The sequence below is a fragment of the Nerophis lumbriciformis genome, linkage group LG16, assembly GCF_033978685.3.
Source record: "Nerophis lumbriciformis linkage group LG16, RoL_Nlum_v2.1, whole genome shotgun sequence".
Lineage (NCBI taxonomy): Eukaryota > Metazoa > Chordata > Actinopteri > Syngnathiformes > Syngnathidae > Nerophis > Nerophis lumbriciformis.
The window spans coordinates 25757061-25901239 of record NC_084563.2 but is presented as its reverse complement, the minus strand read 5'-3'; the positions used below and the strand labels follow the sequence as shown (position 1 = coordinate 25901239).

Below are 144179 nucleotides of genomic sequence, written 5' to 3'. Positions count from 1 at the left end.
GTAAAAAAAAAAAAAGCGAATAATTAATAGCTAAATCATGAGCCGAATCCCTCATACTTTTTTTCTCTAATCATATATTTACTACGTGTAGACTGCATTATGATGGCAGTCACACATAAGAGATACGCGTAGACTGCAATATGATGGCAGTCACACATAAGAGATATGTGTAAACTGCAATAAGATGGTAGTCACACATAACAGATACGTGTAGACTGCAATATGATGGCAGTCACACATAAAAGATATGTGTAGACTGCAATATGATGGCAGTCACACATAAGAGATACGCATAGACTGCAATATGATGGCAGTCACACATAAGAAATGCTTGTAGACTGCAATATGATGGCAGTCACACATAAGAGATATGTGTAGACCGCAATATGATGGCAGTCACACAGAAGATATGTGTGTAGACTGCAATATGATGGCAGTCACACATAAGAGATACGTGTAGACTGCAATATGATGGCAGTCACACAAGAGATGCGTGTAGACTGCAATATGATGGCAGTCACACATAAGAGATATGTGTAGACTGCAATATGATGGCAGTCACACATAAGAGATGCGTGTAGACTGCATTATGATGGCAGTCACACATAAAAGATACGTGTAGACTGCAATATGATGGCAGTCACACATAAGAGATACAGTACGTGTAGACTGCAATATGACTCAAGTAAACAACATCAACATTTTATATGTTCCATTGAAAATATAGAACATTACACACGGCGCTCAAAAATCTGTGAACATGTTTTAGTACAACTTTGGTAAGCTATGAAGCTGCACCGCTTGATGGATTGTCGAAGCATTACGGCTACCGTAGTCAGACGTACTGTGCTTCAACAAATGGCACCCATGAGCAGACATATTAATTGGGGTTTTGTTTCACAATATGATGCAAAAGCAACTTTTCTTACCTTCTGGTACCTGCTGATCTGTATTTGAGATCTGCATAAGTCCTGAAAATGTGCATGGTGCGCCTTTGTAGTCTGTGACAACACCGTAGTCGATAAGCTTCTTCTTTTTCTCTATCTTCTTGTTATGTGACATTCATCCTCCGCTGTTGCCATTTCTGGCTTGTCGTAAGGAAGATGGCAACTCTGCCAAGTGTTGGCATTTATGACTTGAGATGACGTGTCTGCAGCGGGAACTACGCTTCGGCTAATTGGCTGCAGATAATTGGTTGGAATTAGCTGCATTCATCTTAATGACACATCCATGTTGATTGGAACTTTTTTTTTCTTTCTTTTCCCTGCCTTTTGACTGCAGGCACAAGACCCTCAGGTGCTGGAACAACTGTCCAAAAACATCACACGCATGGGTTTGACCAACTTCACCCTCAACTACCTCAGGGTAAGTGTGTGTGTGTGTGTGTGTGTGTGTGTGTGTGTGTGTGTGTGTGTGTGTGTGTGTGTGTGTGTGTGTGTGTGTGTGTGTGTGTGTGTGTGTGTGTGTGTGTGTGTGTGTGTGTGTGTGTGTGTATTCTTGTATTTTTACCATTCTTGAGACATGAAGAAGGAAAAGTAGCTTCCATATGAGGAGGTGTGAACAAGTGATGACATAAATCATGGTCCCCAATAACATTGCATCTAATAGAGAGCCAAATACTAGAGTCTGTGAACATTGCTCCAAAGTCAGGATTTTTTGTTGATTTGATGTGCATCCAAAGGTAAACATTGACAGGTGCAAAGGCAGCAATATATGATGAAACAAGACGGCAGCTAAAGAAGGACTTCCCTATTCATCCCCGGAAAAAAAACCCGCCAGGTGAACAGCTGATTTTACCACTTCCGGTGCTGACGTAAAACAAGCCATATGTGAGCATAGGATGAACAAATACACTACGCTACTAAGACTATAGTGGCCATTAACAGTTAGCTTCTACAGCTTTTGTCATCGGCCTTAAGCACATTACAAAAAATAAAAAAATAGAGATCTCATTTGCACCCCTGGTGGTGAAATCTATCAAAATGAGAGTGGTCCCAAAAAGGAGGGACTGTGTGTCCGTTTTCAAAGTTCTTCCCCTCTGGTCAACATACGAAATAACAAGTGTGTGTGTAAAAAAAAAATTGAAGTGCTCCCCCTCTGGCCAACATATGTAATAACAAGTGTGTGTAAACATTTGAAGTGCGCCACCTCTGGTCAACATATGTAATAACAAGTGTGTGTAAAAATTTGAAGTGCTCCACCTCTGGCCAACATATGAAATAACAAGTGTGTGTAAAATATTGAAATGCTCCACTTCTGGTCAACATAGGTAATAACAAGTGTGTGTAAAAATTGAAGTCCTCCACCTCTGGTCAACATATGAAATGACAGGTGTGTGTAAAAATTTGAAGTGCTCCACCTCTGGCCAACATATGAAATAACAAGTGTGTGTAAAAATTTGAAATCCTCCACCTCTGGCCAACATATGAAATAACAAGTGTGTGTAAAAATGTGAAGTCCTCCACCTCTGGTCAACATATGAAATAACAGGTGTGTGTAAGAAATTGAATTGCGCCCCCTTTGGCCAAAATTAATTACAAAACATAAAATGAATACATGTATAGAGACATACTGTAAATAATGAAGATCAAAAAACAATTACAAACAAAAAATTCAAAAAAAAATAATAAAAATTATATTTGCATAGTACGTATATATTATCAATGTTGTAAATACAAATCTTTATATATCTATAAAGAGTGGTCCTAAAGAGGTAGGCATTTTTCGGAGGCTTGTTGTTGTTTTGGCTTGTTAATCAGTAGAAAGTTGTCCTTGTTATGTTTGTTTGAGATCCAGTACTGCTGAGCACTTTAAATTGTGTGTAAAGTGTACAAACCTTCACTAAAATCTGCACTTTTTGGTCCAGGCTGGAAGCAATTATTCCTATTTGCATCGTTTCTTATGGAGGAATTTGCTTCACAACAAAAAACAATTAAGTACATAAATCCAGGTTCCACTGTTTGTTTTCCACAACATGGAGGTGTTGGTGGTGCGCCCCCTAGTGGCAGTGTTGAGATGTCCTCAGTCTGATTGGCAGTTTGTTTGCTCCAATATTGTGCAGCCGTGTTATTTCTACACATGTTTAAATTGCCCAGGATGACAATAATATTTCACAATATTATTATTAATAATAATGATAATAATCTTGATCAAAATAATACAATCTCATGATGTCTCATTGTTTACCAAAAAAACCCATAATTGTGTGAATGCTCCAAAGCATTCCAACTTCAAACTGTTCAGCCTAGTCAGGAATTGCAGGCGTTCCCTTGACAAATTCCCAGATTTCCCAAAATTCCAGGTTTTCCGGGACATTTTTCCCATTCCAAATGAATTGGCCGTTTTTTCAAACTTCCACCATTTCCACATGTTTCAACCCATTCAAACCATTCCACCTTCAACACATTCCACTCATCCTGGACATTCAAACTATAATTTTTCCAAGTTCAAAACAATTCCAGGAATTCCCAGTATTCCCTTTTAGTCCACCCCTTTTTTGACCCTTTTAACTGTCGACTACTCCTTCCACATTTTTCAACCGTTCCACCGTCCAAACATTCCTCTTAGTCAGGACAAAAAAACCAAAGTTGTTTTTTGAACTGGAAAAATTCCCCGGTTTTCCCGAAATTCCAGGAATTCCTCAATACCATTTCTCAGTTTAAAATGTTACCACTTCAACATTTCTCGACCGATTTAAAAAAAATTCAAACACCAACAATTTCACCTCATTCACAACATTCAAAATATTTGGCATTTTAAAAAAAAATTCCCGCTTTTCCCGAAATTCCCAGATGTCCATGAAATGGGACATTTTTCAAAGTTCCACAATTCCCACATTTTTCAATCTGATTCAAACCATTCCAACTTCAAACTGTCCAGCCTATTCAGGAATTGCGGGCGTTCCCTTGAAAAATTTCCAGATTTCCCAGAATTCCGGGTTTTCCGGGACATTTTTCCCATTCAAAATTAATTGGCCATTTTTCAAACTTCCACCATTTCCACATTTTTCAACCCATTCAAACCATTCCACCTTTAACACATTCCACTCGTCTTGGACATTCAAACTGTCATTTTTCCAAGTTCAAACAATTCCAGGAATTCCCAGAATTCCCTTTTAGTCAAACCCTTTTTTGACCCTTTTATCTTCGACTACTCCGTCCACATTTTTCAAGCGTTACACCGTCCAATCATTCCTCTTAGTCAGGACAAAAAAACCAAAGTTGTTTTTTGAACTGGAAAAATTCCCCGGTTTTCCCGAAATTCCAGGAATTCCTCAATACCATTTCTCAATTTAAAATGTTACCACTTCAACATTTCTCGACCGATTAAAAAAAATTCAAACACCAGCAATTTCAACTCATTCACAACATTCAAAATATTTGGCATTTTCAAAAAAAATTCCCGCTTTTCCCGAAATTTCCAGATGTACATGAAATGGAACATTTTTCAAAGTTCCACAATTCCCACATGTTTTAATCTGATTCAAACCATTCCAACTTCAAACTGTTCAGCCTATTCAGGAATTACGGGCGTTCCCTTGAAAAATTTCCAGATTTCCCAGAATTCCGGGTTTTCCGGTACATGTTTCCCATTCAAAATTAATTGGCCATTTTTCAAACTTCCACCATTTCCACATTTTCAACCCATTCAAACCATTCCACCTTCAACACATTCCACTCGTCCTGGACATTCAAACTGTCATTTTTCCAAGTTCAAACAATTCCAGGAATTCCCAGAATTCCCTTTTAGTCAAACCCTTTTTTCACCCTTTTTTCTTTCGACGACTCCTTCCACATTTTTCTACCCACTTCAAGCGTTCCATCGTCCAAACATTCCTCTGAGTCAGGACAAAAAAAAATAAGTTATTTTTTGAACTGGAAAAATTCCCGGTTTTCCCGAAATTCTATTAATTCCTCAATACAATTTCTCAATTAAAAAATGTTAACACTTCAACATTTCTCGACCGATTTAAAAAAAATTCAAACACCAACCATTTCAACTCATTCAAAACATTCAAAATATTTGGCATTTTCAAAAAAAATTCCCGCTTTTCCCGAAATTCCCAGATGTCCATGAAATGGGACATTTTTCAAAGTTCCACAATTCCCACATTTTTTAATCTGATTCAAACCATTCCAACTTCAAACTGTTCAGCCTATTCAGGAATTGCGGGCGTTCCCTTGAAACATTTCCAGATTTCCCAGAATTCCGGGTTTTCCGGGACATTTTTCCCATTCAAAATTAATTGGCCATTTTTCAAACTTCCACCATTTCCACATTTTTCAACCCATTCAAACCATTCCACCTTCAACACATTCCACTCGTCCTGGACATTCAAACTGTCATTTTTCCAAGTTCAAACAATTCCAGGAATTCCCAGAATTCCCTTTTAGTCAAACCCTTTTTTGACCCTTTTATCTTCGACTACTCCTTCCACATTTTTCAAGCATTCCACCGTCCAATCAAAAAAAAAAAAAAAAGTTGTTTTTTGAACTGGAAAAATTCCCCGGTTTTCCTGAAATTCCAGAAATTCCGCAATACCATTTCTCATTTAAAAATGTTATCACTTCAACATTTCTCGACCGATTAAAAAAAAAATTAAATTACCAACCATTTCAACTCATTTACAACATTCAAAATATTTTGCATTTTCCAAAAAAAATTCCCGCTTTTCCCGAAATTACCAGATGTCCACAAAATGGGACATTTTTCAAAGTTCCACAATTCCCACATTTTTTAATCTGATTCAAACCGTTCCAACTTCAAACTGTTCAGCCTATTCAGGAATTACGGGCGTTCCCTTGACACATTCCCAGATTTCCCAGAATTCCAGGTTATCCGGGAGATTTTTCCCATTCAAAATGAATTGGTCGTTTTTCAAACTTCCACCATTTCCACATTTTTTAACCCATTCAAACCATTCCACCTTCAACACATTCCACTCATCCTGGACATTCAAACTATCGTTTTTCCAAGTTCAAAACAATTCCAGGAATTCCCAGAGTTCCATTTTTTTTTTAAACCCTTTTTTCACCCTTTTTTCTTTCGACGACTCCTTCCACATTTTTCAACCCACTTCAAGCGTTCCATCGTCCAAACATTCCTCTGAGTCAGGACAAAAAAAAACAAGTTATTTTTTTAACTGGAAAAATTCCCGGTTTTCCCGAAATTCCATTAATTCCTCAATACCATTTCTCAATTAAAAAATGTTAACACTTCAACATTTCTCGACCGATTTAAAAAAAAATTCAAACACCAACCATTTCAACTCATTCAAAACATTCAAAATATTTGGCATTTTCAAAAAAAAATCCCGCTTTTCCCGAAATTCCCAGATGTCCATGAAATGGGACATTTTTCAAAGTTCCACAATTCCCACATTTTTTAATCTGATTCAAATCATTCCAACTTCAAACTGTTCAGCCTATTCAGGAATTGCGGGCGTTCCCTTGAAAAATTTCCAGATTTCCCAGAATTCCGGGTTTTCCGGGACATTTTTCCCATTCAAAATTAATTGGCCATTTTTCAAACTTCCACCATTTCCACATTTTTCAACCCATTCAAACCATTCCACCTTCAACACATTCCACTCATCCTGGACATTCAAACTATCGTTTTTCCAAGTTCAAAACAATTCCAGGAATTCCCAGAATTCCCTTTTAGTCAAATCCTTTTTTGACCCTTTTATCTTCGACTACTCCTTCCACATTTTTCAAGCGTTCCACCGTCCAATCAAAAAAAAAAAAAAAAGTTGTTTTTTGAACTGGAAAAAAAAAAATTCCCCGGTTTTCCTGAAATTCCGGAAATTCCGCAATACCATTTCTCATTTAAAAATGTTATCAATTCAACATTTCTCGACCGATTAAAAAAAAAATTCAACTACCAACCATTTCAACTCATTTACAACATTCAAAATATTTTGCATTTTCCAAAACAAATTCCCGCTTTTCCCGAAATTACCAGATGTCCACAAAATGGGACATTTTTCAAAGTTCCACAATTCCCACATTTTTTAATCTGATTCAAACCGTTCCAACTTCAAACTGTTCAGCCTATTCAGGAATTGCGGGCGTTCCCTTGACACATTCCCAGATTTCCCAGAATTCCAGGTTATCCGGGAGATTTTTCCCATTCAAAATGAATTGGCCGTTTTTCAAACTTCCCATTTCCACATTTTTCAACCCATTCAAACCATTCCACCTTCAACACATTCCACTCATCCTGGACATTCAAACTATCGTTTTTCCAAGTTCAAAACAATTCCAGGAATTCCCAGAGTTCCATTTTTTTTTTAACTCTTTTTTCACCCTTTTTTCTTTCGACGACTCCTTCCACATTTTTCAACCCACTTCAAGCGTTCCATCGTCCAAACATTCCTCTGAGTCAGGACAAAAAAAATTAAGTTATTTTTTTAACTGGAAAAATTCCCGGTTTTCCCGAAATTCCATTAATTCCTCAATACCATTTCTCAATTAAAAAATGTTAACACCTCAACATTTCTCGACCGATTTAAAAAAAATTCAAACACCAACCATTTCAACTCATTCAAAACATTCAAAATATTTGGCATTTTCAAAAAAAAATCCCGCTTTTCCCGAAATTCCCAGATGTCCATGAAATGGGACATTTTTCAAAGTTCCACAATTCCCACATTTTTTAATCTGATTCAAACCATTCCAACTTCAAACTGTTCAGCCTATTCAGGAATTGCGGGCGTTCCCTTGAAAAATTTCCAGATTTCCCAGAATTCCGGGTTTTCCGGGACATTTTTCCCATTCAAAATTAATTGGCCATTTTTCAAACTTCCACCATTTCCACATTTTTCAAACCATTCCACCTTCAACACATTCCACTCATCTTGGACATTCAAATTATAATTTTTCCAAGTTCAAAACAATTCCAGGAATTCCCAGAATTCCTCTTTTTTTAAACCCTTTTTTCACCCTTTTTTCTGTCGACTACTCGTTCCACATTTTTTAACCCACTTCAAGCGTTCCACCGTCCAAACATTCCTCATAGTCAGGACAAAAAAAAACAAAGTTGTTTTTTGAACTGGAAAAATTCCCCGGTTTTCCCGAAATTCCAGGAATTCCTCAATACCATTTCTCAATTAAAGATGTTACCACTTCAACATTTCTCTACCGATTAAAAAAAAAAAATTCAAACACCAACCATTTCAACTCATTCACAACATTCAAAATATTTAGCATTTTCAAAAAAAAATTCCGCTTTTCCCGAAATTCCCAGATGTCCATGAAATGGAACATTTTTCAAAGTTCTCCAATACCCACATTTTTAAATCTGATTCCAACCATTCCAACTTCAAACTGTTCAGCCTATTCAGGAATTGCGGGCATTCCCTTGACAAATTCCCAGTTTTTCCAGAATTCCAAGTTTTCCGGGAGATTTTTTCCCATTCAAAATGAATTGGCCGTTTTTTCAAACTTCCACCATTTCCACATTTTTCAACCCATTCAAACCATTCCACCTTCAACACATTCCACTCATCCTGGACATTCAAACTATAATTTTTCCAAGTTCAAAACAATTCCAGGAATTCCCAGAATTCCCTTTTAGTCAAACCCTTTTTTGACCCTTTTATCTGTCGACTACTCTTTCCACATTTTTCAAGTGTTCCACCGTCCAAACATTCCTCTTAGTCAGGACAAAAAAAACAAATTTGTTTTTTGAACTGGAAAAATTCCCCGGTTTTCCCAAAATTCCAGGAATTCCTCAAGACCATTTCTCAATTAAAAATGTTACCACTTCAACATTTCTCGACCGATTTAAAAAAAATTCAAACACCAACCATTCACAACATTCAAAATATTTAGCATTTTCAAAAAAAAATCTTGCTTTTCCCGAAATTCCCAGATGTCCATGAAATGGGACATTTTATAAATTTCCACAATTCCCACATTTTTTTAATCTGATTCAAATCGTTCCAACTTCAAAATATTCAGCCTGTTCAAAATTGTGTGCTCTACTTCAACAACTCTAAAAAAAAAAAATTCCAGGAATTCAGTTCAACTTCAGCATTGGAGCATTCCCACACCTCATCTAGTTATATATTGCTGTTTAATTCAATGCGATGTAGTCATGTGACTTCCACGAAGAGGAAGTGTTCGCACGCCGGTGATTATTTTACAAGGTTGTTTTTGTGCTCGTTTTGACTGACACCTCCTATTTACAGAGAGAGAGAGAGACAGAGAGAGAGAGAGAGAGAGAGAGAGAGAAATAGAGAGAGAGAAAAATAGAGAGAGAGTGAGAGATGCAGGCATGGAATTAATTGGATACAGAAAATTAGCATAACATTAATGAATGCTCCCTGTTGAGATTCATAATTGTGAAATTGCACTAGATTGGGGGAGGTGGGGGGTGTAATGGGGGGAATAAGGGCACCTCTGCCGCTTATAATAACACAATTGAAAGACACGATGGGGTGGGGGATGGAGGAATGTTTTTGTTTTTCTAGAAGCAAGAGTGTGAATGCAGGAAGCATGTGCAATGCAAGTGATGGACACGTGTCAGTACCATCTTGTTCGGACTATGAGGCGCACTTAAAATCCTTTAATTTTCTCAAAACTCGACAGTGCGCCTCATAACCCGGTGCGCCTAATGTACGAAATAATTCTGGTTGTGCTTACCGACCTCAAAGCTATTTTATTTGGCACATGGTGTAATGATAAGTGTGACCAGTAGATGGCAGTCACACATAAGAGATATGTGTGGACTGCCATGTGATGGCAGTCACACATAAGATATAAGTGTAGACTGCAATATGATGGCAGTCACACATAAGAGATACGCGTAGACTGCATTATGATGGCAGTCACACATAAGAGATGCGTGTAGACTGCAATATGATGGCAGTCACACATAAGAGATACGCGTAGACTGCAATATGATGGCAGTCACACATAAGAGATACGTGTAGACTGCAATATGATGGCAGTCACACATAAGATATACGTGTAGACTGCAATATGATGGCAGTCACACATAAGAGATATGTGTAGACTGCAATATGATGGCAGACACACATAAGAGATACATGTAGACTGCAATATGATGGAAGTCACACATAAGAGATACGTGTAGACTGCAATATGATGGCAGTCACACATAAGAGATATGTGTAGACTGCAATATGATGGCAGTCACACATAAGAGATACGTGTGGACTGCAATATGATGGCAGTCACACATAAGAGATATGTGTAGACTGCAATATGATGGCAGTCACACATAATATATACGTGTAGACTGCAATATGATGGCAGTCACATATAAGAGATACATGTAGACTGCAATATGATGGCTGTCACACATAAGAGATACGCGTAGACTGCAATATGATGGCAGTCACACATAAGAGATATGTGTAGACTGCAATTTAATGGCAGTCACTCATAAGAGATGCGTGTAGACTGCAATAGGATGGCAGTCACACATAAGATGTACGTGTAGACTGCAATATGATGGCAGTCACACATAAGAGATACGTGTAGACTGCAATATGATGGCAGTCACACATAAGAGATACGTGTAGACTGCAATATGATGGCAGTCACACATAAGAGATATGTGTAGACTACAATTTGATGGCAGTCATACATAAGAGATATGTGTAAAATATAATATGATGGCAGTCACACATAAGAGATATGTGTAGACTGCAATATGATGGCAGTCACACATAAGAGATGCGTGTAGACTGCAATATGATGGCAGTCACACATAAGAGATGCGTGTAGACTGCAATATGATGGCAGTCACACATAGGAGATGCGTGTAGACTGCAATATGATGGCAGTCACACATAAGAGATGCGTGTAGACTGCAATATGATGGCAGTCACACATAGGAGATGCGTGTAGACTGCAATATGATGGCAGTCACACATAATATATACATGTAGACTGCAATATGATGGCAGTCACACATAAGAGATACGTGTAGACTGCAATATGATGGCAGTCACACATCAGAGATACATGTAGACTGAAATATGATGGCAGTCACACATAAGAGATACGTGTAGACTGCAATATTATGGCACTCACACATAAGACATACGTGTAAACTGCAATATGATGGCAGTCACACATAAGAGATATGTGGAGACTGCAATTTAATGGCAGTCACACATAAGAGATACATGTAGCTTGCACTATGATGCAGTCACACATAAGAGATATGTGTAGACTGCAATGTTATGGCACTCACACATAAGACATACGTGTAGACTGCAATATGATGGCAGTCACAAATAAGAGATATGTGGAGACTGCAATTTTATGGCAGTCACACATAAGAGATACATGTAGACTGCAATATGATGGCAGTCACACATAAGAGATATGTGTAGACTGCAATATGATGGCAGTCACACATAAGAGATACGTGTAGACTGCAATATGATGGCAGTCACACATAAGAGATACGTGTGGACTGCAATATGACGGCAGTCACACATAAGAGATACGTGTGGACTGCAATATGATGGCAGTCACACATAAGAGATACATGTAGACTGCAATATAATGGCAGTCACACATAAGAGATATGTGTAGACTGCAATATGATGGCAGTCACACATAAGAGATACATGTAGACTGCAATATGATGGCAGTCACACATAAGAGATATGTGTAGACTGCAATATGATGGCAGTCACACATAAGACATACATGTAGACTGCAATATGATGGCAGTCACACCTAATATATGTGTAGACTGCAATATGATGGCAGTCACACATAAGAGATACGTGCAGACTGCAATATGATGGCAGTCATGGAGATAGTCTGGGGATAGGCCCCTCCCACCTCCAAATACATGCACCTGGGGATAGGTAGATTGTCAACACTAAATGGTCCCCTGTGTGTGAATGTGAGTGTGAATATTGTCTGTCTATCTGTGTTGGCCCTGTGATGAGGTGGCGACTTGTCCAGGGTGTACCCTGCCTTCCGCACGAATGCAGCTGAGATAGGCTCCAGCACCCCCCGCGACCCCAAAAGGGACAAGCGGTAGAAAATGGATGGGTGGATAGATGATATGTGAATGTTCCAATGCTGAGGTTGAAGTGAAATGTTGACAGAATGTAGTATGAATGTAAGAATAGTTTGACTGTGGGAATGGTTTGAATGTTGAATTGTTTGAATTTCCAGGAAAAATGGAATTAGGTTAGGAACTTGGGAAAATGTTTGTTTGAATGTCCAGGATGAGTGTAATGTGTTGATGTTGGAATGATTTAAATAGCTTGAAAAATGTGGGAATTGTGCAACTTGGAAAAATCTCCCATTCATTTTGAATGGTGAAAATGTCCCTGAAAAGTGGGAAATCCGGGACTTGCTTTAAATTGTTGAATGAGAGCAATTTTGAACAGGCTGAATATTTTGGAGTTGGAACAGTTTGAAGCAGATGAAAGTTTGAACAATGTCCCATTCATTCCAATGGGAATTTCATGGAAATTTGAGAATGTTTGGGAAAATGTTAAAATGGTTGGTGTTGGAATTTTTCAAATCGGTCGAGAAATGTTGAAGTAGTAAATTTTTTAATTGAGAAATGGTATTAAGCAATTCCAGGACTTTCGGGAAAACCGGAAATGTTTTGTCCTGATTAAGAGGAATGTTTGGACGGTGGAACGGTTGAAGTGGGTTGAAAAATGTGGAAGAGTAGTCGCCAGAAAAAAGGGTTTCAATAAAAGCGAATTCTGGGAATTTTTTTGAACTTGGAAAAATAATAGTTTGAATGTGCAGGATGAGTGGAATGTGTTGAAGGTGAAATGGTTTGGATAGTTTCAAAAATTTGGAAATTGTGGACATTTAAAAAATGGATAACTCATTTTGAATGGGGAAAATGTCTCTGAAAACTGGGAATTCTTGGAAATACAGGATTTTTAAAAAATTGTTGAAGGAGAGCACACAATTTTGAACAGGCTGAATATTTTGGAGTTGGAACGGTTTGAATCGGATAGAAAATGTGGGAATTGTGGAACTTTGAAGAATGTTCCATTGATTTCAATGGGAATTTCATGGAAATTTGGGAATTTTGGGAAAAGCGGGAATGGTTTGGAATATGTTAAAACACTTGAATGTTCTGAATGGGTTGAAATGGTTGGTGTTGGAATTGTTCAAATCGGTCGAGAAATGTTGAAGTAGTAACATTTTTAATTGAGAAATAGTATTACGGAAATTCGGGAAAATTGGGAATTTTTCCAATTCATAAAACTTCTTCATTTTTGGTCCTGATTAATAGAAATGTTTTAACGGTGGAACGGTTGAAGTGGGTTGAAAAATGTGGGAGGAGTAGTCGCCAGAAAAAAGGGTTTGAATAAAAGGGAATTCTGGGAATTCCTGGAATTTTTTGGAACTTGGAAAAATGATAGTTTGGATTTCCAGGGTAAGTGGAATATGTTGAAGGTGGAATGGTTTGAATAGGTTGAAGAATGTGGCAATTGTGAAAGTTTATATTATAGATGGAAAAATGTCCCTGACAACTGGGAATTCTTGGAAAGCCGAGAATTTTTTTTTAATTGTTGAAGTAGAGCACACAATTTTGAACAGGTTGAATATTTTGAAGTTGGAACGGTTGAAGTGGGTTGAAAAATGTGGGAGGAGTAGTTGCCAGAAAAAAGGGTTTGAATAAAAGGGAATTCTGGGAATTCCTGGAATTTTTTTGAACATGGAAAAATGATTGTTTAAATTTCCAGGGTGAGTGGAACATGTTGAAGGTGGAATGGTTTGAATAGGTTGAAAAATGTGGGAATTGTGGAAGTTTATATCAAGGACAATTCATTTTGAATGGGATCAATGTACCTGAAAACTGGGAATTCTTGGAAATCCTGGATTTTTTTTAATTGTTGAAGTAGATCACACAATTTTGAACAGGTTGAATATGTTGAAGTTGGAACGGTTTGAATTGGACAAAAAATGTGGGAATTGTGGAACTTTGAAACATTATCCATTGATTGCAATAGTAATTTCATGGAAATTTGGGAATTTTGGGAAAAGCCGGAATGTTTTGGAATATGTTAAAACACTTGAATGTTCTGAATGAGTTGAAATGGTTGGTGTTGGAATTGTTCAAATCGGTCGAGAAATGTTGAAGTAGTAACATTTTTAATTGAGAAATGGTATTACGGAATTTCGGGAAAACTGGGAATTTTTTTAGTTCATAAAACTTCTTAATTTTTGGTCCTGATTAAGAGAAATGTTTTGACGGTGGAACGGTTGAAGTGGGTTGAAAAATGTGTGAGGAGTAGTCGCCAGAAAAAAGGGTTTGAATAAAAGGGAATTCTGGGAATTCCTGGAATTCTTTGGAACTTGGAAAAATTATAGTTTGAATTTCCAGGGTAATTGGGATATGGTGGAATGGTTTGAATAGGTTGAAAAATGTGGCAATTGTGGAAGTTTGAAAAATGTTCCATTGATTTCGATGGGAATTGCATGAAATTTTGGGAAAAGCGGGAATGTTTTGGAAAAATTTTAAACACTTTGAATGTTCTGAATGAGTTGAAATGGTTGGTGTTTTTCAAATCGGTCGAGAAATGTTGAAGTAGTAACATTTTTAATTGAAAAATGGTATTAAGGAATTCCTGGAATTTTAGGAAAACCGGGAATTTTTCTGGTTCAAAAAACAACTTTGTTTTTTTGTCCTGATTAAGAGGAATGTTTGGTTGAAAAATGTGGAAAGAGTCGTCGACAGATAAAAGGGTCAAAAAAGGGTTCCTCACACGTTGTTACACACCTTCCTCACACGTAGTTACACACCTTCCTCACACGTAGTTACACACCTTCCTCACACGTAGTTACACGCCTTCCTCACACGTAGTTACACACCTTCCTCACACGTAGTTACACACTTTCCTCACACTAAGTTACACACCTTCCTCACACTTAGTTACACACCTTCCTGACACGTAGTTACACACCTTCCTCACACTTAGTTACACACCTTCCTCACACGTAGTTACACACCTTCCTCACACGTAGTTACACACCTTCCTCACACGTAGTTACACGCATAGTTACACACCTTCCTCAAGCGAAGTTACACACCTTCCTTACACGTAGTTACACACCTTCCCCACACGTAGTTACACACCTTCCTCACACGTAGTTACACACCTTCCTCACACGTAGTTACACACCTTCCTCACACGTACGCACACACCTTTCTCACATGTAGTTACACACCTTCCTCGCATGTAGTTACACACCTTCCTCACACATAGTTACACACCTTCCTCACATGTAGTTACACACCTTCCTCACACGTAGTTACACACCTTCCTCACACATAGTTACACACCTTCCTCACACATAGTTACACACCTTCCTCACACATACTTACACACCTTCCTCACATGTAGTTACACACCTTCCTCACACGTAGTTACACACCTTCCTCACACGTAGTTACACACCTTCCTCACATGTATTTACACACCTTCCTCACAGGTAGTTACACACCTTCCTCACATGGTCCCACGGCAGGGGGCGTGGCCAAATGCCGACTCACCGTCTCTTCAGCAGGATGTTGGTCCATCAGGTGTTGCTAGGCAACAGCATCATGGCCGCAACGTGGAGGGAAAGTGGGATTGGAATGTTGGGACAATCTGATTACACAAAGGGATACACAAGTCAAATGAAAATTAAAAGAAGCAGGATGTGCTTTAGTGGCGCATGACAATAATAATAATAATAATAATAATAATAATGATAATAAAAGTAATAATACACATGTTCCTCCAAACTGTTTCATGAAGACACATTTACTGTGCAATTAAAACCTTCATTGAGCACTTTTATGATGCTATTTTAATAGGGAGCACTCGCTCTGTAATCAACTTATCTTTTAACGGATGACATATTGATTTATTTCTGTATTGATGACATATTGATTTTCTTATTTCTGTATTGATGACATATTGATGTATTTATTTCGGTATTGATGTCATATTGATTTATTTCTGTATTGATGACATATTGATTTATTTATTTCTGTATCGATGTAATATTTATTTATTTATGTATTGATTACATATTGAGTTATTTCTATATTGATTACATTTATTTATTTGTTTATGTATTGATGACATATTGATTGATTTCTGTATTGATGTCATATTTAGATATTTATTTTTGTATTGATTAAATATTGATTTATTTCTGTATTGATGACATTGATTGATTGATTTCTGTATTGATGTCATATTGATTTATTTCTGTATTGATGTCATATTTAGTTATTTACTTCTGTATTGATTAAATATTGATTTATTTCTGTATTGATGACATATTGATTGATTGATTTCTGTATTGATGTCATATTGATTTATTTCTGTATTGATGACATATTGATTTATTTCTGTATTGATGACCAGTGTTGGGTTAGTTACTGAAAACCAGTAACTAGTTACAGTTACTAGTTACTTTATTTCAAAAGTAACTCAGTTACTAACTCAGTTACTTACACCAAAAAGTAATGCGTTACTGTGAAAAGTAACTATTTAGTTACTTCTTCTACTTTTTTTTTTAAAGCTTCCATTAATGCCCTTTTAGCCTTCATTTCAGTAGTGTTATTGCACTGGAGAATAATACAATCTGTTGATCAACTTGACATGCATTTGCATCACTGAACTCTGCTAAGCAATGTGGTCTACATACAACACACAAAGACAAAGATATGTTTCAAAGGGCCAATTTATTTCAGGCCAGAACAAATTGACAAAACTATTTTAAATAGCTGCAACATAACATACATAAGTAACAAACAGCATAATAACACTAACACTAACACTAACCACGTTAAACCCAGATTCCGAACTAACAAAGGTCTTAACTCATTCTCTTTCTATGCCACTTCAATATGGAATGCACTCCCAACAGGTGTAAAAGAAAGGGCATCTCTATCCTCCTTCAAAACCGCACTAAAAGAACACCTCCAGGCAACTACAACCCTAAACTAACACCCTCCCTTCCACATAATACCTCTTCGGATTGTAAATAATCAAATGTAGACACTTTTTCTTATACTTTCTGATCTCTCTCTCTGTGTCCACTACTTGCTGTACATATCCTACCAAGTCAGTCCTACACTGTTTCAATGTCCATTTCTCTGATGATGCAATTGTTGATGACTGAAGTGTTGATACCAACCAAACCTAACCCCCTCGCACCCCCCCTCCATATCCCACACCCCGGATTGTAAATAATGTAAATAATTCAATGTATATACCCTGATGATTATCTTGTGTGATGACTGTATTATGCTGATAGTATATATTTGATAGTATATATCTGTATCATGAATCAATTTAAGTGGACCCCGACTTAAACAAGTTAAAAAAACTTATTTGGGTGTTACCATTTAGTGGTCAATTGTACGGAATCTACTAATAAAAGTTTCAATCAATCAATCAATCAACAACATAGCTGTAAACCTGGCTTCACCTAAGGAAGGCACACGTGACATACACAGAGCCTAACCAGGCAGATTTGAATTGTTGTTTTGGGCAGTAGACGGGATCTCTGATCCAAGACACAACTTACATTTAACTAAAATGTTCTTTTTTTTGTGCTCGACAAAAGAAAAGAAGTGAGAATATCTCATACTTGCCAACCCTCCTGAATTTCAGTGACTCTCCCTGGGACAACCATTCTCCAAATTTCTCCCGATTTCCAGCCGGACTTAAGGCACGCCCCCTCCCGGTCCGTGCGGATCTGAGTGGGGACAGCCTGTCGTCACGTCCGCTTGGCCAACCAAAAAGTAACCACAGAACACTATACCGTATAGTCGTATAGTGTTCTGTGGTTACTTTTTGGTTGGCCAACGGTTTACGTTGTATTGCGCACCCCCCTCCCCTCCCTCCCCACACCCACACACACACACACAGAGAGCGCAGAGGAAGAATCAGAAGCATGTCGCTGCTTCGCTGCAAAAAACACACTCAGATCCTCAGTTTCTAGCCGATACTACATAAAAAGTAACGTAAAATAACACAGTAACGCATCATGTAGTAACGGTAACTGAGTTACTGAATATAAAAAATAACGCGTTAGATTACTAGTTACCGCCGAAACTAACGGCGTTACAGTAACGCGTTACTTTGTGACGCGTTAGTCCCAACACTGTTGATGACATATTGATTTATTTCTCTATTGATGACATATTGATTGATTTATTTCTGTATTGATGTCATATTGATTTATTTCTGTATTGATGACATATTGATTTATTTCTGTATTGATGACACATTGATTTATTTCTGTATTGATGACATATTTATCTCTGTATTGATGACATATTCCTTTATTTCTGTGTTGATGACATAATTAATTATTTCTGTATTGATGACATTTTTATTTATTTCTGTATTGATGACATATTCCTTTATTTCTTTATTGATGACATAATTATTTCTGTATTGATGACACATTTATTTCTGTATTGATGACATATTTATTTATTTCTGTATTGATGACATATGTATTTATTTCTGTATTGATGACATATTTATTTCTGTATTGATGACATATTTATTTCTGTATTGATGACATATTTCATTATTTCTGTATTGATGACATATTTCATTATTTCTGTATTGATGACATATTTCTGTATTGATGACAATCTTTATTTATTTCTGTATTGATGACATATTTCATTATTCCTGTATTGATAACATATTTCTGTATTGATGACATATTTCTGTATTGATGACATATTAGTTTATGTATTAATTATATATTCATTGATTTCTGTATTGATGACATATTTCTTCATTTATGTATTGATGACATATTTCATTATTTATGTATTATGACATATTTCGTTATTTCTGTATTGATGACATATTTATGTATTTCTGTATTGCTGACATATGTATGTATTTCTGTATTGCTGACATATTTATTTATTTATTAAATTGATGACATAATTCATTATTTCTGTATTGCTGACATATGTATGTATTTCTGTATTTCTGACATATTTATTTATTTATGTATTGATGACATAATTCATTATTTCTGTGTTGATGACACATTGTTTTATTCCTGTATTGAAGACAAATCTCTGTATTCCTCTCTCTTCATCCAGTTGTGTGTCATCCTGGAGCCGATGCAGGAGCTCATGTCCAGACACAAGACCTACAACCTCAGCCCGCGGGACTGTCTCAAGACGTGCCTGTTCCAAAAGTGGCAGAGAATGGTAGCGCCGCCAGGTAACCAGCCTACACTCCCAAACCACATGTTCTTCTCCGGTCCTGTAGAGGGCACTAATGCACGTTCAAAAGGTTTTGTTTCACCACGGCTCCACCTGCTGGATCGGGTGGGTACAGCCTACACATACCTCTTATGTGTGCCTGCCATCATATGCCAGTCTACACGTACCTCTTATGTGTGACTGCCATTATATGCCAGTCTACATGTACCTCTTATGTGTGACTGCCATCATATGCCAGTCTACACGTACCTCTTATGTGTGACTGCCATCAAATTGCAGTCTATACATATCTCTTATGTGTGACTGCCATCATATTGCAGTCTACACATATCTCTTATGTGTGACTGCCATCATATTGCAGTCTACACATATCTCTTATATGTGACTGCCATCATATTTCAGTCTACACGTATCTCTTTTGTGACTGCCATCATATTGCAGTCTACACGTATCTCTTATGTGTGACTGCCATCATATTGCAGTCTACACGTATCTCTTATGTGTGACTGCCATCATATTGCAGTCTACACGTATCTCTTATGTGTGACTGCCATCATATTGCAGTCTCCACGTATCTCTTATGTGTGACTGCCATCATATTGCAGTGTACACGTATCTCTGATGTGTGACTGCCATCACATTGCAGTCTACACGTATCTCTTATGTGTGACTGCCATCACATTGCAGTCTACACGTATCTCTTAAATGTGACTGCCATCATATTGCAGTCTACACGTATCTCTTATGTGTGACTGCCATCATATTGCAGTCTACACGTATCTCTTGAATGTGACTGCCATCATATAGCAGTCTACACGTATCTCTTATGTGTGACTGCCATCATATTGCAGTCTACACATATCTCTTATGTGTGACTGCCATCATATTGCAGTCCACACGTATCTCTTATATGTGACTGACATCATATTGCAGTCTACACGTATCTCTGATGTGTGACTGCCATCATATTGCAGTCTACACGTATCTCTTATATGTGACTGACATCATATTGCAGTCTACACGTATCTCTGATGTGTGACTGCCATCATATGGCAGTCTACACATATCTCTTATGTGTGACTGCCATCATATAGCAGTCTACACATATCTCTAATGTGTGACTGCCATCATATTGCAGTCTACACGTATCTCTTATGTGTGACGGCCATCATATGCAGTCTACACGTATCTCTTATGTGTGACTGCCATCTACTGGTCACACTTATCATTACACCATGTACCAAATAAAATAGCTTCGAGGTCGGTAAGCACAACCAAAATTATTCCGTACATTAGGCGCACTGTTGAATTTTGAGAGGGGAGAAAAGGATTTTAAGTGCGCCTTATAGACATATTTGACATCTAGGCTTACTTAATATGATGTTTGTTTGCCTTAAAAAAAAAGGTGTGGCCCCTCAGGGGTATGAAGTGAATCAGCATTCAGGGCCATTCTTTTTTTAATTTTTTTTTTTTTTAAGAGTTCCGTTGTAGGAACATCAATTTCCAGCAATGCCCAGCAAGGCGTGATCAGATTTGACTCACACACACACACACACACACACACACACACACACACACACAAAACAAGAGTGGGAGACTTCAGGCCTGCGTAACTTTAATTAAGACCAGACCAGCTCCCCAGTGTGGACGTTTGCTGCTGGAATAAAAAGATCCAAACCTCCCTGGATCAATTGAAACAACGTTTAAACATCAACTACATTTTTACTTCAATGTCAACTGGCCTCATTTTGACTCGCCAGCTTTTTTCCTGCCATTCTTCTGCAGCCTGGAAGCAGCTTCTTGCCATCCTGCCAGGAAGGAAAAGCTGCCGCTGTGCTCAGGCGCTGATAAGTGTGGGGTTTTTTTTTGGGGGGGGGGGGGGGGCAGGAAGTGAGTCCAGTGCGTCACCACCGCAGGATAACACAGAAGTGTGACAATAGTCTCTGAGCGCACATCTGTCAAAGTCAGGAATACAAAGAGGAAAGATGCTGATAAGGACAAAATCTTTGTTTTCCTTCTGGTTGTGCATGTTTGTGCAGGAATCTCCCCTCACTACTCAGCTGTCACACCATACAACACCAACATTTTAGGCTACCAATGAAAATGTAAATCAACACACATTTCGTCAAAGATCCTATATGACAGCCTTATGCTGTTTCTAAGGTCTTATTACAAAAACCTTGGTCAAAGATCATCTATATGACAAGAGCTTTCTGTTGTTTGGAAGATCCTCTGTTTACAGGAGTATTCGATTTCTAAAGACCTACTGCAAAAATGCTAATCAAAGATCCTCTATATGACAGGAGTGTTCTGTTCCTAAAGACCTACTCCAAAAAAAAAAAAAATCAAAGATCCTCTACATGTCAGGAGTGTTCTGTTTCTGAAGACCTACTCCAAAAACACTAATCAAAGATCCTCTATACAACAGGCGTGTTCTGTTTCTAAAGACCTATTGCAAAAACACTAATCAGAGATCCTCGATATGACATGGGTGTTCTGTTTGTAAAGACCTACTGCAAAACACTCATCAAAGATCCTCTTTATGACAGGACTGGTGTGTTTCTAAAGACCAACTGCAAAAACACTAATCAAAGATCCTCTATATGACAGGAGTGTTATGTTTCTAAAGACTTACTGCAAATTTTCTAATCAAAGATTTTCTATGACGAGGGTGTTCGGTTTCTAACCCTTTGATGCATAACATGGGTCAAATGTGACCCAACCAAGGTGTTATTATCTGTTTCTTTGCAATAATTGAATGTAATCTTTCAGTATTCCAGGTATTCCTCAATTAACGTGTTTTTGGTCATTAAACATTGTTATTTTATTCTTTCTCTTCATAATTTTTGAATAAAAATGATTTTTGTATTACTACCCTTCCAATGCACAACATGGGTCAAAAATGACCCACATCTATTTTCTATGTTATTTCATGTTAGCCTGAGCGTTGCTTTGCCATATATTTCAAATAAATGTATTTTATCGTTTACTATCACATATATTCAGTAAATATCATGTTTTTGTTCAGCTAAAATCATATTTTTTTATGTTTCCTTTCTTACTCTATGAACAAGCACAGCTTTTGTATTCATACATCAACTTCACACACATGGGTCAGAAATGACCCACCTGCATTCACTGTGACATTTGGTAGGAACCTTTTGAATTTGAGCATGTTTGCAATTAGGAATGTATTTGGTGCGCACAACTGCTCACCTGACACATTTTTCTACTCAACACCTTTGAACATCTGATAAGTAAGTAGGTTATTTTACAATTGTTCTACCTAAGAAAATATTTGATGCCTTGTGAAAGGGTTGGCATAATTTAGTGCATCACTTGTCAGAAAGGGAAATATTTGCAATACTATTAGCTAACTGTTGACATATTCTTGTTAGCTAAACTAATCTTATAGCTGGGTCACCAACATAAAACTCAACATAGAAATTTAGATTGATGTGCATTTTACAGTATTGTACGTTTGATTTGCTTTATCCAGAGTATGGCTAAAAGATTTACAGCTGAGATGGTTCTAAGGATGCTGGATGAAGAACCAGATGAGGAGGCGATTGGAAATGATTCGGAGTCTGAAATATCTGAGGATGATGACCCGGAATATGGATCAAGCTGAAGATGTGGGTGTGTCTTCAAATCCAGCTCTCCTAGATGAAGAAGACATAGACATAGGTGACTCATCTGATGATGAATCCTCAGAAGAGGAAGCACAGACCCAGTCCAATAGACTGAGTAAAAAGGGGTCTTACTGGAATGAGAATCCCCCCACTTCCAGCAGAACAAGAAGCCATAACATTATCAGGCTCAGAAGCTGCCCAGGACCTACACCCGGATCAAGAGCTGTTTCACCGAAAGATGCATGGGATATGTTCATCAGTGACAACATCATTGAGGAGGTTCTAAAATGCACCAACTTAGAGGGACGAAGAGCAGCCACAGCTAAAGGGAAAACGTGGAGAAGTGTCAAGGAAGCGGAATTCATTCCTTCTGAGCACAATGCATGATGACAAAGCAGTGGATGACAGTCAGAAGAAGAAACCAGAAGTGATACTGTACTACAACAGAACAAAAGGAGGAGTGGACACAACAGATCAGATGGTTGGCACCTACACATGCAAGCGGAGGACACGGAGGTGGCCCATGGTGCTCTGGTACAATATGCTGGATATTGCCACCCTCAATGCTTACACCAACTTCACTGCAGAACACCCTGGTTACATGGGTGGTGTCACCAATGCACGCCGACTATTCATCAAGGAGCTGGGCAAAGAGCTGGTCATGCCACATATGAAGAGCCGCATGGAGGGCACACCCACACTCCAAAAGCATATCATAGAGGCAATGGGAAGATGCAGGATAGAAAAACAAACCATAGTCACCACCCAACCAGAAGAGGACATAAGACAGAAGGGCGCGGCAAAGAGGAAGAGGTGTGCGATCTGCCTATCTGCCAAAGACAGAAAAGTCAGCAGCTGGTGTTCGCAGTGCAAGAAGCCTGTGTGCAAGGAGCACAAACGCACAGTGGTAATGTGTGCTACATGTGAGGAATCTGATAACTAACTAATAAAGAATAAAAGAATCATAAGAACTGAATTGACAATTTTATTTTACGTTGGTCTAATTCACAAGTTTATTTTTGTTACTGCCAGATGTTTGCCAAAATGACAAATAAACAGGTTTCAAATAATAAATGTATGATTGTTTGGCCCGAATCACATCTAAAATATGTATTTGAAGTAAAATATTATTGTAATATGCCTTCATCCATTTTTAAATCGAACTTGGATAAGGGGTCATTTTTGACCCATGTGTGTAAACTTGATGTAGTATTACAAAAAATACTTTTTTTCATAAGGTATGGTAGGAAAAATATAAATAATGATTTGTGGTAATCAAAAACAAGATTTTTAAAGAATACTTGAATTATTAAATTATAAAATACATTGATTTCAAAAGATACAGCAAAGAAACACTCAGGCAGCATGAAACAACATGGGAAATTGATGCGGGTCATTTTTGACCCATGTTGTGCATTAAAAGGGGTGTGCATATGTTATGCATCAAAGGGCTAAGATCATACTCATTCATACTGCAGAAACACTAATCAAATATCCTCTATACAACAGGGGTGTTAAGTTTCTAAACACCTATTCTAAAAGCACTAATCAAAGATCATCTAAATGACAGGAGTGTTCTTTTTCTAAAGACCTACTGCAAAAACACTAATCAAAGATCCTCGGAGATATGACAAGAGTGTTTTGTTAATAAAGACCTACTGCAGAAACACTTATCAAAGATCCTCTATATGACAGGAGTATTCTGTTTCTAAAGACTTACTACAAAAACACTAATCAAAGATCATCTGTATGACAGGAGTGTTCTGTTTCTAAAGACTTACTGCAAAAACACTAATCAAAGATCCTCTATATGACAAGAGTGTTCGGTTTCTAAAAAAAACTACTGCAAAAACATTAATCAAAGATCCTCTGAGATATGACAGGAGTGTTCTGTTTCAAAAGACGTACTCCAAAAAAAAATCTAATATAGTCTCTATGACAGGGGTGTCCTGTTTCTGAAGACCTACTCCATAAACACTAATCAAAGGTCCTTTTTATGACAGCAGTGTTCTGTTTCTAAAGACCTACTGCAAAAAACACTGGTCAAAGATCATCTATATGACAGGAGCTTTCTGTTTCTAAAGACCAACTGTAAAAACACTAATCAAAGATCCTCGGAGATATGACAGAAGTGTTCTGTTTCTGAAGACCTACTCCAAAAACATTAATCAAAGATACTCTTTATGACAACAGTGTTCTGTTTCTAAAGACCTACTGCAAAAACATGAATCAAAGATCCTATATATGACATGTCTTCTGTTTCTAAAGACCTACTGCAAAAACATGAATCAAAGATCCTCTATATGACAGGTGTTATGTTTCTAAAGACCTACTGCAGAAACACTAATCAAAGATCCTCTACATGTCAGGAGTGTTCTGTTTCTGAAGACATACTCCAAAAACACTAATCAAAGATCCTCTATATAACAGGAGTGTTCTGTTTCTAAAGACCTATTGCAAAAACACTAATCAAAGATCCTCGATATGACATGGTCGTTCTGTTTGTAAAGACCTACTGCAAAACCACTCATCAAAGATCCTCTATATGACAGGACTGGTGTGTTTCTAAAGACCAACTGCAAAAACACTAATCAAAGATCCTCTATATGACAAGAGTGTTATGTTTCTAAAGACTTACTGCAAAAACACTCATCAAAGATCCTCTATATGACAGGACTGGTGTGTTTCTAAAGACCAACTGCAACAACACTAATCAAAGATCCTCTATATGACAAGAGTGTTATGTTTCTAAAGACTTACTGCAAATTTACTAATCAAAGATTTTCTATGACGAGGGTGTTCGGTTTCTAAGATCATACTCATTCATACTGCAGAAACACTAAACAAAAATCCTCTATACAACAGGGGTGTTATATTTCTAAACACCTATTGTAAAAACACAAATCAAAGATCATCTAAATGACAGGAGTGTTCTTTTTCTAAAGACCTACTGCAAAAACACAAATCAAAGATCCTCTGAGATATGACAGGAGTGTTTTGTTAATAAAGACCTACTGCAGAAACACTTATCAAAGATCCTCTATATGACAGGAGTATTCTGTTTCTAAAGTCTTACTGCAAAAACACTAATCAAATATCCTCTATATGACAGGAATGTTTTGTTTCTAAAGACTTACTGCAAAAACACTAATCAAAGATCTTCTTAATGACAGGAGTGTTCTGTTTCTAAAAAACTACTGCAAAAACACTAATCAAAACTCCTCTATATGACAGGAGTGTTCTGTTTCCAATAACCTACAGCAAAAACACTAATCAAAGATCCTCTATATGACAGGGGTGTTCGGTTTCTAAGGCCATACTCACTCATACTGCAGAAATATTAATCAAATATCCTCTATTTGACAGGGGTGTTATGTTTCTCAAGACCTACTGCAAAAACACTAGTCAAAGATCCTTATATGACAGGGATGTTCAATTTCTAAAGACCTACTGCAAAAACACTAATCAAAGATCCTCGGAGATATGACAGGAGTGTTCTGTTCATAAAGACTTACTGCAAAAACGCTAATCAAAGATCTTCTATGACAGGGGTGTTCGGTTTCTAAGGTCATACTCACTCATACTGCAGAAACACTAATCAAATATCCTCTTTAGGACAGGGGTGTTCGGTTACTAAAGACCTACTGCAAAAACACTAATCAAATATCCTCTATATGACAGGGGTGTTCGGTTTCTAAAGACCTACTGCAAAAACACTAATCAAAGATCATCTAAATGACAGGAGTGTTCTTTTTCTAAAGACCTACTGCAAAAACACTAATCAAAGATCCTGTATATGACAGGAGTGTTTTGTTAATAAAGACCTACTGCAGAAACACTAATCAAAGATCCTCTATATGACAGGAGTGTTCGGTTTCTAAAGACTTACTGCAAAAACACTATTCAAATATCCTCTATATGACAGGAGTGTTCTGTTTCTAAAGACCTCCTGCAAAAAGCACGAATCAAAGATCTTCTATATGACAGGAGTGTTCTGTTTCTAAAGACCTACTGCAAAAACAATATTTAAAGATCCTCTATATGACAAGGGTGTTCTGTTTCTAAGGTCGTACTCACTCATACTGCAGAAACACTAATCAAATATCTTCTATATGACGGAGGGTGTTCTGTTTCTAAAGACCTACTGCAAAAACACTAATCAAAGATCCTCTAAGTTATGACAGGAGTGTTCTGTTTCTAAAGATGTACTCCAAAAAAAAAAAAATCAAATATCCTCTATATGACAGGAGTGTTCTGTTTCTGAAGACCTACTCCATAAACACTAATCAAAGGTCCTCTTTATGGCAGGAGTGTTCTGTTTCTAAAGACCTATTGCAAAATCACTAGTCAAAGATCCTCTATATGACGGGAGTGTTCTGTTTCTAAAGACCTACTGCAAAAACACTAATCAAAGATCATCTAAATGACAGGATTGTTCTTTTTCTAAAGACCTACTGCAAAACCACTAATCAATGATCCTCGGCGATATGACAGGAGTGTTCTGTTTCTAAAGACCTACTCCAAAAAAAAAAAAAATCAATGATCCTCTAAATGACAGGAGTGTTCTGTTTCTGAAGACTTACTCCAAAAACACTAATCAAAGATCCTCTATATGACAGGAGTAGTGTGTTTCTGAAGACCACTGCAAAAACACTAATCAAAGATCCTCTGTCTATATGATGGGAGTGTTCTGTTTCTAAAGACCTATTGCAAAAACACTAATCAAAGATCCTCTATATGACAGGAGTGTTCTGTTTCTAAAGACCTACTGCAAAAACACTAGTCAAAGATCATCTACATGACAGGAGTGTTCTGTTTCTAAAGACCTACTGCAAAAACACTCCTCAAAGATCCTTTATATGACGAGAGTGTTCTGTTTGTTGTATGGACCTAGTGAAAAAACCCTTGTCAAAGATCCTCTATGTCAGGAATGTTTTGTTTGTAAGACCTACTGCAAAAACACTAATCATAAACCCTGTTGGCTCCCTTTCAGCTGGACACCCGCAGAACTTCAAAACAGAAATATTCCCCACCAATCACAAAAAAGGTATCTTTTCTCTGTCAGATGATCAGAAGTCTTTAGCAAAACATGTTTGTTAGCATGGATGCTCCACTAATAGCAGCAGAATGCATGTTGCTAAAGTGCTAACTAATAGTGATAAAACACATCAGAACACATTGTTGAATGAATGCATGTTGCTAAAGTGCTAACTAATATTGATAAAACACATCAGAACACATTGTTGAATGAATGCATGTTGCTAAAGTGCTAACTAATTGTGATAAAACACATCAGAACACATTGTTGAATGAATGCATGTTGCTAAAGTGCTAACTAATAGTGATAAAACACATCAGAACACATTGTTGAATGAATGCATGTTGCTAAAGTGCTAACTGATATTGATAAAACACATCAGAACACATTGTTGAATGAATGCATGTTGCTAAAGTGCTAACTAATTGTGATAAAACACATCATAACAAATTGTTGAATGAATGCATGTTGCTAAAGTGCTAACTAATTGTGACAAAACACATCAGAACACATTGTTGAATGAATGTTTGTTGCTAAAGTGCTAACTGATAGTGATAAAACACATCAGAACACATTGTTGAATGAATGCATGTTGCTAAAGTGCTAACTAATTGTGATAAAACATATCAGAACACATTGTTGAATGAATGCATGTTGCTAAAGTGCTAACTGATAGTGATAAAACACATCAGAACACATTGTTGAATGAATGCTTGTTGCTAAAGTGCTAACTAATTGTGATAAAACACATCAGAACACATTGTTGAATGAATGCATGTTGCTAAAGTGCTAACTGATAGTGATAAATCACATCAGAACACATTGTTGAATGAATGCTTGTTGCTAAAGTGCTAACTAATTGTGATAAAACACATCAGAACACATTGTTGAATGAATGCATGTTGCTAAAGTGCTAACTGATAGTGATAAAACACATCAGAACACATTGTTGAATGAATGCATGTTGCTAAAGTGCTAACTGATAGAGATAAAACACATCAGAACACATTGTTGAATGAATGCATGTTGCTAAAGTGCTAACTGATAGTGATAAATCACATCAGAACACATTGTTGAATGAATGCTTGTTGCTAAAGTGATAACTAATATTGATAAAACACATCAAAACACATTGTTGAATGAATGCATGTTGCTAAAGTGCTAACTACTGGTGATACAACACATCAGAACACATTGTTGAATGAATGCATGTTGCTAAAAGTGCTAACTACTGTTGATAAAACACATCAGAACACATTGTTGAATGAATGCATGTTGCTAAAGTGCTAACTGATAATGATAAAACACATCAGAACACATTGTTGAATGAATGCATGTTGCTAAAGTGCTAATTAATAGTGATAAAACAAATCAGAACACACTGTTGAATGAATGCATGTTGCTAAAATGCTAACTAATATTGATAAAACACATCAGAACACATTGTTGAATAATGCATGTTGCTAACGTGCTAACTAATAGTGATAAAACACATCAGAACACATTGTAGAATGAATGCATGTTGCTAAAGTGCTAACTGATAGTGATAAAACACATCAGAACACATTGTTGAATGAATGCATGTTGCTAAAGTGCTAACTGATAATGATAAAACACATCAGAACACATTGTTGAATGAATGCATGTTGCTAAAGTGCTAACTAATATTGATAAAAAACACATCAGGACACATTGCTGAATGAATGCATGTTGCTAAAGTGCTAACTTCAGGTGATAATACACCTGCTGTGATCCTGTTTTTATGTTTTTATGTTTTTATTAATTCTATTTTAATTATTTATTTTTTATCGTGTTCTGTTTGTGTTGTGTTGTGTTTGCTCGGTACTCGTTTTATCTTTTAACCTGTTCATTGTACAGCACTTTGGCTACCCCTGTGGTAAATTTTAAATGTGCTTTATAAATAAAGTTGATTTGATTTGATTTGATTTGATAAAACACATCAGAACACATTGTGGCATGAATGCATGTTGCTAAAGTGCTAACTAAAGGTGATAAAACACATCAGGACACATTGCTGCATGAATGCATGTTGCTAAAGTGCTAACTAATAGTGATAAAACACATCAGAACACATTGTTGAATGAATGCATGTTGCTAAAATGCTAACTAATAGTGATAAAACACATCAGAACACATTGTTGAATGGATGCTTGTTGCTAAAGTGCTAACTTATAGTGATAAAACACATCAGAACACATTGTTGAATGAATGCATGTTGCTAAAGTGCTAACTGATAGTGATAAACACATCAGAACACATTGTTGAATAATGCATGTTGCTAAAGTGCTAGCTAATAGTGATAAAATACATCAGAACACATTGTTGAATGAATGCATGTTGCTAAAGTGCTAACTGATAATGATAAAACACATCAGAACACATTGTTGAATGAATGCATATGGCTAAAGTGCTAACTAATTGTGATAAAACACATCAGAACACATTGTTGAATGAATGCATGTTGCTAAAGTGCTAACTAATAGTGATAAAACAAATCAGAACACATTGTTGAATTAATGCATGTTGCTAAAGTGCTAACTAATGTTGAAAAAAAAACATCAGAACACATTGTTGAATGAATGCATGTTGCTAAAAGTGCTAACTACTGGTGATAAAACACATCAGAACACATTGTTGAATGAATGCATGTTGCTAAAGCGCTAACTAATAGTTATAAAACACATCAGAACACATTGTTGAATGAATGCATGTTGCTAAAGCGCTAACTAATAGTTATAAAACACATCAGAACACATTGTTGAATGAATGCATGTTGCCTAAGCGCTAACTGATAGTGATAAAACACATCAGAACACATTGTTGAATGAATGCATGTTGCTAAAGCGCTAACTGATAGTGATAAAACACATCAGAACACATTGTTGAATGAATGCATGTTGCTAAAGCGCTAACTGATAGTGATAAAACACATCAGAACACATTGTTGAATGAATGCATGTTGCTAAAAGTACTAACTACTGGTGATAAAACACATTTGATCACATTGCAGCGTGAATTCATGTTGCTAAAGTGCTAACTAATATTGATAAAAGACACACACGTTGCCCCTTGTATGTGTCTGTATGCATTATGATACCGCCCCTTGTATCCATCTGTATGCATTATCATACCGACCCTTGTATCCGTCTGTATGCATTATGATACTGCCCCTAGTATCCTTCTGTATGCATTATGATACTGCCCCTTGTATCCGTCTGTATGCATTATGATACCGCCCCTTGTATCCGTCTGTATGCATTATGATACCGCCCCTTGTATCCATCTGTATGCATTATGATACCGCCCCTTGTATCCATCTGTATGCATTATGATACCGCCCCTTGTATCCGTCTGTATGCATTATGATACCGCCCCTTGTATTGTCTGTATGCATTATGATACTGCCCCCTGTATCCGACTGTATGCATTATGATACCGCCCCTTGTATCCGACTGTATGCATTATGGTCTCTGGCATGGCCTTTCTTTCTCTTTGCTGGTCGCGCCAAAGCTGAGCCCGCCCGACAGACCACCACCAAGAGGAGGAAACGAAAGAACTCTGCCAGCAGCGCCAACAGCGGCGTGGGCGCCGGCAAGAAGCGAAGCCCCGCCACCAACTTTAGCCTCTCCAGTCAGGTACCTGTAAGCATCGACTCCACCTGGTTTGGCTTTTCTCCTACCTTTTACTGTTACTACTATTGTTATTGTTATGATTATACCAACAGTGTTACAAACAACTTGTTGTCTTCTGTGTGCATTGAATTGATCATGTTCTTTTTTCTCTGTGCAGAATAACAGTTTCATTTGAAACATGACAGGTCAAAAGTGTCATGGCTGTAGGCAACCTCCTGAGGCAGTGTTTATTAAAGGCAGTAGTTGCATGGGTGGTCAGCATTCAGCAGCTTTATCGACAAACCCCAAAAGCAGTGAAGTTGTCACGTTGTGTAAATGGTAAATAAAAAGAGAATACAACAAATCATTTTCAACTTATATTCAATTGAATAGACTGCAAAGACAAGATACTTAATGTTCACCCTGGAAAACGTTGTTATTTTTTGCAAATATTAGCTCATTTGGAATTTGATGCCTGCAACATGTTTCAAAAAAGCTGGCACAAGTGGCAAAAAAGACTGAGAAGGATTGGGTATAAAAGCAGCTTCCATGAAATGCTCAGTCATTCACAAACAAGGACGGGGCGAGGGTCACCACTTTGTCAACAAACGCCTGAGCAAATTGTTTAAGAACAACATTTCTCAACCAGCTATTGCAAGGAACTTAGGGATTTCACCATCTACGCGCCGTAATATCATCAAAAGTAGTACTGCATCAAAAAGCGACATCAGTGTGTAAAGGATGTCACCACATGGGCTCAGGAACACTTCAGAAAACCACTGTCAGTAACTACAGTTAGTCGCTACATCTGTGAGTGCAAGTTAAAACTCTACTATGCAAAGCCAAAGCCATTTATCAACAACACCCAGAAACGCTTCACTGGGCCCGAGCTCATCTAAGATGGACTGATGCAAGGTGGAAAAGTGTTCTGTGGTCTGACGAGTCCACATTTCAAATTATTTTCGGAAACTGCGGACGTCGTGTTCCCCGGAAAAAGAGGAAAATAACCATCTGGATTGTTCTAGGGTCAAATTGTAAAAGGCAGCATGTGTGATGGTATGGGGGTGTATTAGTGCCCAAGACATGGGTAACTTACACATCTGTGAAGGCGCCATTAATGCTGAAAAGTACATACAGGTTTTGGAGCAACATATGTTGCCTTCCAAGCAACGCTGTCATGGACGCCCCTGCTTATTTCAGCATGATAATGCCAAGCCTCGTGTTACAACAGCTTCATAGTAAAAGAGTGCGGGTACTAGACTGGCCTGCCTGTAGTCCAGACCTGTCGCCCATTGAAAATGTGTGGTGCAATATGAAGGCTAAAATATGAGAAGGGAGACCGTTGAACAACTTAAGCTGTACATCAAGCAAGAATGGGAAATAATTCCACTTCAAAAATGTGTCTCCTCAGTTCCCAAACCTTTACTGAGTGTTGTTAAAAGGAAAGGCCATGTAACACAGTGTTAAAAATGCCCCTCTGACAAGTTTTTTTGCAATTATGTTGCTGCCATTAAATTTTAAGTTCATGATTATTTGCAAAAAATACCAAAGTTTCTCAGTGTGAACATGAAATATCTTGTCTTTGCAGTCTATTCAATTGAATATAAGTTGAAAAGGATTTGCAAATCATAGTATTCTCTTTTTAATTACCATTTACACAACGTGACAACTTCACTGCTTTTTGGGTCGTGTATGTTCTGGCACACCAGGTGCTTACGAGGCGTTATTAAGCCGCCCCCTACTGTACAGAGTAGCTACGGCACGCTCTATTTACTCGCAGTCCCATAATAATGTGTTCATACTTACTGGGATAGTTGTTGCCTCATCCTTCACTTAAAGTGTGAGTGAAGAATGCACTGCTATCGACCTGATAAGAGCTGATAAGTCAGAAAGAGAAGGAGATGATACAGTATTATCTGCTCACAGATGCTACCTGGTGGTGGTTTGAGCACACTGCAGCTAGTACTTAATGCTTCGGCCACACGCAGAACTCTCGCAGGCCAAAATACCACTTTACTGTTGTGCAAAGTGCTCGTCACGGACTGAGCGTGTTCAGACAGAATGAGCTACAGTATATGTTCCTCTTTACTTTCTCATGCACTCCTGATGATTATATAATTCACATGGCTTTCATGGAGTCAAAAGCGCAAATGAGGCTTGGAAGGAGGATGTAGGCAGTGGCGGGCCGTGCGTTTCCCACCTAGGCCTTCAGCGATGACTTCAATGATGTCACCACATGACCATTGCCGGAGAAACACTATACAGGAACACATTTACTCTGTATTGAAACACATCAAAAGTGTACAAAACGGGTTATTTTCTGCCATTTTAAAAATTAATTGAAGCACATCAGCAATTAAAACATATCCTATGTGGTACTGTCAACATTAAAATTGCAACAACAAAAAAACATTAAGCGTGAAAAAAATAAAGAAATAAAATATTTGAACTCACTATTTGTAGGACCCATTCAATGCCGTATGAGCCAGTGGTGCCGCTCGCAGTCACTTGATCATCGCCGATATGGTCTCACAAGATGTAGTTTCTCTTTAAATATCCTTCTTCAAAATGAAGGTATTTGCAAATATATATCTGCCACAAGTGGTGGGCCCAGCAAGGCCTTCTCTGCTGGGCCAACATAACCAGAAATCATCGTCGTAATTAAAGATAAAAGTCAGTTACTTTCCCTACATATGTAAAAGTATTAATATTCTCTGCATGTCATATTATGCTCCTTCCAGTGCTGTTGTTTTCACTTTTAGTTTATATCCTATCAGAATCAACAATGTCTGTGCACTGTAAGTGAACAGGCACATACAATTGATTGATAATTGCAATAGCCTATCAGATCACAAGTTGACAGTAAGGCCTTCTAGATGGCCTAAGGCAGATATATATATATATAGTGATGTTATGAGCCAGGTGACATAAGAACTCCATTACCCAACATGCCACAGTAGTGACGAGCATGTGCAGCCGCCCCGTTTAGGTTGCAGAATGTAGACATGCAGTGGGATGTTTTTGATGAGCACGCTGTGGAGTGAACTTTAAGAACTCAGCCAACGCGCCTCGTCTGCGTCTTTTATGACAACACATACATTTGCAAGGCCATTTTCCAGAAGGATATTTAAAGAGAAACTACATCTTTTGAGTTCAAATATTTTATTTCTTGATTTTTTTTTTTTCACTTTTAATGTTATTTGCAATTTTAATGTTGACAGTACCACATAAGATATGTTTTAATTGCCGATGCGGGTTTATTGATTTTTTAAATGCGGCAGAAAATAACCCGGTTTGTACACTTTTGATGTGATTCAATGAACAGTAAATGTGTTCCTGTGTAGTATTTCTCCAGCAATGGTCATGTAGTGATATCAATGATGGTATTTTGAGAGGTCATCATTGAAGTAGGACATCACTGAAGCACTGAAGGTGGCTGTCTGTTACCGTTTTGTTCTACTTCTCTGTGGGTTAAAAAAGAGAGAACCGCTGATTTCTCCGCTGGCCAGGTATGGCTACGGTGCAGGACTTCCTGCTTGAGTAAATTGAAACTTGTAATTGGATACTCACTTTGGAGTGACAAGTGAGTATCCAATCACAGTCTCGTTAACATCAGGCTACCTAGCTAGGCTACTGTCAACAACTTGTGATCTGATTGGCTGTGGCAACTGTAATCGGCAGCTAACCTTCCTTTGCCGTTTCCTCGGCAGGGCTTAAAGTTTCTGGCGCGTGGGTTTCTTCTAATCAGCTGTTCCTGCGTCCCACAATAACAACACAATAGCAATACAATAGCAAGGTATAAAAAAACGGCAGGGTTTATTTTCACTTTTCTTCCTGACGAACGCATACAAGAATAGCAAAAAATAACACAGACGACGTGAGCACAAACCCGTCATTGAGGTGCGAGGACGTCTTTAGTCCAATTTACATACGTTCAACACGGGCAATAAAGCTGTTGCGCCTTGCCTTGTTCGACCTTTCAAAACAAAACATTGTCACATTTACAGCAGTAGTTGACAATTTACGACAGTTACTGGCACTTTACGACAGTTACTGGCATTTTACGACGGTTGTTGACAATTTACGACAGTTACTGGCACTTTACGGCAGTTGTTGACAATTTACGACAGCTATTGCCACTTTACAGCAGTTGTTGACAATTTAGGACAGTTACTGGCACTTTACGGCAGTTGTTGACAATTTACGACAGTTCCTGGCACTTTACAGCAGTTGTTGACAATTTACGACAGCTACTGGCACTTTACGGCAGTTTTTGACAATTTACGACAGTTACTGGCACTTTACGGCAGGTGTTGACAATTTGTGACAGTTACTGGCACTTTACGGCAGTTGTTGACAATTTACGACAGTTACTGGCACTTTACGGCAGTTGTTGACAATTTACGATGGCTATTGCCACTTTACAGCAGTTGTTGACAATTTATGACAGTTACTGGCACTTTACGGCAGTTGTTGACAATTTACGACAGTTCCTGGTACTTTACAGCAGTTGTTGACAATTTACGACAGTTACTGGCACTTTACGGCAGTTGTTGACAATTTACGACAGTTACAGGCACTTTACGGAAGTTGTTGACAATTTACGACAGTTACTGGCACTTTACGGCAGTTGTTGACAATTTACGACAGTTACTGGCACTTTACGGCAGTTGTTGACAATTTACGACAGTTACTGACACTTAACGACAGTTACTGGCACTTTAAGGCAGTTGTTGACAATTTACGACAGTAACTGGCATTTTACGGCAGTTACTGACAATTTACGACAATTACCGGCACTTTACAACAGTTACTGGCATTTTACGACAGTTACTGGCACTTTACAACAGTTACTGGCACTTTACGGCAGTTTTTGACAATTAATGACATTTACTGGCACTTTATGACAGTTACTGGCACTTTACGACAGTTACTGGCACTTTACGGCAGTTGACAATTTACGACAGTTATTGGCACTTTACGGCAGTTGTTGACCATTTACAACAGTTATTGGCACTTTTCGGCAGTTGTTGACAATTTACGACAGTTAGTGGCACTTTACGGCAGTTGTAGACAATTTACGACAGTTACTGGCACTTTACAGCAGTTGTTGACAATTTACGACAGTTACTGGCACTTTACGGCAGTTGTTGTCACTTTACGACAGTTACTGGCACTTTACGGCAGTTGTTGACAATTTACGACAGTTACTGGCACTTTACGGCAGTTGTTGACAATTTACGACAGTTACTGGCACTTTACGGCAGTTGTTGACAATTTACAACAGTTACTGGCACTTTACAACAGTTATTGACAATTTATGACAGTTACTGGCACTTTACGGCAGGTGTTGACAATTTACGACAGTTACTGGCACTTTACAAAAGTTACTGGCACTTTACGGCAGTTGTTGACAATTTTTGACATTTCCTGGCACTTAACGGCAGTTGCTGACAATTTACGACAATTACTGGCACTTTAGGACAGTTACTGGCACTTTACGACAGTTACTGGCACTTTACGGCAGTTGTTGACAATTTACGACAGGTACTGGCACTTTACGGCAGTTGTTGACAATTTACGACAGTTACTGGCACTTTACGGCAGTTGTTGACAATTTACGACAGTTACTGGCACTTTACGGCAGTTGCCGGCACTTTACGGCAGTTGTTGACAATTTATGACAGTTACTGGCACTTTACGGCAGTTGTTGACAATTTACGACAGTTACTGGCACTTTACAACAGTTACTGGCACTTTACGGCAGTTGTTGACGATTTACAATAGTTACTGGCACTTTACTTTACGACATATTCAACTCATCTTGGACATTCAAACTATCATTTTTCCACATTAATCAAACTTCCAGGAATTCCCGTTTTTTGGTAACCTATTTCCACCCTTAAGTTCGACTACCCCTTTCACATTTTTCAACCCGTTTCAAGCGTTCCACCGTCAAAACACTCCTCATATTCAGGACAACAACCAAGTTGGTAAAGGGACTAGAAAAATTCCTGGTTCTCCAGAAATTCCAGGAATTTTTCAATTAAAAACTGTTACTACTTCAACATTTCATGACCGATTTAAACAATCCCAACAACAACCAATTCAGCTCATTTAAGACATTCATTTTCAAAAAAAAATCCTGCTTTTTCCAAAATTCCCACATTTCCAGGAAGTTCACATTGAAATGAATGAGACATGTTACCAAGTTGCACAATTCCCACATTTTTCAACCTATTCAAACCATTCCAACATCATCAACATATTCAACTCATCTTGGACATTCAAACTACAATTTTTCCACATTAATCAAATTTCCAGGAATTCCCGTTTTTTGGTAACCTATTTCCACCCTTAAGTTCGACTACACCTTTCACATTTTTCAACCCATTTCAACCATTGCACCGTCAAAACACTCCTCATATTCAGGACAACAACCAAGTTGGTAAAGGAACGAGAACAATTCCTGGTTTTCCAGAAGGAATTTTTCAATTAAAAACGGTTACTACTTCAACATTTAACAATTCCAACACCAACCAATACAGCTCATTGATGACATTCATGCTCCTAATCATTTTTTTTTTTAAATCCAGCTTTTCCCAAAATTCCCACATGTCCAGGATGTTCCCATTGAAATGAATGGGACATGTTTCCAAGTTGCACAATTCCCACATTCTTCAACTTTTTCAAACCATTCCAACATCAACACATTCCACTCATCCTGGACATTCAAACTAACACTTCCTCAAGTTCCAAACCAAATTCCGGTTTTCCTGGAAATCCAAACTGTTCAACATTCAAACCATTCTTCCATTCATACTACATTCTGTCAGCGTTTCACTTCAACGTCGGCATTGGAGCATTCCTCTTCTAGTTATGATGATGATGGGAGATGTTTCAATGACCTGGAATGACTTCTAAACTCTCTGCAAACTACAAAATGGTGGCGGTGGAGAGAAAACTTTCCGCCTGCAGATTGTAGAAAGTTGAGCTTCTAAAAGAAATCTTTGTTTCCAACTTTCTTTCTTTTTTTTCTCCACATTGCTGCTGTGGAGGGAAGACAAAAAAAAAAAAAAAAAAGTGTCGGGTCTCGTCTCCCACTCACTTTGTGTCCCCGTTTGTTTCTCTGCTGCTGTGTCTAACTCTGCACGCTCCGCCGTCTCCTCTTTTCTCGCATTGCTCGCCCTCGCCTCCCTCTCTCCCACTCACACAAACACACAACGGGCCGTGCAATTGTTTTCTCTGGAGCAGACAGTTTGGATTTGTGCCAGCTCTCATTATCGCATGTATCTGTGTACCCACCAGCAGCCTCCCTCCCACACACACACACACACACACACACACACACAGGCGGTGTGGATGCTGACACGCTTGATACATATGTTGCACGCCTGCTGTCTTTGTCTGAGAAGTTGTAGCTTTTTTTTTTTAAAGATATATTTTGTGTGGCTGAACACGAGCTACGTGAGCCAAATGACAAGGAGGAGTGGACCCTCCTGGGGGGGTTTGGGGGGGGGACTTAGGGCATGCAACACTGACCTCTAGTGGCCAAGTGCTGTTTGAGTCATCATGAAAGCTCTTCTTCATTTTCTCTTCTGTTTCCACCATATAATAATAAATTACTTTTTTGTTTTGATAATGGCTTTTTTGCCGATATCCGATATTGTCCAACTCTTAATTACCGATACCGATATCAATGGATACCGATATATACAGTGGTGAAATTAACACATTATTATGCTTAATGTTGTTGTGATGCCCCGCTGGATGCATTAAACAATGTAACAAGGTTTTCCAAAATACAAACCCCGTTTCCATATGAGTTGGGAAATTGTGTTAGATGTAAATATAAACAGAATACAATGATTTGCAAATCATTTTCAACCCATATTCAGTTGAATGCACTACAAAGACAACATATTTGATGTTCAAACTCATAAACTTTTTTTTTTTTTGCTAATAATAATTAACTTAGAATTCCATGGCTGCAACACGTGCCAAAGTAGTTGGGAAAGGGCATGTTCACCACTGTGTTACATGGCCTTTCCTTTTAACAACGCTCAGTAAACGTTTGGGAACTGAGGAGACACATTTTTTAAGCTTCTCAGGTGGAATTCTTTCCCATTCTTGCTTGATGTACAGCTTAAGTTGTTCAACAGTCCGTGGTCTCCGTTGTGGTATTTTAGGCTTCATAATGCGCCACACATTTTCAATGGGAGACAGGTCTGGACTACAGACAGGCCAGTCTAGTACCCCCACTCTTTTACTATGAAGCCACGTTGATGTAACACGTGGCTTGGCATTGCTCTGCTGAAATAAGCAGGGGCGTCCATGGTAACGTTGCTTGGATGGCAACATATGTTGCTCCAAAACCTGTATGTACCTTTCCGCTGTGTACACCGACTAAGGGAGAAGTACAGAGCGCCAATAATCCTTAAAGGCACTGCCTTTGCGTGCCGGCCCAGTCACATAATATCTACAGCTTTTCACACACACACACAAGTGAATGCCATGCATACTTGGTCAACAGCCATACAGGTCACACTGAGGGTGGCCGTGTAAACAACTGTAACAAGGTTACAAATATGCGCCACACTGTGAACCTACACCAAACAAGAATGACAAACAAATTTCGGGAGAACAGCCGCACTGTAACACAACATAAAAACAACAGAACAAATACCCAGAACCCCTTGCAACACTAACTACTATTATATGTACTCCATGTAATCGCAAATTATGTTGACTTGGATAAAGGGTTGTACGGTATACCGGTACTAGTATAGTACCGCAATATTAATGAATCATATTAGGTACTATACCACCTCTAGAATTACTGATTCCCCACCCCCCGTCGTCGTCACGTGGTGTCATTGCTGGTTTTACAAGCAGAGGAGCATTTTGGCAGCACACACACACACACACGCACAGAGTACATACAAGCAGACACAGCGTGCAGACAGAAAAGGGAGAATGGATGCATTTTGTGTAAAAAGTAAAGATAAAGGTGAAGTTATAACACTGAAACACCCTCAGGAAGAGCTGCTTTAAGACATGGCTGGCGAGCTAGCGGCTAACGTCCATCCACAGTGTTTTAGCTACTTCTAAATCACTAATACTGGCCTCCGTGGCGAGAAATAAAGTAAGTTTCTTACAAGTAGGACGAGGAATAGCTAAACATGCTTCACTACACACTGTAGGAGGATACAATAGCTCACTGGCATCACAATGTAAACAAACGCCATGGGTGGATCTACACCTGACATCCACTGTAATGATACCAAGTACAGGAGCGCATCTAGTCGATACTACTATGATGAGCGGTAAATATTCCATCTAAATATACCGAAAATAATGTCTGATTACAAGACAATTTGAGTCTATTATAATGATTACGTCAATATTTTTTGGCATCACAACATCTTTTGGGTTTTTTTTATATACACATTACGTTTATAAAGTCAGTAAATTTGTCCCTGGACACATGAGGACTTTGAATATGACCAATGTATGATCCTGTAACCACTTGGTATCGGATCGATACCTAAGTATGTGGTATCATCCAAAACTAATGTAAAGTATTAAAGAAGAGAAGAATTCATGATTATTATATTTTAACAGAAGTGTAGATAGAACATGTTAAAACAGAAAATACGCAGATATTAACAGTAAATGAACAAGTACATTAAGAATTATTTTTTTACAGTTTGTCCCTTATAATGTGTATAAAATAATAGGTGTATAAATGACACAATATGTTACTGCATACGTCAGTTAGGAGTCTTTGTTTGTTTACTTACTACTAAAAGACAAGTTGTCTAGTATGTTCACTATTTTATTTAAGGACTAAATTACAATAATAAACATATGTTTCATGTACACTAACATTTTTGGTTACAATAAAGACAATAATGAATTTTTTTTGTGGTCCCCTTTAATTAGAAAAGTATCAAAATACATTTTGGTAGCGGTACCAAAGTATTGGTATGGGAACAACCCTACAAAGTTTTATAGTTATTTAAAGAAGAAGAAAAAAACTACAAAAGATGGACAGATCATATTTTGAGAGATGTGGTTAAGGTGGATGAAGTCAGAACATTGTATATTTTAGAATGAATAAAAAAAAGGTAACGACACAAACATGATGTGAATATTTGCAGTGATGAAGGGGCCAACTTCTTTTTGTCATGCGACAACTTCAGGAAGTCCATATATGGCAACTAGTTCCGTGTCCAGTGGTGTCCAGCAACAGCTGCACAGACGTGTTAGTTGCCAAAACAGAGTTTTTGCAGATGTTTTGTAGCAATAGTAAGATTATTTGTTTACTGAAAAGACACGTTGTCTAGTATGTTCACTATCTTATTGAAGGACTAAATTGCACTAATAAACATATGTTTCATGTAGTGTACAGTCAGCACACAGAAGCAGGGGTTGCAGGTACAAAACACACTCGGTGCTGTTTATTCAAGGGAGCGTTCACCTTGAATGGCAAATAAAGTTCTTCCCAATCGGGGCTTTCAAATCAACATCACACAGTAGGTTGACTTTAAGCACTTAGTTCCTGCAGCACCTGGGAGTGCTCTTCATGCACTCACCTGCAGGGCTAGTTGGCCTGCAAAGGAGACCGAGAGATGACTATTAGTAAGATTGTCAACATATGGTAAATGTTGGACAGAGGAGGACATATATATATATATATATATATATATATATATATATATATATATATATATATATATATATATATATATATGTGTGTGTGTGTGTGTGTACATATATGTATATGTAATATATATATATATATATATATGTGTGTGTGTGTGTGTGTACATATATGTATATGTAATATATATATATATATATATTTATATATGTGTACATATATATGTATGTATATATATATATATATGTATTGTATATATGTATGTATATGTAGAGTGTATGTATAAATGTGTATAAATATATATGTATATATATATATATATATATATATCCATCCATCCATCCATCCATCTTCTTCCGCTTATCCGAGGTCGGGTCGCGGGGGCAGCAGCTTAAGCAGGGAAGCCCAGACTTCCCTCTCCCCAGCCACTTCGTCCAGCTCCTCCCGGGGGATCCCGAGGCGTTCCCAGGCCAGCCGGGAGAGATAGTCTTCCCAGCGTGTCCTGGGTCTTCCCCGTGGCCTCCTACCGGTCGGACGTGCCCGAAACACCTTCCTAGGGAGGCGCTCGGGTGGCATCCTGACCAGATGCCCGAACCACCTCATCTGGCTCCTCTCGATGTGGAGGAGCAGCGGCTTTACTTTGAGCTCCCCCCGAATGACAGAGCTTCTCACCCTATCTCTAAGGGAGAGCCCCGCCACTCGGCGGAGGAAACTCATTTCGGCCGCTTGTACCCGTGATCTTGTCCTTTCGGTCATGACCCAAAGCTCATGACCATAGGTGAGGATGGGAACGTAGATCGACCGGTAAATCGAGAGCTTTGCCTTCCGGCTCAGCTCCTTCTTCACCACAACGGATCGATACAGCGTCCGCATTACTGATAACGCCGCACCGATCCGCCTGTCGATCTCACGATCCACTCTTCCCCCACTCGTGAACAAGACTCCGAGGTACTTGAACTCCTCCACTTGGGGCAAGATCTCCTCCCCAACCCGGAGATGGCACTCCACCCTTTTCCGGGAGAGAACCATGGACTCGGACTTGGAGGTGCTGATTCCCATCCCAGTCGCTTCACACTCGGCTGCGAACCGATCCAGTGAGAGCTGAAGATCTTGGCCGGAGGAAGCCATCAGGACCACATCATCTGCAAATAGCAGTGACCTAATCCTGCAGCCACCAAACCAGATCCCCTCAACGCCCTGACTGCACCTAGAAATTCTGTCCATAAAGGTTATGAACAGAATCGGTGACAAAGGGCAGCCTTGGCGGAGTCCAACCCTCACTGGAAACGTGTCCGACTTACTGCCGGCAATGCGGACCAAGCTCTGACACTGATTATACAGGGAGCGAACTGCCACAATAAGACAGTCCGTTACCCCATACTCTCTGAGCACTCCCCACAGGACTTCCCGGGGTACACGGTCGAATGCCTTCTCCAAGTCCACAAAGCACATGTAGACTGGTTGGGCAAACTCCCATGCACCCTCAAGGACCCTGCCGAGAGTATAGAGCTGGTCCACAGTTCCACGACCAGGACGAAAACCACACTGTTCCTCCTGAATCCGAGGTTCGACTATCCGGCGTAGCCTCCTCTCCAGTACACCTGAATAGACCTTACCGGGAAGGCTGAGGAGTGTGATCCCACGATAGTTGGAACACACCCTCCGATTCCCTTTCTTAAAGAGAGGAACCACCACCCCGGTCTGCCAATCCAGAGGTACCGCCCCCGATGTCCACGCGATGTTGCAGAGTCTTGTCAACCAAGACAGCCCCACAACATCCAGAGCCTTAAGGAACTCCGGGCGGATCTCATCCACCCCCGGGGCCTTGCCACCAAGGAGCTTTTTAACTACCTCGGCAACCTCAGCCCCAGAAATAGGAGAGCCCACCACAGATTCCCCAGGCCCTGCTTCCTTATAGGAAGACGTGCTGGTAGGATTGAAGAGGTCTTCGAAGTATTCCCTCCACCGATCCACAACATCCGCAGTCGAGGTCAGCAGAGCACCATCCCCACCATACACGGTGTTGACACTGCACTGCTTCCCCTTCCTGAGGCGGCGGATGGTGGTCCAGAATTGCTTCGAAGCCGTCCGGAAGTCTTTTTCCATGGCCTCCCCGAACCCCTCCCATGTCCGAGTTTTTGCCTCCGCGACCGCTGAAGCCGCACACCGCTTGGCCTGTCGGTACCTGTCTGCTGCCTCAGGAGTCCCATGAGCCAAAAGAACCCGATAGGACTCCTTCTTCAGCCTGACGGCATCCCTCACTGCCGGCGTCCACCAACGGGTTCTAGGATTACCGCCACGACAGGCACCAACTACCTTGCGGCCACAGCTCCAATCGGCCGCCTCGACAGTAGAGGTACGGAACATTGTCCACTCAGACTCAATGTCCAGCACCTCCCTCGTGACATGTTCAAAGTTCTTCCGGAGGTGGGAATTGAAACTCTCTCTGACAGGAGACTCTGCCAGGCGTTCCCAGCAAACCCTCACAATGCGTTTGGGCCTGCCAGGTCTGTTCGGAATCCTCCCCCACCATCGCAGCCAACTCACCACCAGGTGGTGATCGGTAGAAAGCTCCGCCCCTCTCTTCACCCGAGTGTCCAAAACATGAGGCCGCAAATCCGATGACACAACTACAAAGTCGATCATGGAACTGCGGCCTAGGGTGTCCTGGTGCCAAGTGCACATATGGACACCCTTATGTTTGAACATGGTGTGTGTTATCGACAATCTGTGACGAGCACAAAAGTCCAATAACAGAACACCACTCGGGTTCAGATCCGGGCGGCCATTCTTCCCAATCACACCTCTCCAGGTTTCACTGTCGCTGCCAACATGAGCGTTGAAGTCCCCCAGTAGAACGAGGGAATCACCCGGGGGAGCACTCTCCAGTACTCCCTCGAGTGAATCCAAAAAGGGTGGGTACTCTGAGCTGCTGTTTGGCGCGTAAACGCAAACAACAGTCAGGACCCGTCCCCCCACCCGAAGGCGGAGGGAAGCTACCCTCTCGTCCACCGGGTTGAACTCCAACGTGCAGGCTTTGAGCCGAGGGGCAACAAGAATTGCCACCCCAGCCCGTCGCCTCTCACTGCCGGCAACGCCAGAGTGGAAGAGAGTCCAGCCCCTCTCAAGAGAAGTGGTTCCAGAGCCCTTGCTGTGCGTCGAAGTGAGTCCGACTATATCTAGCCGGAACTTCTCCACCTCACGCACTAGCTCAGGCTGCTTCCCCCCCAGCGAAGTGACGTTCCACGTCCCAAGAGCCAGCTTATGTAGCCGAGGATCGGACCGCCAAGTGCCCTGCCCTCGGCTGCCGCCCAGCTCACACTGCACCCGACCTCTATGGCCCCTGCTATGGGTGGTGAGCCCATTGAAGGGGGGACCCACGTTGCCTCTTCGGGCTGTGCCCGGCCGGGCCCCATGGGGACAGGCCCGGCCACCAGGCGCTCGCCATCGTGCCCCACCTCCGGGCCTGGCTCCAGAGGGGGGCCCCGGTGACCCGCGTCCGGGCGAGGGAAATCTGGGTCCTTGGTTTGTGTTCTTCATCGAGGTCTTCGAGCTGCTCTTTGTCTGATCCCTCACCTAGGACCAGTTTGCCTTGGGAGACCCTACCAGGGGGCATAGAAACCCCCGGACAACATAGCTCCTAGGATCATTGGGACACGCAAACTCCTCTACCACGGTAAGGTGGCAGCTCAGAGAGGAGTATATATATATATATATATATTCAAAACCAGATGGAACAATCACAAGGCTTCTTTCAGGAACAAAAACCTGCGAAATACCACAGAACTCAGCAAACACATTTGGGACCTCAAAGACAATAATGTTGAATATTCAATAACATGGCAAATTCTTGCATCCAGCACACCTTACAATAGTGGTAATAAAAGATGCAACCTATGCTTGAAAGAGAAACTGTTTATTATTTACCGTCCAGACCTGTCATCCCTCAACAAGCGCAGCGAAATTGTAACAGCATGCCGCCATAGACGGAAACACCTCCTAGGTAACACATGAGCCAATCACCACGCCCCTAGGCCAGCCTGTACCCACCCACTCTGTGCCCTATATAAACCATGGTATGCGAATGCTCCCATTAAAATCTCCTGATGATTGAGGGTACCCCCCCTCATGAAACAGGCCTGTAGAGATGAAATAGTCTTGTGATTTTTTTTCCCACACATACATATATATATATATATGCATAATATACGTATGTTTGTGTATGTGTATTTATATGTGTGTGTGTATGTATATATATATATATATATATATATATATATATATATATATATATATATATATATATATGCATTATATACGTATGTGTGTGTGTGTGTGTGTATATTTATATGTATGTGTATACAGTATATGTGTATTTATATTTGTATATATGGAAATATATATATATATATATATATATATGTGTGTGTACACATATATCTATATATACATACACATAATATACATATGTGTGTGAGTGTGTGTATGTATGTATATATGTGTATGTAGGTGTATATATGAAAATATATGTATGTATGTATATATAGTTATGTATATATACATATGCATTATATACATACATATCTGTATGTATATATATATGTATGTATATATGTGTATTTAGGTGTATATATGGAAATATATCTATGTATGTATATATACATATGCATAATGTTAGGTTAGAGTTCAAGGGTGGATGCGGAGAATGGAGGCAAGGGAAGCGATAACAAATGAAAATATTTAATAATTCCAAAAATGGTAACTAAGGATGATGGGGCAAAAAGTGCACACCATGGAAAATCTAACAAAAGGAGTCTCTTTCAGAGGTTGGCGGAACCAAGGTCAGGAACGCACACAGCGTGGCAAAAAACTAGTCCTCTAAAACAAGGTGGCTAGAAAAACAAAAACACAACAAGGTCAATATAACAGAAATATGTGAAGGCAACATACCAGGGAAGCTGAGTCAAGGTAACACATGTCAGAGTAGAGTTCAGGAAGAATAACCGGCGGGGACCAGCTGGTGGAGACGCGCTTAAATACTACCCGGAGATGATTAGCAGCAGGTGTGCCTCGTTGGGGACAAAAGACTGTGGATGAAACTGAAAAAACCAATAGAGAAGGCAGGGAGAAGACAACATACATAACACATAATATACATACAAATGTGTATGTATGTGTGTGTGCGTGTGTGTGTGTATACACATATATTAATAATAAAAATACAATTCTAATCCAGCAGATGGAGGATAACCATTATCAAAGCCAACATAGTATCAGGGCAGTGTAGCTACTGAGTGTGCCACACACTCATTGAGGCGTCATTTACCAGTTTTCACCTTTAGGTAACAAAAGCCTCTTTCCAATCAAAAACAGTATTGCGGCAGTTCTGCTTTTTATAGCTTTGCTATTTATACGCCAATCCATGCCATGCTTGATTATTTATTTACTCCTCTTGACAAAAAGAAAATCAATGTTTGCTCGAGTTCCCTTGCAAACATGCAAAGTTGTCCTGGTAATGTTTCCTCTAATTTTTCATGTGTGTGAGCAAAGGCAAAAAGTCCCTGAGCATTGAGTGGAGCCCATGTGAGCAACATCAGAAGTGCACACTGCGGCTACACCAGCAGCACACCTGTCCCAAACCTGACTAAATAACAAGTTCCATCTCCATCCATCCATCCATTTTCTACTACCGCTTGTCCCTTTCGGGGTCGCTGGAGCCTATCTCAGCTGCATTCGGGCGGAAGGCGGGGTACACCCTGGACAAGTCCCCACCTCATCGCAGGGCCAACATAGATAGATAGACAACATTCTCTGATTATTATAATCAAATGACAGCAGTCATTTCAATTTCTAATATAAGTGTTTAGGCCCACTTACAATGACAATAACAACAAATATTGTTTTTCATGAACTGTGTACTTGTATTGTTTATCTGGGTGGAGGTCCTGCTTTGGAAATAACTTGTACCCCTTTCAGACATTGCATTTAGTTCCCATTAAAACATTCACATGTTGCACAATGAGATGTAAGCAGGGGATCATCAGAATCAGAATCAGAATCAGCTTTATTGTCATTACGCAAGGTAACGAGATTGAGGCCATTCCATACAGTGCGATGTGTGCATGCTAGAAAAACAATGTGCAAATATATAAAAATATAAAAAATGTAGAAGTGCAATGAATATGGTGTGAAATGAATATATACCTGAAAAAAACAAAAACAAAAACAGGGTGGTTGGTGGAATGGGTTATTGCACCGAAGAAAAGGCAGTTATGAGGGACAATGGGGCAGTCCGTTCAGGATGGTTATGGCCCTGGGGAAGAAGCTGTTCTTTAGCCTGTTTGTTTTGGTTTTAATGCACCTGTAGCGCTTCCCAGAGGGCAGCAGGTGGAACAGGTCAGAGCCAGGGTGGGTGCTGTCCTTGATGATGGCACTGGCTCTGTTGAGGCAGCGGGAGGTGTAGATGTCCGTCAGAGAGGGGAGAGGGCGGCCGATGATCTTCTGAGCCGTCTTGACCACTCTTTGCAGCCTCTCCCTGTCTGCTGCAGTGCAGCTGCCGTACCATACCGTAATACAGTAGGTCAGCAGGCTCTCGATGGACGAGCGGTAGAAGGTCAGCAGCAGGTCAGGCTTCAGGTTGTACTTCCCGAGGACTCTAAGGAAGTGTAGCCGCTGCTGAGCCTTCTTGATGATTGATGTGGTGTTGACTGTCCAGGAGAAGTCATTAGAGATGTGGACTCCAAGGTACCTGAAGGTGTGGACCCTCTCTACACGCTCGCCGTTGATGTAGAGGGGGGCAGGGTCGGTGCTGCTCCTCCTGAAGTCGACGATGATCTCTCTGGTCTTGCTGGTGTTGAGAGCGAGGTTGTTCTCCGAAGACCAGGCCGTCAGCTTCAGGACCTCCTCTCTGTAGGCAGCCTCGTCACCCCTGGAGATGAGCCCGACCACTGTGGTATCGTCGGCGAACTTGACGGTAAGGTTGTCACTGTGGGCCGGACTGCAGTCATGGGTGTAAAGGCAGTAGAGGAGGGGGCTCAGCACACAGCCCTGTGGGGAGCCGATGCTCAGCGTGCGGGAGGATGAGAGGTGCGGGCCAAGTCTCACATTCTGGGGTCGGTCCGTTAGGAAGTCCCTTATCCAGGCGTTTGTGAGAGGGGGGAAGCCAAGAGTGTCCAGTTTATTGCAGAGTCTGTCCGGGATTATTGTATTGAAGGCAGAGCTATAGTCCACAGAGAGCATCCGGACGTAGCTCTGCTGCTGCTCCAGGTGGTTCAGAGCAGAGTGGAGAGCAACAGCGATGGCGTCCTCTGTGGACCTGTTCGCCCGGTATGCGAACTGGTGGGGGTCATGGGGTCATGTGTACATTCCTGCAACTTCCTATATTTTATTAGTATTTATTTAATATACTCACAGCATTTCATGATTAATATTTATAAATGAAGATTCCTAATAAATGACACTAGAATAAGCACACATTTGATTGGTAAATCATAGTGTAACGACCTGGAATGACACTTTATGTGTGGTGTTGGAGTTTTCCGACTTTTTGTGTGTCTGTAAACGCATCACTGGCTAAGTGCCATATGTGCATGTGTTGGCGCAAGTGAGAAAGAGCGAGCGGCTGCTGTTGATATAACAATGTTGCTTTTGGTCTGGTTTGTACTGCAGAAAATGACCACTTTTGCTAGATATCATATTTTTTACTAATGTTTTGGTGATGTGTTTATGGCCGACAATAAAGAGTTTTGCTCAGTAAAGTGATGGGTGGAATTCATGTCCTCAAAGCGTCTCGACAGACGTTACAATATTTGAACAATGATGACGAAAACGGTTTTCTCTGTCGTGTCCGTGTGTCGAAAATTGTTATGCGCTTATTTTTTTGTTTGATTTTGTGCGTGGCATAGATTTGCCGTGCACAGAGGACACTTGAGCAGAGTGCAATTGCACAGGCGCGCACCTTAGAGGGAACGTTGGGCCTGGGTAATATTTCCCCCGAGGTGGTCCTCGCTAAGCTGCGCGTTCCAATATGGAAACGAGCGCCAAGCTCGCATGAAGGCTAGCTGCTAACGAGGCGGCGTGATAATGACATCACAATTAACACTCCCCAGTCCCGCCGCCAGCTGTCGGCCCTCAGAGGGTCTTAGTGGGAGGAGCATAGAGGGTCCAGAGGAAGGTTGCCGGGCCTCCTCGCCACAACAGATGGCGAATGCAACGCTAGTTGGCAATCGGCACCTTTTTAAGCTGATGACTTCATTAGCTATGCAAATGACCAGATCAGCCTGGATGTTGTCATTTAGTGGAAATGCTCACCTCCATCAATTAGATCCATTACCACACAGTTGGGTGGAAAAACACTCGCTGTGGGGGTTTACTCCCTTTTGATTTCCCTAAATATACTGATTGCCCACACTAATGTGTGTGTGTGTGTGTGTGTGTGTGTGTGTGTGTGTGTGTGTGTGTGTGTGTGTGTGTGTGTGTGTGTGTGTGTGTGTGTGTGTGTGCGTGTGTGTGTTCTTGTATTGCTGCCCTTCTTGACACATGAAGAAGGAAAAGTATCTTCCATATGAGGAGGTGTGAACAAGTGATGACATAAATCATGGTCCCAATAACATTGCATCTAATAGACAATGTCTCATTTGCACCCCTGCTGGTGACATCTATCAAAATGAGGGTGGTCCCAAAAAGGAGGGATTTTTCACATTGACTGAGTGTCGCTTTTAAAAGTGCTCCCCCTCTGGTCAAAATATGAAATAACAAGTGTGTGTAAGAAAATGAAATGCACCCCCTTTGGCCAAAATTGATTAAAAAAAAATCTAATATGTAAATAGAGACATACTGTAATAACTTGAAGTAAATAATGAAGATTAAAAAAACAATTACAAACAAAAACAAAAATTAACATTTTACTAAAAGCAGTCTTTTTCTCACAATGCGTCAACTTTTTTCTTATAAAATCTCTCTCATATTCTTTGTTTCTGTAATATTGCAATATTTTCTTATAAAATGATTACTTTTTAATGCAAAATGGCAACATTTTTCATATAAATTAAAAAATAGATATATATTTTATCACAATATTGCCAATTTTGTTTGTTGTTCTTGTAAAATAGTGACGTTTTTTGAGTAATATTATGACTTTTGTCATCATTTTGCCGGGTAAAATTCCGATTATTATTATTATGATATTGCCCCAATTTTTTTTTATAAAATTGGGACTTTTGTCAAGTAAAATGACGACTCTTTTCATAATATTGCCAACATTCTAAGCTTTTCTTGAACAATTGCGACTGTTGAGTAAAATTCCAACTTTTATCATAATATTGCACAAATGTTCAGTTTCAATTTTGACTTGCGTTGAGTAAAATGACAACTTTTATTATAATACTGCCAAAATTCTATGTTTTTCTTGTGAAATTGTGACCTTTTTCCAACTCATTTTTCACAACTGTCACGTGGGGGTCGCATATTGATGCGGGATCGTTCCTTCCGTGCAACACGGACACTCCGGACAACAACGTGAGGGTAAGAAATGATTTAATGATATAAATCATAGGCAAACAGAAAAACAAGCAAAAGAAAAGCGTGCCGAACACAAGCTAAAGTTTAAACTTAGCACAGGACTCTGGAACATGAAAAACAAACCAACGTGATGTAGCTTACCGCAAACAAGGAGCACAGGACGAGTGAACAGAAAAGCAGGCTTAAATAGTGTCAGTGATGAGAAACAGGTGCGCGTCGAGAACACAAGCGGCAGGTGAAAATAATAAGTAACCATGGTGACGAAACAAACTCACAGGTGCACAAGCAATAACTAAAGGAGTCCAAAACTAACCAAACATAACTAAACAAAACATGATCCGACCACGGATCATGACAACAACAAGCTTTTTCATATTTGCATAGTATGTATATATTATTAATGTTGTAAATACACATCTTTATACATCTAAATCATGGTCCCAATAACATTGCATCTAATAGACAATGTCTCATTTGCTCCTGGTCAACATATGAAATAACAAGTGTGTGTAGGAAAATGAAACGCACCCCCTTTGGCCAAAATTGATTTAAAAAAAAAAATCTAATGAATACGTAAATAAAGACATACTATAATAACTTTAAGTAAATAATGAAGATTAAAAAAACTATTCCAAACAAACAAAAATTAACATTTTACTAAAAGCAGTCTTTTTCTCACAATGCGTTAACTTTTTTCTTATAAAATCTCTCTCATATTCTTTGTTTCTGTAATATTGCAATATTTTCTCATAAAATGATTACTTGTTCATGCAAAATGGCAACATTTGTCATATAAATTAAAAAATATATTTTATCACAATGTTGCCAATTTTTTGTTGTTCTTGCAGAATAGTGAAATTTTTGGAGTAAAATGATGACTTTTGTCATAATTTTGCCGGGTAAAATTCCGATTATTATTATTATAATATTGCCAACATGTTAGTTTTCTTATAAAATTGTGACTTTTGTCGAGTAAAATTGCGACTCTTTTCATGAAATTGCCAACATTTTAAGCTTTTCTTGAAAAATGACGAGTGTTATTGAGTAAAATTCCAACTTTTATCATAATATTGCACAAATGTTCAGTTTCAATTTTGACTTGCGTTGAGTAAAATGACAACTTTTATTTTAATACTGCCAAAATTCTACGTTTTTCTTGTGAAATTGTGACATTTTTCCAACTCATTTTTCACAACAAGCTTTTTTATATTTGCATAGTATGTATATATTATTAATGTTGTAAATGCACATCTTTATACATCTAAATCAGGGTCTCAATAACATTGCATCTATTAAACAATGTCTCATTTGCATCCCTGCTGGTGACATCTATCAAAATGAGGGTGGTCCCAAAAAGGTGGGATTTTTCACATTGGCTGTGTGTCGCTTTTAAAAGTGCTCCCCCTCTGGTCAACATATGAAATAACAAGTGTGTGTAAGAAAATAAAATGCACCCTCTTTGGCCAAAATTTATTAAAAAAAATCAAATAAATATGTAAATAGAGACATACTGTAATAACTTGAAGTAAATAATGAAGATTAAAAAAACAATTACAAACAAACAAAAATTAACATTTTACTAAAAGCAGTCTTTTTCTCACAATGCGTCAACTTTGTTTCTTATAAAATCTCTCTCATATTCTTTGTTTCTGTAATATTGCAATATTTTCTCATAAAATGAATACTTTTTAATGCAAAATGGCAACATTTGTCATATAAATTTAAAAATATATATTGTATCACAATATTGCCAATTTTGTTTGTTGTTCCTGTAAAATAGTGGCATTTTTGGAGTAAAACGATGACTTTTGTCATCATTTTGCCGAGTAAAATTCAGATTATTATTATTATAATATTGCCAAAAAAAAAATGTATACAATTGTGACTTTTGTCGAGTAAAATTGCGACTCTTTTCATAAAATTGCCAACATTTTAAGCTTTTCTTGTAAAATTGCGACTGTTATTGAGTAAAATTTCAACTTTTATCATAATATTGCACAAATGTTTAGTGTCAATTTTGACTTGCGTTGAGTAAAATGACAACTTTTATTGTAATACTGCCAAAATTCTACGTTTTTCTTCTGAAATTGTGACCTTTTTCCAACTCATTTTTCACAACAAGCTTTTTTATATTTGCATAGTATGTATATATTATTAATGTTGTAAATTCACATCTTTATACATCTAGAAAGGGTAGGAAGTGATGACATAAATCATGGTCCCTATAACATTGCATCTAATAGACAATGTCTCATTTGCACCCCTGCTGGTGACATCTATCAAAATGCGGGTGGTCCCAAAAAGGAGGGATTTTTCAAATTGACTGAGTGTCGCTTTTAAAAGTGCTCCTGGTCAACATATAAAATAACAAGTGTGTGTAGGAAAATGAAACGCACCCCCTTTGGCCAAAATTGATTAAAAAAAAAAAATCTAATGAATACGTAAATAAAGACATACTATAATAACTTTAAGTAAATAATGAAGATTAAAAAAACAATTCCAAACAAACAAAAATTAACATTTTACTAAAAGCAGTCTTTTTCTCACAATGCGTTAACTTTTTTCTTATAAAATCTCTCTCATATTCTTTGTTTCTGTAATATTGCAATATTTTCTCATAAAATGATTACTTTTTCATGCAAAATGTCAACATTTGTCATATAAATTAAAAAATATATTTTATCACAATGTTGCCAATTTTTTGTTGTTCTTGCAGAATAGTGAAATTTTTGGAGTAAAATGATGACTTTTGTCATAATTTTGCCGGGTAAAATTCCGATTATTATTATTATAATATTGCCAACATGTTAGTTTTCTTATAAAATTGTGACTTTTGTCGAGTAAAATTGCGACTCTTTTCATGAAATTGCCAACATTTTAAGCTTTTCTTGAAAAATGACGAGTGTTATTGAGTAAAATTCCAACTTTTATCATAATATTGCACAAATGTTCAGTTTCAATTTTGACTTGCGTTGAGTAAAATGACAACTTTTATTTTAATACTGCCAAAATTCTACGTTTTTCTTGTGAAATTGTGACTTTTTTCCAACTCATTTTTCACAACAAGCTTTTTTATATTTGCATAGTATGTATATATTATTAATGTTGTAAATGCACATCTTTATACATCTAAATCAGGGTCCCAATAACATTGCATCTATTAAACAATGTCTCATTTGCATCCCTGCTGGTGACATCTATCAAAATGAGGGTGGTCCCAAAAAGGTGGGATTTTTCACATTGGCTGTGTGTCGCTTTTAAAAGTGCTCCCCCTCTGGTCAACATATGAAATAACAAGTGTGTGTGTAAGAAAATGAAATGCACCCTCTTTGGCCAAAATTGATTTAAAAAAAATCAAATAAATATGTAAATAGAGACATACTGTAATAACTTGAAGTAAATAATGAAGATTAAAAAAAACAATTACAAACAAACAAAAATTAACATTTTACTAAAAGCAGTCTTTTTCTCACAATGCGTCATATTCTTTGTTTCTGTAATATTGCAATATTTTCTCATAAAATGATTACTTTTAATGCAAAATGGCAACATTTGTCATATAAATTTAAAAATATATATTGTATCACAATATTGCCAATTTTGTTTGTTGTTCCTGTAAAATAGTGGCATTTTTGGAGTAAAACGATGACTTTTGTCATCATTTTGCCGAGTAAAATTCAGATTATTATTATTATAATATTGCCAAAAAAAATTTTTATAAAATTGTGACTTTTGTCGAGTAAAATTGCGACTCTTTTCATAAAATTGCCAACATTTTAAGCTTTTCTTGTAAAATTGCGACTGTTATTGAGTAAAATTTCAACTTTTATCATAATATTGCACAAATGTTTAGTGTCAATTTTGACTTGCGTTGAGTAAAATTACAACTTTTGTTGTAATACTGCCAAAATTCTACGTTTTTCTTCTGAAATTGTGACCTTTTTCCAACTCATTTTTCACAACAAGCTTTTTTATATTTGCATAGTATGTATATATTATTAATGTTGTAAATACACATCTTTATACATCTAGAAAGGGTAGGAAGTGATGACATAAATCATGGTCCCTATAACATTGCATCTAATAGACAATGTCTCATTTGCACCCCTGCTGGTGACATCTATCAAAATGCGGGTGGTCCCAAAAAGGAGGGATTTTTCAAATTGACTGAGTGTCGCTTTTAAAAGTGCTACCCCTCTGGTCAACATATGAAATAACAAGTGTGTGTAAGAAATTGAAATGTGCCCCCTTTGGCCAAAATTAATTCAATAAATACAGTAAATATGTAAATAGAGACATTATGTAACAACTTCAAGTAAATAATGAAGATTAAAAAACAATTACAAACACAAAATTAAAAAAATAACTAAAAGCAGTCTTTTTCTCACAATGTGTCGACTTTTTTCTCACACAATTGGGAACAATTTCTCATATTCTTTCTGTTTCTGTAACATTGCAATATATTCTCGGAAAATTATTACTTTTTTATGTTAAATTAGTACTTTTTAATGCAAAATGGTGACATTTGTCATATAAAATTCTGACTTTTATCACAATATTGCCAATTTTGTTTGTTGTTCCTGCGAAATAGTGACATTTTTGGAGTAAATTTATGACTTTAGTCATCATTTTGCCGAGTAAAATTCCGATTATTATTATTATAATATTGCCAACATTTTAAAGTGTTTTTATGAAATTGTGACTTTTGTCGAGTAAAATGACGACTCTTTTCATAAAATAAAAAATAAAACATTTTAAGCTTTTCTCGAAAAATTGCGACTGCTATTGAGTAAAATTCCAACTTGTATCATAATATTGCAAAAATGCTCAGTTTTTCTTGTAAAATTTCGACTTGCGTTGAGTAAAATGACGACTTTTATTATGATACTGCCAAAATTATGTTTTTCTTGTGAAATTGTGACCTTTTTCTTGTGAAATTCCAGCTAATTATTTTTTTAATATATTTGCATAGTATGTATATACTATTAATGTTGTAAATATACACCTTTATATATCTACAAAGGGTGGTCCTAAAGAGGTAGGCATTTTTCTCAGGCCTCAAGAAGGTAACAAATACAAGTGTGTGTGGGGGGGGGTGGGGGGCACACATATCCACAGTGACACACATGAGCAATGAAGCGTGTGTTCCATTTAGCAGCTTCCAGCCAGGTTCCAGCAGAGGGCGCTGCTACACAGTCTGTGTTTAGACTGGATGAATGGACAAGGCCAGATCGGGGCAAAATACGTCCAGCGGGGCACATGCGGCCCCGTTAAGATTTTCAATCAGGCCCGCCGGACGTTCTACATAATTTTGTTAGACATTTAACATTTGGGGCGGTATAGCTCGGTCGGTAGAGCGGCCATGCCAGCAACTTGAGGGTTCCAGGTTCGATCCCCGTTTCCGCCATTCTAGTCACTGCCGTTGTGTCCTTGGGCAAGACACTTTACCCATTAATGTAACTTAGATATTGGGTTTCACTATGTAAAGCACTTTGAGTCACTAGAGAAAAGTGCTATATAAATATAATTCACTTCACACTTCACTAACATGAAAAGTGTATTTGCCATTATGATGTTTTTATATGACAGAAAGTATTTCAATGGTTTGAAATCTGCACTTTTGAGTGTTATAGGAGTTATTAGGGTAATCTAGGTCACAGCAGCTCTGACCAGGAACAAAGCAACTTATATTCAATTGAATAGACTGCAAAGACAAGATATTTCATGTTCACACTGAGAAACTTTAGTCTTTTTTTTTTTAAATAATCATGAACTTAGAATTTAATGGCAGTAACACATTGCAAAAAAGTTGTCAGAGGGGCATTTTTACCAGTGTGTTACATGGCCTTTCTTTTTAACAACACTCAGTAAAGGTTTGGGAACTGAGGAGACACATTTTTGAAGTGGAATTATTTCCCATTCTTGCTTGATGTACAGCTTAAGTTGTTCAACAGTCTCCTTTCTCATATTTTAGCCTTCATATTGCACCACACATTTTCAATGTCTGGACTACAGGCAGGCCAGTCTAGTACCCACACTCTTGGCTTGGCAATGTCTTGCTGAAATAAGCAGGGGCGTCCATGATAACGTTGCTTGGATGGCAACAAATGTTGCTCCAAAACCTGTATGTACCTTTCAGCATTAATGGTGCCTTCACAGATGTGTAAGTTACCCATGTCTTGGGCACTAATACAAAAAATAACAAAGTTTTCCAGTGTGAACATGAAATATCTTGTCTTTGCAGTCTATTCAATTGAATATAAGTTATATTCTCTTTTTATTTACCATTTACACAACGTGACAACTTCACTCCTTTCGGGGTTTGTAGAATAAGTCAATAGTTTATTAGCAATTAATTGGCACACACTTTTAAAGTCTACCGAGCAACTAGTGGTCACACAAACAGGAAATAAAGTCCATACTGTATCCGTAATGATGACGTTTCGCCTAATTTCTGTGAGAATCCTGCGTGTGACTGAAACATTATAGTGGGACTATGCAGGCCTAGCTGCAGTGTGCGCAAATAACCACCAGGTAGCATATGTGAGCAGATAATGTGGTGATATCCTTTACACACTGATTGATGTTGCTTTTTGATGCAATACCGCCTGAAGGATCCAAGGTCACAGGCATTCAATGTTGGATTTTTGCTGCAGTGTGCACAAACAACCACCAGGTAGCAATGTGTGAGCAGATAAAGTGGTGATATCCTTTACACACCGATGTCGCTTTTTGATGCAGTAATGTCCGAGGGATCTAAGATCACGGGCATTCAATATTGGTTTTCGGCCTTGCCGCTTACGTGCAGTGTTTTTTTGCTGCAATGTGCACAAACAACCACCAGGTAGCAATCTGTGAGCATATAATGTGGTGATATCCTTCACACACTGATTGATGTCGCTTTTTGATGCAATACCGCCTGAGGGATCCAAGGTCACAGACATTCAATGTTGGTTTTCGGCTTTGCCGCTTACGTGTAGTGTTTTTTTTGCTGCAGTGTGCACAAACAACCACCAGGTAGCAATCTGTGAGCAGATAATGTGGTGATATCTTTTACACACTGATTGATGTCACTTTTTAATGCAATACCGCCTGAGGGATCCAAGGTCACCGGCGTTCAATGTTGGTTTTTGGCCTTGCCGCTTACGTGCAGTGTTTTTTTTTGTTTCTGCATTGTGCGCAAACAACCACCAGGTAGCATATGTGAGCAGATAATGTGGTGATATCCTTTACACACTGATTGATGTCACTTTTTAATGCAATACCACCTGAAAGATCCAAGGTCACAGGCATTCAATGTTGGTTGTCGGCCTTGCCGTTTACGTGCAGTGTTTTTTCTGCTGCAGTGCGCACAAACAACCATCAGGTAGCATATGTGAGCAGATAATGTGGTGATATCCTTTACACACTTATTGGTGTCACTTTTTGTTGCAATACCGCCCGAAAGATCCAAGGTCACAGGCATTCAATGTTGGTTTTTGGCCTTGCCGCTTACATGCAGTGTTTTGTTTTTTTGCTGCAGTGTGCACAAACAACCACCAGGTAGCAATCTGTGAGCAGATAATGTGGTGATATCCTTTACACACCGATGTCGCTTTTTGCTGCAGTAATGTCTGAGGGATCCAAGGTCACCGGCGTTCAATGTTAGTTTTTGGCCTTGCCGCTTACGTGCAGTGTTTTTTTTTGCTGCAGTGTGCACAAACAACCACCAGGTAGCATTTGTGAGCAGATTTTGTTGTGAAATCCTTTACACACTTATGTCGCTTTTTGATGCAGTAATGTCTGAGGGATCCATGATCACGGGCATTCAATGTTGGTTTTCGGCCTTGCCGTTTACGTGCAGTGTTTTTTTTGCTGCAATGTGCACAAACAACCACCAGGTAGTAATCTGTGAGCATTTAATGTGGTGATATCCTTCACACACTGATTGATGTCGCTTTTTGATGCAATACCGCCTGAGGGATCCAAGGTCACAGGCATTCAATGTTGGTTTTCGACTTTGCCGCTTACGTGCAGTATTTTTTTTTGCTGCAGTGTGCACAAACAACCACCAGGTAGCATTTGTGAGCAGATAATGTGGTGATATCCTTCACACACTGATTGATGTTGCGTTTTGATGCAATGCCGCCTGAGGTATCCAAGGTCACAGGCATTCAATGTTGGTTTTTGGCCTTGCCGCTTACATGCAGTGTTTTGTTTTTTTGCTGCAGTGTGCACAAACAACCACCAGGTAGCAATCTGTGAGCAGATAATGTGGTGATATCTTTTACACACTGATTGATGTCACTTTTTAATGCAATACCGCCTGAGGGATCCAAGGTCACCGGCGTTCAATGTTGGTTTTTGGCCTTGCCGCTTACGTGCAGTGTTTTTTTTTGTTTCTGCATTGTACGCAAACAACCACCAGGTAGCATATGTGAGCAGATAATGTGGTGATATCCTTTACACACTGATTGATGTCACTTTTAATGCAATACCGCCCGAAAGATCCAAGGTCACAGGCATTCAATGTTGGTTTTCGGCCTTGCCGCTTACGTGCATTGTTTGTTTTTTTGCTGCAGTGCGCACAAACAACCACCAGGTAGCATCTGTGAGCAGATAATGTTTGGACATATCAGGTTTTTACATCGAGGAAAGGTTATTCTTCAAGGGAGCAAACTCTAACCCAGTGCAAATTCTTATTTATGCCAATGTAGTGATTGTGGTGTCATTAAGACGTGCGTCTCTTGGAAGAAACTCACTCCCTGGTCTCGGTCCCTCCAGGACGTGATGGTGGTGGGCGAGCCGACCCTGATGGGCGGGGAGTTCGGGGACGAGGACGAGCGTCTGATCACCCGCCTGGAGAACACGCAGTACGACGCCACCAATGGCCTGGACGACGAGGACGACTTCACCAGCTCGCCGGCGCTGGGCAACAATGGGCCGTGGAGCGGCAAGGTGGCCAACGCCGGCCAGGACAGCAAGGCCGACAGCGCGCCGCCGCAGGCATCGCAGTAGAACTCAGACTGTGGATCTTTTCTTCTTCTTCTTCTTAATCTTCTTCTTCTTCTTCTTCTTCTTCTTGTGGTGGTGGTGGTGGACGAGACTAACAGCAGCAATAGCCACGCCCCCTGGACTACACACTTGCGACGTTGTTCAAATGTAACAAAAAAAAACCACAAAAAAAAGAAATAGCAAGGTGGACGTCTTCTTTTTTCCTTGGACTGTGATTGGTGGACCTGCAGGTCACATGACATCACAGAAGAAGAAGGGTTTTGTTGCCGTTGTTGTTCCGGGTTCCTTTTGTTACTTTGCGACACGGTTTATTCTTCTTTCCTTCTCACACGTCACAAATTGCGAGTCCTGGTTTTGACGTTTGCCCAGAGGTTGTCACGTGTGTGGACTCTGCAGGTACAGCAGGTCTGGCTAGTTTTTGCCTCATCCCTCACTTAAAGTGTAAGTGACGTAAGGTTGTGCGGTATATCAGCACTAGTATAGTACCGCGATGCTGATAAATCATATTCGGTACTATACCGCCTATAAAAAGTACCAAACCCTTCCCCCCCGCCGTCGTCGTCGTCACGTGGTGACATTGCTGGTTTTACGAGCAGAGGAGCATGTTGGGCAGTGCACACACACAGAGTACTTACAAGCAGACACAGTGTGTAGACAGAAAAGGGAGAACCGACGCATTTTGGTGTAAAAACTAACAATAAAGGTGAAGTTATACTCTCAGGAAGAGCTGCTTTAAGACATGGCTAGCTAGTGGCTAACGTCCATCCGCAGTGTTTTAGCTACTTCTAGATCACTAATCCTGGCCTCCATGGCGACAAATAAAGTGAGTTTCTTACAAGTAGCATTATCACTGGAGGACGAGGAATAGCGAAACATGCTTCACTACATGCTACACATAGCTCACCGGCATCACAATGTAAACAAACGCAATGGGTGGATCCACACCTGAAATCCACTGTAATGATACCAAGTACAGGAGCGTATCTAGTCGATACTACTATGATTACATCGATAATTTTTGGCATCACATCTTCTTTCGTTTTTTTTAAATTCATATTATGTTTATAAAGTCAGTAAATACGTCCCTGGAAAACACGAGGACTTTGAATATGACCAATGTATGATCCTGTAACGACTTGGTATCGGATCGATACCTACATTTGTGTGGTATCATCCAAAACTAATGTAAAGTATCAAAGAAGAGAAGAATATGTGATTATTACATTTGAACAGAAGTGTAGATAGAACATGTTAAAACAGAAAGTAAGCAGATATTAACAGTAAATGAACAAGTGGATTAATAATCCATTTTTTACAGTTTGTCCCTCATAATGTGTACAAAATAATAGGTGTATAAATGACACAATATGTTACTGCATACGTCAGCAGACTAATTAGGAGTCTTTGTTTGTTTACTTACTACTAAAAGACAAGTTGTCTAGTTAATGTTCACTTTTTTATTTAAGAACTAAATTACAATAATAAACATATGTTTTTTTGTTATAATAATGACATTTTTTGTGGTGCCCTTTATTTAGAAAAGTATCGGAATACGGTACCGGTACCAAAATAGTGGTATCGGGACAACACTAAAGTTAAGAATGCACTATTAACCACCAATAGTTTTGTTGTTGTTGAATAGTCCCACTCCTTAATGATTCAGCCAAATGCAGGATTCTCACAAGAATGAGGCAAAAATACAACCATACCTTCTGTACCTTTTTTTTTTTTTTTTTTTTTTTTTTTTAGTCTTCTGTACTCCCTTTAAAACTCCCAAACTGATTCCCATTTCCTGCATGATTTGATTTGGATTTGACTTGATTTGAATATGTGTGTGCTTTATAACGGACAACACTCTTTGGATTGATCAGTTTGGGAGGACTAACAAGGTTTGTAGCTCTGTAAATATAGAGTCCGTTTTGTCCAACCGCCGGAACCCGTCTGGAAATGGCAGCTGTTTTGCTTGCATTGAGAGGTGAGGTTTGTTTTGTTTTTCTGCAGGGAGCTTTGGATTTAAAGGGGGACTTTTGGTGGGGGAAATGTTGCCTATCATTCACAATTCCTATGTAGTCGCTATGTCATTTTTTTCTATGCAGTCTAAGTCGTAAAGAATGGCAAGTCAGAGGTGGCTAACAATGCAGCGAATGTGAGTACACTACTTCGCCATCTAAAAACGTCCAAAAAGGGCCAACAATACTCCTTTTGACCCGAATATTGAGCAAGTATTCGCAATATTGTTATTATAAGCGCTAATGCAGAGGAACTACTTTTAGCTGCGGCATGATCACAGAGAGCTAACGAGCGTATGCTGCTATATTGGCATACTGAGCTGCTGTGTCGCCTCTGAGTTGGTAAAAGTTAATTCTGGATTATGAATCATGCCTCTCACCTGGATAATAGAAGGATGTGGACGTAATCTGACGAGTTGGTCATCTTTGGCATCTAATTTCCGTCTAATCAACACGAAAAGATGCTTGTTTGCGTCACTTTTTTTTTTTTTTTACATGTATGAGGATTATGATTATATCTTGTTCACGGGAAGATATGAACATCACATCAGTCGGCATCCCATTGAGAGCAGACATTGTACAGTAAGTGATCGTTTTATTATGTTTATAGTGTGTATGTCTTGTTTAATACTTAGCAATACTACCACATGATGCTAAGTGGTTCACTAAAGCCACATTTGTTTAACACACAGCTGTGGAATCATTTTGATCATAGTCAGTATCAAAAATATCAGTTTCTGGATCATCATTTGTCCCAAAGTAGTCATTGTTGTCGCTCATGAAGTCTGTCATAATTAGTAGTCTTCTTGTTGTTGTTGAAGGGAAAAGTAAACATCGTGATGCATCTATAAAATGAATTTGTATGCTTAAAATGAGCAAAATACATAAACATTATATAACTTACATCATGTAAATATTACATGTTATTATGAATGTTGCTACATTACATATATAAATACTTATAGCATGTAAATATTACATGTTATTATAAATATTACTACATTATATATATACCTACAGCATGTAAATATTACATGTTATTATGAATGTTACATCATTACATATATACTTATAGCATGTAGTAACATTTATAATAACATGTAATATATACATGCTGTAAGTATATATGTCATGTAGTAACATTCATAATAACATGTAATACATACATGATGTAAGTATATATGTCATGCAGTAACATTTATAATAACATGTGATATTTCCATGATATAAGTATATATGTCTCATGTAGTAACATTCATAATAACATGTAATATTTACATGATATAAGTATATATGTAATGTTGTAACAATTAATGTTATTATGAATGTTACTACATTACATATGTACTTACATCATGTATATATTACATGTTATTATGAATGTCACTACATGACATATATACTTATATCATGTAAATATTACATGTTATTATGAATGTTACTACATGACAAATATACTTACATCATGTAAATATTACATGTTATTATAAATGTTACTACATGACATATATACTTATAGCATGTTGTAACATTTATAATAACATGTAGTATATACATGATGTAAGTATATATGTAATGTAGCAACATTTATAATAACATGCAATATATACATGACATAAGTATATATGTAATGTAGTAACATTTATAATAACATGTGATATTTACATGATATAAGTATATATGTAATGTAGTAACATTTCATGTTATTATGAATGTTACTACATTACATATGTACTTACATCATGTAAATATTACATATTATAAATGTTACTACATTACATATACACTTTCATCATGTATATATTACATGGTATTATGAATGTTACATTACATATATACCTATATCATGTATATATTACATGTTGCTACATTACATATATACTTATAGCATGCAAATATTACATGTTATTATAAATGTTACTACATTACATATATACTTATAGCATGCAAATATTACATGTTATTATAAATGTTACTACATTACATATATACTTATAGCATGCAAATATTACATGTTATTATAAATGTTACTACATTACATATATACTTATAGCATGTAAATATTACATGTTATTATGAATGTTACGACATTACATATATACTTATAACATGCAAATATTACATGCTATTATGAATGTTACTACATTACATATATACTTATAGCATTGATTTAAAACCTTGGAGTTTTTTTTACAGGCGAAATAGAGCGACTCTTATTTGCTCCATTAAGAGCTGACTTTTGCTAGCATTTATTTACCATTTAGAATGCTTAATTTTTTATTTTTTTTTAATGTCTTATTGTCTTACAGAAGGATTGTGAATGATATGATGGACAAAATTCCCCAGAAATGTGAAGTTCCCTTTCTCTTTCACCCCGTCGACCTCTTGAGCGAGTGCAGATCCAAAGCCACAGAGTTAACGACACGGTCATTTTTCTTGTGTATTTTTGCCATGAAGTCCAGATCCACCCTGCAGAAACCTTGCGGCATCTTTGTGTTGGTGTCTTCTTTTAATTGCCGCCCTAATTGACTCATTTGCCAACACGCTCAGCATTGGTTATTTATTTTTGCATTTGTGAGGAAGCCGAACACGTTACTGGACATGTTGGAGCCTAGTAATATCAGACGCCATTTGTACATGATATAGCAGAGGTGTCCCGTGTCATATCTGATGTCTGCTATGTATAATGACCTTTTTGTCTGCCAATAAAGCGTGCTTACAACCTTGCTGCTCATCATTACACCCGCTGATGTTTACCAAACTAACTCAGAGCCTCCATTTTCAAACTGTGGTACGTCACATGGTACGCCAAAGAAGCACTTTATAAAAGTACAGTGTTTTATTTTCATATATTCAAACACAGTGTTACCGTTCAAACTGTGTGTAAGCCACAAGGGACAAAACTAACAAATACACTTGTTAAATAAAACCTCTGCCTTATTTTTAATGAATTCTTGGGCCGACATATGCTACTGTATTTTAATGTTGTCATTATGGTGGTACTTAATGAGGACTTAGGTCTATTACACTACTGTATTTAATGTTGTCATTATGGTGGTACTTAATGAATACTTAGGTCTACTACACTACTGTATTTTAATGTTATCATTATGTTGGTACTTGATGACTACTTAGGTCTACTACACTACTGTATTTAATGTTGTCTTTATAGTGGTACTTAAATGATAAATGATAAATGGGTTGTACTTGTATAGCGCTTTTCTACCTTCAAGGTACTCAAAGCGCTTTGACACTACTTCCACATTTACCCATTCACACACACATTCACACACTGATGGAGGGAGCTGCCATGCAAGGCGCTAACCAGCACCCATCAGGAGCAAGGGTGAAGTGTCTTGCTCAGGACACAACGGTGGTGGTGCCTTATTTTTAATGAATTCTTGGGCCGACATATGCTACTGTATTTTAATGTTGTCATTATGGTGGTACTTAATGAGGACTTAGGTCTATTACACTACTGTATTTAATGTTGTCATTATGGTGGTACTTAATGAATACTTAGGTCGACTACACTACTGTATTTTAATGTTGTCATTATGGTGGTACTTAATGAATACTTAAGTCTACTACACTACTGTATATTAATGTTGTCATTATGGTGGTACTTAATGAATACTTAGGTCTACTACACTACTGTATTTTAATGTTGTCATTAAGGTGGTACTTAATGAATACTTAAGTCTACTACACTACTGTATATTAATGTTGTCATTATGGTGGTACTTAATGAAGACTTAGGTCTACTACACTACTGTATTTTAATGTTGTCATTATGGTGGTACTTAATGAATACTTAGGTCTACTACACTACTGTATTTAATGTTGTCTTTATAGTGGTACTAAATGAATACTTAGGTCTACTACACTACTATATTTTAATGTCATTATGGTGCTATTTAATGAATACTTAGGTCTACTACACTACTGTAATTTAATGTTGTCATTATGGTGGTACTTAATAAATACTTGGGACGACTACACTACTGTATTTAATGTTGTCATGGTGGTACTTAATGAATACTTAGGTCTACTACACTACTGTATTTAATGTTGTCATTAGGGTGGTACTTAATGAACACTTAGGTCTACTACACTACTGTATTTAATGTTGTCATTATGGTGGTACTTAATGAATACTTAGGTCTACTACACTACTGTATTTAATGTTGTCATTAGGGTGGTACTTAATGAGTACTTAGGTCTACTACACTACTGTATTAAATGTTGTCATTATGGTGGTACTTAATGAATACTTAGGTCTACTACACTACTGTATTGTAATGTCATTATGGTGGTACTTAATGAATACTTAGGTCTACTACACTATTGTATTTGAATGTTGTCATAATGGTGGTACTTAATGAATACTTAGGTCGACTACACTACTGTATTTTAATGTTGTCATTATGGTGGTACTTAATGAATACTTAGGTCTACTACACTACTGTATTTAATGTTGTCATTATGGTGGTACTTAATGAATACTTAGATCCACTACACTACTGTATTTAATGTTGTCATTATGGTGGTACCTTATAAATACTTAGGTCTACTACACTACTGTATTTAATGTTGTCATTAGGGTGGTACTTAATGAACACTTAGGTCTACTACACTACTGTATTTTAATGTCATTATGGTGGTACTTAATGAATACTTAGGTCTACTACACTACTGTATTTAATGTTGTCATTATGGTGGTATTTAATGAATACTTAGGTCTACTACACTACTGTATTTAATGTTGTCATTATGGTGGTACCTAATGAATACTTATGTCCACTACACTACTGTATTTTATTGTTGTTATTATGGTGGTACTTAATGAATATTTAGGTCTACTACACCACTGTATTTTAATGTTGTCATTATGGTGGTACTTAAAGAATACTTAGATCTACTATACTACTGTATTCAATGTTGTCATTATGGTGGTATTTAATGAGTACTTAGGTCTACTACACTACTGTATTTAATGTTGTCATGATGGTGGTACTTAATGAATACTTAGGTCTACTACACTACTATATTTTAATGTTGTCATTATGGTGGTACTTAATGAATACTTAGGTCTACTACACTACTGTATTTTAATGTTTTCATTATGGTGGTACTTAATGAATACTTAAGTCTACTACACTACTGTATATTAATGTTGTCATTATGGTGGTACTTAATGAATACTTAGGTCTACTACACTACTGTATTTTAATGTTGTCATTAAGGTGGTACTTAATGAATACTTAAGTCTACTACACTACTGTATTTTAATGTTGTCATTATGGTGGTACTTAATGAATACTTAAGTCTACTACACTACTGTATATTAATGTTGTCATTATGGTGGTACTTAATGAAGACTTAGGTCTACTACACTACTGTATTTTAATGTTGTCATTATGGTGGTACTTAATGAATACTTAGGTCTACTACACTACTGTATTTAATGTTGTCTTTATAGTGGTACTTAATGAATACTTAGGTCTACTACACTACTATATTTTAATGTCATTATGGTGGTATTTAATGAATACTTAGGTCTACTACACTACTGTAATTTAATATTGTCATTATGGTGGTACTTAATAAATACTTGGGACGACTACACTACTGTATTTAATGTTGTCATGGTGGTACTTAATGAATACTTAGGTCTACTACACTACTGTATTTAATGTTGTCATTAGGGTGGTACTTAATGAACACTTAGGTCTACTACACTACTGTATTTAATGTTGTCATTATGGTGGTACTTAATGAATACTTAGGTCTACTACACTATTGTATTTAATGTTGTCATTAGGGTGGTACTTAATGAGTACTTAGGTCTACTACACTACTGTATTTAATGTTGTCATTATGGTGGTACTTAATGAATACTTAGGTCTACTACACTATTGTATTTGAATGTTGTCATAATGGTGGTACTTAATGAATACTTAGGTCTACTACACTACTGTATTTTAATGTTGTCATTATGGTGGTACTTAATGAATACTTAGGTCTACTACACTACTGTATTTAATGTTGTCATTATGGTGGTACTTAATGAATACTTAGGTCCACTACACTACTGTATTTAATGTTGTCATTATGGTGGTACCTAATAAATACTTAGGTCTACTATACTACTGTATTTAATGTTGTCATTAGGGTGGTACTTAATGAACACTTAGGTCTACTACACTACTGTATTTTAATGTCATTATGGTGGTACTTAATGAATACTTAGGTCTACTACACTACTGTATTTAATGTTGTCATTATGGTGGTATTTAATGAATACTTAGGTCTACTACACTACTGTATTTAATGTTGTCATTATGGTGGTAACTAATGAATACTTATGTCCACTACACTACTGTATTTTATTGTTGTTATTATGGTGGTACGTAATGAATATTTAGGTCTACTACACCACTGTATTTTAATGTTGTCATTATGGTGGTACTTAAAGAATATTTAGATCTACTATACTACTGTATTCAATGTTGTCATTATGGTGGTATTTAATGAGTACTTAGGTCTACTACACTACTGTATTTAATGTTGTCATGATGGTGGTACTTAATGAATACTTAGGTCTACTACACTACTATATTTTAATGTTGTCATTATGGTGGTACTTAATGAATACTTAGGTCTACTACACTACTGTATTTTAATGTTTTCATTATGGTGGTACTTAATGAATACTTAAGTCTACTACACTACTGTCTTTCATGGTGTCATAATGGTGGTACTTGGAGAGCCAAGTGTTTTCTGAGGTGGTACTTGGTGAAAAGAGTTTAAGAATCGCTAGATTAGAACAATAAAGTGAACGTAAATGGGGATATTTTCAGATGGCACATTGAATGATGCATGTTTTGGTCATTTAATTTTATTTTCATCAATGGAAATTGAAAAACAAAAAACGAGTTGTTGATTTAAATTTCACATTAAAACGCCAAAGAAAATATTATTTTACATCTAAAAAAATGTGGTTTTCATGTTATATTTAATACAACAAAAATGTTAATCCCAAGTAACTAGGAACTAAAGAGAGACTAAACACATTTTATTTTCAGATACCGGAAAGTTTATTTTTAAATGAAAAGCGGGGATAATTTCTACAGCACCCATGTGTCTATATAAAATATATTTGGAGCATTACACAGAAATGCATTCAAACATGGCACAACGAGAACTGACATTTAAAGAAATGTCTACGTACATTTTAACAGAAACTAAAAAAAAAAGACGGAAGTGTTTTTACATTGCGACACGGAGACCGGTAGTAGTGGTTAAAGACAGGACCGCGGACTGACTTGTCAGAACAAAATACTGCACTATATCATTGGAGAGTGCTTGATCTAATCCCATTTTGCCTCCACGTTCATGTAATATATGCGGATGTATTTCTGTTCGTTGTGCCGTTTTAAGATGATTTCTGTGCAGGGTTCCAAATACGTTTTAGCCAAGCACACGGGTACTTTAAAATCAGTGCTTTTACTTTGAAAATTAAATTTTCCGTTGTCAGAATATGAAAAAAACATCCGTTTGGTCAACCTTTTTTGTTTCTGTTTAAATGTTTGTTTTATAAAATGAAAACCAATCCCCTATAGAGATGTATTGCTCTTCAACACCAAAAAAAGAAATACTTTTTTTTACACAGTTTCTTTTTTTATTAAATGACGTTTTTTTAAAATCAATCGTTTTTAGTTTTTTAAATTTCCTTTTATGAAACTTAAATGACCGAAAATAACAAAAATGGATTCTAGACTTAGGATCTGTTTGTTGTTGGGTAGAGTTGACTTGCAGGATGCCGTTGTCTCGACGTGGTGGATCTTTGGCGACACCAAACGGGTTAAACAGGGTACAGCAATAACAGTATTACAGCGGGGAAAATAATACGTTAAAAAATAAATACAACAAGTCAACAGCTTTAATAAACACATTAGAAAATAGTATTGCAAGGGAAACGTATTGTATAATCTCCTAATCAACGCAAACCGTTTATTTTTTAATACAAGGAAACAAGACATTATTTTATAATCTTATAATCAAAACATTAGCAAGTAAATAAACAAGCAAATCAGTAGATGTATCAATGATTTGCGTGCTAACTTTAATGTTTTTTTATTTTGTATTTTTATGTATTTTATTGAACAACAAACACACATGTATAATTCACACGAAAGTCAAGGCACTTTCAACATCAAGGACAAAAAACAAAAGCAAATACAGATAGAGTAATAATACTAAAAAAGATATTAAAAAAAAAAAAAAAAAAAAAAAAAAAAAAAAGACAAAAAGGGCTACCTAAATCTCTTTAAATGTTTTAACAAAAATATCAATTTAAGGGCTTGTGTACTCTTAATCATTCTCCAAGATTTTATTGATAATTGTAACCCATTAAGCCAATTAGAACATATTCCTAAATCGTCATTTATGTAGTACATTTTTTTTTGCCTGTAGCATAATAATGTTGACAAACATTTCTATGTCATAGTCGTTTATAAAAACACCAAATTTGATCTCTTATATAGTGAATGGGGACACTTTATCGTTGTTGTTCCGTTTTTTAGTTTTATTTTATTTATTTTATTTTATTTATTGTATATTTATTGTTGTTGCTGTTGCTGTTGTTGTTGTTGTTGTTGTTGTTGTTCCGTGTTCCTCTTCGTCGAGGGCGTGATGACGTCAGTGGGACGCGACTCGGGACTCGGCGGCGGTCCCACAGTAAAGGGCATAGACATCTTATAAGTAGACGCAGCATTGGCTCCTGTGACGCGAGAAATTTGGCCGCCATCTTGAAGTGGTGATGGGGAGCCGGCGAGCAGCCTAAACTGAGAGTTGACAGGTAGAAAACAAAGATGGTGTTCAGCGTTTTTCTGCTCAAATGAGCGGACTGTTGAAAATAGGAATCGGGGGATTACTTTTCACAAGTAAGATTTAACATTAACATACTATTGGTTGTATTTTGTGAAAATAATATTAGCACAGAGTTGAGAAGGAGCAAAGATCTTCAATAGTACTGAAATCGTAGCCGCTAGCAAACAAGAGTATGACCATAATATAATTGCTTGTCAATGAAATTAATTACATTTAAAAATGTCATACTTGTCATTCTCTGCAAACTTATGGTGGCATCATGCCTTCTTGTTGTGTATAATTATCTGCAAAACCATGAAATGTTCTATTTTGTCTTCATTATTTTTGTCAGAATGCACCTGAATGCTTCATTTGTATGTGAACATCCCAAATAAATCTTCTGGGGGAGGATGACCCCCCTACAGGGGTTTGGTTTACAAACTTTCAGCCCCACCTAAAACAAAATTCACTAGCCGCCCCTGATTATGATGCATTCTCATTTTAGACAAAGTATAAAACAATACTTTCTTAACAGTATCATTGTAACCAGGAATACGTCTTCAAGTAATTACAATTACTTGTTAACAATTACTTGTTAACAATATTCAAATACTAACATTGTTGGGTAAGACAGAATGTGGCTTTATTCTGAATCCAGTGAAACAGATTGGTGCATGGTTTTAGCTGATATAAAGACTTTCAGATGTTTATATATGTTTATGTTTAAGTATTTGGCAGACGCTTTTATCCAAAGTGACATACATAAAAAAATACATATAAAACAATCACTGTAAACATTATAATTTAAGGGAAGAATGTAATACAAAATATCAATACAAAGTGTCAAGACAGAATAAACTCTCTGCTGCTGCAGCAACAGGGATACAGTCTATAGGTCCCTAAGATATATAGATATCTAATGTATTCATACATTATTTTTACGCATGTTTATATAACCTCATCATATTGTTTCTTCAATTTAAAAATAGCTGACCGTTTTTTTCCCCCTTCTCTGGGATTATACTCCCAGTTTTGATCTCAGATGTCTGGTCACTTATAGCATATAAGATAATTATATTATTGTTAAGCAAACTATAAATAATAAAACACGCCAAAACATGTGTCCTTTATCATAGCTACACGTATGACGAAAAAGCGCGTGAAAATCAGTGGTATTCACCAGAGGTGTGGACTCGAGTCACATGACTTGGACTCGAGTCAGACTCGAGTCATGAATTTGATGACTTAAGACTCGACTTGACAAAATGTAAGACTTGCAACTCGACTTAGACTTTAACATCAATGACTTGTGACTTCACTTGGACTTGAGCCTTTTGACTTGACATGACTTGCCACTTTCCCCAAAATCCAAAGCTTAAAAAGTTATTTGGGAGCGCTCCGTATTTTTCATTTTCTTCGTATGTCTATCAGCGTGTTATTCCTGTCAGCTGGTGTGCTGTCAGTACAACAGACAATCAAATTAGAACTACTTGTTTTCATCACACAGCATTCATCCAATCAAATTGCAGGACAACCAATGACCAAGAGTTGTCCAACAACGTGCCAGTGATAAACAATTATGTTAAAGTTGGTTTCGTTCGGGTATAAAAACTACGACTTGGTCAACAAAAAACGAATTGCCGTATGCAAATCACACAGTTCGAATATTACAGACGGAGACGCAACAACTTCCAACTTCGTTCGACATTTGAAGTTGCACAAAGAAGGGTAAGTTTTGAATGTAAGATAACGTTTATTGGCTAAGTAACGTGACTTTTATTTGCTGTGTAGTTAAATCAGTCAGGCTGCAAACTCACTGCTAACGTTATAACCATAGACATCTTATAAGTAGACGCAGCATAGAGCGCTACTGCCTACTGGCGCAGACGAGGCGCGGGGCCGCCATCTTGGAGTGGTGATCCGCTCCACTCAGTGCAATTCATTTGGCAGGAGCAATGAACTGTCAGCGCATTTAATTCATTTTACCTCACTGAATACCACTGATTTTCACGCGCTTTTTTGTCATACGTGTGTAACAGACACATGTTTTGGCGTGTTTTATTATTCATAGTTTGCTTAACAGTAATATAATATTCTTATACGCTATAAGTGACCAGACGTCCGAGATCAAAACTGGGAATATAATCCCAGAGAAGGGGGAAAAAAACGGTAAACTATTTTTAAGTTGAAGAAACAATATGATTAGGTTATATATACATATGCGTGTATCCTACATAAACAATGTATGAATACATTAGATATCTATATATCTTAGGGACCTATAGACTGTATCTCTGTTGCTTCAGCAGCAGAGAGTTTATTTTGTATTGATATTTTCTATTACATTCTTCCCTTAAATGATAATGTTTGCAGTGATTGTTTTATATGTATTATTTTATGTAAGTCGCTTTGGATAAAAGCGTCTGCCAAATACTTAAACATATATAAACACCTGAAAGTCTTCATATCAGCTAAAACCACCAATCTGTTTCACTGGATTCAGAATAAAACCAAATTCTGTTTAACCCAACAACGTTAGTATTTGAATATTGTTACTTGAAGACTGATTCCTGGTTACAATTATACTGTTAAGAAAGTATTGTCTTATACTTTGCCTAAAATGAGAATGCATCATAATCAGTAGTGGCTGGTGAATTTTGTTTTAGGTGGGGCTGAAAGTTTGTAAACCAAACCCCTGTAGGGGCGTCATCCTCCCCCAGAAGATTTCTTTGTGATTTTCACATACAAATATTGAAGATCTTTGCTCCTTCTCAACTCTGTGGTAATATTATTTTCATAAAATACAACCAATAGTACGTTAATGTTAAATCTTACTTGTGAAAAGTAATCCCCCGATTCCTATTTTCAACAGTCTGCTCATTTGAGCAGGAAAACGCTGAACACCATCTTTGTTTTCTACCTTTCAACTGTCAGTTTAGGCTGCTCGCCGGCTCCTCATCAGCACTTCAAGATGGCGGGCAAATTGCTCACGTCACAGCAACCAATGCTGCGTCTACTTATAAGATGTCTATGGTTATAACGTCATTGCAAACACGGCAATCTGTTGCGTCCACTGCAGTTTGCTACCTTATTCATACTTTTTGTCAAGTGATTTTTTTTAAAGCAGGGTTTCATGAGGTACCTATACATAACGTTACGTTAGTCAATGTATCACACACAGTAACGTAACGTTAGTCAATGTATCACACACAGTAACATTACGTTAGTCAATGTATCACACACAGTAACGTAACGTTGGACGGCAGTCAGCAGCACCGCGTATTTTAGCCACCTACAAAAAGACAAACATAGTCAAATAAAGGTCAGTTAAAATGTATACTATATTAAGAATATGTGTACATATTGCATAGGGTCCTGACATCTAAAAAGTACAACTCTGTTCATTGTTATGTTCATATATTTGTTATGTTTTTCATGTGTACGCACACATAAACACACATGCAGTATGAGATGAGATAAGGTAAGAACAGGATAGAAACTGCTGTGGAACTAGTTACAATGCAATATGCCATGGAAATACAATGTTAACACTTTTGTGCAAATAAGTACAGTTGCACTTGTTTTTTTCAAATGTGTTTATTCTGTAAAGGAATGAGTTACATGTTTAAAATGACTGGTTAATAGTGCTATTTTGAAGTGCAATGTCAGCACTATCTTTTTCCCTGCAATTTCGAATGCACTTGTTTTAATAAATAAATACAGCGTTTTAAAAGCATACACAATCTGTGTAAATATATTAGTCTGTGGTTAAATGACTTGAAAGGACTCGAAACTCAAAATGCAGGACTTGGGACTTGACTTGAGACTTTCCAGTCTTGACTTTGGACTTGACTCGGACTTGCCCTGTCTTGACTCGGGACTTGACTCGAGACTTGAGGGTAAAGACTTGAGACTTACTTGTGACTTGCAAAGCAATGACTTGGTCCCACCTCTGGTATTCACTATTCAGTGAGGTAAGATGAATGAAATGCGCTGACAGTTCATTGCGCCTGCCAAATGAATTGCACTGAGTGGAGCGGATCACCACTGCAAGATGGCGGCCCCGCGTCTTGTCAGCGCCAGGAGGCAGTCGCGCTCCATGACGCGTACACTTAGAAGATGTCTATGGTAAAGGGCGTGATGACGTCAGCAGGACGCGACTCGGGACTGTCCCACAGTAAAGATGGCAGACACGTCGGGGACCGAGCTGTCAGACGAGAAAGACGCGGACAGTGAGCGCCAAAACAAGCTCGGCTCGCCGTGGGACGGAGCGAACAAGACCGGGAAAGTCGTCATTTCTTCAGCCCTGCCGGAGACTTTGGGGTTTTACGACATTAACGCCGTCAGACGCGAGAGAAGCGAGCACTCGGCAGGTGAAAGGTCGCCTTGGCTCAGCCCCCTTTTGGCGCGGCTAGCATGCGTCTTACTTTTGTTACTTTACTGTCCTGCTTGAGTCTCTAACGCAAACTATTTCCAGCGACAGCCGCACGGATACAAATTGAAGCATGTGGGGACACTTTGATGTCACAATTATGTTGCTTTATTGCAGTTTAATTAATTGATGACATACAGTGGTGGTCAAAAGTGTACATACTCTTGTAAAGAACATCATGTCATGGCTGTCTTGACTTTCCAATCATTTCTACAACTCTTATTGTTTTGTGATAGAGTGATTGGAGCACATACTTGTTGGTCACAAAAAACATTCATGAAGTTTGCTTCTTTTATGAATTTATTATGAGTCTACTGTAAATGTGACAATCTGCTAAATCAAAAGTATACATACAGCAACATACATTATCAATGTTGGTGATGTAGAAAAGTTACAATCAAATCAAATGATCTTCTTTGGCCTCTTAACTTCATGCGAGTGATTATGATTGACGGCACCTGTTGACTTCTCTGAGCCCATTTAAATAGGGCTGATGTGATGCAGTCGTTAGACTCGGTTACAAGCGCGACAATGGGAAATCATTGACTTGAACAAGTCAGGAAAGTCACTTGGAGCCATTGCAAAGCAGCTTAAGGTCCCAAGAGCAACTGTGCAGACAATTGTTGGTAAGTATGAAGTTGGCTTCACGCTGACACCAAGGAAGTCGAGTCGACAACCAGCAGTTGTCCTGACAGACCTTGATTAGGCGGATGACATCAGGTCCACTACTAACCACATTGTGAAGTATGCAGACGACACGACAGTAGTGGGCCTCATCCGTGACATGGACTACAGGGAGGAGGTGAAACATCTGGTTGACTGGTGCAGAACCAACAACCTGGTCCTGAATGTCAACAAGACCAAGGAGATCATCGTTGACTTCAGGAAGCATCAGTCCAGCCACGCTCCACTCTACATCAACGGCACAGCGGTGGAGATAGTAGGCAGCACCAAGTTCCTGGGGGTGCAGATAACTGACAATATAACCTGGTCCCTACACACCGGAGCTCTTGTAAAAAGAGCTCAGCAGCGCATGCACTTTTTGCGTCGGATGAAAAGAGCACAGCTCCCTCCCCCCATTCTCACCACATTCTACAGAGGCACTATAGAGAGCCTGCTGACCAACAGCATCTCTGTCTGGACTGGAGCCTGCAATGCCTCAGACTGGAAGTCTCTCCAGAGAGTGGTGAGGACGGCGGAAAATATCATCAGGACTCCTCTTCCTCCTATCCAGGAGATCGCAAAAAGCCGCTGCCTGACCAGGGCTCAGAAAATCTGCAAAGACTCCTCCCACCCCCACCAAGAATTGTTTTCACTGCTGGACTCTAGAAAGAGGTTCCGCAGCCTCCGAAGCAGAACTTCCAGGTTCTGTAACAGCTTCTTCCCTCAGGCCGTAAGACTCTTGAACGCATCATAATTAAATTATCCCCTCAACTCCCCCCAAAATGGATTAACTCGCTGGAATAAAAAAGACAATATAACATACATCCATAAACGTGAAAAAGTGCAATATATTTATCTGTACAGTAATCTATTTATTTATATGTATTTATTTATTTTATATATATATTTATTTATTTATATATGCACCTTATTGCTTTTTTATCCTGCACTACCATGAGCTTATGTAACGAAATTTCGTTCTTATCTGTGCTGTAAAGTTCAAATTTGAATGACAATAAAAAGGAAGTCTAAGTATAAGTCTAAGTCTGCTCTCCAACACCGTGGAACAAGCACAAGAACTACTACACAGGGTAGAGCTAGAGTGCGCCTTAGGCTAAATGCCAAGAAAACTGAGGTCATGACCTACAACGTTCCACCAGAACATCAACCTCTGATAACAGCAGGAGGCACTGTGCTGAAAGAAGTTGAGGACTTCAAATACCTGGGCGCATGGGTCTACTTAACTGAGCAAGATCTAAAAGTGAGGAAGGCACTTGCATAGAGGGCCCTGAACGGCATGACCAGTGTATGGAACTCCAACCTTCCCCGCCAAATCAAACTCAGCTTCTTCTATGCGACAGTTGAGTCCGTTCTCCTCTATGGCAGCGAATGCTGGACCCTGAAGCCAATCCTGGAGAAGTCTCTGGATGGATGCTACACCAGGATGCTGCGTGCAGTGCTTAACATCAACAAGAGTGTGCACGTAACCAACAGAATCCTCTACAAGGGAATACCAAGGGTGAGCGAGAAGATTGCTGCAAGGAGAATGAGTCTAGCAGGATACTGCCAAAGGCATTAGGAGCTACCAGCCAGCAAATTGGTGCTGTGGGAACCAACACATGGGCATCGGTCAAGAGGACGTCCCACACTAACATACGTGGACATACTCAAGAAGGATGCAGGAGCTCAGAGTACCAAGGAACTGGCCAAATGTATGGAGAATCGGGATGACTGGAAGCAACGATGAAAGGCTCGTCTGAGGACGACCTAGAGAGAGAGATAAATTGCATGGCACAGTTTTGTCACTGCCACGATAAGGAAGAAAATGCAAGCTATCACCTGCTGCTGTGAGAAAATTGGTCAGGATGATCAAGAGTCAACCGAGAACCACCAACAAGCAGGTCTGCAATGAATTGGAAGCTGCTGGAACACAGGTGTCAGTGTCCACAGTCAAGCGTGTTTTGCATCGCCATGGACTGAGAGGCTACCATGAAAGAAGCTCCAGAAGCGACACCTTAAGGCTCGTCTAAAGTTTGCTGCTGATCACATGGACAAAGATAAGACCTTCTGAAGGAAAGTTCTGTGGTCAGATGAAACAAATATGGAGCTGTTTACCCACAAGGAGAAAATGTGAAGCCTTTAATCTAGGCAACACCATCCGTACCGTCAAGCATGGTGGTGGTAGTATTATGATCTGGGCCTGTTTTGCTGCCAATGGAACTGGTGCTTTACAGAGAGTAAATGGGACAATGAAAAAGGAGGATTACCTCCAAGTTCTTCAGGACAAGCTAAAATCATCAGCCCGGAGGTTGGGTCTTGGGCGCAGTTGGGTGTTCCAACAGGACAATGACCCCAAACACACGTCAAAAGTGGTAAAGGAATGGCTAAACAGGCCAGAATGAAGGTTTTACAATGGCCTTCCCAAAGTCCTGACAATGTGTGGACAATGCTGAAGAAACTAGTCCATGTCAGAAAACCAACACATTTAGCTGAACTGCACCAATTTTGTCAAGAGGAGTGGTCAAAAATGCAAGCAGAAGCTTGTGGATGACTACCAAAAGCGCCTTATTGCAGTGAAACTTGCCAAGGGACATTTAAGCAAATATCAACATTGCTGTATGTATACTTTTGACCCAGCACATTTGCTCACATTTTCAGTAGACCCATAATAAATTCATAAAAGAAGCAAACTTCATGAATGTTTTTTGTGACCAACAAGTATGTGCTCCAATCACTCTATCACACAAAAAAAAAAAGAGTTGTAGAAATGATTGGAAACTCAAGACAGCCATGACATGATGTTCTTTACAAGTGTATGTAAACTTTTGACCACGACTGTAAGTGTTTTATATGGGTTGAAATAGATAATTATTGATATTTCTTATGACCCATCGAAAATAAGGACCAGAGGAAAAGGTATGACATTTAAACATTTTTATCTGACATGTAACCTTCCAATGATTTTAACCCCTTCAGCTATCAAGGTAGAAAGGAAATGTCAACACAAGCATGGAAAACACTCAAACAATGTAAACATTTAACAAGCTCTTAAAATGAAGGTGCAAAAATAAGGAATATGTAAAAACAATTCTTACAAAATACTGCAAAGTGTGAAAATTTAAACATAGAGAACCCTGAGAATAACTATGTTTTGCAGGTTTAGAGCCAGAAAGGTACAGCTGTGTAACATTTAATTATGTCTGTTATTCTTATTAAAGTATGGAAATACATTTGTTATGCTTGAATTAATATTTAAACATGATTGCACCAAATTACTATTATTTTAAAATAGCTCATTTTTGTAATTTATTTTGTTTGTACAATCCTGCACTTTTGTTCCTACCTGTTGTTTCTGTGTACTCCAATAAGGAACAGAACAGTTGAACAAATCTGAAAAACTGCCATACTGTCCAGGTGACAACCCTCTTTCAGCCACAATCTCTTTATGTTTACTTTCTCTTCTCACTCCATGCAAAGAATCAACAGCGAGACAGCCAGTCGGGTCACAACTCCCAATTTTTTCTGGCCAAAAAATTATACGTATAGAACTATTATCAAATGTATTTTTGATATCGATTACGTGTCTATCACAATATATATTGATTGTTGTATTGGCCCAGCCTTACCCGCCACAATAATATACTCATTCTTACGCCATTGACCATGTCCATGAATTGTTGTTCCAGATCCGTCATTGACGCGCTTCATCTGCACAGAGCTGACCAGAGGCTACTTCCTGGAGCACAATGAGGCCAAGTACACTGAGCGCAGGGAGAAGGTGTATACATGCATGCGCATACCCAAGGAACTAGAGAAGGTACCCCATCGTCTTACTGACACAAATATTCCACCAAAACCTCTATGCAGATTACAAAACCCAAAAGCAGTAAAGTTGTCATGTTGTGTAAATCCTTTTCAATCCTTTTCAACTTATATTCAATTGAATAGACTGCAAAGACAAGGTATTTCATGTTCACACTGAGAAACTTAAATGTTTGGAAACTGAGGAGACCAATTTCTGAAGCTTTTCACACTGAGAAACTTCATTTTGTTTTAGCAAATAATCATGAACTTAAAATGTAATGGCAGTAACACATTGCAAATAAGTTGGCACAGGGGTATGTTTACCACTGTGCTACATGGCCTTTCCTTTTAACAACACTCAGTGGGAACTGAGGAGACCAATTTTTTAAGCTTTTTAGGTGGAATTCTTTCCCATTCTTGCTTGATATACAGCTTTAGATGTTCAACAGTCCGGGGGTCTCCGTTGTGGTATTTTAGGCTTCATAATGCGCCACCAATTTTCAATGGGAGACAGGTCTGGACTACAGGCAGGCCAGTCTAGTACCCACACTCTTTTACTATGAAGCCACGCTGTTGAAACACGTGGCTTGGCATTGTCTTGCTGAAATAAGCAGGGGCGTCCATGATAACGTTGCTTGGATGGCAACATATGTCGCTCCAAAGCCTGTATGTACCTTTCAGCATTAATGGTGCCTTCACAGATGTGTAAGTTACCCTTGCCTTGGCCACTAATACACCCCCATACCATCACAGATGCTGCCTTTTACACTTTGCACTTAGAACAATCCGAATGGTTCTTTTCCTATTAGGTCTGGAGGACACAACGTCCACAGTTTCCAAAAACAATTTGAAATGTGGACTCGTCAAACCACAGAACACTTTTCCACTTTGCATCAGTCCATCTTAGATGAGCTCGAGCCCAGCAAAGCCGGCGGCTTTTCTGGGTGTTGTTGATAAATGGCTTGATAAATTGCACTTACAGATGTAGCGACCAACTGTAGTTACTGACAGTGGTTTTCTGAAGTGTTCCTGAGCCCATGTGGTGATATCCTTTACACACTGATGTCGCTTTTTGATGCAGTACCGCCTGAAGGATCCAAGGTCCGTAATATCATGGCTTACGTGCAGTGATTTCTCCAGATTCGCTGAACCTTTTGATGATATTACAGAGCGTAGATGGTGAAATCCCTAAATTCCTTGCAATAGCTGGTTGAGAAATGTTCTTAAACAATTTGCTCAGGCATTTGTTGACAAAGTGGTGACCCTCGCCCCGTCCTTGTTTGTGAATGACTGAGCATTTCATGGAAGCTGCTTTTATACCCAATCATGGCACCCACCTGTTCCCAATTAGCCTGTTCACCCGTGGGATGTTCTAAATAAGTGTTTGACGAGCAATCCTCAACTTTCTCAGTCCTTTTCGCCACTTGTGCCAGCTTTTTTGAAACATGTTGCAGGCGTCAAATTCCAAATGAGCTAATATTTGCAAAAAAATAACAACGTTTACCAGTTTCAACCTTAAGTATCTTGTCTTTGCAGTCTATTCAATTGAATATAAGTTGAAAAGGATTTGCAAATAATTGTATTCTCTTTTTATTTACCATTTACACAACGTGACAACTTCACTGCTTTTTGGGTTTTGTAAGATAGAATCCAAAACATTTGCCGGTGCTGGAAGTTGAACTCTACCAGGGCTGCAACGATTCATCAATTAATTCGATTAGAGAGAAAACAAGCTTTGATTTGTGGTATATTGCTTCAATGATTAATTTATTGAGTTCAACTCATAGAAATATATAAAATCCAGCCCGCATGGACTGCTTGAATAAAGCACACTTGAGAGCGGTGGTGTGTGGCCGTAAAGATGCATAAAGACTGGGAATAAAAGAATAACGACGAGGGAGGGGAAAGGGTCTAAGAAACAAACAAGAAAGCATCCTGCATATTTACACAGTCTATTTTACTCGCACTATTTTATGTTTGACTTGCAAAACAAATGGTGTTTTTTTTTCAATTATTTACAAAAGGTAAACATGCTCGACTTTAGGCTACTCTTAGCTAGCAGCTACACAACAGCTAACCTAATTACGTACAATAGCACACAAGCGTGACAGTAACAAGTGTCCTTACAGTAATTAAACAATATTGCAGTGTAAAACAGCACATTTGTCAATAAAAACAAGTATCAAATAATTATAGTTGCATATTACTTACACACACAAAGTCTCTTAGACAAGGTGTATTAAAAAAAGTATCCGGTAACAAATGTGTCTGCATCATTCAACTTACTGACTCATGAGCTTCACTTAATGAATTAGCATAAGTCCATTCTAAACAGTTGTACGTAATTAGGTTAGTGTTTTTCATAGCTACCATTGTTCTCTGTTTGACTCATTTCACTTGATCAAACTTTTTTTAATATTGCACACCACAAAGTAATCAAAGTATCTATTTGTGTCAGTATTGAATCGTATCTATATTAATAGCAGCCAATACTCAAGGCTCCAATATCAGTGTTGTATCATAAGTTTAAGTCTATTTTACTAGCGCTATTTTATGTTTGACTTGCAAAACAAATGTTTTTTTCAAACATATTTATCAAACTCAATTCAGAATATGTACATAATAAGGTTACAGAATGTGTGTTCTTCTTCTTCTTCTTCTTCTTATTCAATAAATCCAAACCCCGTTTCCATATGAGTTGGGAAATTGTGTTAGATGTAAATATAAACGGAATACAATACAATGATTTGCAAATCCTTTTCAACCCATATTCAATTGAATGCACTACAAAGACAAGATATTTGATGTTGAAACTCAAACTTAATTTTTTTTTTTTTTTGCAACTAATAATTACGGTAACTTAGAATTTCATGGCTGCAACACGTGCCAAAGTAGTTGGGAAAGGGCATGTTCACCACTGTGTTACATCACCTTTTCTTTTAACAACACTCAATAAACGATTGGGAACTGAGGAAACTAATTGTTGAAGCTTTGAAAGTGGAATTCTTTCCCATTCTTGTTTTATGTAGAGCTTCAGTCGTTCAACAGTCCGGGGTCTCCGCTGTCGTATTTTACGCTTCATAATGCGCCACACATTTTCGATGGGAGACAGGTCTGGAAAAATCAACAGGAAGTTTGCAATTCCCCCTTCAAAACAAAAGTTGTGTAAAAACAGTCACCTTTTTTCAAACATTATCTCCTCTGAGCGCGTTTGTCTTGTTGGCTTCAAATTAGCACAGGAGAGAGATTGAACCCTTCTGATTAAAAGTTGATGAGAGTTTTAATTACTGCTCCGGTTTGGATTTTATGAGCCCTCAAAGCCGGTCCCGTTTATCGCTGCTTGCAGCTTTAATTTTGCTTTAATTTTTAACTTTAATAAAACAAATACAATAATATATACTGACGCGCTCATGCTAAAAGTGCAATTTCAATTACATATGTATTTATGAGAAAAATAAAATCAAATTGTTTATTTACTCTCCTTTTCCTAAAAAAAAAAACTTTGGGAAAGTGTGTTTTATCTAATCATTGGATTACTAAATTAATTGATAACTGTAGCCCTAAATTCCACCAGATGGCAGTAGCTGCATTTAAGGTAACAACATCAAGCAGATGTATGTCTATTTATGCTATTCATATTGTTATTGTGTTGCTGCCGTGTTCCTGTATTTACTGTTTATACTGCTGCCAGGGGGGTTTTTGTTTATTTGTTTTTCGGTTATTTAGTAACAAAGCTCACAAAGGTATGGGTGGATTTTGATGAAACTTTCAGGAAATGGGATAAGGAACAAGTGATTGCATTTTGAGGGTGATGCGTCTCCATTCAGGATATTTTTTAAAGGACTCTTTACCTTTGGGATTTAAGACCTGGCTGAGGTCTGTGCTCTCCGAGAGCTTTACTATGTAACAAATTGGTCCCAAAATTAACATTTTTCCTTTCCCCTTCTCAATGCACCCACATCATTACTAAAGTCTAAACATGTATTTGTTCTATACCAGGGGGGTCCAACGTGCGTGTTGGGGGCCATTTGTGACCCGCAGCTTATTTCTTAACGGCCTGCAGCACATTCTAAAAATACTATCAGAAAACATAATAAGGTGAAATAAAAGAGCATATGGGTGAAATGTAACCAGAACAAATTTAAATTTTTATTCTAATAACACAAAGCTGCCATTCAGACCGGTTTTTTTTTCATTAAAGCTGTCATTGCTCAAAAAATAATGACAAATTAAAATCACTGTTATGAATTGTTGACCTATCAAGGCTGCAATTACTTCGCATCAAATATTCCACTTTGAAATATTTATGTGTGGAAATATTGTATATTTTGTGTTTACCATGTAAAAACAAAGCTTTCTTTGACAGAAAGGGACTAAAACAAACATTAAAAAATAATGACAAATTATAATCGACGCATAGATCTGCAGTTGATCTAGAGCATGGGTGTCAAACTCTGGCCCGCGGGCCAAATTTGGCCCGCCGTGTATTGTCACTTGGCCCTTGAGGTGATATCAAATTAACACTAGAGCTGGCCCGCCGATTATATACAGCGGCGGTGCCGCGGTACACCGCTAATCCTCATACTTGCCCAACCTCCCGGGAGACTCCCAAATTTCAGTGCCCCTCCCGAGAATCATCACGTCCCCTTTTCGTCCAGTCCAACGAGTGCTGGCCCTGATTACAATTGATCTTTCTGCACGTAAGCTAAATAAACATGCTGGCCACAGGTACTTTACTCCAATATCTTAGCATAGTTTTCCTTGGACTTGTTTTCCTTTATTTTGAAATAAGAGAACAGCAGTTCTTAGATTGGACCTCAATGCATGTGCAGAAAAGCTGTAAGGGAGCATGTTCTTTAGCAATATAACTTATTATATGTAAGCAATAATGTATTGTTTTTTATGATAACATCTCCACTTCTTGTAGCACATGAACTGCTGTTCATTTAATTCTCAGGACTCCATCTTGTCAAAGCAGCTCCAACTTCCAGGGTTTCCCCTCCTCAGCCAAAGGGCCGCAGAGAAATGTGCAAACATTAAAAGTTGATATATTCATAGGCACTTCAAAGTGGTTTGATTGAGACTCCAGCAGAGAGCGCTGTGTCACTAGTCAAGTTGCTCAACATTTTTTAGCAGGAAGATGCTTTGACAAGATGTGATGTTGTGTAACTGCAACACTGATAGCTTTGTATTATTAGTTGTTTTTATGGGCAGCGCGCTGTAAATAAAGTTGTACGTGCTTGTTTGCAGCAAACCCTCCCACCGGCTTCGACAGTTCCACCTTCCCTTGACGCAGGGGTCTCTTGCATTCTACACTACAGCCTTGTAGCATTAGGAAGACACCGCACAGCAGCAAAAAGTTCCCACAAAATGTGTATCTTACAAAACCCAAAAGCAGTGAAGTAGTCACGTTGTGTAAATGGTAAATAAAAAGAGAATACAATGATTTGCAAATCCTTTTCAACTTATATTCAATTGAATAGACTGCAAAGACAAGATATTTCATGTTCACACCGAGAAACTTAATTTTTTTGCAAATATTAGCTCATTTGGAGTTTGATGCCTGCAACATGTTTCAAAAAAGCTGGCACAAGTGGCAAAAAAGACTTGAGAAAGTTGAGGAATGCTCATCAAAGACTTATCTGGAACATCCCACAGGTGAGCAGGCTAATTGGGAACAGGTGGGTACCATGATTGGGTATAAAAGCAGCTTCCATGAAATGCTCAGTCATTCACAAACAATGACGGGGCTCGCGAGGATCACCACTTTGTCAACAAACGCCTGAGCAAATTGTCCAACAATTTAAGAACAACATTTCTCAACCAGCTATTGCAAGGAATTTAGGGATTTCACCATCTAGGCTCCGTAATATCCTCAAAAGGTTCAGAGAATCTGGAGAAATCACTGCACGTAAGCGGCAAGGCTGAAAACCAACATTGAATGCCCGTGACCTTTGATCCCCCAACTAGATAAAAAAGGGACATCAGTGTGTAAAGGATATCACCACATGGGCTCAGGAACACTTCGGAAAACCACTGTCAGTAACTATAGTTGGTCGCTACATCTGTAAGTGCAAGTTAAAACTCTACTATGCAAAGCCAAAGCCATTTATCAACAACACCCAGAAACGCTTTGTTGGGCCTGAGCTCATCTAAGATGGACTGATGCAAAGTAGAAAAGTGTTCTGTGGTCTGACGAGTCCACATTTCAAATTGTTTTTGGAAACTGTGGACGTCGTGTCTTCCGGACCTAATAGGAAAAGAACCATCCGGACTGTTTAAGGCGCAAAGTGTAAAAGGCAGCATGTGTGATGGTATGGGGGTGTTTTAGTGTCCAAGGCATGGGTAACTTACACATCTGTGAAGGCACCATTAATGCTGAAAGGTACATACAGGTTTTGGAGCAACATATGTTGCCATCCAAGCAACGTTATCATGGACGCCCCTGCTTATTTCAGCAAGACAATGCCAAGCCACGTGTTACATCAACGTGGCTTCATAGTAAAAGAGTGCGGGTACTAGACTGGCCTGCCTGTAGTCCAGACCTGTCTCCCATTGAAAATGTGTGGTCCAATATAAAGGCTAAAATAGCAGAAGGGAGACTGTTGAACAACTTAAGCTGTACATCAAGCAAGAATGGGAAAGAATTCCACTTCAAAAATGTGTCTCCTCAGTTCCAAAACCTTTACTGAGTGTTGTTAAAAGGAAGGCCATGTAACACAGTGGTAAAAATGCCCCTGTGACAACTTTTTTGCAAGTGTTGCTGCCATTAAATTCTAAGTTCATGATTATTTGCAAAAAAACAAAAAAGAAGTTTCTCAGTGTGAACATGAAATATCTTGTCTTTGCAGTCCATTCAATTGAATATAAATTGAAAAGGATTTGCAAATCATTGTATTCTCTTTCTATTTACCATTTACACAACGTGACAACTTCACTGCTTTTGGGTTTTGTTGTACAAAATGTGTATTTCTGTAGTAGTGGCTGACGTGCAGGTATCTGACAACTATGTTCATGTGTTGTGTTTAATAGAATGTTTGTCTAAGTTTTTTTTTTTTTTTTTTTTTTTTTTTTTGCAGTTGATGATCTTTGGCTTCTTTCTATGCGTGGACGCCTTCCTGTACGTGTTCACGCTGCTGCCCCTCAGGGTGCTGCTGGCCCTGCTGCGCCTCCTCACGCTGCCATGCTGTGGCTTCAGGTCAGAAAGCACACGTCAAGCTGAATGTCTCTATGCTTCCTGGATACATTTCTAGAAAGTGTATTAGTGTTTCCTGTTGGCCGAACGAAGTAGCAGCTGCACTGATCATAATGTCAGCTGTTTTGACCGACTCACACAGCACACCTGATACATAACCGATTATACTCACATTAATTATCATGACAAACAACATACTCACATACTAATTCAATTACTACTTGTTTATAATTCATGCTTATTTCAAAAGATATTTTTTTTATGAACTCCGTGATTAAAGGTGTTTCATTGATAAGAAATCCCACATTTTGAATTAAAATATGTAAATATTTCAAATTAATGGAGGTGGGAATCTTTGGGCACCTCGCGGTTTCAACACGATATTCGTAATGTATTATTTGGTGTATTGATGATGAGAAAACGTTTTCAAAACCGGTTGCAAAAGCGCTTGTTGGCTGTGACGTGCAGTGTTTGACCCAAAGAACGTCATTTTGGAAATATATTGAAAAAAATGTATTTACAAAAATCACATAACCTTAATTAATATAATGAAAGAAAATACAGCAACTCCAACTCAATCCCAGCATTACAATACTTAGATCAACATTTACAAAGCAGTTGAAAAGACATACACAAATACAATACTAAAAAAAAGGAAAACCATTAGCGTATGAAAATAATAAATATTAATCAATGATAATATCAATAATATGTGTTTGTTTTTAACATTGATTCCTTAATAAAGTGCAAAAAAAGTTTTGTTTTTTATAATATTTTTGGGGTGGGGGTTAATAATTCCAGTTTTAAATTGATTCTAGAAAAATATTTGATTGCGATTCAGAATTAAAAAAAATTGTGATTTGGATTTGAATTGATTTTTTTTTGGCACGCCTACAAAATAACACTTAACACGATTAAAAACATTTTAAACTTATTTTTCTTATATACAAACTTACATTATAAAGCAACATCTAATTTTTCAGATATAAAAAAAACATTAGATTAAAATATTATATTATTATATTATTATATTAAAAATTAGATTTTTTTTTTCAATTTCATAAACATGAGTAAACAGTCAATTTCACTTTTGGTAAATAAAGCTTTACATATGATAAAAATGAATATTATTTATACATAAATCCACTTTATTTGTCACAATTCAATTAAAAGTAGAACAGAGGAACCCAAGGATGCAGATGGAATGTGAGTAAATAGTTCTTTACTAAACCAAAAAGCACTCACAACAATAATCCAAATAGAATGTAACAAAAAGCGACGGTGCAAAAAAGAGCACCGTGACAAAAAGAACAAAAGCTAATATACAAAGCTAACTAAACTTGGGTCGGAGTTGCAAGACGTGCAAACTAACAAAGTACATACCAAGCTGGATGGCACTGGAAATAGCCAAGAAGGTAAGAAGCATAAATACAAGGAGCATAGGAATCTTCATACAACAGGAGTCTAGGAGTGGAATTGCCGAGTGCCATCCAGCTGAAGAGGTGCTGCTTAAATAGTGTGAGGCTGATTGGACACAGCTGTGCACGTCTCACAACTCCGCCCACAGGAAAAGACAGGAACTCTGGGAAGAAGACAAACAATAAGAACCAGGTCTGCTGCACCAACAAAGGCAAACTGAACACAAACCACAAGATGGCAGCAGGCGGTGACAGTATTCCCCCCCTAATCAACGGACGCCACCTGGCGGACCTCCTGGCTTACCGGGAAATCTATGATAGAAATCAGAAATTAGTGATTTATCAATAATAAGGGAACGTGAAATCCAAGAACGATCCTCTGGCGGGTAACCCTTCCAGTCGATCAGAAATTGCACCCCCCTACCCCGCTTCCTGGCGTCCAAAATGGTGTTGACAGTATAGGCTGGATGACCCTCCACCTGCTGAGGAGCTGGGGGAGACACTGGTGGAGGGCTAAGGTCGCTCGACTCAACGGGCTTTAGGCGGGAGACATGGTAGACCGGATAAGACTTAAAAGACTTGGGTACCTTGACTCGAGCTGTGACGGGAGTGATCATCTGCTTCACCTCGTATGGTCCTATGAACCTAGGTGCCAGTTTCTTAGACTCTCCTGGCAGTGTAATGTCTTTAGATGATAACCAAACCTTCTGGCCGGGTTTGTAGTCGGGAGCTGGTCTGCGATGGCGATTTGCCATGATCTGGTTCCGACTGGCCGTACGAGACAAGGCGGCACGGGTATCACGCCACACACGGTGCACACGGCGCAGGAAGGTAGTCACGGAGGGAACTGTGGACTCGACCTCTTGAGAGGAGAAGATGGGAGGTTGGAAACCATGCACCACATGAAAAGGAGACAGGCCAGTAGATGAACAGATGAGGGTGTTACAGGCATACTCCACCCATGGGAGATAGGTGGACCACAGTGATGGATGCTGGTGACAAACACATCTCAGAGCCGCCCCTAAGTCCTGGTTGGCTCTTTCCGACTGTCCATTAGATTGTGGGTGGTACCCTGATGACATGCTGACAGTGGCCCCTAACAAGTTGCAGAAGGATCTCCATGTAGCGGATGAAAACTGAGAACCTCTGTCTGACACCACATCCATGGGGATCCCGTGAAGTCGAACCACATGGGTGACCAGAAGCTTGGCGGTCTCCAGGGAAGAGGGAAGTCTGCGAAGGGGGACAAAGTGTGTGAATTTAGAGAATCTGTCTACTATAGTGAGGATGACAGAAAAGCCCCTGGAGATGGGTAGACCTGTGACAAAGTCCAGAGCGATGTGCGACCATGGACGGGAGGGGATGGGAAGGGGCTGCAGCAACCCTGCAGGAGCTTGATGAGAAGCCTTGCTCCTGGCGCAAACAGGGCATGCAGCCACAAACTTCTTAGTGTCGGTGTGAATGGTAGGCCACCAGAACCGCTGTGTGAGCAGGAACTCCGTGCGTCTGGCACCTGGATGGCAGGCAATCTTGGAGGTGTGAGCCCACGACAAGACCTCTGCACGTAGAGTTCTTGGCACAAAAAGGCGGCCAGGAGGACATCCAGCAAGTGATGGGGAGTCCTTGATAGCCTCTGACACACGTCTCTCTACCTCCCACTGTACTGCGCCAAGGATCCGGGACTGAGGAAGGATAGTCTCTGGGGGAGTGTCTTCTGTCGGAGGAGAGAACATCCTAGACAAGGCATCAGGCCTTCCATTGAGTGAGCCAGGGCGAAAAGTGATACAGAAGTCGAACCTTGTGAGGAAGAGGGACCACCGGGCCTGGCGGGGATTGAGACGCTGGGCAGAGCGGAGGTAGGCTAGGTTCCGATGATCCGTGTAAATGATGAAGGGGTGTTTGGCACCCTCCAGCCAGTGCCTCCATTCTTGAAGGGCGAGGATCACTGCCAGAAGCTCTCGGTTCCCGATATCATAGTTCCTCTCCGCAGGGGAAAGGCGTTTGGAGAAGAAGGCGCAGGGGTGCAATTTCTGATCGGAACTGGAATGCTGGGACAAAACAGCCCCTACCCCGGTGTCCGATGCGTCCACCTCGACAAAAAAGGGGAGATCAGGATTAGCGTGGACTAACACAGGAGCGGAGGTAAAAAGGCATTTAAGGCGTCGAAAAGCGTGGTCAGCCTCCAAAGACCACACAAAAGGAACCTTAGCGGATGTTAATTTATTTAACGGTTGAGCTACTTTACTGAAGTCCCTAATAAAACGCCGGTAAAAATTAGCAAACCCCAAAAACCTCTGCAGCAGCTTCCTGGAGGACGGTGTTGGCCAGTCTGCAACCGCTTGGACCTGCCCCCTCTCAACAATCAATCCCAAAAACGACACTGTGGGCGAATGAAAAGTGCACTTTTGGGGCTTGACAAATAAACGGTTCTCCAAAAGTCTCTGTAAGACCAAACGGACATGCTGATGGTGTAATTCAATGGAGCGTGAAAAAATAAGTATGTCATCCAAGTAGACTACCACAAAACGGCCTATCATGTCACGGAGTACATCATTAATTAAACATTGAAAAACACCAGGAGCATTTGTGAGGCCAAATGGCATGACGCAATATTCGAAGTGGCCAAGCGGTGTGTTAAAAGCAGTCTTCCATTCATCACCTTCACGAATGCGCACGAGGTGATACGCATTACGTAGGTCCAATTTCGTAAATACTACCGCCCCATGCAGGGGAGCAAATGAAGATTCTAGCAGTGGAAGAGGGTATTTATTCTTAATAGTAATCTTGTTAAGGGCTCGGTAGTCTATACACGGTCGCAACCCACCATCCTTCTTCTTAACAAAGAAAAACCCTGCCGCCACCGGAGCAGAAGAGGGACGAATGTGTCCGGCGGTGAGAGATGAGGAGATGTATTCCTCCATTGCCTGCTGTTCGGGGCGCGAAATATTATACAGCCGCGAAGAAGGTAGTGGAGACCCTGGAAGGAGGTCAATGGCACAGTCATACGGGCAGTGGGGGGGTAGCGACGTAGCCTGGTCTTTACAAAAAACATCACTAAGGGAGTGATATTCGTCAGGAATCAGTGAAAGATCAGGGGGCTGAAGACTGGGAAGAATGACAGGTTTAGTGGGAGATGAAGCGGAACGCAAACAGTGACTATGACAGAAAATACTCCAATTAGTAATCTTAGGTGTGGTCCAGTCTATACTGGGACTGTGACGTCGCAACCATGGAAGTCCAAGAACTACGGGTGCTGAACGAGAAGGCATTATCAGAAAATTAATCTCCTCACGGTGATTACCAGAAGTAAGGAGGGATGTGGCATGTGTCTGATGAGTAATATTAGCCAGGTGGCGCCCGTCAAGTGAGCTAACATTCTTAATACGTTCAATACACACAGAAGGAATATTTAAAGACTCCACAAGCCCACTGTCAATAATGTTCTCATCAGCCCCTGAGTCAATTAGTGCTTTAATAGGGCAAGAACCCCCCACCCATGACGGGAGTACCTTCCACTTGAAGTCTTCCCACCGTAGAAGATGCAGACGTTGCCACAGGAGCATGCGGCGAAGGTGGCAAACTCCCCCGTGGAAGATCTCCGGTGGAAGTGGAACGGCCCCCCTTGGGGCGCGCAGGACAGCGAACAACGACGTGGTCTGCAGCTCCGCAGTACAGACATAGCTGCAACCTCAGCCGACGACTCCTCTCTGCTGATGACAGGCGGCTGCCACCCAGCTGCATAGGTATGGCCCCCTCTGTCCCCTCCTCCGGGGCACTGCAGTCAGAAAGCGGAAGCGACCACACCTGAGGCTTGGACGTAGATTGTGTGAAGCTGGTAGGTGACTGCCCTCTGGTGGATGGAGGACCCCTCCCCTTCTGGGCGTGTCGCTCTCGTAGGCGGTTGTCCAATCGGATCGAGAGCGAGATGAGCTCCTCGAGGGTCTGGGTCTCATCTCGGACAGCCAGCTCGTCTTGGATACGGGGGCTAAGACTAGCCAAAAATATTCCCCGTAATGCTCTCTCCCCCCAGCCACTCTCCGCTGCCAGGATCCGGAAGGAGACTGAATAGTCTGCCACAGAGGAGGACCCCTGGCATGTAGCGAGGAGGCGGCCTCCTGCCTCTCGTTCCCTCACTGGGTGATTGAAGACGCTGCGCAGCTCAGCAGAAAACAGGGGTAGGCTGGAACGAAGTTCGGGTTTGCTCTCACACACCTCCATAGCCCAGCGTGCTGCTCCTCCAGCCAGTAAACTGAGTACATATGCCACACGGGCGGAGTCTGTCGTATATGTGTGAGGCTGCTGTGCAAAAAGTCTGCATTGTCCAAAGTCCCCCTCATACCTGGGCGGATGTGGTATGCTGGGCTCCCTGGTAGGAAAACCCGAATTCGAGGGGAACGAGTAAGAAGAGATTCCAGCTGCGGGTTGAGTAGCCTCTGAGCCTGGGAGCGGGGGAGGGACCAACAAGCGTGTATGCATCTCCTGCACAAGCGTTGTCAGGTTCAACAAAGTCTGTTCATGATCATTTATTCGTTGACCATGGGCCATGAGGGCCCGCTGGATCTGATTCTCATCTGCGGGTTCCATAATTGACTCGGCAATTCTGTCACAATTCAATTAAAAGTAGAACAGAGGAACCCAAGGATGCAGATGGAATGTGAGTAAATAGTTCTTTACTAAACCAAAAAGCACTCACAACAATAATCCAAATAGAATGTAACAAAAAGCGACGGTGCAAAAAAGAGCACCGTGACAAAAAGAACAAAAGCTAATATACAAAGCTAACTAAACTTGGGTCGGAGTTGCAAGACGTGCAAACTAACAAAGTACATACCAAGCTGGATGGCACTGGAAATAGCCAAGAAGGTAAGAAGCATAAATACAAGGAGCATAGGAATCTTCATACAACAGGAGTCTAGGAGTGGAATTGCCGAGTGCCATCCAGCTGAAGAGGTGCTGCTTAAATAGTGTGAGGCTGATTGGACACAGCTGTGCACGTCTCACAACTCCGTCCACAGGAAAAGACAGGAACTCTGGGAAGAAGACAAACAATAAGAACCAGGTTTGCTGCACCAACAAAGGCAAACTGAACACAAACCACAAGATGGCAGCAGGCGGTGACATTATTGTTATTAATATTTACAGTGGAGATGTGAATTGTACAACAACTCCCGATTCAATTTGATTCCGATTCTTATAGTGATAATTAGATTCGGGCTGGGCGATATATCGATATACTCGATATATCGCGGGTTTGTCTCTGTGCGATATAGAAAATGACTATATCGTGATATTTGAGTATACGTTCTCATGCAGTTGCTTTTAGCTGCAGGCATTACACTACAGGCTTTTCTCACTCTTTCTAGTATCTCCTTCTCACAGAGACTTAAACAAGCGCACCTTCTTACATGCGTCACATAGGTATACACCCTCGCGGAGCAGAGAAGTAGCAGCATGGGTGACGTTAGCTGTGGTGCGAGTGGTAATACAAGAGAAAGAAGGTGCGAATCTGGTAACAAATGAAGGAAGAATTAATTCCCAAGAAAAACAGCAGGGGGTCCATCGTCTAGCGGTGGTTTGGCTTCAAGTGGGAATATGTCGAACAGACAACCGTAATTTGTCAAGTGTGGGGCAAAAGCGTACAAAAAGTAGCATTACTGCTAATATGTAGCATCATTTGAAAAGTCACCTGCTAGAGAATGAAGAGTGCTTACCCCCGCATGTCAACATCTCCGTTTGGTGCCACACCAACAAAATGCCGAGGCAACCATTTCCACATCAACACTGTATGAAAAAAATAGTCAACAACAGAAAGAGATAACTGTTATGTCCGCCAGAACCTACCACATAGCAATTTGATTTCCTATTATGCAGCTCATTTTATTTGACTGTTATTGAAATATCTTGTGTGACATCATGCACAAAAGTGCACTTTATTTGTTTTAAACTATTGTAGTGGCGTTCTGTACAAAAAGTGCACTTTAATTTAATGTTGTTTTGATATGTCATTTTAGTGACATCATGCACAAAAGTGCACTAATAGCTTGTTTTAAAATGTCTCTGACAATCTTGCTCTTTCTGTTTTGGAAATGACGTGCATGTTTGTGCCACTGCTTGATAACTGTTTAAAAAATACACTTTTGGTCAATTGATTTAGTTGTGATTTCCCTCTCTGCATGAAAGTTTAAAATGAGCATATATTAATGCAGTATGAAGAATAATGTTTTAATGTAGACACATAGAATCATCATACTGCTGTGATTATATGCATCAAGTGTTCATTAAAGGCTAAGGCAAAATATTGCGGTATATATCGTGTATCGTGATCGTGACATGGCCTAAAAATATCGAGATATTAAAAAAAGGCCATATCCCCCAGCTCTAAATTTGATTCAAAATCAGTATTTGATTCAATTGATTTTCGATTCAAATTGATTCTTGCAATATATTATTTGATATGAAAACGATAATAAAAACTTTTCAAAACAGGTTACAGGTTACAGCTCCTCCTGGCTGCGGACGTATGACTTACATGCAGCTAGTAAGCCGTAGATAGCCTCAAAAACGTAATTTTAAAAATGTAATCTTAACAGAATATATATTTATTCAATACATTTTTGAAAATTTTGAATTGGTATGAATAAGAATGGTGACTGTCACTCAGATGCGAATCAAGGTTTTTCAGCAACCCTAATATACAGTATGTATAATATATAATATTTTAAATTTAATATACATGATGTACAATGTCAAAAATAATATTTTCAAAATACTGTATATTGTTTGTTGTATAACAAACATACATATTGACCTTCCTATATCAAGTAAGGGTGTCCCAAACTGATATTGATATCAGATATCTGCAAAATAACAAATTGTGATTATATCAGCTGCATCCTGTTTTTATTACTGGTTATATGATGCTTACTGACAAAATGTATTTCAACACACTGAGTGTTTTTAGACTAATTGTATCACTTCTTACATTATTTTATTTATAGCATCTCCAGTTCTTTATAAAAAATGTTTACGATACATAAAAGAATTGTAATTTTTATTTTTATTTATTTTTTTAACTTCCTTTTATTGTGGCTTAGAAAATGCAATGTAATGATGTGACAATAATAATAATACATCTTAATCAATGAATGTGTGATATAATGTGTGATACATGCAGTCCTGCAGCGTGTTTACTTGTGTAAAGCTTGACGTCCAGTTAACATCTAAATGTCCTTCAATAAACACACAAGGTTGGTGTTTTCTTCTATTTCAGTCGAGTCATTTACAAAAGGTAAACATGCTCAGCTTTAGGCTACTCTTAGCTAGCAGCCACACAACAGCTAGGCACACAATAGCACACAAGCTCGAAATTAGTAACAAATGTCCTTACAGTAATTAAACAATATTGCAGTGTAAAACCGCACATTTGTCAATATAAACAAGTATCACATAATTATAGTTGCAGATTACTTACACATACAAAGTCTCTTAGACGAGGTGTATTAAAAAAGGATCCGGTAACAAACGTGTTCGCATCATTCAACTTACTGCTTCATGAGCTTCAATTAGCATAAGTCCATTCCAAACGGTTAATAATAAATAGGAACCATTGTTCTCTGTTTGACTACCGTATTTTTCGGACCATGGGGCGCACCAGATTATAAGGCGCACTGCCGATGAGCGTCTATTCAGGTCTTTTTTCATTCACTGGATTATAAGGTGCATTAAAGGAGTCATATTATTATGATTTTTTTTCTAAATGTAAAAGACTTCTTTGTGGTCTACATAACATGTAATGGTGGTTCTTTGGTCAAAATGTTGCATAGATGATGTTTTACACATCATCTTCAAGTCGCTTTCTGACAGTCGCTTCAGGATGCGCCGTTTTGTGGGAGGTCTTATTTACGTGCCTCCACTTCGACAGCGTCTTCTCCCCGTCATCTTCGTTGTAGCGGTGTAGCGTGCAAGGATGGGAGTGGAAGAAGTGTCAAAAGATGGAGCTAACTATTTTAATGACATTCACACTTTACTTCAATCAATAACGGAGCAGCATCTCCTCATCCGTTGCTCACTAGTGCAACAACAACGCCCGAAACGTGTCCCGTGAAAAAACGTCCGACCGGAACTCTCTAGTAACTAAAGTTCCTTGGGTGAATAATGTAAACTCACTACACCGGTATTTTTTAGTGCTTTCATGGCGAGTTTACTGACAGATATAAGTAAGAACTTTACACTACTTCATATTAGAAATGGCAACAGTGGAGGATGAATGTCCCATAACAAGAATATAGAGAAATAGAAAAAGCTTATGACTACGGTGTTCGCACGGGCTACAAAGGCGGATGCACGCACATTTTTAAGACTAATGCACATCCCAAATACACATCTGCAGGTACCAGAAGGTTAGAAAAGTTGGTTTTGCATAATATTGTGAAACAAAACACCAGATAATATGTCTGCTAATAGGTGACATTTTGCGGTCCTTATACACACACCATAATAATACTTGTATGTTTGATGTGCCGACAATCCATCAAGCGGTGCGGCTTCATAGCTTACCAAAGTCCTACTAAAAACATTTTGACAAATTTTTGAGGGCCATATGTAATGTTCTATGATCTCAATAGAACATTTCAAATTTTTGTGTTGTTTACTGCATCATATTGCAGTCTACACGTATCTCTTATGTGTGACTGCCATCATATTGCAGTCTACATGTATCTCTTATGTGTGACTGCCTTAATATTGCAGTCTACATGTATCTCTTATGTGTGACTGCCATCATATTGCAGTCTACACATATCTCTTATGTGTGACTGCCATCATATTGCAGTCTACACGTATCTCTTATGTGTGACTGCCGTCATATTGCAGTCTACACGTATCTCTTATGTGTGACTGCCGTCATATTGCAGTCTACATGTATCTTTATGTGTGACTGCCATAATATTGCAGTGTACATGTATCTCTTATGTGTGCCTGCCATCATATTGCAGTCTACATGTATCTCTTACGTGTGCCTGCCATCATATTGCAGTCTACATGTATGTCTTATGTGTGACTGCCATCGTATTGCAGTCTACATGTATCTCTTATGTGTGACTGCCATCATATTGCAGTCTACATGTATCTATGTGTGACTGCCATCATATTGTAGTCTACACGTATCTCTTATGTGTGACTGCCATCATATTGCAGTCTACACGTATCCCTTATGTGTGACTGCCATCATATTGCAGTCCACACATATCTCTTATGTGTGACTGCCATCATATTGCAGTCTACACGTATCTCTTATGTGTGACTGCCATCATATTGCAGTCTACATGTATCTCTTATGTGTGACTGCCATCATATTGCAGTCTACATGTATCTCTTATGTGTGCCTGGCATCATATTGCAGTCTACACGTATCTCTTATGTGTGATTGCCATCATATTGCAGTCTACATGTATCTCTTATGCGTGATTGCCATCATATGGCAGTCTACATGTATCTCTTATGTGTGACTGCCATCATATTGCAGACTACACGTATCTCTTATGTGTGACTGCCATCATATTGCAGTCTACACATATCTCTTATGTGTGACTGCCATCAACTGATCACACTTGTCATTACACGATGTACCAAATAAAATTGCTTCTAGGTCAGCAAGCACAACCAGAATTATTCGGTACATTAGGTGCACCGGGTTATAAGGCGCACTGTCGATTTTTGAGAAAATGAAAGGATAGTAAGTGCGCCTTATAGTCCGAAAAATACGGTACTTTTACTTGATCAAACTTTTTTTTAACATTGCACACCACAATGGAAAATCAAAGTATATATATCCGTGTCGATATCGAATCATATCTATATCGATAGCAGCCAATACTCAAGGCTCCAATATCGGTGTTGTATCATAAGTTAAAAAAAGTTGTATCGGGACACACCTTCTATAAACACACCACTGCGCGCTGTCCCGTTTCTGATTGTGGCTCCTCCCCCTGCAGGGCACGCACATGCCCCTTCTGCAGAAGAAGCAGGTAATCCTCCCAGTTTTAATATTCATGCCCATCACATCCACATCTCCATCATTTCCCCTAGATGTTCAGCTGCCTCATCACGGTCCACCTTGTGGGTTAGTCCTCCATCACATGTGGACGTTAAACACGCTGAAGGAAGGTTTGCTGAATGTGCCATCCATGCATGCTTGTCTTCATTACAATTCCTGAACAACCCAAAAGCTGCCAGTTAAAAATTGTGTGTGTTTTAAAAGTTCACAAGAGTAGCCGTAACTGAAAAGGACACACTCTTAAAGGGGAAATGAACTTTAATGTATACATGATGTAAGTATATATGTCATGTAGTAACATTCATAATAACATGTAATATATACATGATGTAAGTATATATGTAATGTAGTAACATTCATAATAACATGTAATATATCCATGATGTAAGTATATATGTAATGTAGTAACATTCATAATAACATGTAATATATACATGATGTAAGTATATATGTAATGTAGTAACATTCATAATAACATGTAATATATACATGATTAATTATATATGTAATGTAGTATAATTCATAATAACATGCAATATATACATGATGTAAGTATATGTGTAATGTAGTAACATTCATAATAACATGTAATATATACATGATGTAAGTATATATGTAATGTAGTAACATTCATAATAACATGTAATATATACATGATGTAAGTATATATGTAATGTAGTAACATTCATAATATGTAATATATACATGATTAATTATATATGTAATGTAGTATAATTCATAATAACATGCAATATATACATGATGTAAGTATGTGTAATGTACTAACATTCATAATAACATGTAATATATACATGATTAAGTATATATGTAATGTAGTAACATTCATAATAACATGTAATATATACATGATGTAAGTATTTATGTAATGTAGTAACTTTCAAAATAACATGTAATATATACATGATGTAAGTATATATGTAATGTAGTAACATTCATAATAACATGTAATATATCCATGATGTAAGTATATATGTAATGTAGTAACATTCATAATAACATGTAATATATACATGATGTAAGTATATATGTAATGTAGTAACATTCATAATAACATGTAATATATACATGATTAATTATATATGTAATGTAGTATAATTCATAATAACATGCAATATATACATGATGTAAGTATATGTGTAATGTAGTAACATTCATAATAACATGTAATATATACATGATTAAGTATATATGTAATGTAGTAACATTCATAATAACATGTGATATATACATGATGTAGGTATATATGTAATGTAGTAACATTTATAACATGTAATATATACATGATGATGTACGTATATATGTCATGTAGTAATATTCATAATGACATGTAATACTACTCACATATTTTGCAAATTTTAAGCATGTGGCAGTGTATTAATTTCACAGACACGTTTGCTATTTCCTTTAATAAAAACAACATTACTAATCATGCCAGACTTCATGAGAGACAACACATACTACTTTGGGACAATTGATAATCCAGAAACTTATATTTTGATCCTGAATATAAGGAGGATGATCTACAATTTTTAAAAGCTGTGTGCTAAACAGATCCAACTTTAGTAAAAGACTAAGCATCATGTAGCAGTATTGCTAAGTGCTAAACAAGATATACAATCTATGAACATAATAAAATAATCACTTACAGTACAATGTCTGCTCTCATCAGGATGTCGGCTTATGGGATGTTTATATATTTGTTTGAATTCATCATAAAAGAAGATGAGCACAAGCACGTGTCTTTTAATCCTTTCTTGTCTTCGGGTCCGAATTGAATTTCAAATTGACCAACTTTGGTTTATGACCACAACTTTCTTCTATACAAGTGAGGTGCATGATTTATAATCTAGCACACACGCTTACCAACTCAAAGACAATTCAGCAGCTCAATTTGTCAATAGCTGCATAAGCTAGTTACCGCTCTGTGATCAAAGCGCCGCTAAAAGTACAAACCCCGTTTCCATATGAGTTGGGAAATTGTGTTAGATGTTAGTATAAACGGAATACAATGATTTTCAAATCCTTTTCAACCCATATTCAATTGAATGCACTACAAAGACAAGATATTTGATGTTCAAACTCATAAACTTTATTTTGTTTTTGCAAATAATAATTAACTTAGAATTTCATGGCTGCAACACGTTCCAAAGTAGTTGGGAAAGGGCATGTTCACCACTGTGTTACATGGCCTTTCTTTTTAACAACACTCAGTAAACGTTTGGGAACTGAGGAGACACATTTTTTAAGCTTCTCAGGTGGAATTATTTCTCATTCTTGCTTGATGTACAGCTTAAGTTGTTCAACAGTCCGGGGGTCTCTGTTGTGGTATTTTAGGCTTCATAATGCGCCACACATTTTCAATGGGAGACAGGTCTGGACTACAGGCAGGCCAGTCTAGTACCCGCACTCTTTTACTATGAAGCCACGTTGATATAACACGTGGCTTGGCATTGTCTTGCTGAAATAAGCAGGGGCGTCCATGGTAACGTTGCTTGGATGGCAACATATGTTGCTCCAAAACCTGTATGTACCTTTCAGCATTAATGGCGCCTTCACAGATGAAGTTACCCATGTCTTGGGCACTAATACAGCCCCATACCATCACAGACGCTGGCTTTTCAACTTTGCGCTAGAACAATCCGGATGATTTTTTTCCTCTTTGTTCCGGAGGACACGACGTCCAGAGTTTCCAAAAACAATTTGAAATGTGGACTCGTCAGACCACAGAACACTTTTCCACTTTGTATCAGTCCATCTTAGATGAGCTCAGGCCCAGCGAAGCCGACGGCGTTTCTGGGTGTTGTTGATAAACGTTTTTTGTCTCTCATAGGAGAGTTTTAACTTGCACTTACAGATGTAGCGACCAACAGTAGTTACTGCCGGGGGGTTTCTGAAGTGTTCCTGAGCCAATGTGGTGATATCTATTACACACTGATGTCGCTTGTTGATGCGGTACAGCCTGAGGGATCGAAGGTCACGGGCTTAGCTGCTTACGTGCAGTGATTTCTCCAGATTCTCTGAACCTTTTGATGATATTACGAACCGTAGATGGTGAAATCCCTAAATTCCTTGCAATAGCTGGTTGAGAAAAGTTTTTCTTAAACTGTTCAACAATTTGCTCAGGCATTTGTTGACAAAATGGTGACCCTCGCCCCATCCTTGTTTGTGAATGACTGAGCATTTCATGGAATCTACTTTTATACCCAATCGTGGCACCCACCTGTTCCCACTTTGCCTGTTCACCTGTGGGATGTTCCAAATAAGTGTTTGATGAGCATTCCTCAACTTTATCAGTATTTATTGCCACCTTTCCCAACTTCTTTGTCACGTGTTGCTGGCATCAAATTCTAAAGTTAATGATTATTTGCAAAAAAAAAAAAAAAGTTTAACAGTTTGAACATCAAATATGTTGTCTTTGTAACATATTCAACTGAATATGGGTTGAAAAGGATTTGCAAATCATTGTATTCCGTTTATATTTACATCCAACACAATTTCCCAACTCATATGGAAACGGGGTTTGTAGTTCCTCTGCGTTAGCTCCTTTGATAACAGTGTCACTGATATTTGGTTACTATGCAGAAATGTAATTGAGTATTGTTGGTGCTTTTTGGATGTTTTTAGTTGGTTTCATGGGGGGGATATTTGACTCCTGTTAGCTACATTGTTAAGTACAAGATGATTATTACAATTTATAATGAATACAAATGTTCTTGTCTCACATAGGTATTGTGAATGATAGATATAATTAAAAACAAAATGTAGAGTGAGCTTGATGGTTCTGCTCAATTTACTACGTTTCTATCTGATCTCTACCTTTGTCTTCTTCCCGCCTTTTAACCATAAGGTTATTATTCATATTATTGTCCGTGTTTTCGCATTGCCAAATAGTGATCACATCGCCATGTGATGTTTTGTCATCATATTACGGTTGTGTGATTAAAATGGTACAAATGAGTGGTTTTATGTGTATGGAGGCCAGTGTGTGTTTTTCATGTGTTGCTGAGGCATGCAACTTACTGCACGTCCTACAGCTCCCTGCTTTTCCTTGTCACAGTAAATGTTCACAAAAAGGCAGCCCTACAGATTTGTTCCTTGCTACAGCCACCATTCAGTATAAAAATGTACATGCCCAGAGGAGACGTGTGTTGTTGTTTTTTTATTATTGTTATTATGCTGCTCTTGCCAGCAAGATACAGCACACTGGCTTGTAAAGATTCCTGTCAAAATGCTCCCTTACTGGTGCTAATTTGGAACTACGGACCTTGTACACCAGATACACCAGCACAATCTAATCCTGCCATGATAAAGATGTCACTGATATTAGTGGAGCAATATGTTTATTTATGGAGTAAAATGTAACTCTGTGTAGCTCAAAGTGGTATTTTAGAAAGAGCTGTCTGTATGATGCCACAATGTTGTACACCAATGCAAACCTCAATAATATTTGTACATTTTCTGTATGAGCACATTGTCATGAGGTTTTACTTTTGCACCACTGCCATTCAGTAATGGAATACATCTGATATACAAACCCCAAAAGCAGTGAAGTTGTCATGTAAATGGTAAATAAAAAGAGAATACAATGATTTGCAAATCCTTTTCAACTTATATTCAATTGAATAGACTGCAAAGACAAGATATTTCATGTTCACACTGAGAAACTTCTTTTTTTTTTTGCAAATCATGAACTTAGAATATAATGGCAGCAACACATTGAAAAAAAATTGTCACACGGGCATTTTTACCACTGTGTTACATGGCCTTTCCTTTTAACAACACTCAGTAAAGGTTTGGGAACTGAGGAGACACATTTTTGAAGTGGAATTATTTCCCATTCTTGCTTGATGTACAGCTTAAGTTGTTCAACAGTCTCCCTTTTGCTATTTTAGCCTTCATATTGCACCACACATTTTCAATGGGAGACAGGTCTGGCCTACAGACAGGCCAGTCTAGTACCGGCACTCTTTTACTATGAAGCCACGCTGCTGTAACACGTTGCTTGTCATGGTCTTGCTGAAATAAGCATGATAACGTTGCTTGGTTGGCAACGTATGTTGCTCCAAAACCTGTATGTACCTTTCAGCATTAATGGTGCCTTCACAGATGTGTAAGTTACCCATGCCTTGGACGCTAATACACCCCCATACCATCACAGATGCTGCCTTTTACACTTTGCACCTAGAACAATCCGGATGGTTCTTTTCCTTTTTGTTCCGGAGGACACGACATCCACAGTTTCCAAAAACGTTTTCAAATGTGGACTCGTCAGACCACAGAACACTTTTCCACTTTGCATCTGTCCATTTTAGATGAGCTCGGGCCCAGCAAAGACGGCGACGTTTCTGGGTGTTGTTGATAAATGGCTTTCACTTTGCATAGTAGAGTATTAACTCGCACTTACAGATGTAGCGACCAACTGTAGTTACTGACAGTGTTTTCTGAAGTGTTCCTGAGCCCATGTGGTGATATCCTTTACACCTCATTTTGATGCAGTATCGCCTGAGGGATCGAAAGTCACGGGTATTCAATGTTGGTCTTCGGACTTGCCGCATACCTTCAGTGATTTCTCCAGATTCTCTGAACCTTTTGATGATATTACGGAGCGTAGATGGTGAGATCCCTAAATTCCTTGCAATAGCTGGTTGAGAAATGTTGTTCTTAAACAATTTGCTCAGGCATTTGTTGACAAAGCGGTGACCCTCGCCCCGTCCTTGTTTGTGAATGACTGAGCATTTCATGGAAGCTGCTTTTATACCCAATCATGGCACCCACCTGTTCCTAATTAGCCTGTTCACCTGTGGGATGTTCCAAATAAGTCTTTGATGAGCATTCCTCAACTTTCTCAGTCTCTTTTGCCACTTGTGCCAGCTTTTTTGAAACATGTTGCAGGCATCAAATTCCAATTGAGCTAATATTTGCAAAACATAACAAAGTTTTCCAGTTCCAACGTTAAGGTATCTTGTCTTTGCAGTCTATTCAACTGAATTTAAGTTGAAAAGGATTTGCAAATCATTGTATTCTCTTTTTATTTACCATTTACACAACGTGACAACTTTGCTGGTTGTGTGAGTGGTGGTAATGTAAGTCATGGTGTTTGTGTTCAGTGGCTCCAGGCTGCTGCAGCCAGCACAGGTGTGTGACATGCTGAAAGGCCTGATCCTGGTGCTGTGCTTCTCCATGATGCACTACGTGGACTATGCCATGATGTACCACCTGATCAGAGGACAGTCTGTCATCAAGCTCTACCTCATCTACAACATGCTGGAGGTACGCCGTCCTCAGTTTCTCCTGTACATGCATTCCTTTTTTGCAGCCCGCCACAAATAAATCTAGCACTACCTCCCCACTCATTCATGAGTGGGGAATTTAGCTTGCTGTGAAAACTCTGCACAGTAGGTGCTTCTGAAAAACTTGTATGCATAGGATGTGCCAGAGAATAAAAAGACGTAGCAGGAGGAAGCCAACTCGCCAGGGATGGGTACCGATACCAGAACTTTTTTTCACGTAAAATCTAACGGTGCCTTGTTGCGGTACCTGGGTTGCCAAATCTCTTCGCATTTGGCAATGCGAAGAGATTTGGCAACCCAGGTAGCACTGCGAGCATATCCAGCCACACTACCTCTAGGTCAGTGGTTCTCAACCTTTTTTCAGTGATGTACCCCCTGTGAACATTTTTTTAATTCAAGTACCCCCTAATCAGAGCAAAGCATTTTTGGTTGAAAAAAAGAGATAAAGAAGTAAAATAGAGCACTATGCCATCAGTTTCTGATTTATTAAATTGTATAGCAGTGCAAAATATTGCTCATTTGTAGTGGTCTTTCTTGAACTATTTGGAAAAAAAGATATACAAATAACTAAAAACTTGTTGAAAAATAAACAAGTGATTCAATTATAAATAAAGATTTCTACACATAGAAGTAATCATCAACTTAAAGTGCCCTCTTTGGGGATTGTAATAGAGATCCATCTGGATTCATGAACTTAATTCTAAACATTTCTTCACAAAAAAAGAAATCTTTAACATCAATATTTATGGAACATGTCCACAAAAAAATCTAGCTGTTTACACTGAATATTGCATTGTTGCATTTCTTTTCACAGTTCTTTTTGACAGACATTTTAGTGAGAAACCTGAGCTTGTGCTTCACTGAGTTTATGAACTTACATTCATATTTTGTTGAAGTATCATTCAATAAATATATTTATAAAGGATTTTTGAATTGTTGCTATTTTTAGAATATTTTTTTTTAAATCTCGCGTACCCCTTGGCATACCTTCAAGTACCCCCAGGGGTACGCGTACCCCCATTTGAGAACACTGCTCTAGGTAATGTTGCAATTTTCCATGCCAACACAGAAAACGCTCCAGTGTAGGTAAAGCAAGGCTCTGTCTTTCAAAAATGCACTAGCTTCATGCTAATATACATTGACTTTACTATTGACATGCTACTGATTATAACATTAGCTATTTTACATGGCAATTTCAACACCTCCAAATTTGTTAATGAAAACTACAACTAAGATGCACGTTACAATTATCAATCATCAATCAATCAGTTTATTTATATAGCCCTAAATCACAAGTGTCTCAAAGGGCTGCACAAGCCACAGCGACATCCGGAAAAACTCCCAACCCAGTGGGACGTCGATGTGAATGACTATGAGAAACCTTGGAGAGGACCGTATATGTGGGTAACCCCCCCCCCCCTAGGGGAGACCGGATGCAATGGACGTTGAGTGGGTCTGACATAATAATGTGAAAGTCCAGTCCATAGTGGATCTAACATAATAGTGAGAGTCCAGTCCATAGTGGTACCAGCAGGAAACCATCCCGAGCAGAGATGTCCCCAACCGATGCACAGGCGAGCGGTCCACCCCGGGTCCCGACTCTGGACAGCCAGCACTTCATCCATGGCCACCGGACCTGTGTCCCCCCCTCCACAAGGGAGAGGGGGGCAGAGGAGAAAAGAAAAGAAACGGCAGATCAACTGGTCTAAAAAGGGGGTCTATTTAAAGGCTAGAGTATACAAATGAGTTTTAAGATGGGACTTAAATGCTTCTACTGAGGTAGCATCTCTAACTGTTACCGGGAGGGCATTCCATAGTACTGTAGCCCCAATAGAAAACGCTCTATAGCCCGCAGACTTTTTTTGGGCCCTGGGAATCACTAATAAGCCGGAGTTCTTTGAACACAGATTTCTTGCCGGGACTTATGGTACAATGCAATCGGCAAGATAGGATGGAGCTAGAACGTGTAGTACTTTAAACGTAAGTAGTAAAACCTTAAAGTCACATCTTAAGTGCACAGGAAGCCAGTGCAGGTGAGCCGGTATAGGTATATATATATGTATTTATCTATATAAAGGTATATACAGTATAGGCCAGTGGTTCTTAACCTGTGTTCGTTCTAACCCTGGCCCTAACCCTCTAACCCTAACCATAACCATCCATCCATCCATTTTCTACCGCTTATTCCCTTTGGGGTCGCGGGGGGCGCTGGAGCCTATCTCAGCTACAATCGGGCGGAAGGCGGGGTACACCCTGGACAAGTCGCCACCTCATCGCAGGGCCAACACAGATAGACAGACAACATTCACACTCACATCCACACACTAGGGCCAATTTAGTGTTGCCAATCAACTTATCCCCATAACCAAATAACTCTAAATTAAGTCTTTGTTACTTAGAATATGTTTCTCATATTAAAGTGTTACCAACAACATATAACTTTGTCTTGAATTTGGAAAAATGTATATATATTTTTTTCACTAAAGAAGGGTTCGGTGAATGCGCATATGAAACTGGTGGGGTTCGGTACGTCCAACAAGGTTAAGAACCACTGGTGTAGGCGTAATATGATCAAACTTTCTTGTTCTTGTCAAAAGTCTAGCAGCCGCATTTTGTACCAACTGTAATCTTTTAATGCTAGACATAGGGGGACCCGAAAATAATACGTTACAGTAATCGAGACGAGACGTGACGAACGCATGAATAATGATCTCAGCGTCCCTAGTGGACAAAATGGAACGAATCTTAGCGATATTACGGAGATGAATTAAACAGCCACTGTGTAAAAAGTACAATACTTACAGTATTAACACTTTTTTTAAGATGGAACAAAAGACAACAACGTCTGAATTGACTAGCCAGTGCACCTTAAACTATACACTACTGCCATCTATTGTCTTGGACTTGCAACTGTAATTGAGACTAAGAAATGTGATAATAAAACAATATATAACAACTGAACAACAGTTTTTATCACAGTTTTAAATGTTGCAATAAAAAATAGATTTTATTAACAAACACAAAAGAACTGAAAAATTGGTACTGTTGAGTACCGGTATCGATTCCCAGGTATTGGGAATTGGTACTGTATTGGTTCAAATGTGAACGGTACCCATCCCTACTTGTACAATATATAAAAAAAAATGTTGGAAATCTTTCAAACAAACTCCTGCATTGCCCATGTCTCTGTGGAAGGTGGCAGATCGCCTCTTCTCCTCCTTCGGCCAAGACATCCTGGACGCTCTCTACTGGACCGCCACCGAGCCCAAAGAGCGCAAGAGAGACAGCATCGGAGTCATCCCTCACTTCCTCATGGCCGTCTTCTATGTTTGTATCCTTCCCAAGGGCTTATATAACCACAGAACCACAAGACTGATGGGTGGCCACCAAGTGGCGCCCTGCAGTGAAGTAAGGAAGTAGGGTATCAAAATGAATTTCAATACTTTTCTAAATAAAGGGGATCACAAAAAATGTCATTAGCGGTTTTATTTGAACAAAAAATGTTCGGGTACATGAAACATATGTTTATTATTGCAATTTAGTCCTTAAATAAAATAGTGAACATACTAGACAACTTGTCTTTTAGTAGTAAGTAAACAAACAAAGACTCCTAATTAGTCTGCTGACGTATGCAGTAACATATTGTGTCATTTATACACCTATTTTGTCAACATTATGAGGGACAAACTGTAAAAAAGTATTATTAATTTACTTGTTCATTTACTGTTGATATCTGCTTATTTTATGTTTTAACATGTTCTATCTACACTTCTGTTAAAATGTAATAATCACTTATTCTTCTCTTGTTTGATACGTTACATTAGTTTTGGATGATACCACAAATGTAGGTATCGACCCGATACCAAGTAGTTACAGGATCATACATTGGTCATATTCAAAGTCCTCATGTGTCCAGGGACATATTTACTGACTTTATAAACATAATAAGAATTAAAAAGAGGAAAAAATATTTTGTGATGCTAAAAAATATTGATGTAGTTATTGTAGTATCGACTAGATATGCGCCTGTACTTGGTATCATTACGGTGGATGTCAGGTGTAGATCCACCCATGGCGTTTGTTTACATTGTGATGCCGATGAGCTATTGTATCCTCCTACCGTGTGTAGTGAAGCATGTTTAGCTATTCCTCGTCCTCCACTGATAATAATACTTGTAAGAAACTTACTTTATTTGTCGCCATGGAGGCGAGGATTAGTGATTTAGAAGAAGCTAACACACTGCCGACTGCAGCTGGACGTTTGCTACTAGCTAGCTAGCCATGTCTTAAAGCACCTCTTCCTGAGGGTGTTTCAGTGTTATAACTTCACCTTTATCTTTACTTTTTACACCAAAATGCGTCCATTCTCCCTTTTCTGTCTACACACTGTGTCTGCTTGTAAGTACTCTGTGTGTGTGTGTGTGTGTGTGCGCTGCCCAACATGCTCCTCTGCTCGTAAAACCAGCAATGTCACCGCATGAAGACGCGCCGTCATGCCCGTTAAAAAAGAGGGTGCGGGGACCAGTACCTTTTAGAGGCAGTATAGTACTGAATATGATTAATTAGTATCGCGGTACTATACTACTACCGGTATACCGTACAACCCTAATTCATAGACATATTTATTTATTTATTAATTTGTGTACTCATTTAATTATTTGTATATCCACTGTTCATGTTACACAATGAGTACAAAAACTGTGTTAGTAATTGCTATGAAATGGAAAATGGTTAGGATTAAATAAGCTCTGCTTCTTCCTACTCCTTTTTGGAGATGCTGTGATGAGAGACTGGAAATATATGATGTACCATTTTATAATTTTATGCATGTTCAAAATGACATAATACCATAACCATGAATGATCTTTAAAAAGAAGCGGCAAATTACTGGCAGGTAATTATATTATCCATATAATTCTCAAATGTGTCTATTTTCATATTTCACTGCCAAGGCAGCGTGTTCCCACATGCTACAGGAGAGGGAATTTTCAAGCTCTGGCTTCTCCTTGTCACTTGCGCAAGCCAGACTTCACGACTTTGAATTAGGTACACCTGAGACTTGACTTGAGTTGTTTTCCTGAGCGGACATTCCTCAGTCCTCCATGCCATCCTCATCATGGTCCAAGCCTCCACCCTCAACGTTGCCTTCAACTCGCACAACAAGTCCCTGCTCACCATCATGATGTCCAGCAACGTAAGTGCACACACCTGCACATGTAATGCCGCTGCTCTGCAAAATATCATTCGCTTGTGTTCATGCAGATGGATTTTAAATGCGATTGACATACTGCACTGTTTAATGTTGTTTTCTTTTTAGGTGAATCACAACCTAATGCAAAGGAACGCTGGATGCTAACTGCGTTTGCTTTTTGGCTCTTCTCGTTTCACAGTTTGTGGAGATCAAAAGCAGCGTGTTCAAGAAATTTGAAAAGAACAACTTGTTCCAAATGTCCAACAGTGGTAAGATATGACTTATGGTAATAGTTAAAATTCTATAGAGTAGTAGAGATCTCCCGATTATCAGTGCCAATATTTGGCATTTTACTGTGTACAGTATATACAGTCGTGGTCAAAAGTTTACATACACTTGTAAAGAACATAATATCATGACTGTCTTGAGTTTCCAATCATTTCTACAATTATTTTTTTGTGATAGAGTGATTGGAGCACATACTTGTTGGTCACAAAAAACATTCATGAAGTTTGCCTTTTTTATGAATGTATTATGGGTCTACATACAGTAATGTTAATATTTGCTTACATGTTCCTTGGCAAGTTTCACTGCAATACGACGCTTTTGGTAGCCATCCACAAGCTTCTGATTGAATTTGTGACCACTCCTCTTGACAAAATTGGTGCAGTTCAGTTAATGTGTTGCTTTTCTGACATGGACTTGTTTCTTCAGCATTGTCCAAACGTTTAAGTCAGGATTTTGGGAAGGCCATTCTAAAACTTTCATTCTAGCCTGACTTAGCCATTCCTTTACCACTTTTGACGTGTGTTTGGGGTCATTGTCCTGTTGGAACACCCAACTGTCCCCAAGACCCAACCTCCGGGCTGATGATTTTAGCTTGTCCTGAAGAATTTGGAGGTAATCCTCCTTTTTTATTGTAGGCATGGTGTTGCTGGGATTAAAGGCCTCACTTTTTCTCCTCCAAACATATTAAAGTTAAAGTACTATTGATTGTCACACACACACTAGGTGTGGCAAAATTATTCTCTGCATTTGACCCATCACCCTTGATCACCCCCTGGGAGGTGAGGGGAGCAGTGGGCAGCAGCGGTGACCGCGCCCAGGAATCATTTTTTAGTGATTTAATCCCCAATTCCAACCCTTGATGCTGAGTGCCAAGCAGGGAGGTAATGGCTCCCATTTTTGTAGTCTTTGGTTTGAACTCACAACCTACCGATTTCAGGGCGGACATATTGCTGGGTATTGTGGCCAAACAGCTCAATTTTTGTTTCATCTGACCACAGAACTTTCCTCCAGAAGGTCTTATCTTTGTCCATATGATCAGCAGCAAACTTTAGACGAGCCTTAAGGTGTCGCTTCTGGAGCTTCTTGCATGGTAGCCCATGGCGATGCAAAACGCGCTTGACTGTGGACACTCACACCTGTGTTCCAGCAGCTTCCAATTCATTGCAGACCTGCTCATTGGTGGTTCTTGGTTGACTCTTGATCATCCTGACCAATTTTCTCTCAGCAGCAGGTGATAGCTTGCGGTTTCTTCCTGATCGTGGCAGTGACAAAACTGTGCCATGCACTTTATACTTACCAACAATTGTCTGCACAGTTGCTCCTGGGACCTTAAGCTGCTTTGAAATGGCTCCGAGTGACTTTCCTGACTTGTTCAATTCAATGATTCGGTTTTTCAGATCTGTGCTGAGTTCCTTTGACTTTCCCATTGTCGCGCTTGTAACCGAGTCTCATGACTGCATCACATCAGTCCTATTTAAATGGGCTCAGAGAAGCCAACAGGTGTCGTCAATCATAATCCATCGCATGAAGTTAAGAGGCCAAAGAAGATCATTTGATTTGATTGTAACTTTTCTACATCACTAACATTGATCATGTATGTTGCTGTATGTATACTTTTGACCCAGCAGATTTGCTCACATTTTCAGTAGACCCATAATAAATTCATAACAGAAGCAAACTTCATGAATGTTTTTTGTGACCAACAAGTATTTGCTCCAATCACTCTATCACAAAAAAATTAGAGTTGGAGAAATTATTGGAACCTCAAGACAGCCATGACATGATGTTCTTTACAAGTGTATGTAAACTTTTGACCACAACTGTATATATAAATATTCATATATAAATACAGTACAGGCCAAAAGTTTGGACACAACTTCTCATTCAGTGGATTTTTTTTATTTTCATGACTATTTACGTTGTAGATTGTCACATCAAAACTATGAATGAACACATGTGGAGTTATGTACTTAACAAAAAAAAACTGAAAACATGTTTTATATTCTAGTTTCTTCCAAATAGCCACCCTTTGCTCTGAGTACGGCTTTGCACACTCTTGGCATTCTCTCTATGAGCTTCAAGCACACCTGTGAAGTGAAAACCATTTCAGGTGACTACCTCTTGAAGCTCATGGAGAGAATGCCAAGAGTGTGCAAAGCCGTAATCAGGGCAAAGGGTGGCTATTTTGAATAAAGTAGAATATAAAACATGTTTTCAGTTATTTTTTTGTTAAGTACATAACTCCACATGTGTTCATTCATAGTTTTGATGTGACAATCTACAATGTAAATAGTCATGAAAATAAAGAAATGAGGTGTGTCCAAACTTTGTGTATATGTGTGTATATATGTATATGTGTATATGTATGTATGTATGTATGTATGTATATATATATATGTATATATATATATATATATATATTAGAGCTGTCCGATAATGGCTTTTTTTACCGATATTCCAATATTGTCCAACTCTTAATTACCGATACCGATATCAAGCGATACCGATATATACAGTCGTGGAATTAACACATTATTATGCCTAATTTTGTTGTGATGCCCCGCTGGATGCATTAAACAATGTAACAAGGTTTTCCAAAATAAATCAACTCAAGTTATGGAAAAAAATGCCAACATGGCACTGCCATATTTATTATTGAAGTCACAAAGTGCATTATTGTTTTTAACATGCCTCAAAACAATAACAGTGCAATCCTTTTTCATAACATGGTCACTACTGCCTAGTTTCTCTTGTTTTATTCTTATTTTACTGTTATATTTTTATTCTCATTGTTGCTTTTTATTTTTATTCTTATTGTAATATTTTTCTATTCTGTTTCCATTTATAGCCCCATTATTTACTTTTTACTTTTTAAATTTGATCTCAATTCTTTACGCTGCTGCTGGAATTTTAATTTTCCTGAGGGAACTCCCCTGAAGGAATCAATAAAGTACTATCTATCTATCTATCTATCTATCTATCTATCTATCTATCTATCTATCCAAACAGCAGCTTGGAATTTGAGACATGCTCTCCCTGAGAGAGACTATGAGGAGGTTGAGGTGGGTGGGGTTGGGGTCGGTGGCTAGCGGGGGGGGGTTATATTGTATCGTCCCGGAAGAGTTAGTACTGCAAGGGCTTCTGAGTATGTGTCCTGTTGTGTTTATGTTGTGTTACGGTGCAGATAGAAAAATCTATTTAAAAAAAATATATTCTGGTATTTTTTTATTTTATTTTTTTTAAATTAATAAATCCAACAAAACAATACACAACAATATCATAACAATGCAATCCAATTCCAAAACCAAACCTGACCCAGCAACACTCAGAACTGCAATAAATGGAGCAATTGAAAGGAGACACAAACACGACACAGAACAAACCAAAAATAGTGAAACAAGAATGAATATTATCAACAACAGTATCAATATTAGTTAAAATTTCAACATAGCAGTGATTAAAAATCCCTCATTGACATTATCATTAGACATTTATAAAAAAGAAAAAAAAGAACAATAGTGTCACAGTGGCTTACACTTGCATCGCATCTCATAAGCTTGACAACACACTGTGTCCAATATTTTCACAAAGATAAAATAAGTCATATTTTTGGTTCATTTAATAGTTAAAACAAATGGACATTATTGCAATCGGTTGATAAAACATTGTCCTTTACAATTATTAAAGCTTTTTACAAAAATCTACTACTCTGCTTGCATGTCAGCAGACTGGGGTAGATCCTGCTGAAATCCTATGTATTGAATGAATAGAGAATCGTTTTGAATCGGGAAAATATCGTTTTTGAATCGAGAATTGCGTTGAATCGAAAAAAATCGATTTTGAATCGAATCGTGACCCCAAGAATCGATATTGAATCGAATCGTGGGACACCCAAAGATTCGCAGCCCGAGTGCGGATGTTCTCCCGAAATGTGTTTGTCATTTTTGTTTGGTGTGGGTTCACAGTGTGGCGCATATTTGTAACAGTGTTAAACTTGTTTATACGGCCACCCTCAGTGTGACCTGTATGGCTGTTGACCAAGTATGCCTTGCATTAATTTGTGATGAGAACAGCCGGTAGATATTATGTGACTCGGACGGCACGCACGCAAAGGAAATGCCTTTGAGGTTTATTGGCACTCTGTACCTCTCCCTACGTCTGTGTACACAGCAGTGTTTTAAAACGTCATACATTTTACTTTTATAAACTGATACCGATAATTATGAAACCGATACCGATAATTTCCGATATTACATTTTAAAGCATTTATCGGCTGATAATATCGGCAGCCCAATATTATCGGACATCCCTACTATATATATATATATATATATATATATATATATATATATATATATTTATCCATCCATCCATCCATCCATTTCTACCGCTTGTCTCTTTCTTGGTGACGGGGTGTGCTGGAGCCTATCTCAGCTGCATTTTTTGTTATTTATTTCTCATTCGCACTAACAGTAAACACAAGAGCTTCTTTTGTTGAGATTTGATGAAGCCATTATGTACCTTTCATTGCCTTGTTGTCTTCCCGCCAACCCTCTAAGGACTGCATGCTTTTGTCTTGTCATTCCAAAGAGGACGATGTACTAACATAAGAACACATCTCTCTGGTAGCGTTTCAGCATGTTGAGCATGTGATCTGTCTTCCTGCAGACATAAAGGAGCGATTCACCAGCTACGTCCTCTTGCTCATTGTTTGTCTCAGGAACATGGAGCAGTTCTCTTGGAACCTGGGTAATTATCACAACACAGACATTCCTGATACAATGTTGCTCAAGGTGTGCTTGTGACAGCTACTGTTAGTATCCTTTCACAGGCGACACATTGCAGTACAACAATCTAGACTAAAGTGATTATTGTCATGGATTGCGTAAGACAACATACCATTTGAATGATGCAGACATGAAGGCAATGGTATCAATCCGATACCAAGTCGTTACAGGATCATACATTGGTCATATTCAAAGTCCTCATGTGTCCAGGGACGTATTTCTTGAGTTTATAAACATAATATACAGTACATTTAAAAAAAAAAAACGAAAGAAGATGTTGTGATGCTAAAAAATATCGACATAATCATAGTAGTATCGACTAGATACGCTCCTGTATTTGGTATCATTACAGTGGATGTCAGGTGTACATTGTTTACATTTTAACGCCGGTGAGCAACGGTGTGTAGTGATGCATGTTTAGCTATTCCTCAGCCTGCAGGGATGATAGTTGTAAGAAACTTACTTTATTTGTTGCCATGGAGACAAGGATTAATGATTTAGAAGTAGCTAAAACTTCGGATGGTCTTTAGCCGCAAGCTGGCTAGCCATGTCTTAAAGCACCTCTTCCTGAGGGTGTTTGATTGTTATAACTTCACCTTTATTGTTAGTTTTTAAGCCAAAATGGGTCCGTTCTCCCTTTTCTGTCTACACACTGTGTCTGCTTGTAAGTACTCTGTGTGTGTGCGCTGCCCAACATGCTCCTCTGCTCGTAAAACCAGCAATGTCACCACGTGAGTTCGACACGTTTCAGAGACGGTATCGAAAATACGGTAATTATAAAAATATATATCATTTGACCGCACTAGTATTAATAAGTCTGTCCACACAATAAGGTAGAATGTGGATTAGCTTTAATTAGAAGTAGAAATAAAGAGTGCACCACATTAATCTGACATTCTCAGTATTTACACTCATGGTTTTCTGCCAACTCATCACATTTTCATCCAAAATGCACACTGGTAATATTTCTGCATTTCTAACACACACATAAGGTCATAAGTGTTAAATATTCAGCGAATAGGTCAAAGTAACACAAAAAACTGCTGCGCTGGTGGTTGCTGTTAACCCAGTGCGGCTGTGAGGCGTCTCGTCCTCCGGAGGGAACGTAGCAGTACAAATGATTGATTGACAGCTCATCCGACAAGCGTCGCCTCCCCGCGCCACTCTGGCAGGCAGGCGCACAGTGCTTGACGGACAGACGCCGCCTGTTAGTGGAGTTGTTACCTAGCCTTTTCCTACAGACATTTCTTCTCAGTGTTTTATTCCTCACCAGGTCTGTTTATCTCATGTTCACATGTTTACAATCCACCCAGCTCCCGATGAGCATCAGAACACATGGCATCGTGATGGCTCAACACATACTGAAGTATCCATGTTTTTTGCAACACAAGGAGTGACACTTTGTCCCTTGTTGTGTGTGTCACTTTAAGAAGAACAACTGTCGTTAGACTGTAAAGCGCCAGACTGTGTTTATCAGGAAGCGCTTATTTCAGCACCCTCTGAAAGAAGTTAGAAATCGTTTGATATCAGTTTTTGTTGCTGTAAACCAAGGGTGTCCAAAGTGCAGCCCAGGGGCCATTTACAGCCCGTAACTGCTTTTTTATTGGCCCACAGCAAAATTGTTAACATTCTAATTCGGGCTGTCAAACAATTAACATATGTAATCGCAATTAGAATAGAAAGTACTTTATTCATCCCAGGGGGAAATTCAGCACCACAGTTCGCTCACAATAAACACTTAGGTATTTTTTACATGTGAATAATATAAATACAGTCAATTATACAGCATTATTCACATGTGAATAATATAAATACAGTCAATTATACAGCATTATTCACATGTGAATAATATAAATACAGTCAATTATACAGCATTATTCACATGTCCATCCATCCATTTTCTACCGCTTATTCCCTTTGGGGTCGCGGGGGGCGCTGGAGCCTATCTCAGCTACAATCGGGCGGAAGGCGGGGTACACCCTGGACAAGTCGCCACCTCATCGCAGGGCCAACACAGATAGACAGACAACATTCATACTCACATCCACACACTAGGGCCAATACAGTCAATTATACAGCATTATTCACATGTGAATAATATAAATACAGTCAATTATACAGCATTATTCACATGTGAATATAAATACAGTCAATTATACAGCATTATTCACATGTGAATAATATAAATACAATCAATTATACAGCATTATTCACATGTGAATAATATAAATACAGTCAATTATACATTAAAGTACAGTCAGAAAGGAACATATGCATTATACAGTCTGATGGCTGTCGATAATCACTAAACAATACCAATTTTAGTTACTTTTGTGTGTATTAATACATACGAATTGTTTTTGATTATGTACTCTCATGTTTATTGCAACATTTAAACATGAGCTGATTATAACTGCTGTCCAGTTGTTATATCTTTATCACTGACAAGTATGACATCAAGTTGCAAACACGTTAGATGACTGTAGTGTGTAGTTTGTTTATTTGTTGCGCCCTAAAAAGTGTTAATACTGTAGGTATTGTACTTATTACGCTCCAGCTGTGTGATTGTAATGTGCATCTTAAGTTTTCATGAACAAATTTAGAGGTGCTGAAATGGGTGAAATTGCTAATGCTAAAAGGTAGCATTTCAATAGAAAAGGTAATGTACCGTATTTTTCGGACTATAAGTCGCAGTTTTTTTCATAGTTTGGCCGGGGGTGCGACTTATACTCCGGAGCGACTTATGTGTGAAATTATTAACACATTAGCGTAAAATATCAAATAATATTATTTAGCTCATTCACGTAAGAGACTAGACGTATAAGATTTCATGGGATTTAGCGATTTGGAGTGACAGATTGTTTGGTAAACGTGTAGCATGTTCTATATGTTATAGTTATTTGAATGACTCTTACCATAATATGTCCCGTTAACATACCAGGCATGTTCCCAGTTGGTTATTTATGCCTCATATAACGTACACTTATTCAGCCTGTTGTTCACTATTCTTTATTTATTTTAAATTGCCTTTCAAAAGTCTATTCTTGGTGTTGGGTTTTATCAAATACATTTCCGCCAAATATGCGACGTATACTCCAGTGCGACTTATACATGGTTTTTTCCTTCTTTATTATGCATTTTCGGCCGGTGCGACTTATACTCCGGAGCGACTTATACTCCGAAAAATACGGTATATTAGCAACAAGCTAGCGCATTTTTGGAAAAGTGGAGCCTAACTTTACTTACGTTAGAGCATTTTTTGAGTCAATGTGTCAGTTGGCATTGCAATCGGGTGTGACGTCACGCAAATCCCAGGCATCGAAACATGACACCGTTGGATTTTACGTGAATTGGTGCCTGGTAGGACTGGCGGGATTTGGTCGGTGCCATTCCAGCTGTAATCTGTGATATTTCTACCTGAATAAATGCTTCTGATATTGTGTACATGACATATTGTACTGTGGTCTAATGGTCTTCATATTGCTACATGACAATGATTTAACCTTCTCTATTAAATAATAAAATGTAATATTGAGGCTGCTAATCATTCTGTAATTAGGGACTCGAACAGAACATGTTGTTATAAAATAATTTACACAATTATTTGTAGTTGTGTCATCGGATTTGCGATCTCATGTTTTGGACACTCAGGTGACGAGAGGGGCAGAAATTTATACCAATCACCACAGGTGGTGATTGGTAGAAATGGTGGGGGAGGATGCCGGTCAGACCTGGGAGGCCCAAACGCATAGTAAAGGTCTGCCGGGAACATCTGGCAGAGTCTCCCGTCAGAGAGCGTTTCAATTCCCACCCCCGGAAAAACTTTGAACATGTCACGAGGGAGGTGCTGGATATTGAGTCCGAGCAGACTCTTTTGTCGAGGCGGTTGTTCAGAGTTGTGGGCGCAATGTGGTTGGTGCCTGTAATGGCGGTAATCCCAGAACCCGCAGGTAGACACCTGTGGTGAGAGATGCCGTCAAGCTGAAGGAGGAGTCCTATCGGGCCCTTTGGCTTATGGGACCCCGGAGGCAGCGGACAGGTACCAACAGGCCAAGCGGCACATGGCTTTAGTGGTTGCAGAGGCAAAAACTCGGACATGGGAGGAGTTTGGAAGCCATGGAAAACAACATCCGGACGGCTTCAAAGCGATTCTGGACCACCATCTTCCGCCTCAGGAGGGGTAAGCAGTGCACTGTCAACAGTGAATATGGTGGGGATGGTGTGCTGCTGACCTTGACTCAGAACGTTGTGGATCGGTGGAGGGAATACATTGAAGACCTCCTCAATCCCGTCCAATCACGTCTTCTATGAGGAAGCAATGCCTGGGGAATCTGTGGTGGGCTCTCTTATTTCTGGGGCTGAGGTTGCCGAGGTAGTTAAAAAACTCCTCAGTGGCAGGGCCCCGGGGGTGGATGAGATCCGCCCGGAGTTCCTTAAAGCTTTGGATGCTGTGGGGTTGACAAGACTATGCAGCGTTGTGTGGGAGACAATGATTTTATGTTTAAAAAGCCCATACTATAGGTAGTCTGCTGTTTTGAGGAATTTTAGTTAAAGTTATCCGTAGTAGTAATATTAATAATGTTGCGTTTGTTTTGCGTAGTGCGCTTTAAATAATTCCGACCATATCTAGGAATCGATATTAAAGTTAAAAGTTAAAGTTAAAGTACCAATGATTGTCACACACACACTAGGTGTGGCGAAATTATTCTCTGCATTTGACCCATCACCCTTGATCACCCCCTGGGAGGTGAGGGGAGCAGTGGGCAGCAGCGGTGGCTGCGCCCGGGAATCATTTTTGGTGATTTAACCCCCAATTCCAACCCTTGATGCTGAGTGCCAAGCAGGGAGGTAATGGGTCCCATTTTTATAGTCTTTGGTATGACTCGGCCGGGATTTGAACTCCCAACCTACCGATCTCAGGACGGACACTCTAACCACTAGGCCACTGACGGGGATCTTCAGATTGTTTGCTTGGTGCTGCGATACACTGAACGCGTCATAATTTGCCACCTCAGTAGAATGCATTTCCACCTCTGGCACAGTCACTGCAGAAAAAACATGATGTGAGTTGTGTATTATTCTAGTATTCTATGTGTGCGGGGATTTTCCAGTCTGGCGCTGGCTAGTTCTAGCTTAACTGACTCCTCACCCGGACTAACAAACACTGTAATTGCCTGTGACTGGGCTTGCTCTAGTGTAGTTAGTCAAGTGTGACTCAAACAATAATCTATGTGCCTAGACAGGATGATGGCGCCTTCCTGGTTAGGGTGAAGGCCGTCCCTCATCAACAAGCCCGGTTTGCCCCTGGAAGAGGGCCAATTATCAATAAACGTTAGTCCCTGTTGTAGATAGCAGTCACACATAAGAGATACGTGTAAACTGCAATATGATGGCAGTCACACATAAGAGATACGTGTAGACTGCAATATGACTCAAGTAAACCCCACCAACATTGTATATGTTCCATTGAAAATATAGAACATTACACAAGGCACTCAAAAATCTATGGTAAGCTATGAAGCCGCATTGGATTGTACTGTGCTTCAACATAGAGGTATTATTATGGGGTATGTATAAGGTAAGCCATATTATCTGGCGTTTTGTTTTACAATATTATGCAAAAGCAACTTTTCTTACCTTCTGGTACCTGCTGATCTGTATACGGGATCTGCATATGTCCTGAAAAATTGTGCGCATCCGCCTTTGTAGTCCGTGCCGACACCAGAGTCGATAAGCTTCTTCTTTTTCTCTATCTTCTTGTTATGGGACATTCATCCTCCGCTGTTGCCATTTCTAATATAAAGTAGTGTAAAGTTCTTATTTATATCTGTCAGTAAACTCGCCATGAAAGCACTAAAACATACCGGTGTAATGAGTTTACATTATTCACCCAAGGAACTTTAGTTATTAGAGAGTTCCGGTTTTTCACGGGGCACATTTCGGGCCTTGTTGTTGCACTAGTGAGCCACGAATGAGGAGATGCTGCTCCATTATTGATTGAAATAAAGTCTGAACGTCATTAAAACAGTTAGCTCCATCTTTTGACACTTCTTCCACTCCCGTCCTTGCACGCTACACCGCTACAACAAAGATGACGGGGAGAAGACGCTGTCGAAGTGGAAGCACGTAAATAAGACCGCCCACAAAACGGCACATCCTGAAGAGACTGTCAGAAAGTGACTTGAAGATGATCTGTAAAACATCATCTATGCAACATTTTGACCAAAGAACCACCATTACATGTTATGTAGACCACAAGGAAGTCTTTTACATTTAGAAAAACATTTAAAAATATGACTCCTTTAATGCGCCTTATATATGAAAAAAGATAGAAAATAGACCATTCATTGGCAGTGCGCCTTATAATCCGGTGCGCCCTATGGTCCGGAAAATACAGTAATTAGAATGTTGTTTGAAACATCCTGTTGTGGAGTGTACATGAAGTGCATAATAGTGTATATAAAGTGCATGTCTGTCTGTGTCTAGAGCACCTGTGGGTGTTGATCCCTGACGTCTTCATGGTCCTCACCTCTGAGGTGGCCGTGGACGTCATCAAGCACGCCTTCATCACTAAGTTCAACGACATCACAGCAGATGTAAGTGATAATGTCGTGGCCTCTCACTCTTCATCCTCTCATGTCCTTGCACTGTCTTTCAGGTTTACAGTGAATACAGAGCCAGTTTGGCATTTGATTTGGTCAGTAGTCGACAGAAGAACGTAAGCCAGCAGCAGTTCTTATTTATATTCATTATTATTAGTTTGTTGTATTGAAGTGCTGTGGAACTGTGCAGGCTTACACGGACTACAGTGACTCAGTGGCTCGCAGGATGGGCTTCATCCCGCTGCCTTTGGCCGTCCTGGTAAGACGCAACAAGTCAACACCATCGGCCTTCAAGAACAGAATGTCAACACCTTTTATGTTTGAACAGCTCATCCGCGTTGTCATGAGCTCAGTGAAGGTGCGAGGAGCTCTGTCATGCACCTGTGTGCTCCTCTTTTATCTCGGGTAAGACTCTCCAAAACTCTCCAACACATCAGTAAGCTTTAAGCTGTGAATGATTGCACTGGTTCTGATTCTTTTGAAATGTCCTCGTTCAATTAGCCACGCACGTTCTTGTGACTTATGACTCCACTTCCTTCAGTTTCTCTCATGCTTTATTGCTAAGTGTCTTTAAAAAAAACTACTTTTGATGTTAAAAAGTTATCTGCAATAAGTACAACATGAACTGCAAAGACAAGATACTTAAAGTTTGAACTGAGAAACTTTATTTTTTGCAAATATTAGCTCATTTGGAATTTGATGCCTGCAACATGTTTCAAAAAAGCTGCCACAAGTGGCAAAAAAGACTGAGAAAGTTGAGGAATGCTCATCAAAGACTAATTGGGAACATCCCACAGGTGAACAGGCTAATTGGGAACAGGTGGGTGCCGTGATTGGGTATAAAAGCAGCTTCCATAAAATGCTCAGTCATTCACAAATAAGGACGGGGCGAGGGTCACCACTTTGTGAACAAATGCCTGAGCAAATTGTTTAAGAACAACATTTCTCAACCAGCTATTGCAAGGAATTGAGGGATTTTACCATCTACGCTCCGTAATATCACCAAAAGGTTCAGAGAATCTGGAGAAATCACTGCACATAAGCGACGATATTACGGACCTTGGATCCCTCAGGCGGTACTGCATCAAAAAGCGACATCAGTGTGTAAAGGATATCACCACATGGGCTCAGGAACACTTCAGAAAACCACTGTCAGTAACTACAGTTGGTCGCTACATCTGTAAGTGCAAGTTAAAACTCTACTATGCAAAGCCACAGCCATTTACCAACAACACCCAGAAACACAGCTGGCTTTGCTGGACCCGAGCTAATCTAATATGGATTGATGCAAAGTGGAAATGTGTTCTATGGTCTGACGAGTCCACATTTCAAATTGTTTTTGGAAACTGCAACTGTTGTCCTCCGGACCAAAGAGGAAAAGAACCATCCAGACTGTTGTAGGTGCGAAGTTGAAAAGCCAGCATCTGTGATGGTATGGGGGTGTATTAGTGCCCAAGGCATGGGTAACTTACACATCTGTGAAGGCACCATTAATGCTGAAAGGTACATACGGGTTTTGGAGCAACATATGTTGCCATCCAAGCAACGTTATTATGGACGCCCCTGCTTATTTCAGCAAGACAATGCCAAGCCGCGTGTTACAACAGTGTGGTTTCATAGTAAAAGAGTGCGGGCACTAGACAGTTGACAGAGCGCCGTTTTGCAGTTTTTTTCCTGTGACACTGGACCACTATGACCTTTTTCCCCCTGCAGAGCCTCATTTTCTACGGCGATATCTTTTCCTCCCGACACTCAGACGCAAGACACGTAAATGGACGCATTTACGCCAGCTGTAAATGAATTGCAATATAGTTCCTTGTGTTTGTAAAGTGCCGCGGAGCAACACACACACACTGTCATGTACACACACACACTGTCATGTACACACACACGCACTGTCATGTACACGCGCACACACACACTGTCATGTACACACACACACTGTCATGTACACACACACTGAGCGTTACATAAGCATTGTGTCCTCACGCTCACCCTGGGCTGAAAAGCTGCGCTCATTGGTCGTATCCCATCGGGCTGGCGCCATTGAAGACTTCCCCTCAGGGTGAAGAATACAATGTTGTCATCTCCAGTGCCATCGCTGCACATCCCCCTTCTGCTTTTAAAAATAGCCCGCCTGCCGTGCCTCGGCAACAGTTCACTGACATACACATTGCTCCTCACGCCTAATCACATGCAGCCACATTTGTCCGTCTGTGTCTCATCACTGTCACTCTCGGCACCGACGCCACGTTTAAACCGGACCGGAGCGCTCCTTGTCTGACACACTTGTAGATCTGCTGAAAGACCTAAATACCCAGACGGATTCTTCATCATGTGATTTAGCTGTTTGTACACACCGTTAAGTCCAAAATTATTTGGATACTGTACCTTTAATTTCACTGACGTACACAATAACAAAAACAATTATCAAAAATCTGTAAATTTGCTGGAATGTTAATGCTGTATCGCGTAAATACATGTAATTACTGTAGACATTACTGCACCTAAGTTGTTCTACGACGTAAGTGCATCATTCACAAACATTGAGGACAAAGAAAAAAATAAAATAAAATAAATAATAAATTAAACAAATAAATGTTTTGGATCTGCACTGGTAATAGTAATAGTAATATTATACAAGTACCATGTTGTAAGTAATAGTAATAGTGATATTATACAAGAACATGTTGTAAGTAATGTAATAGTGATATAGTACAAATAACATGTTATAAGTAATGTAATGGTAATAGTGATATTATACAAATAACATGTAAGTAATGTAATAGTGATATTATACAAACTCCGTTTCCATATGAGTTGGGAAATTGTGTTAGATGTAAATATAAACGGAATACAATGATTTGCAAATCCTTTTCAACCCATATTCAATTGAATGCACTACAAAAACAAGATATTTGATGTTCAAACTCATAAACTTTATTTATTATTTTTTGCAAATAATAATTAACTTAGAATTTCATGGCTGCAACACGTGCCAAAGTAGTTGGGAAAGGGCATGTTCACCCCTGTGTTACATCACCTTTTCTTTTAACAACACTCAATAAACGATTGGGAACTGCGGAAACTAATTGTTGAAGCTTTGAAAGTGGAATTCTTTCCCATTCTTGTTTTATGTACAGCTTCACTCGTTCAACAGTCCGGGGTCTCCGCTTTCGTATTGTATGCTTCCTAATGCGCCACACATTTTCGATGGGAGACAGGTCTGGACTGCAGGGGGGCCAGGAAAGTACCCGCACTCTTTTTTTACGAAGCCACGCTGTTGTGACACATGCTGAATGTGGCTTGGCATTGTCTTGCTGAAATAAGCAGGGGCGTCCATGAAAAAGACGGCGCTTAGATGGCAGCATATGTTGTTCCAAAACCTGTATGTACCTTTCAGCATTAATGGTGCCTTCACAGATGTGTAAGTTACCCATGCCTTGGGCACTAATGCACCCCCATACCATCACAACGTTGCGTCGATAACAGTCTGGATGATTCGCTTCCCCTTTGGTCCGGATGACACGATGTCGAATATTTCCAAAAACAATTTGAAATGTGGACTCGTCAGACCACAGAACACTTTTCCACTTTGCATGAGTCCATCTTAGATGATCTCGGGCCCAGAGAAGCCGGCGATGTTTCTGGATGTTGTTGATAAATGGCTTTCGCTTTGCATAGTAGAGCTTTAACTTGCACTTACAAATGTAGCGACAAACTGTATTTAGTGACAGTGGTTTTCTGAAGTGTTCCTGAGCCCATGTGGTGATATCCTTTAGAGATTGATGTCTGTTTTTGATACAGTGCCGTCTGAGGGATCGACGGTCACGGTCATTCAATGTTGGTTTCCAGCCATGCCGCTTACGTGCAGTAATTTCTCCAGATTCTCTGAACCTTTTGATGATATTATGGACCGTAGATGTTGAAATCCCTAAATTTCTTGCAATTGCACTTTGAGAAACGTTGATCTTAAACTGTTTGACTATTTGCTCACGCAGTTGTGGACAAAAGGGTGTACCTCACCCCATCCTTTCTTGTGAAACACTCAGCATTTTTTGGGAAGCTGTTTTTATGCCCAATCATGGCACCCACCTGTTCCCAATTAGCCTGCACACCTGTGGGATGTTCCAAATAAGTGTTTGATGAGCATTCCTCAACTTTATCAGTATTTATTGCCACCTTCCCCAACTTCTCTGTCATGTGTTGCTGGCATCAAATTCTAAAGTTAATGATTATTTGCAAAAAAAAAAAAAAGTTTATCAGTTTGAATATCAAATATGTTGTCTTTGTAGCATATTCAACTGAATATGGGTTGAAAATAATTTGCAAATCATTGTATTCCGTTTATATTTACATCTAACACAATTTCCCAACTCATATGGAAGCGGGGTTTGTACAAGTAACATGTTGTAAGTCATGTAATATTAATCGTGGTATTATACAAGTACATGTTGTAAGTATTGTAATATTCATCATCATCATCATTTCTTTTTATTCCTTTCATGAAAATGCATATATACTGTACAAGCCATATACATTTGACACTTTCATTGTTTTTTTTGTTTCTTATACATTTCCATGATCAGAAAGGAGCAGATGGAAGAATACCATTCTTATATTTATCTGCCCCCTTTTTAACACATATAATTTTAGATGACTTTATCACTGTTCCCTCCACCAAAACCCGAACTCCGACATACTTTTAATTTTCGTTTAAGTATTTTCAAAATGACACATTCCAATTAATAATAATGGTATTATACAAGTACCATGTTGTAAGTAATGTAATATTAATAGTGGTATTATACAAGTAACATGTTGTAAGTAATGTAATATTAATAGTGGTACTATACAAGTAACGTGATGTAAGTAATGTAGTAGTAATAGTGATATTATACAAGTAACATGTTGTAAGTAATGTAATATTAATAGTGATATTATACAAGTAACATGTTGTAAGTAATGTAATATTAATAGTGATATTATACAAGTAACATGTTGTAAGTAATGTAATATTAATAGTGATATTATACAACTAACATGTAAATAATGTAATATTAATAGTGGTATTATACAAGTAACATGGTGTAAGTAATGTAATATTAATAGTGGTATTATACAAGTAATATGGTGTAAGTAATGTAATATTAATAGTGATATTATACAAGTAACCTGGTGTAAGTAATGTAATATTAATAGTGATAGTATACAAGTAACATGGTGGAAGTAATGTAATATTAATAGTGGTATTATACAAGTAACATGGTCTACGTAATGTAATATTAATAGAGATTTTATACAAGTAACATGGTGTAAGTAATGTAATATTAATAGTGACATTATACAAGTAATATGGTGTAAGTAATTTAATAGTGATATTATACAAGTAACATGGTGTAAGTAATGTAATATTAGTAGTGGCATTATACATGTAAGGTGTTTTAAGTATTGTAGTAGCAGTAGTGATTTTGTATAAGTAAAATATTGTAAGTAATGCAGTCTTGATATTGAACAAGTAAGTAATGTAGTAGTCATGGTGATATTGCACAAGTAACATTGTGTAAGTAATGTAGTAATAATAGTGATATTGTACAAGTAACACATTTTAAGTAATGTAATAGTGATATAGTACACGTTACATTTTGTAAGTAATGTAATAGTAGTAGTGACGTATAGTACATGTAATGTGTCTTAAGTGATATTGTACAGGTAACATGTAAGTGACGTAGTAGTAATAGTGATATAGTACAAGTAAGGTGGTGTAAGTAATATAGTAGTACCAGTGATATTGTACATTAGTGTTAATGAATGAGGTGCTGACTTGGTTGCCATGGTGATGTTGATGTGTGCAGACTGGTCACACTGAAGGTGCTGAACAGCATCGTGCTGCTGGGGAAGTCCTGTGTTTACGTCAAGAGGGCCAACATGGAGGGCAAGTTGTTCCAGAAGAAGCAGACCACCTCAGCTAGGACCTCCAGCAGAGCAAGTCCAACAACCTCAGGTGACCACAACTTGACGCCATTAAGGTTTACTTAGACACACCCCTTTTAAACGCTTGCAGCCAAAATCCCCCGAGTTCTTCTCCCCCGCCTTCACTACTGAGCAGGAGCTTTGAGATCACTTCCCGTCAGCCCTCTAAGCCAAACCAAACTCCTCCGCTATCTGCATTCCCAGAAATGAGCCAGTTGCCACACACTATGATCTTTTGGAACAACATGTCTAGTATCCTGCTTAGTGGCACCTCTTTCAACCTGCAACCTCGCCAGGCACGCTAACCCCGCTTAGCGCTGTGCGTCAGACTTAAACTGACGACAATTAACCTTCTTTGTCTTGAAAACATCTGCATTCACACACCACATGATGCTCCATCTGCTATGGCCTTTGTGTCTGCGGGGCAGACATGAGCAATGAAAAGTTGTTGGTTTCACCTTTCAGCCATATACTTTTACTCCAACCTCTTAGAACACTTGTCATCAAGTTTTTATTACACAAACTAAAAAGTTTTTATTACACAAACTAAACATGCGCAAAAAATGTTTTAAGTCGACATCGATAACTTCCTGCTTCTTAAGACTGATACCGATAAGTTCCTGCTTTTTCAGAACGATACCAATAACTTATTTACTACCGTATTTTCCGGACTATAACGTGCACTTAAAATCCTTTTTTTTTCTCCTCAAAACTCGACAGTGAGCCTAATGTGCAGTATAATTCTGGTTGTGCTTACCGACCTCAAATCTATTTTATTTGGTACATGGTGTAATGATAAGTGGGACCAGTAGATGACAGTCACACATAAGAGATACATGTAGACTGCAATATGATGGCAGTCACACATAAGAGATACGTGTAGACTGCAATATGATGGCAGTCACACATAAGAGAGCTGTGTAGACTGCAAGATGATGGCAGTCACACAGAAGAGATACATGTAGACAGCAAGTTGATGGCAGTCACACATAAGAGATACGTGTAGACTGCAATATGATGGCAGTCACACATAATAGATATGTGTAGACTGCAATATGATGGCAGTCACACAAGAGATACGCGTCGACTGCAATATGATGTCAGTCACACATAAAGGATATGTGTAGACTGCAATATGATGGTAGTCACACATAAGAGAGGCGTGTAGACTGCAATATGATGGCAGTCACATAAGATATACGTGTAGACTGCAATATGATGGCAGTCACACATAAGAGATATGTGTCGACTGCAATATAATGTCAGTCACACAAGAGAGACGTGTAGACTGCAATATGATGGCAGTCACACATAAGAGATGCGTGTAGACTGCAAGATGATGGCAGTCACACATAAGAGATGCGTGTAGACTGCAAGATGATGGCAGTCACACAAGAGATACATGTAGACTGCAATATGATAGCAGTCACACAAGAGATTTGTGTAGACTGCAATATAATGGCAGTCACACATAAGAGATACATGTAGACTGCAATATGATGGCAGTCACAGAAGAGATACGTGTAGACTGCAATATGATGGGAGTCACACTTAAGATATACGTGTAGACTGCAATATGATGGCAGTCACACATAAGAGAGACGTGTAGACTGCAATATGATGGCAGTCACACATAATAAATGTGTGTAGACTGCAAGATGATGGCAGTCACACACAAGAGATACGTGTAGACTGCAGTATGATGGCAGTCACACAAGAGATACATGTAGTCTGCAATATGATGGCAGTCACACATAAGATATACGTGTAGACACAATATGATGACAGTCACACAAGAGATACGTGTAGACTGCAATATGATGGCAGTCACACATAAGAGATACATGTAGTCTGCAATATGATGGCAGTCACACATAGGATATACGTGTAGACACAATATGATGACAGTCACACAAGAGATACGTGTAGACTGCAATATGATGGCAGTCACACATAAGAGATACATGTAGTCTGCAATATGATGGCAGTCACACATAAGATATACGTGTAGACACAATATGATGACAGTCACACAAGAGATACGTGTAGACTGCAATATGATGGCAGTCACGCAAGAGATACATGTAGACTGCAATATGATGGCAGCCACACATAAAAGATACGTGTAGACTGCTATATGATGGCAGTCACACATAATATATACGTGTAGACTGCAATTTGATGGCAGTCACACATAAGAGATACGTGTAGACTGCAATACTCAGACCTGCTGATCTGTATTTGGTTGAGTTTTTCCTTGCCCTGATGTGGGATCTGAGTCGAGGATGTCGTTGTGGCTTGTGCAGCCCTTTGGAACACTTGTGATTTAGGGCTATATAAATGTACTTTGATTGATTGATTGATTAATTGCTTTTGGGATCTGTATAAGTCCTAAAAAAGTGCGCGCGTCCGCCTTTGTAGTCTGTGGTGACACCGTAGTCGATAAGCTTCTTTTTTTTCTTTATCTTCTTGTCATCGTCCGCTGTTGCCATTTCTAATATAAAGTAGTGTAAAGTTCTTACTTATATCTGTCAGTAAACTTGCCATGAAAGCACTAAAACATACCGGTGTAGTGAGTTTACATTTTTCACCCAAGGAACTTTAGGTATTAGAGAGTTCCGGTTGGACGGTTTTTCACGGGACACATTTCGGGCGTTGTTGTTGCACTAGTGAGCCATGGATGAGGAGATGCTGCTTCGTTATTGATTGAAGTAAAGTGTGAATGTCATTAAAACAGTTAGCTCCATCTTTTGACACTTCTTCCACCCCCGTCCTTGCACGGTACACCGCTACAACAAAGATGACGGAGAGAAGACGCTGTCGAAGTGGAGGCACGTAAATAAGACCGCCCACAAAACGGCGCATCCTGAAGCGACTGTCAGAAAGTCACTTGAAGATGATGTGTAAAACATCATCTAGGCAACATTTTGAGCAAAGAACCACCATTACATGAAGTCTTTTACATTTAGAAAATAATCAAAATAATATGACTCCTTTAATGCGCCTTATCATCCGGTGCGCCTTATATATGAAAAAAGATCAAAAATAGACCGTTCGTTGGCAGTGGTCTTTATAATCCAGTGCGCCCTATGGTTAAAAAAAACCTCCCAATATCGCTTATCAGCCTCCTTTACTAATAATCGGTATTGATCCTGAAGAAAGCATATTGGTGGATGTGTACTTCAGACTAAGAAGTGATTGATATGTCCGTCAATCATTTAGTTGATGAATGTTTTCTTCTTCCCAGGTGAATCCAAGGTGAAACCGTCTACCCCCTGCGCCCCCACTTCCTCCTCCTCTGTGACCGCGCAGCCAACGCCAAGGTCGGACTTCCCCTCGCCACCTTCTGACCCCTCCCCCACAGCACCGCCTCCAGCTGCGGCACCTGCCCCCGAGCTGCCAGCGCCGCCCCTCCCCAAGGAGGAGGAGGAGGAGGGGGCGGGGGAGGAGGAGCCGGCCGAGCTCAAGCCCAGACCTCCTAAGAAGGACCTGCTGGAGATCGACCGCTTCACCATCTGTGGCAACCGCATCGACTGAGCACTCAGGGAAGAGGAATTATTGACAGTAAGTACGTTGTCACGCCCTCCCCACCTTCCTCTGACAAGTTTCCTGGCAGGAACCTTTGAGCGAGATGATAACGGTGGAGTCGCACGACAAACTGGAGTGTGAGTGTGCAGGTGTGATGTCGTGGAGAAAGTGAAAGTGAGAGCACACCAGCACTTCTGTCAGAGCAGCACAAATACTCCCCATTTCCAAGGTACGACAGTGCAGAACTCCACCTGAAACACCTTCAGTTGGCCTGCTGAAGGACACACCAGGTAGACCACCTTACCTGCAAACATGTGAAGCACCGCTGGCTGTAGATCTTTCCACCTTCTTTACAAAATGGACAAAAGTCTTGGGACACGAGTCTTCGCCAAATAAAGGCACACTCGACGACCGTACGCCTCTTCCGCTGCCAAGTGCACAAAACCAGGCCAATGAGGTACGATGGGTGTGGGAGAAATACACAAATATTCCCACAAACCCATGACTGCATTTTCTCAGAGGAAGCTTGTAAGTGCAACACGCTCACATCTTTTCCACTCCCTGGCAGGAGAAGGCGTCTCAATGCTTTTGGCCCTAGTGTTTTCTCTAATGGACCAAATTGTCTTAAATCAGCTTCTGATGTTTACATCCTTTGATAGTAGCAGTAGTTTCGCAATGAAAAGCCTTTTTTATTATATAATCTGTATCAGGCCTGGGCAATTATTTTGACTCGGGGGGCCAAATTTTGAGGGAAAAAAAAAGGTCTGGGGGCCGGTATATCTATTTTTAGTAACACTAATACAAAACCTCACAATAATGTCTGATTGATTGTTAAAAATGTTATGACAGACCGTCTGAAAAAACGGAATGGGATTTTATTTTTCTTTACAGAATGAGACACCCAGAATGTACATGAAAATAAAGAATGTTACAATATTAACTATGAAGGATAAAACAGTGAATATTGACAACATATGAACGTCACCCCCCCTCTCCATCCACATATTTTACAATCAAGTGAAACACAACAAAAATGCAACAAACACAGTGAGATATGAACATGAAGGGTAAAATAATCACACCTACAATCTGATATATCTGATCACTAAGTTTTAGAACTTTGTTGTAAAAATCTCCTTCCACGTCTGTCCCTGACACCCACATTTCACTGTGGAAACTCTATGGAAACACTCCCCACCCACACTGCTTGGTGCCTCTGAGCTGCTGTGACTAACATTACCATAGTAACTAATTACATTACCATAGTAACTAATTACATTACCGTAGTAACTCATTACATGACCATAGTAACTCATTACATGACCATAGTAACTCATTAGATGACCATAGTAACTAATTAGATGACCATAGTAACTGATTAGATTACTATAGTAACTCATTAGATGGCCATAGTAACTAATTACATTGCCATAGTAACTCATTAGATGACCATAGTAACTAATGACATTACCATAATAACTAATTGTTGGAATTGGGGGTTAAATCACCAAAAATGATTCCCGGGCGTGGCACCGCTGCTGCCCACTGCTCCCCTCACCTCCCAGGGGGTGAACAAGGGGATGGGTCAAATGCAGAGGACAAATTTCACCACACCTAGTATGTGTGTGACAATCATTGGTACTTTAACTTAAACTTTAATTACATTACCATAATAACTCAATAGATGACCATAGTAACTCATTAGATGGCCATAGTAACTAATACATTACCAAAGTAACTAATTACATGACCATAGTAAGTAATTACATTACCATAGTAACTCATTAGATGACCATAGTAACTCATTACATGACCATATTAACTAATTACATGACCATAGTAACTAACTAGATGACCATATTAACTAATTACATGATCATAGTAACTAATTACATGACCATAATAACTAACTACATTACCATAATAACTCATTAGATGACCATAGTAATTCATTAGATGACCATAATAACTCTTTAGATGGCCATAGTAACTAATAACATTACCATAGTAACTAATTACATGACCATAGTAACTCATTAGATGACCATAGTAACTCATTAGATGACCATATTAACTCATTAGATGACCATATAAACTAATTAGATGACCATTGTAACTAATTAGATGACCATTGTAACTAATTACATGACCATAGTAACTAATTAGAAGACCATAGTAACTAATTACATGACCATAGTAACTCATTACATGACCATAGTAAGTCATTACATGACCATAGTAAGTCATTACATTACCATAGTAACTAATTACATGACCATAGTAACTCATTACATTACCATAGTAACTCATTACATGACCATAGTAAGTCATTACATGACCATAGTAAGTCATTACATGTCCATAAAAACTCATTACATGACCATAGTAACTCATTACATGGCCATAGTAACTCATTACATGACCATAGTAAGTCATTACATTACCATAGTAACTCATTAGATGACCATAGTAACTCATTAGATGACCATAGTAACTCATTAGATGACCATATTAACTAATTAGATGGCCATTGTAACTAATTAGATGACCATATTAACTAATTACATGACCATTGTAACTCATTACATTACCATAGTAACTCATTACATGACCATAGTAAGTCATTACATGACCATAGTAAGTCATTACATGTCCATAAAAACTCATTACATGACCATAGTAACTCATTACATGGCTATAGTAACTCATTACATGACCATAGTAAGTCATTACATGACCATAGTAAGTCATTACATTACCATAGTAACTCATTAGATGACCATAGTAACTCATTAGATGACCATAGTAACTCATTAGATTACCATATGAACTAATTAGATGGCCATTGTAACTAATTAGATGACCATATTAACTAATTACATGACCATTGTAACTCATTACATTACCATAGTAACTCATTACATGACCATAGTAAGTAATTACATGACCATAGTAAGTCATTACATGTCCATAAAAACTCATTACATGACCATAGTAACTCATTACATGGCCATAGTAACTCATTACATGACCATAGTAAGTCATTACATGACCATAGTAAGTCATTACATTACCATAGTAACTCTCTAGATGACCATAGTAACTCATTAGATGACCATAGTAACTCATTAGATGACCATATTAACTAATTAGATGGCCATTGTAACTAATTAGATGACCATATTAACTAATTACATGACCATTGTAACTAATTAGAAGACCATAGTAACTAATTAGATGACCATAGTAACTACGGTAATTAGAAGACCATAGTAACTAATTAGATGACCATAGTAACCAATTAGATGATTCCAAGCATTGAAAGACTTAGTATAGTTGAGGGTCATTAGAAAACATGACTGCACATCATTATGGCAGCTACACTTTCCATCTTACATATCTAAAACAATGGTTTGGGAATGTTTGTAAAGTTTAAGGGGTCACACGTGGCCCCCGGGCCTTCATTTGCCCAGGTCTGATCCATATGCTAATATTATGAAAGATATGATGACATAATTGCAGCAGTTGTGTGAGGTGTGATTATGAGACAGATTTCATTGCTGTTTTATTTATGTTATGAGAATTTGGCAATTTGCAGAATAAAAAAGACAAATTGTTAAAGACGTGACTTATCAGGCGGTGATTTTTTCTTTTTTTTTTTTTCTTCCTGCCATGTGAAAAAGGTGGGCGTCGTACACAGTTTATGGATATTAAAAGCCTTTTAAATTGTTTACTGCCACTACAATAATCATGTATTCAAATCATTTTTATTTTTGTTTGGAGTTGCCACTTGATTTTTGTTGCATGGAACATGAGCAGCTGGTGTGAGAAATAGATGATAATTGTTGGAAATAAAAACATGTAACCATGTCAGCGCCACCTTATGTTAGTACTTGTTATTGTCTGGTGGAGATGATATTTACATTATTATTAATAGTCATTATTTGAAGTGTCATGAATTCATTGTTTTTTGTTTTTTTTTCATGCTACATGCATCATCAGTTCTTGTTCTAGTTATTGTTGTTTTGTTTTTTTAAATCCAGTTTTTTCTTATTAATTTCTAATTCCAATGATCTTTAAATGTGCACATGGATATTAGTAGTAATTATTATCTTTGGGCAGCACACGATTCCATTTGATTCTTGGGGGTAATGATTCGATTCAGAATCAATTCTCAATTCAAAACGATTCTCTTGTTTTATAACATAGGTGTCCAGTTTATAATTAACTAGAGCAGTGGTTCTCAAATGGGGGTACGCGTACCCCTGGGGGTACTTGAAGGTATGCCAAGGGGTACGTGAGTTTTTTTTTAAATATTCTAAAAATAGCAACAAGTCAAAAATCCTATATAAATATAAATAAAAACCTATCTTTTTTTCCAAATAATTCAAGAAAGACCACTACAAATGAGCAATATTTTGCACTGTTATGAAATTTAATAAATCAGAAACTGGTGACATAGTGCTGTATTTTATTTCTTTATCTCTTTTTTTCAACCAAAAATGCTTTGCTCTGATTAGGAGGTACTTGAATTAAAAACATTTTCACAGGGGGTACATCACTGAAAAAAGGTTGGGAACCACTGACCTAGATAAAGAGCTCTGATACATTTCTATAGAATAAAAATAAGAATATTTTGTTAAAAAAATTATAACCCAAAATCAGGGATGTCCGATAATGGCATTTTGCCGATATCCGATATTCCGATATTGTCCAACTCTTTATTTACCGATACCGATATCAACCGATACATGCAGTTGTGGAATTAACACATTATTATGCCTAATTTGGACAACCAGGTATGGTGAAGATAAGGTACTTTTTTTTAAAAATTATAAAATAAGATGAATAAATTAAAAACATTTTCTTGAATAAAAAAGAAAGTAAAACAATATAAAAACAGTTACACTAAACTAGTAGTTAATTAAAATGAGTAAAATTAACTGTTAAAGGTTAGTACTATTAGTGGACCAGCAGCACGCACAATCATGTGTGCTTGCGGACTGTATCACTTGCAAACTATATTGATATATAATGGAGGAACCAGAATATTAATAACAGAAAGAAACAACCCTTTTGTGTGAATGAGTGTAAATGGGGGGGGGGGGGGATTAGGTTGGTGCACTAATTGTAAGTGTATCTTGTGTTTTTTATGTTGATTTAATAAAAAAAACAAAAAACGATACCGATAAAAAAAATACCCGATACCGATCATTTCCGATATTACATTTTAACGCATTTATCAGCCGATAATATCGGCAGGCCGATATTATCAGACATCTCTACCCAAAATGTATTAAGTCAAATACAAATAAGGCAACAATAGAAGTATTCCACACTAAAGTCAATCTGTACAGCAGAACTATTGGATGTTTCTGAATGGCTGGACAGGAAAGATAAAATATATATATATATTATTTGTTTAATAAATTAAGAATCATTACAAATAAGAATCGCGATTAATTAGAAAATTATTTTTTGTTGACATCACTAGTATTTATTGTTTTAATTTATATTTGAATTATTTTTCATTCATTGTTTTTTGTTGTTTTCAGCTGGTAAACATTGTAATTTACAGTCAAACCTTTAAGTTTTCTTTTTATTATTTTTACTTTTTGAATCAAGTTTCCCTGTCGGTTCTTATCCTTATTGTCTCGTTAAATTGTCTTTAAATGTTTACGTTATTGTTAGTGTGGTAGCAATTATTATATTTTATAATTATTTTAATACAATTTACGTGATAAGTTTTCTTGTCTCATTAGAAATCACTGCACATTTTTATTAGTGTTTATTTTAAGTATTTTTTTCAGCAGCAGGTACGCATCATAATTTACAGTCAAACCTTTAAGTTTTGTCTGTTATTTTTTGTTTAAGTCTTTTTAAATCAAATGTCATTATTATTTATCATTATTGTCCAGTTAAAATTGTCTTTAAATGTGCACGTTATTGTTAGTCGTTAGTCCTGTAGTAGTATTTTTTTAAGTAGTACTTTTTGGTTGATTGTGTAGTAAAATCAGTGCACATTATTATTAGTAGTAATTATTTTTAATTTGTTTTTTTTCAACAGGTAAGCTTCGTAAATTTTAGTCAAATTTGTTTTATATTTTAAATTTTTATACCAAAATTGTTATTGACAAAACTTTTTTTTTGCTTTTTAATTGGAATATTTTTTGAGAACAAAGGTTCAAGTTGTTTTGATTTGACAGCCGACAAAATTTACTTTTCAATTATTCTAGAATTCATGTGACTGGGACTTGTTTTTTGGAGGGTTTTTTAGGTGTGATGTCATCAAAACAGGATATAGAGAGTGAGTATTTGGCAAAACACATAAATAAATGAACATGCATGCAATAAGAACTAAAAATGTCAATGCTGATTTATTTATTTTTCCTCCAAGGTGCAGTCATGTTTGCAAAGAATGAACATCCATCGCCATGACAACCAAAGAATCTGGTAAGTGAAGTGTCCAAGACAATGATTGTGTGCTTCTATTGTGCGTATTCAAGCTGACAATAGTTGCAACTGCAGAGTTGTTTTTCATGAGCTGCCAGTAAGCTGAGATTTATCTGCCATGTGACCTCACCTGTCCTTGCGCACCTGGTCTTCTACGCTAAATCTGACGCCCTTTAAGCTCCTTAGGCCGCTCATGGCTGTCAGCGATACCAGGAAGTTGTCTCCTAGTCAATATTGCACCCGCAAACATTTATCAAGGCAAAGACTGTTTATTGTTCATGGCTCTAAAGCAGCAATGTTAAAAGTGCGGCCCTCAGCTATCTTTTTTAGGGCCCAGAGCACATTCTATAAACAATATAACAAGTGGAATAAAAAAAAAAAGCACACAGGTAAAATATTTGGGGAGAAAAAGTCGCAAAGTTGACTCTAATAACACAAATCTGCCTGTTTTTTCTTTAAAACACATTGTTTTAAAAATAATAATGGCTCAAAATCAATGTGATTATGAATTATTGACATAATTGAGGCTCCAATTGTTTTGTACAAAAGCAGTGAAGTTGTGTAAATGGTAAATTATTTGCAAATCCTTTTCAACTTACTGTATATTCAATTGAATAGACTGCAAAGACAAGATATTTCATGTTCACACTGAGAAACTGTTATTTTTTGCAAATAATCATGAACTTAGAATTTAATGGCAGCAACACATTGCAAAAAAAGGCATTTTTACCTCTGTGTTACATGGCCTTTCCTTTTAACAACACTCAGTAAAGGTTTGGTAACTGAGGAGACACATTTTTGAAGTGGAATTCTTTCCCATTCTTGCTTGATGTACAGCTTAAGTTGTTCAACAGTCTCCCTTCTCATATTTTAGCCTTCATATTGCACCACACATTTTCAATGGGAGACAGGTCTGGACTACAGGCAGGCCAGTCTAGTACCCACACTCTTGGCTTGGCATTGTCTTGCTGAAATAAGCAGGGGCGTCCATGATAACGTTGCTTGGATGGCAACATATGTTGCTCCAAAAGCTGTATGTACCTTTCAGCATTAATGGTGCCTTCACAGATGTGTAAGTTACCCATGCCTTGGCCACTAATACACCCCCATACCATCACACATGCTGCCTTTTACACTTTGCGCCTAGAACAGTCCGGATGGTTCTTTTCCTCTTTGGTCCGGAGGACACAACGTCCACAGTTTCCAAAAACAATTTGAAATGTGGACTCGTCAGACCACAGTACACTTTTTTTAGTCAATTTTTGATGAGCTCGGGCCCAACGAAGCGTTTCTGGGTGTTGTTGATAAATGGTTTTGGCTTTGCATAGTAGAGTTTTAACTTGCACTTACAGATGTAGCGACCAAATGTAGTTACTGACAGTGGTTTTTCTGAAGTGTTTCTGAGCCCATGTGGTGATATCCTTTACACACTGATGTCGCTTTTTGATGCAGTACTGCCTGAGGGATACAAGGTCCGTAATATCATGGCTTACGTGCAGTGATTTCTCCAGATTCTCTGAACCTTTTGATGATATTACGGAGCATAGATGGTGAAATCCCTAAATTCATTGCAATAGCTGGTTGAGAAATGTTGTTCTTAAACAATTTGCTCAGGCATTTGTTGACAAAGCGGTGACCCTCGCCCCGTCTTTGTTTGTGAATGACTGAGCATTTCATGGAAGCTGCTTTTATACCCAATCATGGCACCCACCTGTTCACCTGTGGAATGTTCCAAATAAGTCTTTGATGAGCATTCCTCAACTTGCTCAGTCTTTTTTGCCACTTGTGCCAGCTTTTTTGAAACATGTTGCAGGCATCAAATGCCAAATGAGCTAATATTTGCAAAAAATAACAAAGTTTCTCAGTGTGAACATGAAATACCTTGTCTTTGCAGTCTATTCAATTGAATATAAGTTGAAAAGGATTTGCAAATCATTGTATTCTCTTTTTATTTACCATTTACACAACGTGACAACTTCACTGCTTTTGGGGTTTGTATTTTCTACAACATAAATTCCACTTTGAAATATTTTTTAAGGGAAATATTGCATAATTTGTGTGTTTGCCATTAACAACAGTTTTCTTTGACAAAAAGGGCATACAACAAACAAACACATGACACAATAATACAAACTTATATTGGACATGAATCTGAAGTTGATTTAGAGACTTCATGTTTTTATTTCTATTTTATCTATGTTTCTATGTTTTAGCTAGTGTTTAGTGTTTTTCATGTTTTTATTTCTATTTTAATATTCTATTATATATTCTAACTTTCTATTTAAATTATTTACCTTTTTTTGTTGTTTATTTTATACTTTGTAGCACTTTGAGATTTTAGCAAATGTAAAGTGTGTTACAAATGTAATTCATTATTATTATTATTATTATTATTATTATTATTATTTATTAAGTGTTGAAAGTTTAAAAAATAATACAAATAAAAAAACAATGTTTTTAACACTTTTATGAGTGAGGCCCTTTTGGGTCCCTGAGAATTTTAGTGGAATTGAAATTGCTTAAAATAATAATAATGAATTAAAATCAATGTTGTTATGAATTATTGACTCAATTAAGGCTCCGATTACTTCACATCAAAGATTCCAATTTGAACATTTTTGGGGAGAAAACATTGCATGTTTTGTGTTTCTACCGTAAAAAAATGGATTAAAAAACAAAACAAAAAAACAACGTTATATCAATATAAATACCTGCAGTTGATATGAGTTTATACAATTTTATGACTTATTTTTTAACATTGTGATGACTGAGAGCCTTCTCGAGGGGAGCACTAAAGATGAGAACAAATATGTATATTGTATTGGTTGTGAAGATGAAAATGAGGAAAATGGCCCCGGCATGTTTTGAGTGTTTTCTTGTGTGTGTGTGTGTGTGTGTGTGTGTGTGTGTGTGTGTGTGTGTGTGTGTGTGTGTGTGTGTGTGTGTGTGTGTGTGTGTGTGTGGCCCTCAGTGGACAAAGTTTGGACACCCCTGCTCCACAGTAATACCACACAGGAAGTGCAGACAGCAGATACCTGAGGGAGGACACAGGTGCATGTTGTCTGAGCACAATAACATCCCTGTCACCTTCACCCTCTTGAGGTTAGAGACCCCCTGGAGCAGGCCTGGGCAATTATTTTGACTCGAAGGACCAAATTTAGAGAGAAAACTGTGTATGTATATATATATATATATATATATATATATATATATATATATATATATATATATATATATATATATATATATATATATATATATATATATATACATATATATATACATATATATACAAACCCCATTTCCATATGAGTTGGGAAATTGTGTTAGATGTAAATATAAACGGAATACAATGATTTGCAAATCATTTTCAACCCATATTCAATTGAATGCACTACAAAGACAACATATTTGATGTTCAAACTGATAAACATTTTTTTTTTTTGCAAATAATCATTAACTTTAGAATTTGATGCCAGCAACACGTGACAAAGAAGTTGGGAAAGGTGGCAATAAATACTGATAAAGTTGAGGAATGCTCATCAAACACTTATTTGGAACATCCCACAGGTGAACAGGCAAATTGGGAACAGGTAGGTGCCATGATTGGGTATAAAAGTACATTCCATGAAATGCTCAGTCATTCACAAACAAGGATGGGGCGAGGGTCACCACTTTGTCAACAAATTGTTGAACAGTTTAAGAAAAACCTTTCTCAACCAGCTATTGCAAGGAATTCAGGGATTTCACCATCTACGCTCCGTAATATCATCAAAAGGTTCAGAGAATCTGGAGAAATCCCTGCACGTAAGCAGCTAAGCCCGTGACCTTCGATCCCTCAGGCTGTACTGCATCAACAAGCGACATCAGTGTGTAAAGGATATCACCACATGGGCTCAGGAGCACTTCAGAAACCCACTGTCAGTAACTACAGTTGGTCGATACATCTGTAAGTGCAAGTTAAAACTCTCCTATGCAAGGTGAAAATCGTTTATCAACAACACCCAGAAACGCTGTCGACTTTGCTGGGCCTGAGCTCATCTAAGATGGACTGATACAAAGTGGAAAAGTGTTCTGTGGTCTGACGAGTCCACATTTCAAATTGTTTTTGGAAACTGTGGACGTCGTGTCCTCCGGACCAAAGAGGAAAAGAACCATCCGGATTGTTATAGGCGCAAAGTTGAAAATCCAGCATCTGTGATGGTATGGGGGTGTATCAGTGCCCAAGACATGGGTAACTTACACATCTGTGAAGGCACCATTAATGCTGAAAGGTACATACAGCTTTTGGAGCAACATATGTTGCCATCCAAGCAACGTTACCATGGACGCCCCTGCTTATTTCAGCAAGACAATGCCAAGCCACGTGTTACATCGACGTGGCTTCATAGTAAAAGAGTGCGGGTACTAGACTGGCCTGCCTGTAGTCCAGACCTGTCTCCCATTGAAAATGTGTGGCGCATTATGAAGCCTAAAATACCACAACGGAGACTCCCGGACTGTTGAACAACTTAAGCTGTACATCAAGCAAGAATGGGAAAGAATTCCACCTGAGAAGTTTAAAAAATGTGTCTCAGTTCCCAAACGTTTACTGGGTGTTGTTAAAAGGAAAGGCCATGTAACACAGTGGTGAACATGCCCTTTCCCAACTACTTTGGCACGTGTTGCAGCCATGAAATTCTAAGTTAATTATTATTTGCAAAAAAAAAAAAAAAAGTTTATGAGTTTGAACATCAAATATGTTGTCTTTGTAGTGCATTCAACTGCATATGGGTTGAAGAGGATTTGCAAATCATTGTATTCCGTTTAATTTACATCTAACACAATTTCCCAACTCATATGGAAACAGGGTTTGTAATTCCAACCATTGAAAGACTTTGTATAGTTGAAGGTCGTTAGAAAACATGACTGCACATGATAATGGCAGCTACACTTAACATCTTAAAGATGTGAAACAATTATTTTGGAATGCAGGTTTTAACAAGGTTTTAATAATCATATGTTTTTAACAAAAGTTTTCTCTCCAGCGGGACGCGACTTTTCAGCCACATCCGTATCCTCTCCCGTTCCGCTCCCGGCCGCTTACTGTTAAAGACAACAGGTGATTAGATTAACACGTACCACCTGTGAAATTTAATCACCTGCCAGCTGTGTCTCGCCGTCAGCACTGCCACGCCCCCGTCTGATGGTGCTCTGTCCTCAGCACTATGGACAGAGGCGGTGACCTTTGCTCCTGCAGGCAGCGCTGGCCACCTCTCCCTCCACAATCATCTCTCTGCTCTTTAATGTATTTTTGTGTTATTTTACTTGTGTTTTTTAACCTATTTTTTGTAAGCACAGTTTTCACAATGTTTGATGACTAAAGTCTATCCTACAGCAGGCGGGTCAAACTCATTTTAGCTCAGGGGCCGCATGGAGGAACATCTGTGCACACGTGGACCGGACTTTTACAATCATGGCATTAAAACTAAAAAATAAAGACAACTTCAGATTGTTTTCTTTGTCTTACTTTGGCCAAAAATAGAACAAACACATTCTGGAAATATCACAATAAAAATAAGGATAAAAAACTACCTGCAGCGGTAAAGTTTAGATCCATGAAGGGAAGAAGAAAGTGAATGAATGTTTATAACTGAATACATATACATAAAAGAGTGTTTTCATTTGTTTTTTTGAATGAACAAAGTAACGTTTATGACAAAAAAAAATTCCAGAACACAATATAGAATGTGAGATATAACAGGATAATGCATACATTTCTCATTTGTTTTCAAAACGCTTACAAAAAAGTGGGACCCCAAACATTGACAGTGGGACCCCATTTTTATGACTTGATGGGGTCCCTGGTACCCAATTGTGAAATTTCCTACACTGATGTGT

At 38.6% G+C, this 144179-nt stretch overlaps 2 protein-coding genes across 7 annotated transcripts in view; both read left to right on the top strand.

Moving 5' to 3' along the window:
- ldb2a (LIM domain binding 2a) overlaps positions 1 to 62458 on the top strand; it is a 303287-nt gene extending 240829 nt beyond the window's left edge. For 2 of the 5 annotated variants that reach the window (XM_061976893.2, XM_061976888.2), the window contains 5 exons: positions 1282 to 1365; positions 19111 to 19234; positions 27862 to 27917; positions 31428 to 31568; positions 60487 to 62458. In XM_061976893.2, the coding sequence (XP_061832877.1) occupies positions 1282 to 1365; positions 19111 to 19234; positions 27862 to 27917; positions 31428 to 31568; positions 60487 to 60720 (639 nt within the window). In that variant the 3' untranslated portion in view covers positions 60721 to 62458. The remainder of the gene's footprint in view (positions 1 to 1281; positions 1366 to 19110; positions 19235 to 27861; positions 27918 to 31427; positions 31569 to 60486) is intronic. The other 3 variants (XM_061976892.2, XM_061976891.2, XM_061976890.2) reach the window with 3 other exon arrangements.
- Positions 62459 to 75763: 13305 nt separating this feature from the next.
- Positions 75764 to 137422, top strand: tapt1a (transmembrane anterior posterior transformation 1a). 2 transcript variants are annotated; one of them, XM_061976886.2, is made up of 15 exons: positions 75764 to 75973; positions 80382 to 80512; positions 87579 to 87697; positions 99105 to 99137; positions 105295 to 105457; positions 108673 to 108808; positions 110574 to 110671; positions 110868 to 110937; positions 115625 to 115705; positions 122230 to 122339; positions 122402 to 122461; positions 122536 to 122604; positions 122674 to 122750; positions 128201 to 128349; positions 131566 to 137422. In XM_061976886.2, exons 1-15 carry the CDS (start codon positions 75784 to 75786, stop codon positions 131853 to 131855), a joined length of 1776 nt encoding a protein of 591 aa, XP_061832870.1. In that variant the 5' UTR covers positions 75764 to 75783; the 3' UTR covers positions 131856 to 137422. The 2 variants fall into 2 exon arrangements, with proteins under 2 accessions (XP_061832870.1, XP_061832871.1); XM_061976887.2 differs by lacking the exon at positions 99105 to 99137.
- Positions 137423 to 144179: the final 6757 nt, after the last annotated feature.

What these genes read in the sequence shown, in the direction of transcription:
- tapt1a (XM_061976886.2), top strand. Translation starts at nt 75,784, where the DNA reads ATGGCAGACACGTCGGGGACCGAGCTGTCAGACGAGAAAGACGCGGAC. An exon ending in CCCTTCTGCAGAAGAAGCAG is followed by an intron (nt 99,138 to 105,294) that starts GTAATCCTCCCA and finishes GTTTGTGTTCAG; the next exon opens with TGGCTCCAGGCTGCTGCAGC. An exon ending in GTGCTCCTCTTTTATCTCGG is followed by an intron (nt 122,751 to 128,200) that starts GTAAGACTCTCC and finishes TGATGTGTGCAG; the next exon opens with ACTGGTCACACTGAAGGTGC.